The 113,273-nt window shown below is 44.8% G+C and overlaps 1 protein-coding gene across 2 annotated transcripts; it reads right to left on the bottom strand.

Annotated features, from left to right (window-relative positions):
- Positions 1 to 9,559: 9,559 nt before the first annotated feature.
- Positions 9,560 to 85,809, bottom strand: GNPNAT1 (glucosamine-phosphate N-acetyltransferase 1). 2 transcript variants are annotated; one of them, XM_030198573.1, is made up of 6 exons: positions 85,213 to 85,809; positions 58,184 to 58,372; positions 56,401 to 56,463; positions 32,490 to 32,617; positions 28,542 to 28,603; positions 9,560 to 11,756 (listed from the first exon to the last, which is right to left on the bottom strand). In XM_030198573.1, the coding sequence occupies exons 2-6, from the start codon at positions 58,332 to 58,334 to the stop codon at positions 11,609 to 11,611; spliced, it is 552 nt and encodes a 183-aa protein (XP_030054433.1). In that variant the 5' UTR covers positions 58,335 to 58,372; positions 85,213 to 85,809; the 3' UTR covers positions 9,560 to 11,608. The 2 variants fall into 2 exon arrangements, with proteins under 2 accessions (XP_030054433.1, XP_030054434.1); XM_030198574.1 differs by lacking the exon at positions 85,213 to 85,809 and adding an exon at positions 84,901 to 85,064.
- Positions 85,810 to 113,273: the final 27,464 nt, after the last annotated feature.

The following is a 113,273-nucleotide window of genomic DNA, read 5'->3' as shown; positions in this document are numbered from 1 at the left end:
AGAATAATGTCTCCTCTGAAGGTTGTTAATGAATTGAAGACACCAAGAGTGGTTCATTCCAAAGCTGGAGATTCACTAATGAAGACTGATGAGTGAGGTTTTTCTCATGGACCCCAGGAGGGTCTAACACCAGTTTTGGCATATGTACATAAAACAGTCTAATCAATAAATAGAAAATACAATTCATTTTTCTATCTTATCTGGTCATTGTAATTTTCTAATAGTGTTGGGCCCAGTCTCTGGTTTCTGCCTTTCTCTGTCTTCTCTTAACTCTTTTGCTAGGATCTTCTGGGCCATTTGGCATTTCTTCTTTGACCATGTCCATCACTCAGCTCCTGCGCCTATCTTCCTGCCATATTGAGCATTGCCCCTCTCTGTATCTTATTCTTGGCCTGTCCCTATCCCCCCCTCCCCATTTATAGCATTGCATCTCTGCCCCATCACCCCTCAGTTTCAGCTTCTCCCCTTATTCCTCCTTTTCTCTTATCCTCCCTCCCCTAGGACCAGCATCTCCCTTCCATCCATCCTCTGCTTTCTCTCTCTCCCTCTACCATCCAGGGTGTATCCTCTCTTCCTTCTTTAATCCATCCTCTGCCTTCCTTTCTCTTTCATCCTGTGTGCCCTCCTTCTCTCCCCCTTCTATCCAGCCACTGTCCCTCCCCCCCCCCAATCCAGCACCTGCCTCCTTTGTTTCTCCACTCCTGCCACTTCTCTAGATGAGCAGCAGCAGGAGCTACACTCACAGCAAGGCCAGACTCTCCCATTAGCACAGCTCTAGAATACACACATGCACTCCATTAGCACGGCTCTAGCATACACACGTGGTGAACTGTATTAGGAACTTGTTGACGGACAGATGCCAGAGGGTGGTGGTTAATGGCATTCACTCAGATGAGGGAAAGGTGAGTAGTGGAGTGCCTCAGGGATCAGTGCTGGGGCCGATTCTGTTCAATATGTTTGTGAGTGACATTGCCGAAGGGTTAGAAGGTAAAGTTTGCCTTTTTGCGGATGATACCAAGATTTGTAACAGAGTGGATACCCCAGAGGAAGTGTAAAACATGAGAAAGGATCTGCAGAAGCTAGAAGAATGGTCTAATGTTTGGCAATTAAAATTCAATGCAAAGTGATGCACTTAGGGAGTAGAAATCCATGGGAGACGTATGTGTTAGGCGGTGAGAGTCTGATATGTACAGACAGGGAGAGGGATCTTGGGGGTGATAGTATCTGAAGGCAACGAAACAGTGTGACAAGGCGGTAACTGTAGCCAGAAGGTTGCTAGGCTATATAGAGAGAGGTGTGACCAGCAGAAGAAAGGAGGTGTTGATGCCCATGTACAAGTCGTTGGTGAGGCCCCACCTGGAGTATTTAGTTCCGTTTTGGGGGCCGTATCTTGCTAAAGATGTAAAAAGAATTGAAGCGGTGCAAAGAAAAGCTACAAAAATGGTATGGGATTTGCATTACAAGAAGTATGAGGAGAGACTTGCTGACCTGAACATGTATACCCTGGAGGAAAGGAGAAACAGGGGTGATATGATACAGATGTTCAAATATTTGAAAGGTATTAATCTGCAAACGAACCTTTTCCAGAGATGGGAAGGCGGTAGAACTAGAGGACATGAAATGAGGTTGAAGGGCGGCAGACTCAAGAAAATGTCAGGAAGTATTTTTTCATGGAAAGATTGGTGGATACTTGGAATGCCCTCCCATGGGAGGTGGTGGAGATGAAAACAGTAATGGAATTAAAAAATAAGTGGGATAAACATAAAGGAATCCTGTTCAGAAGGAATGGGTCCTCAGAAGCTTAGCAGAGATTGTGTGGCAGCACCGGTGGTTGGGAGGTGGAGCTAGAGCTGGGCAGACTTCTACGGTCTGGGCCCTGAAAATGGCAGATACAAATCAAGGTCAGGTATACATATAAAGTAGCACATATGAGTTTATCTTGTTGGGCAGACTGGATGGACCGTACAGGTCTTTCTCTGCCGTCATCTACTATGTTAAACATGTTAATTTAGTTTCTCCACTTCATAGTAGTACAAGGAGTTTGTTGTGAATACTGGGTCTTCCCTTTAGAAAAGGACACAGGGATGGGGATGCATAGTAAATCCACAGTAACATTTTAACAGAATTACCACTGGGACAGGATAAAAGCTTGCAGGGATGGGGTCAAACTTTGTCCCCATGTCATTCTGTAGCTGAAATCCCCCAGTAACGGCACCTTCCCCTTCATTGCCAACTTTTGGATGTCTGTGACCAAATCTTTGTCCAACTTCTGTTTGTGTTGGAGGTCTGTAGACAACACTCATGTGGATGGATGTCTTTAATACAACAAAATCAAGCGGGAGTAGGTCACACTGGCACAAGAAACTGGCACACCACACTCACATTAACCATACAAAAAAGTGAGCAGACACTTTACTCCTCCTCAGACAACGCGCTAAAATTCCCTGTGTTAGAGAACTAGGAGTTAAGCCTTTGGGTCTTCTGTGCACATCTTTGCACACAGGTTTTAACAGCTTATGCCTTCATTAACATTGGACTTAAATCTACAGTGGACTAATGTCTACGCAATTCTTTGCGCAGTTTTCTTGTGTGCTAATCTCCTCTGCATAGAGCAGCCATATGCAGAAGTTGTGCTTAGAAACTGCACTAAGCCTCCCATGCTTCGTCAAACTGGCCTCTATCTACATCTTTCTGCTCACCAAACTTCCTGATTAGTATAGCCAGCTTCCCCTCACTAGGCTGACTCCCAGGTCTCCCTATTAGTATGAGCCCCTCGCATTGTTCCTCCCTTATCAGCTTAGTCAGGAAGCACCACAGGCTGGGAGCAGCTGCAGTAGAGCAGCCATATGCAGACGTTGTGCTTAGAAACTGCACTAAGCCTCCCATGCTTGGTCAGACTGGCCTTTATCTACATCTTTCTGCTCACCAAACTTCCTGTTTAGTATAGCCAGCTTCCCCTGAGGAGGCTGACTCCCAGGTCTCCCTATTAGTATGAGCCCCTCGCATTGTTCCTCCCTTATCAGCTTAGTCAGGAAGCACCACAGGCTGGGAGCAGCTGCAGTAGAGCAGCCATATGCAGACGTTGTGCTTAGAAACTGCACTAAGCCTCCCATGCTTGGTCAGACTGGCCTTTATCTACATCTTTCTGCTCACCAAACTTCCTGTTTAGTATAGCCAGCTTCCCCTGAGGAGGCTGACTCCCAGGTCTCCCTATTAGTATGAGCCCCTCGCATTGTTCCTTCCTTATCAGCTTAGTCAGGAAGCACCACAGGCTAGGAGCAGCTGCAGCAGCAGCACACATTTCTGGCAGCTTATACACCGCAGTGCCATGATGTCAGCACAGGGCTGAAATGGCACAAAGCTGGAGGGGAGAACAAAACACTGGCAAATGTTTTCACTACTGCTCCAAGGCCCAGCAGCTAAGAAACAATGCTCCTGCACATATGCGCGCACACACACGCCTACCTGTGCAACACTTCAAATAAAATGCAGCCTTTCTGACACCGTCTTATATTTTCAGAAAAACAGACCTTACTGAATTAAATGTCAATGTTTATATAACTTTATAACCATAAAACATTAAAGCTCAAGGAAATGCAAATTTTATATTTAAATTTATTACAATTTAGAATGCCTCAGTATCAATAAATTAGACAAGGAGCAGCAAATATCAAATATAGTACCATTCTGATCCTATCTTCTACCAGAACATATTATTCTTCCTGCTAAAAATTAGGAAACAAAAATATTCTAATGCCTTTTCAAGTTCTATTTGGATACATTGGTCACCAATACAAAATAGTGTACTGAATTTTTCATTACATCGCATTTAGGTACAGACCCTCTCTCACTTTTTGCTGTCTTTACTAATGAACACAAAAGGGTATGAGGTGATATATTGTTTATAAAACTGAGGGCTAAAGTGCTAAATTATGCATTTGTTGTTAGAACAGCAAGAAAAAAACCCAAAAGAAGTAACCCTTTATTACACAGACAACTAAAATTAGTCAAAATAATAGCAACAAAACACAGAACCCCTTTACTACTTTTTGCACTCTTGAGCATTGAACCAAGAACATAGGAAGCTGGATCTTATATTTATTACTGGCTATGAAGACAAGATATAAGACTTAAGCAAGGGGTAGAAAAGGGTTGGGAGACAAAGTATTATCAGAAACATTTTTCCCCTTCCATAGCAGTGACAAGGAGAGAGGTGATAAAATAAGGACAGAAAGGAAGAATGATTTAAGGTATATTTTCAAAGTACTTAGACTTACAAAGTTACACAGTAGCCTATAGACCTAAGTCTAAGTGCTTTGAAAATAAGCCCCATTATGTAACCCTACAGGTCACAGGGTAGCTGGGTTAGGATCAGCAGACTACAATAAGCCAGGTAAAAGTTTGGCAATCTGGTAGCTACCAAATATTTTCAATTCCTGGCCACAAACCTCTCTAATTTTGATAGTTTATTGCATAGCTTCATGATAATGTGCATGGAAAGAGGGTGCAGGGAAGAGGATCTGGTAGTGTATTGACTGGTAGAACAGGTATTTTCATTTACGCAGGATGTGAAAGAACCAAAGATGAAAGCAAAGAAAAAAACAAAAAAACAACCTATGTTTTGCTCGTTTTTGCCAACATCCACTATGCTACTGTATACAGCAGGAGTTCCTAAACCTGTCCTGGGGGAACCCTAGCCAGTCAAGTTTTCAGGATATCCACAATAAATATACATGAGATCGAGGTGCATTCCAAGGAGGTAGTATATGCAAATCAATCTCATAAATATTCACTGTGGATATCCTGAAAACCTGACTGGGGCTCCCCCAGGACAGGTTTGATAATCGCTGGTACACAGCCGTATTTGTCAACTGAAGACCTAACTAGCAGAAGCCTAAGAGACCTAAATTGCTCATTTCCAAATAAACACACCACAAATGCCCCCCCCCCCAACCAAAAAAAATAAAGCTCTCCATCCCCACTGCTACTACCAAAGCTATTAAAAAAAAATCATTCTCTTGTTCCATCTGACAAAATTGGTTCGCTGCTGGTTATAGAACACACAAATGGAGTAAGAGAAAGATCCAAGGGGAGTAGAGGGGCCCATGTGTGGTGAGAGAGAAGGAAAGTGGGTGGCCAACAAAAAAAGTAAATGGCAGCCCAAAGTACATGAAACAACCAAACATTTTTCATTTTTTCAGAAATGAAACAAAATAGGAAAGGTAGATTCAAAGGACTGCTCATCCCTATACTAGGTGGGTTAGACTAAACAGACTGAGAACTGGACAGAGCTACTTCAAAACCATACTTCAGACATGAATTCCTTGGAGCCTAAAAGAAAGCTGCAGTCTCCACAAACGCCACCTGACAGGACAGACGGAATCTGCACATTGCAGCTATACCACATGACAACACAAATTTGGACGCAGATATCAGAAGCCATATTAAAAAAAAAAATAGAGAATGACTATGGTTTAAGACCACTTCTATCAGGAATTATTTTTTCTGGTACCATCAGTACTCAATTACTTTACTTATAGCTAGTTTCTCTTAGTACCAGTAATACAATTTCCAGCTCCCACTGTCAGGGGCGGGGGGGGGGGGGGGGGGGGGGGGAGGAGGAGAAATTAGTCTTACCTAATTTTTTTTAGTCAGCGACAATGTGTCTGAACCAATGGGTATTATCCCTTCCTACCAGCAGGCAGAGGAAGAGAAAACTGAATTCTGCCAGTGACATCACCAGCATAAGCTTAGGTGCTCGTCGGATGCATTGTTGGAGAATGACAATATAGAAAAATAAAAATAAAGCTCCCTGTAACAATCTAGTATGCATTTGCCCAAGCAACAGAAGGTCCCTTTGTAATGCACCCGTGCCCAATCAACCACTGCAGCTACAATGATAAATCAAGAGATCAAGTGAGCAAAACACCACAGAGTGGCTATATCCTGGTATATCCCATGATATGGCATATACCAGGATATAGGTTTGGTGAGAGTCTGCTGGGGCAGAGGAACACAGAGATCGCACAAGGAAACAACAGCAAAAACAAAGAATTAGGAAATAGACTAGGCTAACCAGAAACAGAAACAAATGAGGAGACTTCAGTCGACTGTGGACAATTTATTGGTGAAGACTCGACACAGTACCATGTTTCAGCTGGTAGCCTGCGTCAGGAGTCTTTACATAAAACGCAACATCAAATGGTCAATGACCATAGATGTAAGAAAATGGAACAATGTGGTCTTTAGAAAGACCTTTAAGTAGAAAACGCATAGGTTCAAAATTGAACTGATGCAGCTTCAAAACTTCTGATGCAGGCTACCAGCTGAAACACGGTATGTGTCGAGTCTTCAACAATAAATTGTCCAGTCGACTGAAGTCTCCTCATTTGTCTCTGATTAGCCTGGTCTATTTCCCACTTCTTTGTTTTTTGCTGCTCAAATACCAGGATATAGCCATATCATGGGAACCCATAGGGCTGCCAATATACCGTATTTTTCGGACTATAAGACGCACTTTTTTCCCCCAAAATTTGGGAGGAAAATGGGGGGTGCGTCTTATAGTCCGAAGGTAGCGTTTTCGGACCTCCGTTCCAGTACTTACATGATTCCATGTGCCCTGGTGGTCTAGTGACGTCGGGGCAGGAAAGAGCCCCCTCTTTCCTGCCCATCGCGCTGCTCTCCGTGCTCCTCAATGCTTTCTGACGGTCTCGGCGAGATTCAAAATGGCCGCCGAGAATCTCGGCGGCCATTTTGAATATCGCCGAGACCATCAGAAAGCATTGAGAAGCACGGAGAGCAGCGCGATGGGCAGGAAAGAGGGGGCTCTTTCCTGCCCCGACGTCACTAGACCACCAGGGCACATGGAATCATGTAAGTACTGGAACGGAGGTCCGAAACCCGGACAAGACGCACCGGAGCAGAGCACCTAGGTTTTAGAGGAGGGAAAGAGGAAATTTTTTTTTTTCCTATTTCCCTCCTCTAAAACCTAGGTGCGTCTTATGGTCCGGTGCGTCTTATAGTCCGAAAAATACGGTAAAATGAATGAAAAGGAAGCACAGAGCACACCCAGAATGTCAGGCCATTATCTTCCAAAGGCAGGACTTCAGAAGAGTGTCGCTGACTAAACAAATGAAAATGATCAGGTAAGGCATAATTTCTCCTTTCTTAGCATCAGCTCCACTGTTATGAACCAATGGGATGTACCGAAGTAGATCTATTGGGTGGGGGAAGACATAGTCACCCCCCCCCCCCCCCAAATAATAGCTCTATCAAATTCTGAGTGGGCTCTGGCCAGCACATCCAATCTGTAGTGCTTAGCAAAGGATTGAAGCAACAACAAAGCCACCACCCTACAGATGTCCTCAGGGGGGATACCACCTGGGCATCCGGTTAGGAAGCAGCCTGTGCCCTAGTAGAGTGGACTTAGAGGCACTGGACGATTCTTGCTGATAAAAGCGGACAATAGCCACGTTAATCCACCTTGCAATGGAGGCCTTCTGAGGGCCATGGAAAGGTACAACGAGGTGGTCTGAGAGATGAAATTTGTCTCCTTGAGGTACCAGAGCAGCATTCACCAGACATTCAGCTTGTGAAGCCTCCAATCCTCCAGTGGGGAAAAACAAATCTCCTGATTCACATGGAACGGAAACATCACCTTCAGAAGAAATGAAGGTACTATGCGCAAGGACATGGAATCCTTTGAGAAGGAGAGCTAGGGATCCTGACACGACAGGGCCTGCAATTCTGAAACCCTCCTAGCAGAGGTTATGGCCACTAAAAATACCATCTTGAGGGTAAGATTCTTGATGGAAGCCAAGCACAGGGGCTCAAATGGAGTCTCAGACAGCGCCCGAAGGACCAGATTGAGGTCCCAAGAAGGAAAGGATGAGGTGGCGGGGGGGGGGGGGGGGGGGGGGGCACAAATGCACCACCCACTTCAGAAACTGAGCTACCTCTTTATGCAAAGCCAGAGAGATGCCCTTCATCTTCCCCCAAAAGCTGGACACTACAGCCACCTGGACCCTCAGGGAGCTCAAGGCCAGTCTGTTCTAGGCCCTACTAAAGAAAACCCAGAACATCAGGAACCTGAGCCCTCCAGGGACTGTTCCCCACACCAGGATGCAAACACATGCCAGATCCTGACATAAGCCAGGGATGTAGAGGATTTCCTGAAGCAAAGCAAGGTTGAAGTCACCACGGGGAAAAAAACAAGCTTCTTTAAGTGTTGCCTCTCAGTAGCCATACCATAAGCCAAAAGGTCGGCATTTTCCATCTCTACCGGCCCTTGGTGGAGCAGACCCCGACCTTTGGGCAACGGAAACAGGTCCTCTGCCAGCAGACACCTGAGATCCACACATGATCCCACCAGCAAAACAAGATGAGGATGACAAGCAATCCTGAGCAACAAGTGGACAATGAGAGGACATGGAAGGAAGACATAGGGAGGCTCCACTACCAGCTAAGGCTTTACCAGGGCATCTATACCCTGAGAGGCCTGGTCCTTCTGGTGATTGATAAAGCTTTCACATTAACTCTGGACGCCATGAAGATGAAATGAGGAGGCCCCCAGAAGTCCATAATGAGCTGGAAGGCCTAAAGCCCCATCTCCCATTCTCCCAGATCCAGGAGAGAACAGTTGAGAAAGTCTACCTACACATTGCCATTGCCCACAATATGGACTGCTGAGATAGCCTACAGATGTGTCTCAGCCAACTGCCAGATCCCTGCTTGAAGTATGCCACTGCCGTGGTGCTGTCTGACATCACTCTGACCACTATCCCTTCTAAGAGCAGCTGAAACTCCTGTAGAGGCAGGCAGACCACCTGGGTCTCCAGGCAGTTGAAGGACCAGGATGACTCCTGGCTTGACCAGGTGCCCTGTGCTACATGCCCAAGAAAGTGAGCTCACTGACAAGACTCACGTCCATGGTGACCAGCACTCACTGAGGAGGATCCAGAGGGAACCCTCTCAAAAGGTTCACCAGACTATCCCCCAGGCTAGACTGATCCTTGCTCTGGGCATGAGCAGAAGAGAATGAAGGAAGTCCAAAGAGGCTGGCACCCACCAGGACAACAGGGCCTGCTGTAGAGGGAGTATGAGAGCCCTCACTCATAGCACCACCTTAAGAGTTGCACCCATGTAGCCCAGTAGCTGCAAACAGTCCCAGACTGTGGGCTACGGAAGATCTCACAACCAGTGCGCCTCTGTGCCTGCACCTTCTCCACCTGTTCTCTGGAAGGAGGACCATCCCCTCGGCTTTTGTCAAAGCGGACTTCCAGGCACGCCAGAATCTAAGACAGAGTGAGGTAGCTTTTGGATCTAAGACCAAGACCAGCTCAGAGACTCCAAGAGAGATGATCTGCAGAGGGAGCCAGGGTGGCTAGGAATGAAAGTCCATCACATGACCAGAGATTTGGCCTCCAAGTCTGAGTGAATTGAGAGAGAATTCTAACCACCAATGTGCCTTGGCAGGTAATGAGAGAAATGTATCCATTTGAGCTGAAAGGGGGGGGGGGGGGGGGGGGGGGGTGGAAGGCACATGTAAAATGCTTGCTGAGAGAAAAGAGACTGAATGAGTCCACATTTACAAACTATAAAAATAATCCATTATTCCAGCTCAGCTGCTGGCTTTGAAGGCCACGCAGCATGTGCTGCCACATGGCAGACGCACACAGACCTGTCTGACTGCCCCGGCCTTCCTCAGCCCAGGGCTACAGCATCGCTGCTGTCCCCAGCTCTCCCTGGGTGTGCCTAGAGAGAAAGTACCATAGAATTAGCCCCTGACCAAAGGCATAAAGCTAGCCAGGCCAATTGAATATATATTTTGGAAAGCATCGGAGTTGAAGGGAGCCCAAGGGGTGGGGGAGACCAAAGCCTCATACAGTGGCACTAAGAAGTGCAACTGGGGGCTTCAGAGCCAAGCTTCAACGCTGTGCGGCCAAGGCCAGGAGCACCGTCAGCACAACCTACCACCTGCTGAAGGTACAGAAAAATACTAGATTGTTCCAGGGAGCACCTTAAGCTTAGGCTGGTGATGCCCTGGCAGAATTCGGTTTTCTCTACCTCCACCTGCTGGTAGGAAGGGTTAACACCCATTGGTTCAGAACAGTGGAGCTGACACTAAGAAAACTGCTGTTGAATAGCTTCTAGCAAAGCAGGTAGCAGTAAAGACCCCAGGCACAACAGAAATGTTAAGTATGGCAGGACCTACCGCTGGTTAATCAAAATGACTAAACTGATGTCTGCCTCCTCCCCTCTGTGAGAGATATGGACTAGTCATGAATCCTCCGATTCAGAACCTTGGAGAATTACTTAGCAAGAAATGTTTGTGTGTGTGAATAACACAGAGTAAACCATTACATTAATGCCAATCTGCACAAGGTTAAAAATGTTGACAGCTAGGCCTAAACTTGGTCTTTGCGACCATGCGACAGGTTTACAAAATAATGTTACAGCTCCAAGCGGATCTGAAAATTAAAAAGGCTACACTAACTAGCTCTACTATGTGTGGTGTTGTGAGGGTGGGATGTGAGGGGCAGGAGGAGTAGGGAGAGAATGTCAGAAGTAGCAGAGTCACAACATTATAATTTTGGATACTGTTCCTTTTCATAACTCCACCAATTGCTTTCATGTACTCAATGTTAGTATGAGGAAGCAATGCTAAACAGAGTAGGTACTTTTTCTGTTAACGAATGACATCATTCTCAAGATCCAAGGATCCAGAGCCTCACTACTTCAATTCTAGTTTTTACATTTCACATCAAACTAATCTGGCATAGCAGAGCAGCTAGTCCACTGCTTTCATATAACAGGCCTCCCCATGTGTTAATAGCAATAACAATCTCTTACAGATATTTCACAATAAACTTTCATATTCTGATAAATGTACTGTACCGATTCCCTTTGCAAAATGTTATATAATGCACTCCCCACCTGTATTAATCTAATTAGGAAGACATCACCACAGAGCCCAGGTAGGAACAAGCTACAGAATTTGATATTTGTTCAGTATGTTATGATGCAGTCAGTAACATGGAACCCTTTGCAGTGAACTGCACTTATAAACATTTGATTACGTGCATAGGAATGTTGCTCTGTTAAATGTGTCTCTCCATCTCCAACTGCTTTTTTGGACGAGTTATGTTGTCCACTGCAGAACAACTATGCAGAGAACAGCAGATTTTTCAAGGCAAAATAGGTCTTGCTCTCATGGGATGGGGTGGGGGAAGAGGAGGGCAGAAGCACTGCTCTGTTAACTGCCCTTTCATACCACCAAGAAATGAGGCAAAGTGTACAAAAATACAATGCAAGAGAAACTCCAAGATAAAAAATATATCTGGTTAAAAACCAAAAACCTCTCTCTATAATCTGATTAATTTAAGAATCAAATTTAAAGCCAATCTAGCTTTTTTCTCCTTCCCAAGTTCATGTCCTAAAGCTGTATTTAAAAGTTGCTTTTTATGAATTTAAAAAAAAATGTTTTTTTTGATCTGAAGTCTAGTGTTTACAGGTATATTAGGTTTGCAGCAAAAATTGAAGAAAGTTGCAAGAAGTTTGCAGTAAACATTCCTCCACCAATTGTCATGTAAAAGTGCTCTCCAAGTTTTCAATCGCAGAACCTCTTCTGCATGTAAGTTTCTTCTGAAGGCGAGTAACCAAACTTTTCATAGAAAGCCACGTTTTGGGGCTTGCATTCCAGTGTAATTTTATAGCAGTCCAATTTCTTACTGAGCAGTGTAAGAGCCGAAACTAATCTAGAAGAAATAAGAAAATAGTTAACACATCAGTGTGTTACCTAAGTATGTTTCATCATTGCTTAAATTCAAATATTCAGCTACAAATTAAAGGGCTCTTTACCGAGCGGCGGTAAGCCTAATGTGGGCTTACTGCTTGCTCTTTTGTGGCTGCCGGCAGTAGTCCTGCCCTGAGGGAAAAGAAAACCCCTGGAAATGGCTTGCATGGCGATAACTCGGTGGTAATCAGGCATCGCCGAACGCTGCCCGGTTACTGTGGGAGCCCTTATCACCACCTCAATTGGTGGTGGGTAAGGGCTCCCCATTGCATGGCCATGTGGTAAGAGTTCTCTTTCCACATGGCCACATGTGCCTGGGGTCTTTTTACCCGCCGTGGTAAAAAGGGCCCTGGTGTGCGTGAAAAAAGACTCTGCTGCCAGCATAGGGCCCTTTTTCCCGCAGCTTGGTAAAAGAGCTCCTTAGAGATGTGTTGACCATGGCTTTTAATAATTGCACTTTTACTTTACAATAGCTAAACATATATTAGGATGTTAGCTTTTATAGCTATGCACCATCTTGAAGCATTTAGACTGCAAATCAGTCTTTATCCCCTGAGAAGCCACTATAAGGTGGTGAAACTTGGATCCGAGTTGAAACAGTGCATGAGTTTACTGGAGTTTGTAGTCCTGCATCTATCATTATGGATCAGCCTTGTGAAAAATAAAGACATGATCGGTGTGGAGTTTGAAAATATGCAACAGCTATTCAACAGATAAGTCCTTTCATTTATGAACTGTTTACAAATTTTTGAGAAGTGGTTCAAATGAGTGATCAACAGTGTGAACTTTATGACAATAATATAATAATGCTGGGAAGGACTTATGATGTGCAATGATAGATGACAGCGACTGGCAGATATAATTTATTTTCACATATATATGTCACATATTGGTTCTGAGCATATCACATTCACATATTTTATTATTATTTTGGATAGGTTTATTTAGAGTTTATATTATCCTGATAGTTTTGTGCTTTTGTTTATCAATAGCATATGCCAAGTAGGCGGGCTCCATTTCCAGCCAGGCATTATGGCACCTGTCTTGTGTTACAGACTGCTGTTGCCACTTCAGGCATGCTCTTGCCACAAACGAGAGTCACGCTGTTGCTTGAAGGCCCAAAGAGGCCACTTCAAAGGCTTGTTTCAGTGAGCCTTCCAGCTTCCTATCCTGTAGGTCTTTTAGGGAAATGCCCCTTCCACTGGCAAGGTGTTCTTCTTAGTCACCGCAATAACAAGGGAGTCCACCCTGTGGGCTAAAACCCCGCATAAGTCATTACAATTCAGCACTAGCCTGCAATATGAACCTGACTTTTATAGACCTGACCATTTTCAGAGGCTTGGTACTGTGTGAAGGCCTCGAGGTGCATAAGGAGTCTTCCAGTCTGACAAAAGGCAAAACCAGTGCTTTTTTTTGTGCCGGTACGCAACGGTACGGCGTACCGGCACCTTTTTCTCCTCCTCCCCCTCCCATTACTTCCAGCGATTCTCCGCCTCTCTCCTGCCCTCCCATCGATGTGCAGCGATTTTTCTGTCCCTCACCTCTCTCATATCCAGCGATTCTTCGTCCCTCAGCGTCCTCCTTCACTGCCTGCCAGCCAGCGTCGGACTCAGAAGCGAACGGTGCAGGCAGCGATTGGCTGGCAGTGTCGTAGCTTCCCTCTGCAAGTCCCGCCTATGCGTAAACAGGAAGTTGTAGGCGGGACATGCAGAGGGAAGCTACGATGCTGCCAGCCAATCGCTGCCTGCACCGTTCGCTTCTGAGTCCGACGCTGGCTGGCAGGCAGTGAAGGAGGACGCTGAGGGATGAAGAATCGCTGGATATGGGAGAGGTGAGGGCAGGGGAGGGACGGAAAAATCGCTGCACGTCAATGGGATGGCAGGAAAGAGGCGGAGAATCGCTGGAAGTAATGGGAGGGGAGGGCAGGGGAGAGAGAATTGCTGGAAATCAATGGGATGGGAGGGAAGGGCAGGGGAGAGAGAATTGCTGGACATGGGAAGGGCAGGGGAGAGATAATTGCTGGACATGGGATGGGAGGGAAGGGCAGGGGAGAGAGAATTGCTGGACATGGGATGGGAGGGAAGGGCAGGGGAGAGAGAATTGCTGGACAAGGGATGGGAGGGAAGGGCAGAGGAGAGAGAATTGCTGGACATGGGAAGGGCAGGAGAGAGAGAATTGCTGGACATGGGAAGGGCAGGGGAGAGAGAATTGCTGGACATGGGATGGGAGGGAAGGGCAGGGGAGAGAGAATTGCTGGACATGGGATGGGAGGGAAGGGCAGGGGAGAGAGAATTGCTGGACATGGGATGGGAGGGAAGGGCAAGGGAGAGAGAATTGCTGGACATGGGATGGGAGGGAAGGGCAAGGGAGAGAGAATTGCTGGACATGGGAAGGGCAGGGGAGAGAGAATTGCTGGACATGGGATGGGCAGGGGAGAGAATTGCTGGACATGGGAAGGGCAGGGGAGAGAGAATTCCTGGACATGGGATGGGAGGGAAGGGCAAGAGAGAGAGAATTGCTGGACATGGGAGGGAAGGGCAAGAGAGAGAGAATTGCTGGACATGGGAGGGAAGGGCAAGAGAGAGAGAATTGCTGGACATGGGAGGGAAGGGCAGGGGAGAGAGAATTGCTGGACATGGGATGGGAGGGAAGGGCAAGGGAGAGAGAATTGCTGGACATAGGATGGGATGGGAGGGAAGGGCAAGGAAGAGAGAATTGCTGGACATGGGATGGGAGGGAAGGGCAGGGGAGAGAGAATTGCTGGACATGGGATGGGAGGGAAGGGCAGGGGAGAGAGAATTGCTGGACATTGATGGGAGGCCAGGGATGAGATAATTGCTGGACATGGAGGGGAGGGCAGGGAAGATAGAATTTCTGGACAGGGAGGGGAGGAGAGGGAAGAAAGAATTGCTGGACATGGATGAGAGGGGAGAGAGGAGAAATGCTAGAAATGGATGGAGAGGAGAGCAGGAGATAGAGGAGAATTGCTGGACATGGATGGATGGAGGAGTTGGCTAGGAGAGAGGAGAAATGCTGACTTGGATGGAGGAGAGGGGAGAGAGAATCATTGCTTTATATGGATACAGAGGAGGGAAGAGAGATGAGAAATGCTGGACATGGATGGAGGGAAAGAGAGAGAAGTGCTGGACATGAATGGAGGGGAGGAAAGAAAAAAGAAGATGCGCATGGATGGAGATGAGGGAAAGGGAAGAGAGGAGAAAAACTGCACATGGATGGAGAAAATAGGCAAAAGCTGGATCCATGTTATACCTCCTCGTCAATTCCATGGAGGAGGACCCAGCTTTTACTTATGGATGCAGGGCAACAAAAGAAGAAGAAAGGAGGAAAGTAAAGAAATAAATGGAAAGGAAGCCCTGGAAATGGAGTTAAGAGAACAGATAGAGAGCAGCAGAATCAGAGACTGGGACCAATATGGATAGAAAAACAAAGTCACCAGACAACAAAAGTAGAAAAAAATCATTTTATTTTCATTTTAGTATTTGGAATTTGTCTTATTTTGCACTGGGTATACTGGAGCTGTAACAGCTTACAGAAATTATTTATAATGAAAAAAAATCACATTATTTTTTCTCCTATACTAGTATAATATTTTCAATGATGTCTGTTTATATGCGCCATGGCTGGTATAAGGGGTGTGGCTAATGTGGGTGTGGCTATAATAGGGGCGGTGCCATGTGTGGTGACCCCGCCCACAATGAGTACCGGCACCTTTTTTTCTACAAAAAAAGCACTGGGCAAAACAAATGGACAATAACAACTTATTGTTGTTATATGGTTATCAGCATGGACGTCACTACTTGAACTCTAGGTTGTCAAGCTCCAAACCAACTGGCACTAAGAAAGGTATAAAGACCCCTTACTTGAAGATGTTAGGTTAGCTGGCACGCCATTATCTCCTCAACCTTAGTAACCGTCCTCATCTGGCTTCGAGCACTGCCACCCGATGAAGGCTCGTTAATCTGTGGCATCGCTGCCTGAGACTTCCCGGCTGGGGAATCCACCTGCTACCTGTACCCGAGTTCCTGTGTACCGGTGTTCCTGATCCTGGTCTACCATTATCGAGTGTCTGTGCTGTTTCCTGATCCAGTGTTTGTGAGTGATACCATCTGTCAGGTCTGAACTGTTACCTCCTTAGTGCCAAGAGTTTGTTAGGATATCCTAATTTGGGATTAGGCAAGTGTGCACTTTCTTAGCTAAACCTAGATCCTTTTGCCATCATTTTGGGTTAGCATGATTCACTGTCTCTAAGTACATCTATTATTTGCTGCCTATGTCACAATAAACAACTTATTTTTTTATAATAACATCCAAGTCTTGTGTCTTACTCTCAGTATAAAGCATAAGTTTGCATAATATTAGGACTATGGATTCAGATTGTATCTAGAGTGAGAGATTATTTTCTAAGGTTTAATTTTTCCAGAGTGATATAATCTTTCCTCTCACTCATTTACCAATTCCCTTTTAGGTTTGGTAGAAATGTGATTAGTCTCCACAACCATCTAAGAAGGAAACACTAAATAAATCATACAATATACTATATAAACTAAAAGACACTTTTATATTAGGCTAATATTCTTAATACTGTAGCAAGTTTTAAATTATTGAAAAACTCAAAAACACTAAGATGGAGTCAGTAGTCCACCAGTGAGAGGGGTGCTATCCAGTATTTTGCATTGAGTGCCACATGTATGATTATCTCCCAGTTGGTGAGATGTCATATGTGTGTGCCCGATGCAAAGAGCTCCTAGCTCTCAGAGAACGTGTCCGTTCTCTTGAGGCTAGAGTAGCAGACTTGGTGGAGCTGAGGGAGGAGAGAGGTACATAGAAGAGACCTACAGGGATGTTTGTAGAGAGGTCCCACCTCCAGTCTGGTAGCCCCTGTGCTACCTTGGAGGGAGGTCTCCTAGAAGGATAGCATCACCATGGTGAAGTAGGAAGTACACCTGTAGCCAGGACCTGCCCACCAGTGGATATACTATCCTCTCGCACCGAGGATATGTTTCCAAGTGCTGCCCGGGAGGGAAAGGTTAGGACAGCTGTTGTAGTTGGTGATTCGATCATTAGGCATATAGATAGCTGGGTGGCTGGTGGACGTGAGGATCGCCTGGTTACTTGCCTGCCTAATGCGAAGGTGTCGGACCTCACGCGTCACCTAGATAGGATTCTAGATAGTGCTGGGGAGGAGTCCGCTGTCTTGGTACATGTGGGTACCAATGACATAGGAAAATGTGGGAGAGAGGTTCTGAAAGCCAAATTTAGGCTCTTAGGTAGAAAACTGAAACCCAGAACCTCTAGGGTAGTATTTTCTGAAATGTTACCCATTCCATGTGCAGGGCCCAAGAGACAGGTAGAGCTCAGGAGTCTCAATGCATGGATGAGACGATGGTGCAGGGAGGAGGGTTTTAGATTTGTTAGGAACTTGGCAACATTCTGGGGAAGGGGGAGCCTATTCCAAAAGGATGGGCTCCACCTTAACCAGGGTGGGACCAGGCTGTTGGCATCGGCATTTAAAAAGGATAGAGCAGCTTTTAAACTAGAAACGGGGGGGGGGGGGGGGGGGGGGGGAGCCAACAGTCGCTCAAAAACGCATGGTTCGGGATAAGGTATCTATCAAACATATCACCAAAACAGGAAAGATAGGGTATCCTGATATCAGGTGTCCTTAAATAAAACTCAGACAAAAGATTGCAAATTAATACTGTCAAGTACTAAGCATCATGTAAATAGGAACAACAAACATACTTTGAAATGTCTATATGCGAATGCCAGGAGCCTAAGAAATAAGATGGGAGAGTTAGAATATATTGCACTAAATGAAAAATTAGATATAATAGGCATCTCTGAGACCTGGTGGAAGGAGGATAACCAGTGGGACACTGTCATACCGGGGTACAAATTATATCGTAGTGATGGATCGAATTGGTGGATGAACAGATGGATGCAGAAATGTTAAAGGAAATTAGGGACGCAAACAAACTGGGCAACATAATAATAATGGGTGATTTCAATTACCCCAATAGTGACTGGGTAAATGTAACATTGGGGCACGCTAGGGAGGTAAAATTCCTTCATGAAATCAAGGACAGTTTTATGGAGTAGCTGGTACAGGAGCCGATTAGAGAAGGAAAAATTCTAGACCTAGTCCTTACTGGAGCGCATGATCTGGTGCGGGAAGTAATGGTGCTGGGGCCTCTTGACAACAGTGATCATAATATGATCGGATTTGATATTAGCTTTGAAGTAAGTATACATAGGAAATCAAATATGTTAACATTTAATTTAAAAAAAAAGGAGACTATGATAAAATGAGAAGAACGGTGAAAAAAAAAAAAAAAAAAAAAAAACTTAGAGGAGCGGCTGCGAGGGTCAAAAAATTACATCAGGCGTGGATGCTGTTCAAAAACACCATCCTGGAAGCCCAGGCCAAATATATTCCACGTATTAAAAAAAGGAGGACAGAAGACCAAATGACAGCCGGCGTGGTTAAAAGTGAGGTGAAGGAAGCTATTAGAGCTAAAAGAAAATCCTTCAGAAAATGGAAGGAACTGACTGAAAATAATAAGAAAGAGCATAAGGAATGTCAAGTCAAATGCAAAGCGCTGATAAGTAAGGCTAAGAGGGACTTCGAAAAAAAGATGGACTAGGAGGCAAAAACACATAGTAAATTTTTTTTAGGTATATTAAAAGCAGGAAGCCGACAAAAGAATCGGTTGGACCGCTAGATGACCGAGGAGTAAAAGGGGCGATCAGGGAAGACAAAGCTGTAGCGGAGAGATTAAATGAATTCTTTGCTTCGGTCTTCACAGAGGAAGATTTGGGTGGGATACCGGTGTCAGAAATGGTATTCGAAGCTGACAAGTCGGAGAAACTTAATGAATTCTCTGTAAACCTGGAGGATGTAATGGGGCAGTCTACAAACTGAAGAGTAGCAAATCTCCTGGACTGGATGGTATTCATCCCAGAGTACTGATAGAACTGAAAAATGAGCTTGCGGAGCTATTGTTAGTAATATGTAATTTATCCTCAAAATAGAGCGTGGTACTGGAAGATTGGAGGGTGGCCAATGTAACGCTGATTTTTTAAAAAGGTTCCAGGGAGATCTGGGAAATTATAGACCAGTGAGTCTGATGTCGGTGCCGGGCAAAATGGTAGTGTTTATTAAGAACAAAATTACAGAGCATATTCAAAAGCATGGATTAATGAGACAAAGTCAACATGGATTTAGTGAAGGGAAATCTTGCCTCACCAATCTACTACATTTCTTTGAAGAGGTGAACAAACATGTGGATAAAGGTGAGCCAGTTGATACTGTGTATCTGGATTTTCAGAAGGCGTTTGACAAAGTACCTCATGAAAGACTCCAGAGGAAATTGGAGAGCCATGGGATAGGAGGTAGTGTTCTATTGTGGATTAAAAACTGGTTAAAAGATAGGAAACAGAGAGTAGGGTTAAATGGTCAGTATTCTCAATGGAGAAGGGTAGTTAGTGGGGTTCCCCAGGGCTCTGTGCTGGGGCCGCTGCTTTTTAACATATTTATAAATGATCTAGAGATGGGAGTAACTAGTGAGGTAATTAAATTTGCTGATGACACAAGGTTAGTCAAAGTCGTTAAATCACGGGAGGATTGTGAAAAATTACAAGAGGACCTTACGAGACTGGGAGACTGGGCATCTAAATGGCAGATATTTTTTAATGTGAGCAAGTGCAAAGTGATGCATGTGGGAAAGAGGAACCCGAATTATTGGTACGTCATGCAAGGTTCCAAGTTAGGAGTCACAAACCAAGAAAGGAATCTAGGTGTCGTCATTGATGATACGCTGAAACCTTCTGCTCAGTGTGCTGCTGCGGCTAAGAAAGCAAATAGAATGTTAGGTAATATTAGGAAAGGAATGGAAAACAAAAGTGAGGACGTTATAATGCCTTTTTATCGGTCTATGGTGCGACCGCACCTCGAATATTGTGTTCAATTCTGGTCGCCGCATCTCAAAAAAGATATAGCGGAACTAGAAAAGGTACAGAGAAGGTCGACAAAAATGATAAAGGGGATAGGACGTCTTCCCTATGAGGAAAGGCTAAAGCAGTTAGGGCTCTTCAGCTTGGAGAAAAGGTGGCTGAGGGGATATATGATAGAGGTCTATAAAATAATGAGTGGAGTTGAATGGGTAGATGTGAAGCATCTGTTTACGCTGTCCAAAAATACTAGGACTAGGGGGCATGTGATGAAGCTACAAAGTAGTAAATTTAAAACGAATTGGAGAAAAATTTTCTTCAATCAACTTGTAATTAAACTCTAGAATTCGTTGCCAGAAAATGTGGTAAAGGCGGTTAGCTTAGTGGAGTTTAAAAAAGGTTTGGACGGCTTCCTAAAGGAAAAAAGTCCATAGACCATTATTAAATGGACTTGGGGAAAATCCACTATTTCTGGGATGGGAAAATTAGGTTCTTACCTTGGTAATTTTCTTTCCTTTAGTCACAGCAGACGAATCCATTAAGAATGGGTTGTGTCCACCTACCAGCAGGGGGAGATAGAGAACACTGAAAACCATAGTGCTTCCTGGACAGCTAGCTCCATCTGCCTCTCAGTATTTGAAGCTTCCAAAACAGTGTTACACCGCAAAGTAGAATAACATGAAGTTTCCTCACAGCGAACGAAGACCCCAGAACAGGGGCAGTAACTCAAAGGAGGGACAAACTCAACCTCCTGTAGAAGAACAGAAATCCTAAAGACTGTTTTCCAACTTCTCCCAATGAGGGAACATGTCTGCAGGAAAAACTGAACACAAAATAGAGTCAATCAGGAAGGGATCATGGATTTATCTGCTGTGACTAAAGGAAAGAAAATTACCAAGGTAAGAACCTAATTTTCCCTTCCTTGTCATCAGCAGCAGATGAATCCATTACGAATGGGATGTATCAAAGCAATCCCTAGATAGGGCGGGAACAAGCCACACCACGCGCAAGCACTTTGTGCTCCAAAAAGCGCGTCCCTCCTGGCAGCCACATCCAGCCTGTAATGACGGGCAAAAGAGAGCTTAGAAGCCCAAGTAGCTGCACTACATATCTCTTGAAGAGAGAGTGCTCCCGTTTCAGCCCAAGAGGAGGAAATCGCTCTTGTGGAATGTGCCTTAAAGGCGTCAGGCGGAGGCCGGCCAGATAGCAGATATGCCGAAAAAATGGCTTCCTTAAGCCAATGGGCTATAGTGGCTTTAGACGCTGGAGACCCTCTGCGAGGACCTGAAAACAAGACAAAAAGGTGATCTGAGGTCCTGAAAACATTAGTCATACAGAGGTACTGCAACAGAGTCCTGCGCACATCCAAAAGGTGCAACTGCCCAAAGGACTCTGGAAACTCCTCCCTAGAAAAGGAGGGCAGATAAATAGGCTGGTTTAGGTGAAACGCTGAAACTACCTTAGGCAGGAAGGAAGGCACTGTACGTACCGTTACTCCGGACTCTGAGAATTGTAGAAATGGAGCTCTGACACCCGTCTCGCCGATATGATGGCCACAAAGAAGACTGCCTTTAAAGTCATATCCTTCTCCAAAGCCCACCGCAGCGGCTCGAAGGGCGAACCCTGCAGAGCCTTCAATACCAGCCCCAGGTTCCAAGTCGGACAAGGTGCCCGCACGGGAGGACGGAGCCGAAGCACCCCTCTAAGAAACTGTGCAATATCTGGATGCGCAGCTAAGGAGAGGCCAGCGACCTTCCCTCGAAAGCATGCCAATGCTGCCACTTGCACCCGCAGGGAATTATAGGCCAAGCCTTTTTGTATACCATCCTGCAAAAAGTCAATAATCGGCGAGACAGAAGCCCACATGGGTGTGATCGCCTTTGGAACACACGAAGCCTCAAACTGGCACCAAATCCGGGCATACACAACGGAAGTGGACCGCTTGCGGGCCTGCAAGAGAGTGGAGATGACCTTGTTAGAATAGCCCTTGTCTCTCAATTGTGCCCTCTCAATAGCCATGCCGTTAAGACCAAAGCGGCAGGGATCCTCCATGGTTACCGGGCCCTGCGTCAACAGGTTTGGTACCAGAGACAAAGGAAGAGGAGCCTCCACCAGCATCCGCCGGAGGTCCGCATACCAGGGCCGCCTGGGCCAATCCGGGGCAATGAGAATCACCACTCCCTGGTGCAGCCGAATTCGCAGGAGTACTCGCCCTATCAAGGGCCAAGGCGGGAACACATATAGGAGGCCCAGAGGCCAAGGTTGAGCCAAGGCATCCAACCCCGCGGAGCAAGGATCTCTCCGTCTGCTGTAAAAGCACAGGACTTTGGCATTTGTGCTTGACACCATCAGATCCGCTAAGGGTGTTCCCCATTTGGCACAGAGTTGAAGGAACACTTCGTCTGCCAACTCCCACTCCGCTGGTTCGATGTGGTGTTTGCTTAGATAAACGGCTTGAACGTTGCTCTGACCTGCAATATGAGCTGCTGACAGAAACTGTAGATGCAGCTCGGCCCAGTGGCAAATCTGAGCAGCCTGCGCGGCCAGTGCTCTGCACTGCATTCCGCCTTGACGATTTATGTAGGCCACTGCTGTCATATTGTCCGACAGGTCGATTGAAAGGCCAACAACGCCTGGAAAATTGCTTTTAACTCCAAGCGATTGATGGACCACTTCGATTCTTCGAGTGTCCACAGACCCTGGGCATGCCTCTCCTGGCAATGAGCTCCCCAGCCCTTCAGGCTGGCATCTGTTACCACCAAGCACCAGTCGCGGAGTGCTAACGGCATTCCTCGCCGCAGCTTGTTGTCTGAGAGCCACCACTCCATGCTGAGTTGGGCCGCAGGGAGCCAACTGAGTCTGCACTGATAATCCTGGGAAATGGGAGACCAGCCTTATAGCAGGGAACACTGCAGCGGTCTCATGTGCGCTCTCGCCCAAGGCACCACTTCTAGGGTGGCTGTCATCTACCCCAAGAGCTGGACAATGTCCCAAGCTCGCGGGCGAGGCATCCTCAGGAGCAGACGGACCTGGGTCTGAAGCTTGCACCTGCTTTGCTCGGGTAAAAACACCAACCCCGAGGCCGTGTCAAACTGAACCCCCAAATACTCTAGAGATTGAAAGGGGGTCAGGTGACTTTTGGGTATACTGACGACCCACTCCAGAGATTGCAGTACTGAGGCCACTCTGGCTTTTACATGATGACTCTCTTCTGCAGAGTCCGCTCTGATGAGCCAGTCGTCGAGGTACGGGTGAACCCGGATACCCTCTCGCCTGAGAAAGGCAGCTACTACCACCTTTACCTTGGAAAAGGTTCGGGGAGCTGTGACGAGGCCAAAAGGCAAGGCCCGAAACTGGAAATGTTTTCCTAACACCGCAAACCGGAGGAACCGTTGGTGCGGGGGCCATATAGGAATGTGCAAGTAAGCTTCTTTCAGGTCCAGAGATGTGAGGAACTCTCCTGGCTGAACCGCCGCAGTGACTCGCTGACTTTCTTTAAGTCGAGAATGGGCCGATAAGACCAGCCTTTTCACGGCACCACAAAATAAATGGAGTAATGACCACAGCTGTGTTCGGCGGGAGTCACAGGGATCACCGCTCCAAGGTGCAACAAGACTTGTAAGGTCTCCTCTACTGCCGCCCGTTTGACGGCAGTGCCGCATTGGGACTCCAAAAATACGTCTCTCTCCGGAGCATCTAATTCCAATCTGTAGCTGTCTCTGATCAGGTCCAAAACCCACTGATCTGAGGTAATCTTGACCCACTCCTCGAGAAAGAGGGAACGATGTCCTCCGACTGCAGGAATTGAGGAGTGGGCCGGCGCACCATCATTGAGAGGGTCGCCCATGAACTCCAGGCCTTGAACCGGCCGCTGCGGAGCGTTTGTCTGAGCGAAAGGAGTTCCTCTGCTGAAAACGGGCACGCGAAGTCTGGAAGAGGAGGGAACCGCCTGACCCTTGGAAGAAGGTAGCCCCTGGGGTTTAGCATCCCCCAGGCCCTTGACAATTTTCTCCAACTCCTCACCAAATAGGAGAAGGCCCTGGAAGGGCAACTTCACCAACCTTTGCTTAGAGGCCATGTCAGCCGCCCAATGCCGTAGCCATAGAAGGCGGTGAGCGGCCACCGCCACAGACATCTGTTTAGCCGAGGCACGGACCAGATCATAAAGAGCGTCAGCCAAAAAAGACAAGGCCGACTCCATATTACGGGAAATTGTTTAGTGCAGAAGGGGGGGGGGGGGGGGGGGTTAGGGAGGAGGGTTGGGCCCAGTATCTGGACAAGATTCCCCTGCAGCAGTTGGATGATGTTGAGAAAGCTAGAATTGGGGAGCCTATCAGATTGCAGGAGGTACAGGGTGTGATCAAGGGATTGCCGAATGGGAAGGCTCCAGATTTAGATGGATATACAGGGAAATTTTATAAATGTTATGTAGATGAAATTAGTGATTTATTAATGAGGGTGGGAAATGGAGTCTTAGTGGGGGGGGGGGGGGGAGGGTTTCCCAAATCTATGTCTGAGGCGGGGGTGGTGGTTATCCCTAAGCCAGGGAAAGACCCAGGGAAGTGCAGATCATATAGGCCAATTTCGTTATTGAATGTGGATGTGAAGATAGTGGCAAAGGTACTGGCTAATAGGCTGGCTAGAGTGTTGCCCAAGCTGGTGAATGCAGATCAGGCGGGTTTTATACCTGGGAGGCGGGTAGGGGATAATATTAGGCGCACTTTGAATTTGATGTGGGAAGCACAGAGGGGTGGTAGGGAGATGCTTTTGTTGGCCACTGATGCGGAAAAGGCTTTTAAATAGGGTTAGTTGGGGATTTTTGTGGGCAGTGTTGGAGCGGATGGGTTTGGGGGGAAATTTTTGTAAGTGGCTGACAGCCTTATATGAGAATCCAAGGGCTTGTCTTCGAATAAACGGGGGATATACGAAATTCATTTCTGTGGAGACAGGGACCAGACAGGGCTGCCCGCTTTCTCCTCTCCTGTTTGCAATGTATATGGAGCCCTTGGCAGAGGTTGTGCGCCAACATCCAGACTTGAGAGGAGTTAGGGTTGGGGGTAGGGAACATAGAATAGCATTATTTGCTGATGATGTGTTAATGTACGTGGTTGATCCAGAACAAACACTGCCCAAGATACTGGAGATTTTGGATGAGTTTGAGGATTGTGCAGGGTTTAAGGTAAATATGGATAAAAGTGAGATATTGGACGTATCGTTATCTCCAGGGGTGGCATCTAGGCTGGGTGGGAGATTTCCCTTTAAATGGGCTAAAGGCAAATTCCGTTATTTGGGGATTCAAATTCTGGGTGATCTTAATAGGGTGAGCAGTATCAATTATGGTAAGATAGCGGGTCAAATCAGATCAGAGTTGTCTAGTTGGAAAGGGTTATGGTTGTCTTGGTGGGGGCGTATGGCAGTGATCAAGATGAATATTTTGCCACGATTGCTTATTTTTGTTTCAGGCCTTGCCGGTGGAGCTTCCTCAAGGAATGGGAAACACCCTAGATTGGGAAGCAGGGTGCTGTGGGGGGCGCCTGAGCGGGGAGGAAGGGCGGTTCCTAACACTGAATGGTACTATCATGCAGCGCAGGTGCAGATGATTATGGATTGGGAGGGAGAGAATAAAAAACCTGGAAGTCAAATAGAAAGGTCTTACACCCCTGGTAGAGAACTTAACTCTTATTTGTGGACTACGGAGGGAGTGGGAAGGTTATTTGAAGGGTTGTGTAACCCATATGTGAAGCATTTGATAGGAGTGTGGAAGGAGGTTAAGAAGAGGTGGGGTCAGGAGGGAGAGGTTTCTACACTAGTGCCCCTGAGGTGGGAGCCGAAATTTGGGGCGGGCAGGGCTAACGCTAGTTTTGGACGCTGGGAGAGGAAGGGATTGATAAGTTTTCGTAATGTTTTGCAGGGGGGACAATTGTTGAGTTTTGAGACATTGTGTTCTATATACGATTTGACAGAAGGTGACAGGTTTGCTTATATCCAGGTTCAGCATTTTGTGGGGACTATGGGATGGAGGGGGACAAATCCTCAAGAGAGGGAATGTTTAGAAAATTTGTGGATAATTTTGAGACAGGTCCCTAGATCTATATCTGTTCTTTATAGATTCTTTCAGGGCAGTGGATCCAAGGCAGTTTGGTTTTCAAGGGGCATGGGAAGTGGACTTGGGATGTAAATTTACTGACCAGGAATGGGAAGTTATTTGTGGTGAAGTATATAAAGCATCAGTGTGTGTCCTGATACAAGGGAATGCTTATAAAGCTCTCACTAGATGGTATTATACGCCTGAAAGATTACATAAAATGTATCCAGATACATCAGATAGATGTTGGAGGTGTGGGGTACATAAGGGTTCCTTTCTTCACATTTGGTGGACATGCACTAGGGTGGTGGATTTTTGACACGGGGTGGTGAAAGGATTGGTTAAATTGACGAATATTTCATTGGTGTGTGGACCAAGGGAATGCCTTTTGGGTTTGAATAATGAGAGGGAATCCTGGGAAGTTAGTAAATGGCTTCGATGGGGTTTTGCGGCGGCCAAATGTCTTGGAAATCTCCAAATTCCCCTACGTTGGAGGAGTGGAAGGACAAATTGGGGCAATTAATGCATATGGAATATCTGACGGCGTATAGAAGGGTGGGATCTTTGAGATGCAGAGCGGGGTGGGCACGTTTAAGGGCAAGGATAAAGAAATTTTTTACCTCTGGGGGCTAGGGGAAACTGGAATGTTTGGTATTAGGTGATATGGATGTTAGCAATAATGTGGAGGGGTTGATGGGGGGAGCACAGGTTTTGGGTATTGGTCTTGTTATTAATATTGGGTTATATGGGCCTGTTATGGACTGTTGTAAGCGATGACTCCACTGAGGGCCACTGAGGACAATTTGTGTGCTAATGGACTAATTGTTATTTGGTCCACTATTTTATTATTTTCAATAAAAATTCAAAGTAGGGAGCATTGGAGTCACTAGAAGAATGGTGATAAAATCCAGTGTTTCTTAAATGGATAAGTCCTGCAATATTAACTGAGCCAGAATTGCTCTTATTCTTCAGTGTTTTCTGCAGTGGAGAGAGATTTGGTAGTGATTCCTGTATTTTAACATAGCTATGGACTATATCTGACTGGGAAGGAAGCAGGGCTGTGCTGTGCATGTAGTCAGGAAGGAACTGTAAATAGACAGGTTGTGAAATAGTGACAAGGGGGAATAAAAACTCTCTCCCCTGTTATGGACTGTTGTAAGCGATGACTCCGTTGAGGGCCGCTGAGGATAACCTGTGTGTTAATGGGCTAATTGTCAATTTGGTCCACTGTATTATTTTAAATAAACATTTAAAGTAAAAAAAAAAAAAAAAAAAAGAAGCTACACCTAGCCCCCGGTGGCTGACGCCGGCCTACCAACAGAGCTGCCCCAGCAGAAATCCTAACTGCTCGCCAAGATGACATGGCAGCCCACATCATCCGGCACAGTCCCACTACCGAGTAGGGATTGACAACGAGGCAGGCCCGAACCAGGTGCCCACATGACTACCAGGTATCATGCGCAAAATGAGCAGGCCAAAATCCTTGAGAATAGAAAGTGTGAAGTCCTAGAGTGCCCAGCACCAGCAGAGAGAAATGTATAATGGCTCCACAGAAAACAGAGGGAGACCTGACCGAACAAGAGGCATCCTAAGGAGTCTGCCACAAGAACTAAGGTGGCCGACAAAGGACAGCGCGTCAAAACGTCTCTGCGCAGGAAGCCAGCAACTGGCACTACCTGAATTGGTCCAGAAACTCTGTAGGAAGCAAGCACAAAGACTGTACTTACAGCAAGTAAGCTCTTCAGTGACTCAGGGCATCACTCTGTCTCTGTGCACTGGACAGTCTGTCCTTCAGCACAGTCCCCTACTCCACACAAAGCCACTGCAGCCGAAGTATGTTACTTCATTCTGTTTTGTTTTGTGTGTGAAGGGAGCAAAGGAAGTAGCAGGAGCTGGGGAGGGGGGGGGGGAGCACCACCAGGTGTACCCCTAGAATAGGCTGACATCTTGCATAGATGCCCTCAGGCTCAACTGAACTAGGAAATCCAGAACAGGAGCAAAACAGAAAATGAACCCAGGAGCTTGCGAGAGACCATCCATCTGCCTGCTGGAGATAGAGAATACTGGCTGGTCAAGAAGCACATCATCCTATGTGACAGAGCTCAGTTTAATGCTATCTCCACCTGCTGGTAGACAGTTACAACCCACAAGTCTCAATTCATTTGCTGTTGACAAGAAGGAAGCTACTAGCAGTAAATTTAAAGCGAACTACAGAAAGTATTTCTTCACTCAATGTGTAATTAAATGTTGGAATTCATTGCCAGAGAAGAATATGGTAAAAGCAATTAAATTAGCATGGTTTAAAAAAGGTTTGGATAATTTCCTAAAAGAAAAGTCCATAAGCCATTATTGAGATGGATTTGGGAAAATCAGTTTAAGTTTAAGGATAGGCAGTATAAAATCTCTTTTACTGTTTTGGGATCTTGCAAGGCACTTTTGAACTGGATTGCTCACTGTTGGATAAAGGATCGACCTTCAGTCTGTCCCAGTATGGCAACGCTTATGTTCTTATATCTAAGCTTTATTCATCAAGGATTTTCATATGGTATCCATTTGTTTATGGTCAGAACAACTGGAACAAAAATAAGACATTCTATCAAAGCAGGTAAACTCTGCCACTTGGTGAGAGAAAAATCAGCACAACTAAATCACAGAGCCTTCAAAACAGAATTTTACCAAAAAGATACTTACAGTTTTCCAAGTTGCTTTCCTCTACACTCATCACTAACCACCACCTCTTCTATTCTTCCTCTCTGTGGGAACATTATCAAGAGAAGTACTTAGTTTACGAGTAAATGGGAAATCTTCTGACCCTATTCCCATTCAACAAGGCTGCAGACAAAGTTGTTCTTATCTCTACTTCTATTTGTGCTCACCTTAGATCCACCCTTAGAGAAATTATATCCAACCCAAATATCAAGGGAGTGTGGATAGGTAAACAAGAATTTAAAATATCTGCGTTTGCAGAAGACCTCCTGGTCCATCTTACTCACCCCCGTAACTCCTTACCGGCATTATTAGAAAGCTTTGAGGAAATTTGGTGACTTCCCTGGTTTAAACTGAATATGAATAAATCTGTTGCACTACCCACTAATAAAAGTTTACGGTGCAATTGGGGTGGGGGGGTTTGCATTGAATGACAGGTAGTTTTAGAAATCTGGGGATTTAACTGCCATCTGATCCTAAACACTTATACTCCTATCATCACCCGCTTTCTTCAATCCACAAGACAGCAACTGGCCATTTGGTGTACACTGCCATTCTGAGTGGGAGAAATGGATTGTATCATAAGACACTTCTTCACCCCCTCCCCCCCACCAAGATGGCTATACATCTTAAAATATTTTCCTCTTTAGATATTATGTAAGGAATTACATACATTGGAACAGAGAAGTCGCCAAATTCTGCTATGGAGGTAGGAAGCCTAAGCTGAAGATAGAGAAACATTCCTGGAATGGGTATCAGGAGGGCTTGAGCCTTCCGAATATGAAATTATACAATTGGGCCCGTCATTTACAGCATGTTAAGAGATTGGATTTTGGATCTGGAGAATACACATTTAGAATGAGACTTTCTTGCTACCCCTAATTTTTTAACTATTACAGGCCCCCCTAGATTGCCTCCCATCCAACATTAAAGTCAGTGTCCTTTTGAGACCTCCGAGGGAGGCCTGGCATACACTAATGACCACATGGGGGATTAAACCTTTTTCTACCGACATTACCCATAGTAGGGAATTTGGATTTCTCCTCAGGCATCACGAGTGAGACCTTTAGGAGATGAGCTAGAAGGGGGATTAGACTAACACATGATCTGCGGGAGGATGGGATATTGGCACCCTCTGACATCTTAACACTACTATTACTACTAATTTCTACAGCGCTACTAGATGTACGCAGCGCTGGATACTTGAACATGAAGAGACAGTCCCTGCTCGACAGAGCTTACAATCTAATTAGGACAAACAGGACAAATAAGAGATAAGGGAATATTAAAGTGAGGATGATAAAATAAGGGTTCTGAACAATACAAAATTCTGACGTTCAGCAGACAGACATATATCTCATTATGTGCACATATTACAGAGACTGGCATGGAAGGTAGATTCCATGAATTTTTCAAAAGTGCCTCAAAGGATGTCTGTTTCTATGTCTTTCCCCCTAAACCCACCTCCCCTCTTCCCCCTTTCTCTATCTCTGTTAATGGTTCTCACATCCTCCCTGTCTCCTCGGCTCGTAAGCTTGGAGCCATCTTTGATTCCTCTCTCTCCTTCTCTGCCCATATTCAACAGATTGCCAAAACCTGTTGCTTCTTTATCTACAATATTAGCAAAATTCGCCCCTTCCTTTCTGAATACGCTGCCAGAACTCTTATCTACACCCTTGTCGCCTCTCACAATTTACTTCTCACTGGTCTTCCGCTCAGCCATCTCTCTCCTCTCCAATCTGTCCAAAATTCTGCAGCATGACTTGTTTTCCGCCAGAATCGTTATACCCACACTAGCCCGCTCCTCAAGTCACTTCACTGGCTCCCTGTCCGCTTCCGCATTCAGTTTAAACTTCTCGTACTGACCTTTAAATGCATCCACTCTGCAGCCCCCCATTACCTCTCCACTTTCATCTCTCCCTACATTCCTCCCCGTGAACTCCGCTCACTGGACAAATCTCTCGTCGTCGTCCTCCTTCTCCTCCACTGCTAACTCCAGGCTTCGCTCCTTTTCTCTCGCGGCACCTTATGCCTGGAATAGACTTTCTGGACCTATACATCTAGCTCCATCTCTACCTGTTTTCAAATCTATGCTGCAAACCCACCTTTTCACTGCTGCTTTTGGCTCCTAGCCACAATTGCCCTCCCCTTGTCCCTTCCTCCCTTCTCACCCATTACTTCCTTCACCTGTAACTGTCTTGTCTGTATTATTTAGATTGTAAGCTCTTTTGAGCAGGGTCTGTCTCTTTGCATCAGGTGTTCAGCGCTGCGTGCATCTGGTAGCCCTATACAAATGCTAATAATAATAATATTGCGTAAGGCGATATGCCAACTCTCCCCATCAAATCACATACTGACATCACACACAAGTGGAACGAAGAGTTGGGGCTTAAGCTAGAATCAGTAGATTAGTATGGCACTGTGAGCCATTTCCATGGTAGTATATAGTGCGGCTCTGCGGGAATGTCATTTTTGCCCACTTATAGAAAAAAAATAAAATAAAAAAAGTGATCCACCAATATATGTTCAAAAAAACAAAGATAGTACAAAAACAGATATCTATGCAAAAAAAAGGAAGCAAAAAGCCTCAAAGAGCTCCAGTTTATAGAGCTAATTTAGATCCTAAAAGGATCTCCTCTTCATCACTGGCTAGAAAAACCTTCCTTTCTATTTAAATATATTCAGTCCTCAAGACAATATCAAAAAAATATAGAAGTTGATAGTTTGTACAGAACTTCCATCAAACAGTCTTTCTTAATACTGTACTTCCATGATGGGACCTGCTGCAGAAAACTCGAGCTAACCTTTAGCAAAAGACCCCCTAAATTAGCTTTATAAACTGTTTCAGTTTGGAGCTCTTCAAGGCTTTTTTTCCTTCCTTTTTTTTTTGCATCGATATCTGTTTTTGTGCTGTCTCTGTTTTTTGAACATATATCGGTGGATCACTTTTTTATTTTTTTTTTCTACGAGAAGTTGTGTTTCCACACCCGTTTAATGTTATAGAGGATTTTTGCACACTTATCGGACTTGAAAAAAGGGTTGGACGGCTTCCTAGAGGAAAAAGCCATAGAATGTTATTGAATGGACGAGGGAATAATACAGTATTTCTAGGATGGGCGGGACAAATTGCTTGTTCTTTTGGCCGCTGTCAGTGACAGGGTGCTGGGCTCGATGGACCCTTGGTCTGTCCTAGCATGGCGATGCTTATGTACTTATCCTTATGTACTTATTACAGAATACTTTTCACAAGTGCAAGCATGTAATGCAGGATGTGTCTCTTCTTCGATTTGTTACAAATGTGGTGCAGTGGCAGGCACAATCTCCCATGCATTATGGTCCTGCCCTCACATTAAAAATTTTTGGAGATCTATTATGTGATATCTAAGCAGTGTCATAAAAAATCCTATTACGGCTACTCTTTTGGAGATAATATTTGGGAAGATTGATCGATGTGTGTCCCTGGGAAGGGAGGGCAATTACTAATACTTAAGGCCTAAGTAGTGGGGAAAAAATACACATTGCAACACTGGACACAACTCACCAACATAGAATAGCGAGGGGCTTTTCATAACAATGTTCTTTGAGGTTCAAGGTGCTAGCCTCACATTAAATGGGCAGAAAAATTCTTGATGATATGGGAGGGATATATACAAACTTTATCCCCTAGAATGTGTGGTACGGTATGCAAACCTGGGCTTTCTGTAGTTGTTATTTTAAGTGTCTGCTTATCCATCTTCAGGTGGGGGGGTGGGTTGGAAAGATAGTAAGACAAACTTAAAAACATGGTTTGTTGAATTATACAATGTATCTTGCTTGACATGCAATGTTTTGGCTTGCTGTGTGTGATAAAATCTTGTTCCAATAAGAGATTTAAACCTTAAAGCAGTACACTGACTGACTTCTTATGACTACAGATGATACTGCAAAAATTACCTTTGAACATGCATGGATAAATTTATGTTCTATAATGAGTGTTGCTGTGGCAACGATCCGTCCCAAATATGTATCTTCTACCACAGTAATATAGTAATCACCGGTTTTCTTCATATGGTCAAATTTTTCTGTGGAAAAATTAAGACAAATAAAATGAGGTAAGCATGTCCAAATGTAATAAGCCTCCTCATCCCTTAAACTCTTATTAACAATGATCAGAAAATGCATATACAACTGCAGTAAAGGGGAGAAGTCACCATAATTTTTAACATTTATCCCCCCCATCTAATATTCATAACCAGTTTCTAGAATGTAAGAGGTCTGTACTCTTATGGACCTCCTACCTATACTGCTAAATGTCCAACCCCTCCCCCCTTATACGTTCCTGACTTTCACAACAACCTAAGTTGGCTCAGACCATCTTCTGCACATTCAACAAGGGGAAAAGGCATGGAGTCTCTGGCTCAGGGCAGAGTGCTATTCACTGTAGGCCAGTCAGGCTCAAACATCCTGTTCATAATGGCAAGTCCCAGATAAGGGTGAAAAGCTATTGCTACTACTTTGGCAGCTCCATCCTAAAAAAAAATCGCCAGCCCTGCACTGGTAAGAGTTCCTTGTGTGCAACTTGGATCTAATTTGATAATGAGGGTCAGAGTGCTTTAAAAGAAGAATACAAGTAAAAACCTGGGGAGAAGAACTAAAGGGGGGAAACTAATCCAAGGAAAGGAGAAAAGAAGAGAGACTGGACTGGGAAAAGAGAGAGAATAAAGAAGGGAAAGTAAGGGAAAAGAAGATGAAGGTGAAATGAACTGAGGAATGAGAATAAGTAAGATGGAAAAAAACGCAGAGAGAGGGGAGCAGAAAAAGAAGCTGAAGAAAGAAGGGTGTTTTAATACAAAACAAGGGTACAAATACGCATGCAGAGTAAAAGCCAATGAGACCCAAGAGTTGTAAACTTCTCAGGCTGACTGATAATACCTTAAAAACAAATTAGGAAGAAAAAATAAATAAATTGAGATGGCCAGAGCCAGAAGAATGATGGGCTTTGTGGGAGGAGACATAAGCAGTTGAGGTGATAATGGCTTTGTAAAGGTAACTGGCAAGACTTTGCATCCCAATAAATAAAAATAAGACAAGTTACTAAATTTAGGAGTTCTTTATACATTCTCCTGAACTCTCCTGTTTGTAATGTATGTCTGGAGACTATTAAGGTCTTTGGAGTAGTAGCAGTATACATGCAGTAAATACCTCAAGTCCTTAACTTCTATCCATGTTGGTTTTAATTTAATGCATGTAATTTTCTGTTGTGTGCACAAGTTTTAAAAAGGGCATGGATGTTGTAACTGCGCACACACACAAGAGGAAATGTGAAAGGAGGGCAGCTACATCTTTAGTCTGATCAGGGCCCATGATTTGTTTGGCTCCCACCTGGATGAAGATGACAGATGGAGTGCTGGAGCAGAGCGGGATGGAAACTTCATGAGAAGAAAAAGAAGCAAGCTATATATGGGCAAGACGGAGGTGTTCACCTCAGAGCTGGCTCACTGGTGGTGCAAAGAAACCCCAGCAGTGCTGCTTCAGATGTCGCTCTTCTAGTCTAGGGATCTACTATGCAGCCTCCACTCACTGCAGGCAGCTTAGCCAAGCAGTCTGCAGCGCAGACACAAGAGGCAGTCCAGAGCCTCTCTCCCCCCTCGCATTCCTGCTCCCTACAGATTCCCTGCTGCAGAACTCTAGTACAGGAATTGGAACAGAAGCTCTGATCACCACAGGAGATGGAAGGAAGGGCAAGGAGTGTTGTGAAGAATGCCAGCAGGAGCCATGCATAGCCAACTCTACAGCCTAGACATAAGAACATAAGAGTAGCCATACTGGGTCAGACCAATGGTCCATCTAGCCCAGAATCCTGCTTTCCAAACAGTGGGCAAGCCAGGTCACAAATACCTGGCGGAAACCCAAATCGTGGCAACACTCCATGCTACAAATATTGCTTCCCATGTCTGTCTCAATAGCAGACTATGGACTTTTACTCCAAGAATCTGTCCAAACCTTTTTAAAATCCAGATACACTAACCACTGTTATCACATCCTCCAGCAAAGAGTTCCAGAGCTTAACTATTCGTTGACTGAAAAAATATTTCCTCCTATTTGTTTTAAAAGTATTTCCTTGTAACTTCCTCGAGTGTCCCCTAGTCTTTGTACTTTTGGAACAAATAAAAAAAAAAATCAATTTACGTCTACACCACTCAGTATTTTGTAGACCTCAATCATATCTCCCCTCATCTGTCTCTTTTCCAAGCTGAAAAGCCCTAACTTCTTTAGCCTTTCCTCATACGAGAGGAGTTCCATCCCCTTTATCATTTTGGTTGCTCTTTTTTGAATCTTTTCTAATTCCGCTATATCTTTTTTGAGATACAGCGACCAGAACTGAATGCAATACTCAAGGTACGGACGCACCATGGAGTGATACAAAGGCATTATAGTATTTTCAGTCTTATTCACCATCCCTTTCCTAATAATTCCTAGCATCATGTTTGCTTTTTTGGCAGCAGCACACTGAGCAGAAGATTGCAGCGTATTATCTACACCACCACCCAGCTCTTTTTCTTGAGCGCTGACCCCCAAGGTAGACCCTAGCATCAGGTAGCTAAGATTCGGATTATTCTTTCCAATGTGCACCACCTTGCATTTGTCCACATTAAATTCCATCTGCCATTTGGATGCCCAGTCTCCCAACTTTCTAAGGTCTTTCTGCAATATTTCACAGACTGCATATGTGACATCAGAAATAAGATCATGCTGGCAGCAACAGAATTACACAAAGATTTTAGATACCCACACACAGTGACAGGGACACCCCATACAAAATTAACAAATCAAACAGCAGCAAGCACAAAATAGGCAAATGCCTAGACATAACCACCAGTAACTCACCAACATACACTATACTACCACAACATGCACACACGTCCATTTTGTGGGGTACATTCTTCCAATCATGTTTTTACTTTCCCTAATGGTCATTGTACTGTGTTCGATAATAATGGCCTATAATATTTTTTCCATTGATTTGCACTTATTTTTAAATAGCAATGTTCTGTATAGTTGTGTAATGTTGCCACCTAGTGGTTATCTTGAAAACTTGCATGTTAAGTATCTTCCAAATCCTATATAATAATTCTCACCTCCAACATTCGAATGTGCCTGGGACCGTGCCTCCCTCGGAGGTGGTCTGCTAGGCAGGCACACACTGACATCAGTGACAGCTGATTCCAAGGCAAGGGGAGGAGTAGGGAAACACACGGAGCGTGTTTCCCTACTCCTCCCCCTGCCTTGGAATCAGCTGTCACCCCCACGTTATGGCCCCCTGGACACCCCTTCTGTGACCCTGTCGACCCCCCCTTCCCGCCAAAAACCGCCCCCCGCCGCCGTTGTCTACTACCTGTGCTGACAGGGGACCCAAACCCCCGACAGCCGAAGTCCTGTTCTGCCCTTCTTGGTTTCTCAATGATCTTCTCTTCAAGTTTCTGTGCGTGCGACAGAACGTCAGACGCACGCAAAGAAACTTGAAGAGAAGATCCGCGAACGGCAGAACAGGACTTCAGCTGTCGGGGGTTTGGGTCCCCCGTCAGCACAGGTAGTCGACAACGGCGGCGGGGGGGGGGGGGGGGGGCGGTTTTCGGCGGCAAGGGGGGTCCACGGGGCCATAACGCGGGGGCGAGAGGGTTGAAAACGGAGGGAGGGCAGACTGTGGAACACCGAGGGACGGTGGGGGATTGCCTGCCTAGTGCCCGTTTCATTGGTTACAGAAACAGGCCTTTTTCCTAGTCTTTTATAATCTTAGGTCAAGTTTAGGATAGGGATCAGTGCCTTCTATGAGTTCTCACTCCACTGTGTATCAGATACAGTACTGAATGGTCTATGTGCACATTACTGACCGCATGATGCACAAGAGAGGATCAGCAATTAAGTTTATTTGCATACAGTCTATTAAAATGTATTTTAATGAGGCTATTAGCTATCCTTCTGCAATACAAAGAAGTATATACAACATTTTAAGGAAAGCACAACATGAGAAATTTACTGCCAGGTCTGAAATGGCGTAGAAAGGGTAGTTGCTCTGGTAGTCTAGTGGTGGCTTGCCAACCCGATTCTCCCCTACCCCAACCTTAAAAAAAAAAAAAAAAATCCCTGACCCGTTTCTAACATTAAAAGCATCCCTGGTAGCAGGGTTGTGGAGTCAGAGTCAGTAAAAATGTACCGAGCCCAGCTTCAAAATAAAAACTTATGGCATAATATTATGGTAAAATTTATCATAAAGTAAAATTTATCATAAAAATTTATCTAAAGTACTGATAAAAATAAGTTATATTTACCAGTACTTTAGAACCAGAACATAGTAACATATAGTAACACAGTAGATGACGGCAGAAAAAGACCTGCATGGTCCATCCAGTCTGCCCAACAAGATAAATTCATATGTGTAAACCTTACCTTGATTTGTACCTGTCTTTTCAGGGCACAGACCGTATAAGTCTGCCCAGCAGGATTTCCCGCCTCCCAACCACCATCCCGCCTCCCATCTGCTTGCCCTTAGATTGGTAGCATGGAACGTTGCTACTATTTAGGTTTCTGCCAGGTACTTGAGAGCTGAATTTAGCCACTGTTGGAAGCAAGATACTGGGCTAGATGGACCATTGGTCTGAAGCATTATAACTATTCTTATGTTCTTAGGTTTTTTGGGGGGGATGAGGAAGAAACTAAAGTGGAATCCCTGATATCGGAGGTGCGATGAGATCTCTTTCACAGCATTTGTGTATAGAAGTAGACAGATTTCTTCCTCTAGAATGATGATATGGTACAATGGAGGCGATGGGTTTTGAACTGGACCACGGCGTGGAAGTCTGTTGATGAATTCAATCTGTAGCTTACTTATTTTCAAGCCTTCCAACAAACTTTTCTGTGCGTTATTCATCTCAGGTGAGTAAGCACGTGAGTGGTCTAGCAATTATTTTTCCTCTATTGATTCAGGTTAAGAAAGTACTCTCTCATGGTTTTACTATTTTCTGAACTTCTTTTATTAGAGGTATTAACTAAACCACATGTACATATTCTTTTATTTTATTGTTCTCCCTTTCTAAAGTCTGAAGGTTGGGATAGGGTCTATCAGTCAGTGGCGTAGCAAGGGCGGGGCGGTCCGCCCCGGGTGTCATCGGGTGAGGGGGTGCTCCGCTCCCGCTGCTCCGCCTTAAAAAAAATTTTTTTTCGAAGTGCCGGAGAGTGGCAGGCAGCGCGCCTCGCATCTGCCCTGCTAGTAAAGAAGATCTCGCTGACGTCGTCATCCTTCCCACACTGAGTCCCGCCCGCCCTTGCGGTAATAGGAAGTTGCCTCAGAGGGGGGCGGGACTCAATGTGGGAAGGGTGACAACGTCAGCGAGATCTTCTTTACTAGCAGGGCAGACGCGAGGCGCGCTGCCTGCCACTTTCCAGCGCTTCAAAAAAAATATTTTTTAAAGCAGGACAGGGTAGGAGAACGGATCTCAGGTCGGGTCGGTGGGGGGGGGGGGGGAATTCAGAGGGGAGAAGGGGATTGGGGAGGGGTGGGGGTGCATCAAGGAGGGGATTGGGGAGGGGTGGGGGACCTCAGAGGGGTGCTTAAAGGGGATTAGGGAGGGTGGGGGAGAGAGGAGTGCTCAGATGGGAGAAGGGGTCTGAAGCTGGAACTGGTGTCTGACAAGGGGACAGGAGGGAAAATGGGTCCATGCCTGGGGCAGGTGGGAGAATGGGTCTGAAAGGGGGGGATGCAAGGCATGTGGTGGATGAAGGGGACAGATCCTGGATGGAAGGGGGACACGTGAGGGAGGGCAGACCTTGGACGGATGGGAGAGGGAGGGCAGACGGATTGAAGGGGCAGAGAGAAAGGGCAGACGGTGGGTGGATGGAAGGGGCAGAGATAGAGGGCAGATGGTGCATGGAAGGAGCAGAAGTGGATGGAAGGGAGAGCGGGCAGACAGTGGATGGAAGGGGCAGAAGTGGATGGAAGGGAGAGCGGGCAGACAGTGGATGGAAGGGGCAGAAGTGGATGGAAGGGAGAGCGGGCAGACAGTGGATGGAAGGGGCAGAAGTGGATGGAAGGGAGAGCGGGCAGACAGTGGATGGAAGGGGCAGAAGTGGATGGAAGGGGCAGAGAGAGAGGGCAGACACTGGATGGCAGAGAGAGAGCGAACACAGATGCTGGATAGAAGGAAGACAGTGAAAAGATGAGGAAAGCATAAACCAGAGACAACGAACTGTAAATATATATTTTTATTTTTTTGCTTTAGGATAAAGTAGTATTGTAGCTGTGTTAATAAATGTTTATAATAGAACATGTAAATAAGGTAATCTTTTTATTGGACTAATTTTAATACATTTTACTTTCAGAGAACAAAACCCCCTTCCTCAGGTCAGGATAGGACACTAACAGTACTATACTGAATTGACCTGAGGAAGGAGGTTTTGGCCTCTGAAAGCTAAATGTATTAGTCCAATAAAATGATATTATTTATTTTATTTCTATTTGTTAATTTGTAAAGTGGTGATTGGTATTTGTTAGTTTTTTCAAATTTACATCTGCTGTCTTTATATTTTGCACAGTACTAGAGGACATTTTCTGTTTCTGTGGTGTTGCATTGTATGCAGAGTCTGGCATCGGGGGTTCAGTTTAATTTTTGTCTAAATAGAAAGTTTATGATTACTTATTCTATAGTGGATTAGGGTGTATCTATTTGTGAAAAAGACATGGCTTTCGGTTGGCATTGACTGTGCAGGATCGACGATCTGTACTAATCTGTCTGTTTTCGTTTTACAATAGGTGAATTAATGTTCTAGTGCTCACTGTAGTGTTTAAGATGCTTTCCTTTTCCTTGTGTGATTTGTAGAAATGACTGCTTATGGTATGGTAGAATTGCTCTATAGGTCCTGAGTGTTGTGTATTCTCGGTATGCCTAGTACTGGATTTCGGGGGGGGGGGGGGGGGTGTTAAAAAAATGACCGGCCCCGGGTGTCAACTACGCTAGCTACGCCACTGCTATCAGTCCCTAGCAGACACGTCAATAAAGTTTCCAAATCTTCTAATACTTGGACATTTTAACATCCATGTGGATTATCCATCTCATCCGTGGACTAGAAGCTTTATTTCTCCGATAGAGGACTTGGGTGTTAAACAGCATGTTGTCTCTACACACTCCGTTGGTCCCACACTTGATTTAGTTATGATGGATTCTAATTCTTCAATTCAAATTTCATCACTAAGAACTTTTCCTGTCTCTTGGTCTGACCACTTCTGTGTCTTGTTTCAAGTTTCTTTAAACTCCTCTTCTGCCATCTACCTCTTCTATGGGGTTTTGGTCAAGGTGTCTAAAGTCGTATTGACCCTCTTTCTCTTCCTTCACTTCAAGACTCCTTTCTGGAGGATTTCCTTTAAATTCAGATCAATGGGCAGGTCTCTACCTGAAACTCTTCGTTGAAAACAGTCTTTGATCAGGTAGCACCATTAACGTTTGTCCAGAAACGCAAGAAAAAAACCCATCAGCTATAGTTTCATCCTGACCTACATCTATGTACGTGCCAAGCTAGAAGGGCTGAACGTCTCTGGCCTAAATATAGGATCAGATAAATCTCTCAAGCTTTGACGAAAGCAATACTCTATTGCTCAAACCCGCTTAGCAACGAAGCTTCTTTTCTAGACAGATTCATGAAGCAGGAAACTCTACTAAATAGCTTGTCTGAATCTTCAATACACTTATCTCATCTCCATCTGATGACTTGTCAACCACTCATCTTACCTCTGAAGATTTAACATGACATTTTACTTCTAACATAAAGAAGCTTTGGGTACCATTTCTATCAACATCAAAGTCTGTTTCTTCCGCTGCTGCTCCTTCATGTGTCCTTCCTTCATCGGTATCTAAGATGTTGTCCCAACTTAATGTGACTTTGTTCCCTGGATCCATTTCTATCAGATTAGCTGAATGAAATCTTCCTCAAGACTTCCCCCATTCCTTCCTGCTTTGATATCTCATCGTTTGACCTCAGGGGTAGTTTCAACATCGCTTGAACATGCGCTTATTAAACCCACCTTGAAGAAATCTACTCTAGATTCACTACAACCTAATAATTACTGCCCTGTCTCTAATCTTCCTTTTCTAAGATACTTGGAACTGTAGCTTTTGATCAACTTCAATTTCACATTGAGTTATTAAATGCTCTACAGTGAGTCACTTTAATAAATTACTTGTAAAATGTACTTTGAACTGGATGTTGCGAGTCATTTGATTGATCTTGAGTGTTTGTGCTTTCCTATCTCTGTGATGGCGTTCCTTTTAGTTTTAGCTGTTTTTTAAACTATATTTTAATGTATTGTAAACTGTTTTGATGAGTTCAAGAGGTGGTATAGTAAACATAATAAATGATAAACAAACAATAAGTACCCAGCAACCCATTGTGATGGCTTGCCATTTCTGAACTAGTACTGAAGCCTTCCACCCAAAGGGAGGTAGTCAAAAAGCAGATAAAGGTTTGGCAGATAGGGAGAGCTTGCAGCTTAAGTTCTCTGGATGCACAGGAGGCAAGTCTTTCAATTGAAAGGAAGCTCTGGAATGAGGGTGGGGGGAGCATAGGATCAAGGTGAAAGAGGATTGACTCAGAAGTAACCTGAGGAAATATTTCTTCAAGGAAAGGGTGGTAAATTCATGTGGAAGTGGTGGAGATGAAAACATTATCTGAAATCACGAGAGTTTGGGACAAGTACATAGAATCTCTAATGGAGTGATAGGGAGAGTAAATGGCATGGATGGACAGACTGGCTAGGCTATATGGTCTTTATCTGCCTACATTTTTCTATGGTTCTAAGGAAATAACACAGTCGTTGGAGAACACCCCTACCACCCAAAAGAAAATAAACATCCCACTCAGAATACAAAACGAATCCCTCCCCAAGCATGAAAGAATCAAATTACTACTATTCCCTCCCCAATAAAAACTGCTCCAATTGAGACATAAAAGCCCAGGCAGCTATAACCCTCCTCCCCCCCCCCCAGCCTAAAAGTAAAAACACCACCTACAAATCAAGTTGAAGCCCATACTGCAAGGAAATGGAGGTCCTTTAAGCAAATTATTTATTTATTGCATTTGTACCCCACATTATCCCACCTTTTTGCAGGCTCAATGTGGCTTACAGGGTGTTAATTTGGTATGATCATTACATAGTATTAGATACAGTCGGTAATAAATTGGAAGTAAAAGAGGAATTAATTAGAAGGTAATGGGTAAGGTCGTGTCGAAGTGTTTTAGAGCGTTTGGGTGATGTACGGAGTAGTATGATTCATCAAGGATTGTTTTTGTAGGCTATGTTGAAGAGAAATGTCTTCAAAGATTTGTAGTTTGATTCATCAAGGATTCTTTTTGTAGGCTTTGTTGAAGAGAAATGTCTTCAAAGATTTGCGAAAGTTGGTTAGGTTGTCCGTGGTTTTCAGGGTCTTGGGTAGTGCGTTCCATTGCTGTGTGCTTTTGTACACAAAGGTAGTAGCATATGCCTGTTTGTATTTGGTTCCTTTACTGCTGGGGAAGTTCAAGTTGAGGAACTTACCACCCAGAAATGCCAGAAGATCAGCCCGTAAGTCTATTAGGTTCAGCATGTAGATTGGGGCCTCTGCGTGAATGATTTTGTATATGGTCGTGCAGATCTTGAACTCAATTCGTTCCTTGAGCGGGAGCCAGTGTAGTTTCTCTCTTAGGTGTTTTGCGCTTTCGTATTTGGGTTTTCCAAAAATGAGACGGGCTGCGGTGTTCTGGGCTGTTTGGAGCTTTTTAATGGTCTGTTCTTTACATCCTACATACAAAGCATTGCAATAGTCCAGGTGACTTATCACTAGTGATTGTACCAGGGTGCGGAAGACGTATCTAGGGAAAAAAGGTTTTATTCTTTTGAGTTTCCACATTGAGTAGAACATTTTTTTCGTTGTGTTCCTCACATGGGTATCGAGTGTGAGGTTTCGATCAATAGTGACTCCCAGAATTTTCAGATTTTCTGAGATGGGAAGTGTGCAGTAAGGTGTGGTTATGGTAGGATAGTTGCTTGTGTTGTATTGGGATGTGAGAACCAGACATTGAGTTTTTTCTGCGTTCAGTTTTAACTTGAATGAGTCCGCCCAAGAGTGCATGATGTGGAGGCTCTGATTGATCTCGTTGGTTATTTCGTTTAGGTTATTTTTGAACGGGGATTGTCACGTCGTCCGCATATATATAGGGGTTAAGGTTCTGATTTGCTAGTAATTTGGCCAGTGGTGTCATCATCAGGTTGAAAATAGTTGGCGAGAGGGGGGATCCCTGAGGAACTCCACACTCCGGTGTCCAGGGTGGTGATTTGTCATTGTTCGTTACTACTTGGTAGGACCTGGTGGTGAGGAAGCCTTTGATCCAGTTGAGAACTGGGCCTCCGATTCCAAAATATTCTAATAAGTGTAGTAATATTTCATGGTCTACCATGTCGAAAGCACTAGACATGTCGAATTGTAGTACGAGTATATTTTTGCCGGTTGCAATTGTTTTTTTGAATGAATTCATTGCAGACACAAGTACAGTTTCAGTGCTGTGGTTTGATCTGAATCCTGATTGAGACTCATGTAGAATTGAGTGTTTGGTTAGGTATTCCGTGAGTTGTTTCGTCACTATGACCTCCATCAGTTTTGTTATGAGCGGGATGGAGGCGACTGGTCGGTAGTTTGTTAGGTCCATCGTGCTTTTCTTGGCATCTTTTGGCAATGGTGTGAGAAGGATATTTCCTTTGTCCTTAGGGAAGAGACCATTTAGGAGTCTGTAATTCAGTTGGTTCGTGAGGTCTATTTTGAATTGTTTGGGGGCAGCTTTTAGTAAGCTAATCGGGCAGATGTCAAGTTTGCATTGAGATTTGGCGTATTTTCCAAGCCAGTGTGTGAGTTCATCCATTGTAATCAAGTCAAAGTTGGTCCATGATCTGTCCGCTGGATATTCCCCAGGTTTCGGGTCTAGGCATTCAAGGATGCTTGTATATTCAGTGGTAGTGATTGGAATCATGCGTCGGAGCTTTATGATTTTCTCTTTGAAATATTTTGCTAGGTTAGTAGCCGATGGGGTTTCTGTGCTATTTGAAGTGACCAGTGTGGTGTCTAGGAGATTGTTTACAAGTGAGAAGAGTTTGTGCGTGTCCTTGTAATTTGGTCCTATTATAGTTCTGTAGTGCATTCTTTTGGCTTGTCTGATTTTGTATTTGTATTTCCTTTGCGTCTGTTTCCATTCTTTGAGCGTGTATTCGTCTTGTTTTTTTCTCCAAGCTCTTTCTAGTCTTCTTACCTGTGTTTTTAGTTCTTTCAGCTCTTCGTTGAACCAAGGGATTGAACTTTTCCTATGTGAGGTCCTAGTTTGGAGTGGTGCTATTTTGTCTAGCACTGTTCTGCATCTTTTATCCCACTCCTGTAAAAATTGGGGTGCGTCTGTAGTTGTTGTCCATTCGTCGGTGTATATTTGTTGCCAGAATTTTAGCGGATCTATCTTGCCTCTTGTAGTGTATGTCCTTTTTTCTTGTTTTTGTTGTATTGCTTTTGTTTTCCAGAGGAGCGATGTGTTTGCCTTGTAGTGGTCTGACCATGGTATGGCTATCCATTTTGTGTCTTTTATTCTGATGTTCTCTTCTGGTGAAAATTTGTGGGTTATGATGTCTAATGTATGTCCTTTCTTGTGGGTGGGTTGCATATTAGGCCAGTGGATATCCCAAAGTTGAAGGAATTCCTTGCATTCGTGTACGTTGTTTGTGTTTATATTTTCCAGATGAAGGCTGATGTCTCTCACTATAAGAATATTTTGGTAAGACAAGCAGGTATTTGATATGAAGTCCATGAAGTGTGCCTGGGCATTTTGCCATTTGGCCGGAGGTCTATAAAATAGGATTATATTTAGTTGGTCGTGCAGGTTGGGGTGGTTGATCCTGACTGAGGCTATTTCGAGTTGGGGAAGGATTGATTCCGCTGTTGTTGTGACTGTGAATTGGGCTTTATAAATTATGGCTATTCCTCCACCTCTTTTTCCTTCTCTTGCCCAATGGATACATTTGTACCCTGGTGGGCAAAGCTCTAGGATTATTGGGTCTTTGGCGTTATGAGTCCAGGTTTCATTAATGAGAAGAAAGTCAAGGTCATCTGCTGTTATCCAGTCAGTTATCGTTGTGGTTTTTTCGATTACTGATCTAGCATTAGAGTAGCCCACGTTTACTAATTGGTATTGCTCCCTTGAGTTCAGGTTTGTATTTATTTTTATCAGTTGTCTGTGTTCTTGATATGTGGATGCGGTGCTTTCTCTTTTTATCATTCCTTGTTGGTGACTGTGGGTGTTAGGGTTGTAGTGGACTTTGTTGTTGTTTCTTGAGGGCATGATTAGTGTGTGTGCGGTGTGTGGTTTGTGCGGTGTGAGGTTATTATTAGGTGTGTCGTGGATTGTTTGTACTTGTATGAATATGATGAGGCAGCAGATAATTAAGGTTATTTTGCTGGGGTACATATCAGCAATGAAGACACTGCAGCGATTTCTAAAGTGACAGTGCCTAGGATATACAGTGTAATGTGTGCGGTGCGTCTATTGGGCCCTAAATTGTGACTACAACCCAGAACTCAAACTGCAGCAGCCTTTCAGTCTGAGATGTGGGTGTAAAGTATGTACAAATGATGGATTTCAAATCGACAGTGCCACTGCCCAGGTTCTGACTTGGAACATGTTTCACATAGTTTCATCAGGGGGGTTAGCTCCGTCAACCGCTATTCCTGTACATTCAAAGCAAACATGCAGCAAGCAAGCAGGAGGATTAGTAAAAATCCTGGCAGCAGACAAGCATAATAACAGAAAGTCCCAGCAGCAATCAAGCAGGCTAGCAAGCAAATTATGTGTAGATCTATTGCAGCTGTTCCCATCGGCAACAGACAACAGCAAAAGTCCCAGCTACAATCAAGCAGGTAAGCATGATTATGTGTGGCTCTATTGCAGCTGATCCCATCGGCCAACGAACACAGCAAAAGTCCCAGCTACAATCAGGTAGGCAAGCAGAATTATGTGTAGTTCTATTGCCGCTGATCCCATCAGCAACAGAAAACAGCCAAAGTCCTAGCAACAGTCAATTAAGCAAAGTTATATGCATGTGTTTAAAAGTCAATTAATACAGTTAAGTGAACATTTAAACATATAAGTGTAGCATATCATTTATAATGCAAGGCAGTTTAGAAGCATTTAGAAGTGGGCAGCTAAAAGCAAGCATTTAAAAGATCTAGGGATGCATGTAAGAATAGCAGGAATTGAGATAATTATGTTGATCAGATTCTTAAAAGTTTCTTACCACAATATTTCAGTAAACAAAGTAGCCATTCAACTAAAGCATCTATCCTTGCAATTTATCACAAGAATTCTTTGCTACTATGTTACAGTGTTACAATGTTACAGCCAGCAAAGAGTTAAATTGTACAGGCAGAAGGTCTAGGTTATACCATCAATCTATTTTGAGTAGGAGCTTCCTCCCAAAAGGGCTAAGTTCCCAATCATCGGGTTTTCTTATTCTTTCTTTATTTTTATTTTCTCTGCTCGCCGCGTGGCAGCACCGGTCGCGTGGCTGGCTCAGGCCATCTCACCGTGCTCTTGGAAGAAGCGTGCTCGCCATCCTCTTTACTACCAGGGACATTCCGCTGCTCCTGGTTCTCCGAATTCCAGCTTCTTCCTAGGTCCCCGCGCGCCTGGATGAAGTGGTCTCCGGCACTCCGGTGGCCGGCTCCGTTGGTCTCAGGTAGGCCCCCGCGCACCTGGATGAAGTGGTCTCCGGTGGCCGGTCCCATTGGTCTCAGGTAGGCCCCGAGGCCGACCCCGCAGGTTGGATCGCAGTGCTGGGCGGATGGAGCGGCCAGGGATGACCGCTCGAAGCCGCGCAATACGACCTCGGATCTCCCTTGCTATCTGCTGGAGTCAGCGTCACGGATCGTCTCTCAGCTTGGGGGAGTCCCAGTCCAACTCGTCCTGCAGATGGTCCGACAACCCTCAGGATTCTCCCGGAGGACTCGCTCTCGGGTCGCTCCCGTCGGGATGTGCACTGGAGTCTTCGGTATGGACTCGCCGAACTCGCCGCTTGCACAGTAAAACCCTAGATCACTTGGACTGAAGCCTCCTGATAATATAAAGCGCTCTTTTGACAAGCTTGCTGATAAATGCACTCTCCTATACAGCATACTGGGCAAACTGCACCACAATGTCCATAGGGTGGTTCAATGGGGGGGGGGGGGGGGGGGGGGGGGGGGGGGGGGGGGGGGGGGCTGACCCAGTACATGCTTGAGCTCAACTGGGGCTGCATCCCTGTCCCTGCCAAGAAATCAAGTGCAAAGCACAATGGCAGAACATCCTCCACTCCTCAGGAACTCCTTGGAATCTGGGATTTTTCCGTCACCCCTTACTCTCCAAATCATCACATTTAAGCAACATGTCTTCATATTGTGTACAGCGAGATCCTGTCTGAGTGCACAGTGTTTCTAGAGCCTCAGTATGCTTATCAGTGCTGGTCTCCAAGTCCAACTCTCTAAGGTTCCCATGTACAGTCTTAATTTTCTCCAAAAACTCTTCCTACGGGAGGAAGTGACGTCACCGCTGCTGATGGCAGCTTAGCTCGATAGCTCCCGATCCTCGAGGCCATAAAAAGCAATAAAAAGCAGCCATCGGGTGTTTTGAACGGCGAATAGCACGTTCCCACGGACTCTGACAACCATCCGAAATGAGCAAAGCACAGTCGTCGCGAATTAAAGAACCGGAGAAGCCTGCAGGCGGCGGTTCCAGTCGGGCCTCAAAGCGCCACGAGGTAATGGCGCCGGGCTCACCATCCGACTCAGATTCGGCGCTTTCGTTGGCAGAATCGCGCAAGCCACCGGCAAAAAAGGGAGTCTCAGCTGAACTTCGGCAGATTCTAACCGGCATTCAAGAAAACATTCAAAAATCAAAAGATGAAATACTGGAACGAATGGATGTTCTGAGCTCTGATTTAAAAGAACTGGGTGGCAGAGTGGAGGACGTGGAAGTGAGACTGGAAGAGCATGCGGAATCCCTGGTTTCACACGAGGCAAAATTACAAGAAATTGACCGTAAAACCCAGGAACTAACCTACAAAATTGACGATCTTGAAAACCGGGGCAGGAGAAATAATCTCCGCTTTCGTGGAGTCCCCGAGGGAGGAGATACGGAGGATGTTTCTCGAATTGTGCATACCTTATGTGCCTCATTGCTGGGTGACGAGGAGGCAGATGCAGCGCCCATTGAGTTGGACAGAGCGCATAGAGCCTTGGGCCCGCGACAAGATAATAAAGTGCGAGACATCATTGTTCGGTTCCATAAGTTTGAAGTTAAGGAGCAGATACTAAGTTGTGCTCGGAAAACACAGAATTTGGAATTTGGCGGAGCAAAGGTCTCTGTCTATCAAGATTTGTCCCAGTTCACTTTGCAACAGAGAAGGTTGTTGAAGCCTGCACTGGATGTCCTCATAAAGGAACGTATTGCCTATAGATGGGGCTTCCCCTTTTCGGTGATCTTTACAATCAAAGGGGCTAAGCATAGAGCCTGCTCACTGCCAGACGCCTGGGCGTCCCTGCATGCGGCGGGGCTGGTGAATTCAGGCACACCTCCGGGAGCGGTGGCACCCGCCACTAAAGCGAAATTGCAAAAGTGGCAACGGATTCCCGAACCCAATAAAAAGAGCAACTCGAAGCGGCGGGTTGCAGCAGAGGGAACCTGAACTTTGGTGAAGTAACTCATTTGGGGTCTGTAGTGCTTGACTTTGCAAATAAGAGGGTGAGACGGACAAGAGGTGAAATGGTGTGGTATAACTGACTGTTGATATTAAGCATAGAAGTTTTTCTTTCTCTCCTCTCTCTTTTGCTTCCAAATGTTCCGAGGAGGTCCTAACTTGGGATCCGAATGAACATCTGTTTAGCTGTTGGGGAGAACTTAAACTAGAGGGGATCTTAAGATGTGAAGGAGATTAATGTGATGTGGCGGGTGGGTAATGTGTAAAGTGGCATGAAGAAATGGGAAATAAATGGGGTTTGTATGAGAGCTGTTCAAATTGGAAATGTTTAAATGGGCATGGGGACCTGAGGGTAATTGGGAGGTGGCTGATGGGATGGGGGGGGGGAGGTGGGATGCCTGGCATGTTGTGGGTTATTTTCTCTTTTTTCCCATTTAGGGGACTTGTTTCCCTGACTGGTGTACGGATGTGGGGGGGGAGGGGGGGAGGTCCGGACTTGCATAAAGTGAGGAAGAACGTAGAAGCATTTAGTGGGCCATGTTGGAATGTCCGTCTGGTCTTAAATGTCAGTTATGAGTGCAGATATAAAGGTTTTATCATATAATGTAAAAGGTTTGAACATGCCCCAAAAACGGCAAAAACTATTTAAAGAGCTCCAGCATTTGAAGCCTCATATAGTACTGTTGCAGGAGACGCACCTCCGCCAGCGGGATGAGAGACTCCTATACCAGTCACAATACTCAAAGGTTTTTTTTGCCTCATCTGTGGATGGTTCTAGGAAAAGGGGTGTGGCGGTTTTGATTCACAAACAGGTACCTGCCCAAATAGTTAAAATTAAACGAGACCCTGGGGGGCGTTTTTTGTTTTTACACATAAACATAGATCAGGTGGACATAACTTTAGCTTCAATATACGCACCTAATGATCACCAAGGGGCATTTTACACAAAGGTGAAGAATCTCCTAGCTACATTCGCCCGGGGCTCTCTGATCCTGGGGGGTGACTTTAATGGGGTCATGGACCCGGTATTGGATCGGTCTGGAACTGCCCAGTCAGTGGGGAATAGGGACTCTTTGGCCTTGGGATCGCTGGCCCTTTCCTTGGGAACCCTGGATGTATGGAGGCTTAGTTATCCACATGTGAGGGACTACACTTACTTCTCTTCAGTACATACATCTTACTCCCGTATTGACTATATCTTCCTTGATGTAACGCTCTCAGAGCGGGGCCCGAGAGCAGGCATTGGGAATGTGACGATTTCTGATCATGCGCCTGTCTGGGTGACGTTACCTTCTATTAAGGTGGAGGTTAAAGATCAGAGATGGGCACTTAATGTTAATGTGTTGCAAGAGGGGGAGGTAGTGGAGGGCTATAGGAGGGTGTTGAAGGAATACTTGGAACTGAACAAAGACTCGGGACCCTCCCTTAGTATTGTGTGGGATACAATGAAGGCGGTGTCCAGGGGCTACTTTTTAAAGATAGCTAGCCAACGGGCAAGGATACGTAGGAAACAACTGGCACAATGTTTGGAAAAGATTCGGGCGCTAGAGGCGAGACATAAGGCAAGTGGGTCCCAGGCCACTCTGGAGGAATTGCGTAACCAGCGACTTCAGCTAGACTCTATTTACTCAGACCACTTATGCCAGCTTCAATCCAAAATGACGGCCCGGACGTACGAATTTACTAATAAAGCAGGCAGACTCTTGGCCATACGGTTACGCAAGCAAAGGGTGATACGGGCGGTCACACATATCCGGGGGAAGCGGGGGGATATTCTGAACACATCGGAGGCCGTAAGGCGGCGTTTCGCTGAATTTTACCAGGAGTTGTACGCCAGGGAGATTAACCCTTCTGCGGAATCCATCACAGAATATTTAGCTGAGAGTGACCTTGCATCTTTGACACCTCAACAGAGAGCAACTTTGGAGGAACCTGTTTCCTCGGCTGAAATTCAGCGAGCAATCCAGCATTTGCCATCCTGTAAATCCCCGGGGTTGGACGGCCTCCCGAACGAATTTTATAAGAAATTTGCCCCCGAATTAGCACCACTACTAGCCGAGTTGTTTAACCAAATTGGGAAGGGGGAGTCGCTTCCCTCCTCTATGCTGGAGGCATGGATAGCTGTGCTACCTAAGCCTAATAAAGACCATGTGGAATGTGGATCGTATCGCCCTATCTCGGTCTTGAATGCTGATGCCAAAATATTAGCTAAGGTCCTGGCTAATAGGTTGGGACCTCTACTCCCTGCAATAATACATCCTGATCAGGTGGGCTTTGTCTCACACCGAAAGGCAACAGACAATACGCGGAGAGTACTCGATATCATGTATTTAGCTAAAAAACTAGGTAGGCCTCTGTGTCTCCTGAGCCTGGACGCTGAAAAAGCCTTCGATAGGGTGCACTGGCCCTTCATGTATAAAGTGTTGGAGACATTTGGGATAGGGCCACAGTTTCGAGGGTGGATACAAGCGTTTTATAGCTCACCCAAAGCGTGTATTAGAGTGAATGGAGGTAACTCTGATATGTTTGCTCTACATAGGGGTACCAGGCAGGGGTGCCCTCTCTCTCCGCTACTGTTCGCTATGGTTATGGAACCGTTTGCATCAAGGGTCCGATCTAACCCAGGGTTCACTGGCATAACCATAGGGGGGAGAGAACATAAGTTGTCCTTATTCGCGGACGATGTGCTGCTGTTTGTCCCTAGACCACTAACTACCTTCCCTGAGCTCATGAGGGACATTGAAGAGTATTCTGTAGTTTCAGGGTTTAAAGTAAATATGTCAAAAACTGAAGCCTTAAATGTGACTCTCCCAGTAGGAATTGTGGATGAGGTCAAATCATTATATGCTTTTAGGTGGGCCCCTCAGAGTCTTCGTTACCTGGGAGTGAATATCACTGCTCAGCTTTCGGAACTCTTTACTGCAAACTATAAGGGTTTGTCCCGGGTACTTGCTGAGGATATGGAGAGCTGGGGAGATATTGGACTTTCCTGGTTTGGCCGTATAGCCGCCATTAAGATGAATATCCTGCCGCGCCTGCTGTACCTGTTCCAGGCCCTCCCAATAGAGATGCCCCGAAAATTTTTAGCTGCATTGCAAGACCGTATTGTGCGGTTCATTTGGGCGGGTAAACGCCCTAGGCTAGCAAGAGCTTTTCTGTATCAGGAGAAAAACAGGGGAGGACTTGGGGTCCCCAACTTGGCTCGGTACCATCGGGCAGTGCAGGCTCGTGCGGCAGTGGAATGGTATCAGGATTACTCAGACAGGCAGTGGGTGCATATAGAACAGTCTACAGTGGGAGCACGGCCCTTGAAAGCGCTTATGTGGATGCCGAGTACTCTTAGGTCTTTGGGGGAGGGTTTGTGTCCTTCTGTATATGTAACCTTTACCAACTGGGATAGTCTTTTTCCAAAGCGTCAATGTACACTGTCTCGCCTGTCCTCGATAGCACACAATCCTTTGTTTTACCCGGGAACTGAAGTAGGACCATTTACAAGGTGGTATGAGGGGGGTTTGCAGACATGGGGTCAATTATTTGAAGGGGAGTCCCTTATGCCATACCAGACGGCTCGTGAGCAATTCCCGGTAGTGGGGACTGATGAATATGCATATCTTCAATTGACACATTTCCTTAAGACTCGGGCAGTTCAGGAGGTGATACAGAGGGAACACTCAACTTTAGAAAAACTTTGTGAGGGACAGACCATGTCAGGTGGGTTGATATCCCGATTGCACCACATTCTTAATCAGTCTATACCTCGACATACCATGCATAGGAAGAGTTGGCAGAGAGAGCTGGGTATAGAAATAGAGGAGGAGGCATGGGAGAGAATGGAGCGGGCTGCGGCGGGGGTGTCGTCTCATGTACCTTTTAAAGAAAATGCTATCAAAGTACTGTTTCGTGGTATATGTCACCGGAGCGCCTCCAGCGCATTTACCCTGCCTTGTCGGGCTTGTGCTGGAGGGGCTGTGGTCTCAAGGGAACCATGGGTCATATCTGGTGGCATTGCAGGAAGATTAGAGCCTTTTGGAAAATGGTTCGAAGTAGACTGCAGATTTGGCTGGGTCGAACGATTCCCTGGCATCCAACCATTTTCCTTTTCTCGGCAAGAGTGGCGGGATTTTCTCCCACCCAACAGGCTCTTTTGCGCTATGCCACGTGTGCAGCTAGAATTGTAATAGCAGCCTCTTGGAAACTACCAGTGGTCCCACCGCTGGATAGATGGCTCCGAAAGATGGGGTATGTTTGCGAGATGGAGCGGCTCATGGCTGAAAGACGAAATCTAACGCCTAAGTGGCGCTCAACATGGGATACTTATCTCCGCCATACTCGCAAATGATGTAGGCGTGAGAATTAATGATGCAGGTCCGGATTGGGAGGGGGGGGGGATTGAGGGGGGTAGGGGTTTGGGTCTTGTTATCTTTTGACAAAAGTTTTATAAACCTTGAAGTTTTTATGGCCTCGCAGTTCAGGTCTCTTAGTTCTTTCAGTAGCCGGGATTGGGAATATGGATATAGCAATGAGTTGTTACCTGAACGATGTATTTTTCACTATGTTCTCTCTGATTTCTGTTCAGTTTTATGTACTAGGACCTAAGGCTTATCTTGTCATACTTTACTGGATTGCTATATTCTCTATCAATAAAGACTTCATACAAATAAAAAAAAATAAAAAAAAATAAAAAACTCTTCCTACGTGCATTTCAACTCTTGGTGCATTTCCATGAAATACTGCTTAAAACCTTGAGACATGCTGTGAGAGGAGGCAGCCTCCTGATGTTCAGTCGTTGACTGCAAAGACTCTGACTTAAGACAGAGAATCAGGGCCTGGTGATGTATGATGCAAGGAAGGCTTGGGTTCCGACTTATGGGGGAGCTTAACCATTCTCCTTAGTACCAGTTTTAGATTAGGAAGCCATAATATTGCCTTTCCAAAACTTCAGAAACACAGGTAAGGCTAATGCAAAGGCTGATGGAAAGGGATTAAGCAAGTTAAATTAGTGAAGAAGCAGGAGCTCAAGGATCAGGCTGCCATTCAGAGCCGTGACATCAGTTTCTTCCCTAACAGCAATTTTATGTTACAGTTCTTTTAGTACCCTGGGGTGTATACCATCCGGTCCAGGTGATTTATTGCTCTTTAACTTGTCTATTTGACTCAGTACATCTTCCAGGTTTATCAAGGTTTGTTTCAGTTCCTCCATATTGTCACCCTTGAAAGACACTTCTGGCACAGGAAGACATCCTCTTCAGTGAAGAGCAAAGCAAAGTCATCATTCAGTCTCTTCGCTATGGCCTTTACCTCTCTTAGTGCCTCTTTTACTCCTTGATGATATAACGGTTCCACTGGCTCCCTCACAGGCTTTCTGCTTTTTATATACCTGAAAAAGCAATTACTGTGTGTTTTTGCCTTGAAGCAAGTTTCTCTTCATATTCTCTTGTAGCCTCCTTTATCGATGCTTTGCATCTAACTTGTCATAGCATATACTGCTGTTTTCTTCATCTGGACCCTTTTTCCATTTTTTAAAAGATGTTCTTTTGGCTCCATTAGCCTCTTTCACTTCACCTTTTAACCATGCTGGCTGTCATTTGCTCTTTCCACCTTTATTAATACACTAGTAAAAAAAGCCCCGTTTCTGATGCAAATGAAACGGGGGCTAGCAAGGTTTTCTTCTGTGTGCGTGTCCCTTCCCCTGTGCTGTCTGTCCTCTCTGTCCCCTCCCCCCTCGGAGTCGAGTCCTTCAGTGTTAAGTTTCCTGCTGTACTGTGTTTATGTTACAGAGATAGTGAGGGCTTCTGCCCTCTCTCCCCTCCCCCCTCTGAATCCTTCACTGTTACAGAGAGAGCAATTTGATTTCGTGCTTTGCTGTGTTTTCCTTCACTGTTTGTGTTACAGAGAGAGCGAGGGCGGAGCAGACACTCATGGGGAAACCGGATATCTCTCCCCCTTCACACTTCCGGCTGGAGGCTTCATTTAGAACGTTGGTGGTGCCTTTTATATACAGAGATGGAATACATTTGGTCTGGGCTTCCAAGATGGTATTTTTAAACAATATTCATGCCTGATTTAAATTTCTAACCTTTGCAGCTGCTCCTTTTAGTTTTTTGTTTAGGTTTTTTTTTAGCGCTATGGTCACCAAGATCTTTTAGGTGGCATAGATCAGTGCTTCCCAAGTTGGTCCTAGAGTACCCCTTTGCCAGTCAGTTTTTCAGGATATCCACAATGAAAATGCATGAAATTGATTTGCATACACTGCCTCCATTATATGCAAATCTTTCATGCATTTTCACTGCAGATATCCTGAAAACGTGACTGGCAAGGGGTACTCCAGGACCAACTTGGGAAACACTGGCATAGATAAGCCCAAAAGAACCATGTGTTTATTTTTGCTTAATGGCTGCGTTCTGAAGGCCAGATGTGCTGAGGTGATGGCACATCTTCAGCGCTTTAGAGAGCCCCTTTGAAGTTGCCATAAACTTACCTATATGACTGCATAGAAGACACCTGCACTTTAGGCCAAGAAGCCTTAAGTGAGACTTGCATGTAGCTGGACTTTTAAACCCACTGCACATGGATATAGGGGCAAACGCCACAGAAAGTCTACTGGAGTGTGCAGTACCAGCTGATCTCTGCACAGATATTCTAGTTCTTTGTGAGCAAGCAGCAGCCTCTTTGCTACCTCGTACTAATGACTGTAGACTTGATTGAGGTGATATTTTAAGCTCATAGAGACAGCCTTCCACAATACTTGCACTCAGCCTGGCCATTGTCTGCAACCAGATAAGTAAAATATCTGGAATGGGTGTTGCAACATTCTAGTTTTCTACCATATTAAGGGCATAACCAGAATCCTGACCTGGTCTGCAGCATATTCCACAGTGAAAAGAAAAATAATTTTTGGTAATACAGGAAAGCAATTAAAAACAATATTGGAAGATTCATGAAGAGAGAAAAATTGTTTTTATGCCTATTTGGCAGAGTAGGAAAACAAAACAAAACAGAACTGAGGAGACAGTTGGGTAGGCCTTCTTACCCACAGTGCAGATCTTTATACATAGCTCTGAGCTTTGGGAAAGCTGTCTGGTCCAGGTACCATGTGATAACATTACCCACAGTGTATCTGATTATATCATGCTTGTGGACAGAAAATAGATTCATATTCTGAAAGTCTCTCCTTGATTTTTACAGTGATGAGTGTGGAACTGGAAAAGTTAACATTTTTGCCTGAAAAACATTTTTAGACATTGTCTTTACTGAGTTATTGACAAATTGCTAGTTTACCAAATTCCACTTTATATTGTGGAAAGAATGCCAGTATGTACAAATAGAACGCACTGTTTACTACAGACCTCTTTATCTTGACAAAGAAAGGCCTTTAGATAAGAGATTAAAGAAGGTCTGAAACTGACCAATATTTATGACATAGCTTCTTTTGGAAAAGTAAATCATACTGTGTTTAAAGAGAACAGGTTACAAATGTTAGACTATTATTAAGTGTAGTCGAGAAATACTATGTAATCGGCTTTTCCCATTATACTATGCCCTTATACTTTAGGCTTTTAGATTAAATACAGCATTGTAAAAAGACATTTTGCTGATGCTATAGTATTCTGTGTAGATCGATTGATTACCTCATATGTGGTTGAGTGTATAAATATGAACATTTGGATTGTCAAACTTCAGGGGGACTTGGAAGAACAGAGATTTCTTTCTCAGTCTTCCCTTCCTGTCAACAAGAATGCAACTCTAATAAAAGACCAGTTTTACTGATCTCCTGTGGTACAATTAATTTTATTTCTCAAAATTTACCTACTTTCCACAATGGCACAAAGCTTCTCTGGAAAGTCACTAAAGGAAAGAAGATTATTCCCAGCTTCCTTAGCTTTCCCCTATTCCAGCAATCTCACACTACAAATTAACACAAAGGTGACAAGACGGTAGTAATTCACTGTTCACATCTGTCAACAAATGAGCATAAATTTGTATAATCTTTAACCAAGAGCAGTATACAAACTGCTTATAAAATCAATTGCCTATGAATGCAAAAATCATACAAGAATATTAAAATCAAATTGTACTCACTGACAAATTGCTCAAGGGTAACATCTCCAACTTTCGTTAACTGACCGAGCACTTTGAAAAACCCTGTTTTATAAAAGTAAAACAAATATGAATTCTGTGCATCTGCTGTGCAGTGCTAGGAAAAATAGAAAATGACAGTAGATAGAGAGACCATATAGCCTATTGGATCTGCCCATCCATATCAACTAAGCAGCTCTTGTAAAATATAATGTGAACCAGTGAAACAGTAGAAAGTTCCTATGGTCAGTGAAGTGCAAGTATTAAGGCAAAAGAACTATGAGTCACAAACATATGAGAGCAATATGGTTGTCATGGAAATAGCCTTGAGCTATGTAGCCCTGGGCAGTGGAGTAGAGACGGAGGAGAAAGTCTGTGCAAGGTAGCAGAAAGAATGTAGCTGGCATTTGTAGATAAGAAATGTGAGAACAGGCTTCAAAGAAAAGGGTTGCTGACGTGCACACATTGGGTGCAGTATGAAAGTAAGTGTATATAAACAGAGCAACTTATATGTGAAACAAGCAAAGCAAAGCAGAGCACAGCAAAGCAAGCATATATCTCTGTATTACTGCTGAGCAAACATATATCTCTGTATTACTGCTAAATTTATATTTTGTGAGTATACTTTGCTTCCAGTGTGATGTTCTCATGCTGCCTCTGTCCAAGGGAGGACAGTTGAAAAAAATAAAAATTTTTTGATTATTCTTCTTTATAATAGGTGTCAGTTTCTTTGTTTACACACATATAAGGTGTAAATAAACACTCTACAACCCCTCCTCTCCCTCAGAGCTCCTCCGTGCCTATCACATACATTTTTGAATTCAGATATCGTACTCATCTCTACCACTTCCACTGTGAGGCTGTCCCATGCATCAACCATCCCTTCCATAAAGAAATACTTCCTTAGATTAATCCTGTTTCTACCTCTTTCACTCTCAACCCATGACACCTCAATTTCAGAGATGTTGCTACCCAAGAAAAGACGATCCAGTTAGTGACGGGCAGATGAGAAACAGAACATAATGGCAGAGGAGGACTACATGGCCCACTCTGCAATCCCACAAGCCTTAACTGATCTCTTGCTTGAGGCATCACTATCTGAAGTGCCTTTACTGTAAACCAAGATGTGCAGTGCCATGTTTGCAAGCAGACACTGAGATTTATTAAGAACACCCATTAAAAAATATTCACAGGAAGAACAGAATGGAGAACACTCTAACAATTAAGAACATAAGAGTAGCCATACTGGGTCAGACCAATGGTCCATCTAGCCCAGTATCCTGTTTTCCAAACAGTGGCCAAGCCAGGTCACAAGTACCTCGCAAAAACCCAAATCGTGGCAACACTCCATAGCATGCTGAGAACCAGGGAAACCAGTGTTCAAATTCTGATCCTCCTTGTGACCTAGGCACATCACTTCACTCTCCATTACCCAGATACAAACTAAGGGCCTCATTTCCTAACATGTGTTAATGCACTTGATGTGCTTAGTTAGTAAGCAAAACCCTTTAATCGTTTACATAGGTTAATAAACTGGGCTCTAAAATTGTAATTCCTCTGGAGACAGGGAAATATCTACTACTGTGCTTGATTTAACTCAACTTCAGTTACTAATGAAAAGATGTGAGCAAAATACAAATATATAATGCAATTTTATATATTATCTCCCATTTTCACAACACAGATACAAAGAAATGCCAAGAGATTTAAAAAGAAATGCTGTTTTCATGCAGGCTAAATGCTGTGCAAACTGTAAGCTACTGTGTGCAATAACCACAGAAAGTACCTTTACTCCAGTCAGCTGTGCATAGTGGCCTCATAATGAGGCCGTCTCCTGGATTCTTAGGACACACAGCCGGAGAAAACAGAGCAGCATTCTGGCTCCAGTCAAGCTCCTGCAGAAGTTGGGGGTCAAACAGTGGCACGTCATCAGGCATTATTGTCACAAGCAAAGTTTCAACCCCTTACAAAAGTCCTGAAAACAAAGTAAACAAACAAAAAAAACAATTTATTTCATTTCTATCCCAAATTATCCCAATAGATCAGGTTCAATGTGGCTAACAACTTATTGTAAACTAGTAAAAGAGGCCTGTTTCTGAGCAAATGAAACGGGCGCAAGCAAGGTTTTCGTCACCAACACCCCCCTCCCTGCCCAACCCCTTCGTTGTTCTGCCATTGCCCCGCCCTCAACGTCATGACGCGAGGGCGGGGCCCGGAGCGATTTCGCAACCCCCCGCCTCCCTCCCTGTGAACCCCTTCGTTGTTCTGCCATCAAGGTTTTCGTCGGCAACACCCCCCCCCGCCTGCCAACCCCTTCGTTGTTCTGGCATTGCTCCGCCCTCAACATCATGACGTTTGACGCAAGGGCGGGGTCCGGAGCAATTTCCCACCCCACCCCCCTGCCAACCCCTTCGCTGTTCTGCCATTGCTCCGCCCACGAGGGTGGGGCCCGGAGCGATTTTGGTGGCTTCACCACCACGAACCTTCGAACCTTTTTGAAGGAAGTCAGGGCTTGGCTTCACTGACGTCACTGTCTATAGAACGTTGAGGGTGAGTTTTATATATATATAGATAACAGTACAAGTGATGTGGGATAGTAAACATTAAGTAGTAATAAAGAAAATGCCAATTATTACAATATGTAATATGGAAAACGAATGCTAGACACAAAGAGGTAACAATTTATAGTTTATTGTATAACAACAATTAGAATGGAACTGATAAATTCGAATAATCCTACAGTTAGGGGGTTTAAATAAATTATAATCATCTGTGACACACTGCTTAAACAGAAAGGCTTTAAGGTATTTCCAGAATATCAAATAATTAGGTTCCCATCTGATGAATTTCAGGAGGGAATTCCACTATTTAGTACAGAGGTAAGCGAATCCAGACATACAGATTGGCTTGTAGATCACATTTTTGCAACTGGGATAGTGAAGGGTTAGATAATCTCTTGAACCAGGGAGTGTGTTTCGAATTGGGAGACCAATTAAAGGTTGCATATAATCAAGGGTTAAGCCATATAGAGTTTTGAAAACAAATGTACATAGTTTGAATGTTATTCTGGCTTTGAATAGGAGGACAGTGTAACTTTATAAGCAAAGGGGCTGCACTGTCAAATCTCATAGCCTTGTAGACTAATCTGGCTGCTTTATTTTGAGCTGTCTGCAATTTTTTCAAGGACGATTCGTTACAGCCAGCATAAATAGCATTGCAATAATCGAAGTGTGGCAATACTCATGTTTGTACTAAGGTTCTATCAAAAACCCAGATAAAAAAAAAAAAAAAAGGTAAACATCCTTAAATTTCAGTGAATTGATTTTCATCAACTCTCTAATTGGTAACACAGTGGGTCTCCAGAAGCCGGAAGCAAAATGGGTCCCAGTCAGGACCACACTTACTTTTTTATGCAAAAACCGCATGACTCAATACTGGGACAAGTACTCCTATTAAGATAAGTATTTTCCACTATTTTTTGCATTGTATTTTGCCAAATATTATGAAGACTGCTTTGATGAAATGATTCTTTAATTTTTGACACTTTACATAGCATGGAGGTTTTTTGAATGATCATTACGGTTGTTGCAAGGTTGTTGGTAGACATCTGTGATTAAGCGGGTCCATTGGGGGTTTTGCCACAGTTTTCCGAGGTCTTTTTCCTCCTTTAAACAAATAAGTAGTTGGTTAGAGAGTTGTTGAACATCAATTTACTGAAATTTTGAAGGTGCTTTATTAAGGTTCTAAACATATTAGGGAAGAGATGCACAATTATTTTTTAGTTTCCACATGGAACATTGGAAGGCTAAGTGTTTTGAAAATATGCCTCTATGTCATCTACATAAATAAAATTATTACAACCATGGGCATCCAGCATCTTTCCTAAGGGGGATATCATAATATTGAATAAGATGGGTGAAAGGAGGGATTCCTGTGGTACTCCACAGTCTGAAGCCCATTGTGGAGAGATGGAATTTAAGACATTTGACTTGATAAGATCTATATTTTTAAAATCCTCAGAAACAATTTAGGACAGACCCTAAGTTGTCCATCAGTGCAAGTAGCAAATTATGGTCTACCACACCGAATGCACTTGACATATCAAATTGCATAAGGATGATCTTCCTGCCTAGGCTAATTTCTTTCCTGAAGTTAGCAATTAATGTGGTTAGGACTGTTTCCGTGCTGAAACTGGATCATGAATGGTGAAGAAGGGAAAAGAAGGACAGATAATCCCATAAATTGGTGAGTGACTATGCCCTCAATCAAAGAGATAGCGGCCGCTGGACTGTAAATTGTTACATTTTTTATTTTTGCCAGGGGATTTTTAGGAATGGGGGTTAACATTAAGGACACTTTTTAAGTTGTTAAGCAATTTATAGGAGCTTGGTTACTAAGCTGCAGTAAAATACTGCATTTTACCACTGCTTAATTTACTGCAGGAATCACTATCCTGCAACTCATACAGTATAGATAAATTTGCTTTGCTGCAGCCAGAACATTGCATATTCCTGGCTGCGATAATACAGGTAAGAGGCCCCAACTTGTGACCAGTGTCTTATAGAGAATGAAGGTCATGTGATTCCAGTGCTCCCCCCCCCCCCCCCCCCCCCCCCCCACCAAAGACAACCCACTGTCTCTGGAACAGACCTTTCTCCTATGGACATCAAACAGGCACCTCTGACCCCTGATGCAGTCTTGTGATTACTACCACTAGGGTTCAGGCTGCCAAATAAGGACAGCAGGAGAGGTCTGGGGTGGGCAGGCACCAATTACTTCACCTCTGCCCCCTTTAGAATGGCCTCTGGGGAGCATCAGGCTGCATGTTAGCAGCCTGGTACTCCTGGGGAGGAAAAATAATGCAGCTTGTGAAGTTGAGCACAAGCAGCATTATACATTTTACATAATAATGAAGTGCTGTGCATGCATTTGTATCTCATTATTTAGCTTGTGTTGCAATAAAATAATGTACGATTCCTAAATTAGTGTTCAGAAAATTGGTCTTTAGAACATGCGAGGGATTAGCCCTTTGCAAGCCTACACTTCTCTGGAGCATAAAGAATGGCAAGTCAAATGCAATGCGCTGATAAGGAAGACAAAGAGAGAGACTTCAAAAAGAAGACTGCAACAGAGGCAAAAATACGTACTAAAAGCTTTTTTAGATATACTGAAGCAAGAAGCCAGTAAAAGAACCAGTTGGACTGTAAATGACCAAGGGGTAAAAGGGGCATTCAGGGAACACAAGGTCATAGCGGAAAGATTAAATGAATTCTTTGTTTCGGTTTTCACCGAGGAAGATGTGGGAGAGATACTAGTGCCAGAAATGGTATTCAATGCTGATGAGTCAGAGAAACTGATACAAATCTCTGTAAAACTTGAAGATGTAATGTGGCAATTTGACAAATTGAAGAGTAGCAAATCGCCTGAACCGGATGGTATACATCCCAGAGTACTGATATAACTAAAAAATGAACTTGTAGAGCTATTGTTAGTAATATTTATCTTTAAAATCAAGCACGGTACTGGAAGACTGGAGGGTGAGCAAACTAACACCAATTTTAATAAAGGGTTCCAGAAGTGATCCAGGAAATTACAGACCGGTCAGCCTGACGTCCGTGCCAGACAAAATGGTAGAGACCATTATAAAGAACAAAATTTCAGAGCATATACATAAGAATGGATTAATGAGACAAAGCCAACCAGATTTAGTGAAGGGAAATTTTGCCTCACCAATCTACTACATTTTTTTGAAGGTGTGCATAAACGTGGATAAGGGTAAGCCAGTCGATATTATGTATCTGGATTTTCAAAAGGCATTTGACAAAATACCTCAAGAAAGAATCCTGAGAAAATTAGAAGAAAAAAAGTCATTGGATAGGAGGTAATGTCCTATTGTGGATTAAAAACCTATTAAAAGATAGAAAACAGAGAATAGGGTTAAATGGTCAATATTCTCAATGGAGAAGAGTAGACAGTGGGGTTCCCCAGGGGACTGTGCTGGGACCGCTGCTTTTTAACATATTTATAAATGATCTAGACATGGGAATAACTAGTGAGGTAATTAAATTTGCCAATGACACAAAGTTGTTAAATTGCAAGAGGATTGTGAAAAATTGAAAGGAGGACCTTACAAGACTGTGCATCCAAATGGCAGATGATGTTTAATGTGAGCAACAGCAATGTGATGCATGTGGGAAAGAGGAAAAAGATCTAGGTGTCATCGTTGATACACTGAAACCCTCTGCTCAGTGTGCAGCAGCAGCTAAAGAAGCAAATAGAATGTTAGGAATTATTAGGAAAGGAATGGGAAACAAAAATCAGAATGTTATAATGCATTTGTATCACTCCATGGTGCAACTGCACCTTGAATACTGTGTGCAATTCTGGTCACTGCATCTCAAAAAAGATATAGCGAAATTAGAAAAGGTACAGAGAAGGGCGATAAAGGAGATGGGGTAACTTCCCTATGAGGAATGGCTAAAGCGGCTAGGGCTCTTCAGCTTGGAGAGGAGATGGCTGAAGGGAGGTAGACGTGAATCGCTTGTTTACTCTTTCCAAAAATATTAGAACTGGGGGGCACACAATAAAGTTACTAAATAGTAAATTTAAAACGAACCGGAGAAAATATTTCTTCCCTCAACGTGTAATTAAACTCTAGAATTCACTGCCAGAGAATGTGGTAAAAGAAGTCACCTAAGCAGGGTTTAAAAAAGGTTTGAATAGCTTCCTAAAAGAAAAGTCCATAAGCCATTATTAAGATGGACTTGGGAAAATCCACTGCTTATTTCTAGGATAAGCAGCATAAAATCTGTCTTACTATTCTGGGATCTTGCCAGGTACTTGAGACCTGGATTGGCTACTGTTGGAAAACAGGATACTGGGCTCGATGAAGCATCAGTCTGTCCCAGTATGGCAACACTTATGTTCTTATGCTGTTTAAAATGTGCAATTCAGGAATACTGATAAATTGTCAATCGCAATGTTTGTTTTTAAGCTCACTGTAACATATGGCATTAGTTTGTATATTTACTAAGTTAACATAAAAGTGTAGGGCCATTAATCAGGGAGGGAGGTCTGTTCTAGTGTGGTTGGTTGTGAGCGAGCGGGGGGGGGGCATGTTATGGGATCATTGGGACTGTTTATATATGGTATTGGCTACCTGATTGCCCGACTTATGTTTGTTTAAGGAAAATGTTTCAAGGCATTGGATGAGAGTAATACATTCTGAAGGGGGGGAGGGAATGTTAAAAGTTCTGATGATGAGATTATTGCTTTGCTTTGATCAGGTGCCTTTATTCTCAATTTTTTGTAAACTGAGTTTACCGGATGTTTGTTCTGTTGAATCATCAATAAAAAATCATTGAAATAAAATATGCAGTTCTGTAGGGTGCTCTCCATGTCAGTCAACTGTGTGGAAAAACAAACATTTACTGTACAACTGATGACCTCCTCTGTATCGGTTCTGTTTGCTCAATACAAGGTCTAAATTCCTGTTTTGTTTGTTTTGGTATTGGCACTGTATATTATGTTTGGTATATTACAGATATGAAAAAGGAAATTGCTTCCATCTGTAATATCCCTATCCAGACTTTTTTTTTTGTAAAGAAAACGTTAGTACCCATTTACTCATAAGAAGGGCACCATCAGCTTACTGTACATTGAGGCATATTTTCAAAGCACTTAGCCTTCCAAAGTTCCATAGAAACCTATGGAACTTTGGAAGGTAAGTGCTTTGAAAATATGTCTCATTATCTCCTTATACATGTCCGACATGAAATATACACCTTAAATCATCATCTGTGGAGGACTAATATAGCACCAAGATATGACTATACCTAGTGCACAGCTATTATGCACTATTTCAGTGCAGTACTGCATAGATGAAGCTAAAATTATATATCTAACAATGATCTGCTTTCAGCTTTCTCTCTTTTTTGTATTTTATCCGTTCAATTTCTCCCAACTTCAAGTCTCAGGTTTCTCTTTGCTGGTATCTGGCATTCCTTTCCTAATTATATAGTATTGTAAACTGTTTTATTATATTTGTTGTGAAAGGCAGTACATCAAGTCTGACAGTAAACAAAGATGGCTCCATCAAGAACAGAGCAATGATGGCAATGGTTTGACTACCACTCTCTCAAAGGAAATCTCCTATGGGCAAGTACAAAGGCAAGTCTTGATCTAACCCTTGGAGGCCCCTGCAGCTCCTGTGTTTGGCCCAATGGACTCTCTTTTGCATGAAGAACCACAGCAAGGATGCTCCAGAGTTTGTCCATTTTAAATACTGCATTTTGCAAATATTTTCAGAAAAGCCACTCCAGCAGTTTGTTACCGGTTGGTTTTCAGTTAAATTTGTACTTATTTATCACAGTCGTTCTATGGAGCTCTGTGCTAGAGGATGGCCAAAACCATTTTTGGTTGTTTTAGCCGAAACAAAACCTGCAACCAAATTTCGTCGCTTGGTTTCAGAGAAAACTGTGCTCCCAACTTCAAGTCTCAGGTTTCTCTTTGCTGGTATCTGGCATTCCTTTCCTAATTATATAGTATTGTAAACTGTTTTATTATATTTGTTGTGAAAGGCAGTACATCAAGTCTGACAGTAAACAAAGATGGCTCCATCAAGAACAGAGCAATGATGGCAATGGTTTGACTACCACTCTCTCAAAGGAAATCTCCTATGGGCAAGTACAAAGGCAAGTCTTGATCTAACCCTTGGAGGCCCCTGCAGCTCCTGTGTTTGGCCCAATGGACTCTCTTTTGCATGGAGAACCACAGCAAGGATGCTCCAGAGTTTGTCCATTTTAAATACTGCATTTTGCAAATATTTTCAGAAAAGCCACTCCAGCAGTTTGTTTCCGGTTGGTTTTCAGTTAAATTTGTACTTATTTATCACAGTCGTTCTATGGAGCTCTGTGCTAGAGGATGGCCAAAACCATTTTTGGTTGTTTTAGCCGAAACAAAACCTGCAACCAAATTTCGTCGCTTGGTGGCAAAACCCTTGTTGGCAAGCACAGTGGTCAGACGTCTTCTGTAGTTGATGATGAGGTTTGCACACATGTCAGGAGGAATTTTGGTCCACTCCTCTTTGCAGATCATCTCTAAATCATTAAGAGTTCTGGGCTGTCGCTTGGCAACTCGCAGCTTCAGCTCCCTCCATAAGTTTTCAATGGGATTAAGGTCTGGTGACTGGCTAGGCCACTCCATGACCCTAATGTGCTTCTTCCTGAGCCACTCCTTTGTTGCCTTGGCTGTATGTTTTGGGTCATTGTCGTGCTGGAAGACCCAGCCACGACCCATTTTTAAGGCCCTGGCGGAGGGAAGGAGGTTGTCACTCAGAATTGTACGGTACATGACCCCATCCATTCTCCCATTGATGCGGTGAAGTAGTCCTGTGCCCTTAGCAGAGAAACACCCCCAAAACATAACATTTCCACCTCCATGCTTGACAGTGGGGACGGTGTTCTTTGGGTCATAGGCAGCATTTCTCTTCCTCCAAACACGGCGAGTTGAGTTCATGCCAAAGAGCTCAATTTTTGTCTCATCTGACCACAGCACCTTCTCCCAATCACTCTCGGCATCATCCAGGTGTTCACTGGCAAACTTCAGACGGGCCGTCACATGTGCCTTCCGGAGCAGGGGGACCTTGCGGGCACTGCAGGATTGCAATCCGTTATGTCGTAATGTGTTACCAATGGTTTTCGTGGTGACAGTGGTCCCAGCTGCCTTGAGATCATTGACAAGTTCCCCCTTGTAGTTGTAGGCTGATTTCTAACCTTCCTCATGATCAAGGATACCCCACGAGGTGAGATTTTGCGTGGAGCCCCAGATCTTTGTCGATTGACAGTCATTTTGTACTTCTTCCATTTTCTTACTATGGCACCAACAGTTGTCTCCTTCTCGCCCAGCGTCTTACTGATGGTTTTGTAGCCCATTCCAGCCTTGTGCAGGTGTATGATCTTGTCCCTGACATCCTTAGACAGCTCCTTGCTCTTGGCCATTTTGTAGAGGTTAGAGTCTGACTGATTCACTGAGTCTGTGGACAGGTGTCTTTCATACAGGTGACCATTGCCGACAGCTGTCTGTCATGCAGGTAACGAGTTGATTTGGAGCATCTACCTGGTCTGTAGGGGCCAGATCTCTTACTGGTTGGTGGGGGATCAAATACTTATTTCCCTCTGCAGAATGCAAATAAATTCATATACTTTCCACAATGTGATTTTCCGGATTTAATTTGTGATGTGCTATCTCTCACTGTTACCAATAACCTACCCTTCAATTATGGGCTGCTCATGTCTTTGTCAGTGGGCAAACTTACAAAATCAGCAAGGGATCAAATACTTATTTCCACCATTGTATGTTATAAGCTCAATGCCCATTATTCGTATTCAATATTCATATTTGGCCAAACAGCAAAATATGCTATTTGGAACTTCTCTACATTTAAACCACCTATTAGTACCTGTGAAGAGAGAAGAACTTTTAGCCATCAAGTTCTCAAGTGCAAAGGGGACACTGGGCAAGTCCGATCAGTGCTATAACAACTACAGAACCTTCAAAAGGGGAGGGGTCCAGACTGGACTGAGGGGCTAACACATTGCAAGCCCAAACCAGCAGCCTCCTCGATTAAGGATTATTACGCAGTTTGCCCTACAAAGCTTTTAAGAGCTGGGGAGCAGGTGGGAGAAAGGCTCTCTCCTCGCCCTTTAGTGGCGACAGACCCGATGACACCTTCTAAGTCTCAGAAAATATTTGGGATTAAAGTCTCAAAGAGATCCAGGTAGCAAAATCCAAAATAGCGGACTTAGTAATGGCATGGCTGGAAGGCTTCGCTTAACACAAGACTATCTCTACTTCAGGAGGCAGATGAAAGCTTGTCTTTTCACCCAGACCTTTAATATAAGAAGTAACTTGGGGTCATGTGATGGTATCTTCCTGAACAGATGCGTCGCATCAGCTCTCCTCTCTAACCCCTCTAAAAACTCCCTTTTCTTTATCCTCTGCACAATGTTTTCCAAATAGCGATTCTGCCTTTCTAATCATCCGGGAAGCTGCTGTTCAAGTATAGGGTCTCTGTAAAGGCTGTTTACTGGTATGCTGTTGAAAACATCGCAGGTGCAGAAAGAACATGGTAAGGCTCCAGATACCAAAATGGCATCCGCCAGCTCCCGTGGTTGAACTTCGCGCCAGGTGCCCTGCACTCCCACCAGCTGCTGTGGAGGACTTGCAGCCCATCTGCTTATCCTCACAGCCTTCTCTGTGGTGACTCCCAGGTCCACCTGATCCTCCCAGGGCCTTTGCTCCAGGTGCTGCACGCATTTTCCCTATACACTTTGTATTTTCTCCCAGTTACTTCTTATGGCTCCAGTACACTTACCCTCTCCAAATGCTTCCCCTGTGGGTCAGCCCTAAGGAGGAAAAACTCTATAGATCTATTATCACTACTTTTATTTGGCATGCTAAGCAACCCCGCATTAGGTTTACTAAATTTACATTAGATAAGCATATGGGTGGGGTTTGACTTCCGGATCTTTGGTTATACAATGTGGCTACTTTACTGCGCTGGCTATATGAACTCCACACCACTTGTTCCTTTCCACTGGTTACATGAACTCCATACTACCTGTGTTCCTATTTTGCACCGGTGGGCTTGTGGCTTAATTGGTGCGCTCCCTACACAGTTTTTACAGTCCTGTCCTGCAAGGATAAGAAACACCTGGGTGCAACTGTTAACATGTTTTTCTGTGCCTGGTCTAGGTCTGTTTTATTAATGAATAAGCCACAAAAAAAGTGTACTAAATGACCAGATGACCACTGGAGGGAATCAGGAATGACCTCCCCTTACTCCTCCAGTCGTCTCTAACCCCCTCCCCCACCCCCAAAATGTGATTAAAAACATTATGCACCAGCCTCAAATGTTTATTTATTTACAGCCTCAAATGTTTATTTATTTACTTATTACAATAGGTTGGATGGGTGAGCTACTACTGAAAAAAGGGTGTGAGCAAAATCCAAATAACTAAATGTTATACTCAGGTCCATTACAACAGCATGCAGGTCCCTGGAGTAGTCTAGTGGTGGGTGCGGTGCACTGTAGACAGGTGGACCCAGGCTCATACCTCCCCACTACCTGTTACACTTGTGGTAGAAACTGTGAGCCCTCCAAAACTCATCAGAAACCCACTGTAGGTGCCCTATTCACCCATAATGGCTACTGTAGTGGTGTACAGTTGGTGTAGTGGGTTTTGGGTGGATCAGAAAACAAGATAAGGGAGCAACGGTGAGATGTGTACCTGGGAGTATTTATCTGAAGTCCACTGCAGTCCCCCCTAGGGTGCCTCATTGCTCTCCTGAGATGTCTAGGGGACCAGTCTACTAAGAATGCTACCTCCTCCTACATCCCACTGGTTTGATTTTGTACGTTTTTCACTTTGACTTTTTTTTTTCTTCCAAAAATGGACCAAAAAGAAATGCACAGAGCAAATAGCCATTTTGGGGGGGGGGGGAAAAAAAAAAAAGAGAAAAGAAAAACGTTTTTCTGTTTTGAAAATAGCAGCAAAACGTCTGAAGTTAGATTTGGACGTCATATCAAAAATGCCCCTCAGGACACATTCCTCAAAGCGGTCCAGCAACTGAAAATGCTGAAACTGTTACAGCAAAATGCATGGTCTGACAAACTAGATAGAGAAATTGGGTCCTACCTTATACATTTCTTTCCATTAGTCTTTCCCACTAAAGAGTGACTCGGGAACAAAGATTAATCTCATTCTCTCACGACAAAAAAAAAAAAAGTCTTTTTCCCGCCCGCACCCCATCCCCACAGTCTTAATTTTCTTCCCCGCATCTCCTTGCTCAAAGCTGAAAGACAATTTTATGCAATTTTATGGGTCTAACAGGCATTGTAAATAAACAACTTAGGCCTATAGTTTAAAAGACAAATAATAATTAATACTGAAAGTGAAACAATATTTAATACCGATAATGAAACACTAGTAATAATAAAATTCATTTTTCAATCCATGAACAGTAAATAACCACTGTTTCTGTGTTTAACTGAGTCCATTGATCCTGAATTGTATGACCAGCTAATGAGAACACACATTCAGATGTTTGTGGCTGGAACGGCCAAGATAATTTTGGCAGCAGATAAAAGCTTTCTCCAGACATCAGATGCCAAAAGCTTAACAAGTCATCTGAATAATCTGTGGAAGCCAGATATAAATCCAACTCATCAGATTCAGGCTCCACAGAAGTAACAGAGAAGTCAAGAAAATTATCAGCATTTAGCTTTGGTTTTTTGGAAGGAGGTGGAGTTTGACTTCATAAACAGTTGAGGAGGTGCCCATCAAATCAGTCTCAGGACGAACAGTAATGCCCAAGACCATCTTATGGATGCCCTCAATGGCAACCTGTCATTTCTCAGATTCCGAGGTTAGTATTACGCTTTAGGCACAGATCCATAAAGGCAGCTGTATAGTGAAGTTCATGCAAAGGGAAATGGCTGTCGAGAAAATGCCGCCGTTTTAGTTTAAGATCCTGAATTGGTTCAACTTCTTTACCAAGGACTGAAAGACTTTTTACCAGATTCACATGAACAGTGACTACTAGATGCAGCACTGGTGCAGTGCCCAAATTGGCTGAAATATCTGTATATTAAATATTGATTTGCATGTCAGCCAATCAATTGAAGATATCTAAAATTGTTTCTCTATTACTTCACAAAATTCATTACAGTATGCTCCTCCTGAAAGTCGCCTGCGTCCGGCCTTGCTCCGTTACTCACACTGAGACACATGCAGCCCCATCCCGGCCTCTGCCTCCTGCCATTGGTCATACAGTGCCATGCCCGATTAGCTGTCTGCTTCTTACACCTATGACAGCAGAATGATTTGTGGAAACGCTAACTGAAGGGCATCTTCCCTTCCCTCTTTGGCCACTGTGACACATCTACATGCTTTCCCATTGGTCTGCAAGCAAATGTTGTAGCCCAGAATGAAGAGAGGCCAAAAGCCAAAGTGACCCCAGCTGTAAATGCTGGTCTGGTTTGCCCCCATTACTGCAGAATTACTGCTATGACACTCCCCGTTTCCCCAGCAAAACCGCATAACCCTTTATTTTTTTGTATCACCGCAATAGCCATTACCATGTCACTCTCTACTTCCCACTATTCCAGAAGCTATGGGATAGATATGTCTCAGCTCAGTTTTCTCTCGTGGCATCCAGTCCAGCTCCTCAGTATTTATATAAGCAAGCAGTAAGGAGAAACTCAGAATAAACACAACAAATTTAAACAACTCGCTAACATAACATTAACCAGATAAGCAAACATGTCTGGACCTCTCTCATCTTTGAACAACTTGTAGAGAACAACAGATATGCAGGAAGTACTATGCAATGTGACATTCGCTTTTTGACCCATTACTTCGCACTGATTAAACCGTGGACGGGCCTCTAGGACAGTGGGAAGGACTAACAAAGAAAACGATCAGGAAAGACCTAATTTCTCCTTCAAATACGCAGCTTTCCATTATTGCAGAACCTGTGGGATGTTTAAGAGCAATCCCTAGAGTTGGTGGGATCCTGTCGTCGTCGCCACCACCCTTAGGACCAAAGCACCCAAACCGGCTTCCAGGCGCGCCACATCCACCTTGCAGTGCTTGCAAAGGTATGCAGCGTTGAAGACATCGCCGCCTTAGTCTCCACCCAGGATGCTGCTGTACACTTCGTAGAAGGAGCCCACTACTCCACAAACAAATAAGCTGATGTGAGAGTGTCCTTCAGCCATCTAGCATCTGTGGGCTAGGAAGCCATGAGGCTAAACCTCTGTTTACCAAAAAGCACAAACAATCCGTCTGATCTGCAAAACTCATTTGTGATTTCCAGTTATCTAATGAGAGCTCTATGCTTCAAGGGAGAATACCAAGTCTCTTCGTCCTCTCTGTGAAAGGACAAAAGCTCCACAGATTGGTTGAGATGAAATGCCAATACCACTTCTGGAAGAAAGGAAGGAAGAAACCGTGCACAGGGAAACCCCTGCCTTCATAAAGCAAAGAAGGGATCCCAGACAAGAGAGAGTCTGAAGATCCAAAACTCTGTGTGTCAATAGAACAGCCACCAAGAACACCATCAAGAATGCTGTCTTTAGAGTAAAATCTTTCAAGGAGGACTTCTGGAGTGGCTTAAAAGGAGACTTCTGAAGAGCCTGAAGGACTAGATTAAGGACTGGACATGGCGTATAAAAGGGACGCTGCAAACGGCCTGGTCCCCACAAGAATCCAATGATATCTGGGTGAGCTGCAAGAGATGTCTTCTGTAGTCAGCCCCTGAAACAGGCCAAAGCTGCAATCTGAACTTTTAGAGACCCAACACCAATTCTTTCTGAAGACCTGCCTGGAGAAACTGGATATGCGCAATCTAAGCACAACTCTCTCTCTCCTCAGAACACCAGACCTCAAACATCTTCCACACCCTCACATACACCATAGATAAAGTGTGTTTCCAAGCCTGAAACAAGGTGGCAATGACCAAATTAGAATAATCTTTTCGTCTCAATTGAGTCCTTTCAAAAGCCAAGCCGTAAGACCAAAGGGAAACGGATCCTCCATGAGCACCGGACCTTGCTTCTGTAGGCCGTGTACCTGCGGAAGACGGAAAGGACCTCCACCCAGTAGTTGAATCAAGTCGGCGTACCATGGCCTCTGTGACCAATCCAGAGCTACAAGAATTATTTCACCCCGGTACAATGTGGCCTTTTTCAAAAGACGACCTACCATGGGTCAAGGAGGGAAGACATGCAGTAGATGCATCTCCAGCCAGGGATGCAATAGGGCTATCGATCCCCAACAAGCCTGGTTCTGACAGCGGAAGAAATGGGCACTTTGGCATTCCTTTTTCATCAAGTCCAGTATCAGCTGGAAACCCTGGCTGGATAGTTCCATTCTCCCAGGTCCAAGGAGTGCCTGCTAAGGAAGTCCACCAGTTCCCCCAGTTCTTTCACCAAGTTACTGCGATCTCCAAATAGCCACGAAAGGGCTATTTAACGAGACGTGACTGACGCTGCATCCTCTGCCCGATGCCACAATCAGAGTTGCTGACGTGCTGTGACAACCAAAGACATACTGCAGGCTGTAACCCCTAATATGTCATAAATAGAATCTGCCAAGTAGGCCAACCCCGCTTCCAGCTAGGCATTATGGTGTCTGTCTTGTGTTACCAACTGCTGATGCCACTTCAGGCATGCTCTTGCCACAAACAAGCTGCATACTGTTGCTTGAAGGCCCAAGGAAGCCACCTCAAAGGCTTGTTTCAGCAAGCCTTCTAGCTTCCTATCCTGTAGGTCTTTTAGGGCAATATCCTCTTCCACCAGCAAGGTAGTGGTCTCAGTCACCACCGTAACTAAAAAGCCCACCCCGAGAAGCTGCAATTTACCTTTCTCCTTCGGAACTAATGGGTAGAGGCGAGCCATGGCTCTTCCCACTCTCAGCCCTACGTCTAACAAGACCCATTCTGCTGTCAAGCCCCCTCATGATCGATGAAAATGGAACTCCTGAAGATGAAACAGAAGGCTCTTCAATGGAAAGCAATACCAATGCCTCAGAAATAAGATTACAGAGCTCCTCTTTATGAAAGAACTTAAATACTTTCAGTTCATCTCCCATCTCTAACAGCTCCTTCAACAAGGACTCCTCTGAAGAGACCAAGGTCACATCAGATAAGGAAGAAGAAGCAAAGAGACTCATCTGCCCACTCCTTGGGTCTAAATGAGATCTCTTTGGAGCTGGAGGATCAGCAGGGTGAGAAACAAACACCCTGCAGCAACTCTCATTGTCCCTGCTTCAGTCAATAGGCCTTGTGTAAGAGCACTATATATAATTCCATAGAAACAAAGATCCCAATGCAGCTGAATGCTCTGTCAGGCTCTGAGGCTGTAAAACAGCAGCTGTGCTCCGTGCCTGATCAGTCAGAGGGTGCTCCTCACTGCCAGTCGGCCCTTACAAAATGCAGCCCGTTCCCATGCTCTCCTGCATCAAACTGGCACTGGCCCTGCTGGAGAACTTGAAGACCTCGGCATATTTGGATGCTAAACCAAACCCAAAGACATGCTGCCACTGACCATTTCCTCTGCATCGCATGCCAGTGGGTCCTACAGCACGAACACCACTTAAGTACCTCCACAGGAGCTGCCATTCACACCGAGTGTCACCAGAGAAGCACAATGTTTTCCAAGTCAGTATCCCTCCCCTGCACAAAGCAGGACTTGCAGCTCTCCAAGCAGTTCTGAGTCAAACTGTAGTCGGACTTACCACCATCAGCTGCTCCCCCCAAACTCGCAGTCTTCACAAATCTTACCAGAGATGAGAAAGGCTCAGGACTGATACTCTGACCCACGCTTTACATAAGTACATAATTATTGCCATACTGGGAAAGACCAAAGGTCCATCAAGCCCAGCATATTGTTTCCAAAAGTGGCCAATCCAGGTCACAAACACCTGGCAAGATCCCAAAAAAGAACAAAACATTTTATACTGCTTATCCCAGAAATAATGGATTGTCCCCAAGTCCATTTAATAATGGTCTATGGACTTTTCCTTTAGGAAGCCGTCCAAATCTTTTTTAAACTCCGCTAAGCTAACCACATTCTCTGGCAACAAATTCCAGAGTTTAATTACACATTGAGTGAAGAAACATTTTCTCTGTCATATCTCCCTTCAGCCGCCTTTTCTCCAAGCTGAAGAGCCCTAGCCGTTTTAGCCTTTCCACATAGGGAAGTCGTCCCATCCCCTTTATCATTTTCGCCGCCCTTCTCTGCACCTTTTCTAATTCCACTATATCTTTTTTGAGATGCAGCGACCAGAACAGAACACAATATTCGAGCTGCGATTGCACCATGGACCGATACAAAGGCATTATAACGTTCTCACTTTTGTTTTCCATTCCTTTCCTAATAATACCTAACATTCTATTTGCTTTCTTAGCTGCAGCAGTACACTGAGCACAAGTTTTCAACATATCATCAACGACGACACCTAGATCCCTTTCTTGGTCTTTGACTCCTAACATGGAACCTTGCATGACGTAGCTATAATTCAGGTTCCTCTTTCCCACATGCATCACTTTGCACTTGTTCACATTAAACGTCATCTGCCATTTAAATGCCCACAGGCTTATTTTCGAAAAAGGACGCCCATCTTCCCACACAAATCGGTATAATCGAAAGCCGATTTCGGGCGTCCCCAACTGCTTTCCGTCGCAGGGCTGACCAAAGTTCCTGGGGGCTTGTCGGAGGTGTAGTGAAGGCGGGACTTGGGCGTGCCTAACATTTGGACAACTTTACCTGGTCCTGTTTTTCTTACGACCAAGGCACAAAAAGGTGCCCGAACTGACCAGATGACCACCGAAGAGAATCGGGGATGACCTCCCCTTATTCCCCCAGTGATCACTAACCCCATCCCACCCTCAAAAAATATTTTGTGCCAGCCTCAAATGTCATACTCAGGTCCATCACAACAGTATGCAGGTCCCTGGTGGGTAGTTTTAGTGGGTGCAGTGCACTTCAGGCAGGCAGACTCCGGCCCACCCACCCCACCCCCCCACCTGTTACGTTTGTGGTGGTAAATATGAGCCCTCCAAAACCCACCAGAAACCCACTGTACCCCCATGCAGGTGCCCCCCTTCACCCGTAAGGGCTATGGTAGTGTACAGTTGGGGGTAGTGGGTTTTGGGGGGCTCAGCACACAAGGTAAGGAGGGAGCTATGTACCTGGGAGCTTTTTATGAAGTCCACAGCAGTGCCCCCTAGGGTGCCCTGTTGGTGTCCTGGCACGTCAGGGGGACCAGTGCACTATGCATGCTGGCTCCTCCCACGACCAAAGGGCTTGCATTTGGTCGTTTATGAGATAGGCATCCTTAGTTTCCATTATCACCGAAAATCAGAAACAACCAAGTCTAAGGACAACCTAAATTTCAAGATTTGGCCGTCCCCGACCATATTATAGAAACGAAAGATGGGCGTCCATCTTGTTTCGATAATACTGGTTTCCCCGCCCCTTCACTGGGACGTTTTGTGAGGACGTCCTCAGCAAAACTTGGGCGTCCCCTTTGATTATGCCCCCCCCCCCCCAAGTCTCGTAAGGTCCTCTTTTAATTTTTCACAATCCTCCTAATATTTAACGACTTTGAATAACTTTGTGTCAGCAGCAAATTTAATTACCTCACTAGTTACTCCCATCTCTAGGTCATTTATAAATATGTTTAAAGCAGCGGTCCCTGCACAGACCTTCCTTTTTCCTTCTCCTCTCTTTAAGGTTGTTGTGTTGGAAAAGGAGAACTCCACAGACAATAAAGGAGAGGTGAAGGGAGGGAAGAAATAAATTTGCAGGTTCCACAGACAGGGTTCTGAAGATCTGATTCTGCAGACTCAAGCCACCTGCAAAGCTCAGCTGGGGACCACATGACCAACTGGACCAGAAGCAAATCACTCCAAACCAGAGGCTGAAAAGCGTGTCCATCCTCCTGCTGCAGCTGGAAAATATGGAGGAGCTGGACTGCCAAGACAGAGATGTCTCAGCTCAGTTTTCACTTCTCTATCTCCACACAACTATCCCACAGGTTCTGGAAGAGTTGGGAGCTACATCACGGAAATGTTTAATAAGGTTCCAGAGCACAACCTTCTGCCTGCCACTTTTTACAAGGCACAAGTTGTAGTCCTAAACAAATCAGTGAAAATAGACACAGCCTGTGCTAGTTATAGACTATTGCTCTATTAAATACTGATATGAAAATTGTTATTAAGGCTGGAAATATTTTGCCACGGCCAATACACTAGGATCAAACTGGTTTTGTGAACGGATGGCTTTTGAGAGATGGAAATATTTTGCCACGGCCAATACACTAGGATCAAACTGGTTTTGTGAACGGATGGCTTTTGAGAGATAATGTGCGGTGGGCAGTAGGGCTCCTCAAGCATATAAGGCAACGTGCACTGTAGTAGGCGCCAAAAAAAGCCATTGATAAGGGTGGAGTGAGTTTTTTATTTTCTGTATTGGAGAAGGTAGACTTGGGTGGGAATTTTGGTGCCTGGGTAAATTCATTATACTCCTCAATAGCAAGATTGTGATCAATGGAGTCCTATGAGGCTTTCCCTCCACAGAGGAGATTCAGCCAAGGCTGCCCAATGTCACCATTCCTTTTTGCACTAGCCACTGAACCTCTAGCCTGCTGGATTTGCAAACAAGTATGTCTAGCCTATAATGGTTGGGGGGGGGGGGAGGAACATTATTATAATCAGATGGCATTACTTTTTGTTCGAAGTCCCAAAGACACTCTACCTCATCTAATGGAAGAAATTGACACAATTTGAAAAGTTCTCAGGGAATAAAATGAGCAAAGATAAAACTGAAGCTATTCTGTGTAATCTGAGTGACCAGGGTATGCCCTCTGACTTCCCTTTTAAAGCCACTTCTAACGGGTTTCGATATTTGGGAGTACGACTCTCAGAATCCAGCTGGTTTATTTCAACAGAATCATATCCCTCTTGTTGCCGCAATTAGAAAGCAGCTGGATGGATGGTGTCACCTGATGCCGACAGGGCAGGGAAGAGTTACAGTAGTGAAGATGATGATCCAACCCAAACTTTTATTTCTATTTGCTCAATTACCTGCTAGAATACCCCAAAGTTATCTTAGGGCCTGGGACAAATTGCTGCAGTCCTTTTAATGGCAGGGTAAGAGATCAAAGGTTTTCCTACAGCGCCTCAAGGGCCCCTATAACAAAGGCGCATTTGTATTTTTATCGCATGCTAAAAAAACGCTAGCATACCTTTGTAAAAGACCCCTCAAGTTAGCTCCTGAACAAGGTGGTGTAGGGTTTTCAAATCTGTATCATTACAAGGCTGCAGTTCTTAAAGCTCTAAAAGGCCATAGTGAGTATGACGTCGGTGCCGGGGAAAATGGTAGAGGCTATTATTAAAAACAAAATTACAGAGTACATCCGAGGACAAGAATTACTGAGACCAAGTCAGCACGGCTTTTGTGTGGGGAAATCTTCCCTGACCAATTTACGTCAATTCTTTGAAGGAGTAAACAAACATGTGGACAAAGGGGAACCGGTTGATATTGTGTATCTGGATTTTCAAAAGGCGTTTGACAAGGTACCTCATGAAAGGCTACAGAGGAAATTGGAGGGTCATGGGATAGGAGGAAATGTCCTATTGTGGATTAAAAACTGGTTGAAGGATAGGAAACAGAGAGTGGGGTTAAAGGGGCAGTATTCACAATGGAGAAGCGTAGTTAGTGGGGTTCCTCAGGGGGTCTGTGCCAGGACCGCTGCTTTTTAATATATTTATAAATGATTTGGAGATAGGAGTAACTAGCGAGGTAATTAAATTTGCTGATGACACAAAGTTATTCAAAGTTGTTAAATCGCAACAGGATTGTGAAAAATTACAAGAGGACCTTACGAGACTGGGAGACTGGGCGGCTAAATGGCAGATGACGTTTAATGTGAGCAAGTGCAAGGTGATGCATGTGGGAAAAAAGAACCTGAATTATAGATACGTCATGCAAGGTTCCACATTAGGAGTTACGGACCAAGAAAGGGATCTGGGTGTCGTCGTCGATAATACACTGAAACCTTCTGCTCAGTGTGCTGCTGCGGCTAGGAAAGCGAATAGAATGTTGGGTATTATTAGGAAAGGTATGGAAAACAGGTGTGAGGATGTTATAATGCCGTTGTATCGCTCCATGGTGCGACCGCACCTTGAGTATTGTGTTCAATTCTGGTCGCCGCATCTCAAGAAAGATATAGTAGAATTGGAAAAGGTGCAGTGAAGGGCGACTAAAATGATAGCGGGGATGGGACGACTTCCCTATGAAGAAAGATTAAGGAGGTTAGGGCTATTCAGCTTGGAGAAGAGACGGCTGAGGGGAGACATGATAGAGGTATATAAAATAATGAGTGGAGTGGAACAGGTGGATGTGAAGCGTCTGTTCACACTTTCCAAAAATACTAGGACTAGGGGGCATGCGATGAAACTACAGTGTAGTAAATTTAAAACAAATCGGAGAAAATGTTTCTTCACCCAACGTATAATTAAACTCTGGAATTCGTTGCCGGAGAAAGTGGTGAAGGCGGTTAGCTTAGCAGAGTTTAAAAAGGGGTTGGACGGTTTCCTAAAGGACAAGTCCATAAACTGCTACTAAATGGACTTGGGAAAAATCCACAATTCCGGGAATAACATGTATAGAATGTTTGTACGTTGGGAAGCTTGCCAGGTGCCCTTGGCCTGGATTGGCCGCTGTCGTGGACAGGATGCTGGGCTTGATGGACCCTTGGTCTTTTTCCAGTATGGCATTACTTATGTACTTAAGTTACAGAAACACTGGGTGCACCTTGAGCAATCACTTATTGCTCCCTACTCAATTTTCTATTGTACCAAACTGAAATACAGAGGTTAATGCTAAAAAAGGGGAAGTTGTAAGACTTTCTTGGACTCAATGTAAAATCTGGGAAACTACTAAATCGGCTCAGGGCACCAGCGTGGTTAAAAGGTGAAGTAAAAGAGGCTAGTACAACCAAAAGATTGTCCTTCAAAGAACGGAAAAAACATCCAAATTAAGAAAATAAGAAGCAACATAAGCACTGGCAAGTCAGATGCAAAGCATCAATAAAGAAGGCTAAAAGAGAATATGAAGAGAAACTTGCTGTAGAGGACAGAACTCACAGTAACAACTTTTTTAGGTACATCAGAAGCAGAAAGCCTGCGAGGGAATCCGTGGGACCGTTATATCACGAAGGAACAAAAGCAGCGCTCGGGGAAACTGAATGAATTCTTTGCTTCTGTCTTTACAGAAGAAGATGTAAGGGATCTGCCTTTACCGGAAATGATTTTCAAGGGTGATGATGCGGAGGAACTGAAAGAAATCTTGGTGAACCTAGAAGATGTACTGTGCCAAATTGACAAATAAAGAGTAGTAAATCACCTAGACCGGATGGCATACATCCAAGGGTACTCAAAGAACTCAAGCATGAAATTGCTGACCTGCTGTTAGTAATATGTAACCTGTTGTTAAAATCGTCCGTAGTACCTGAAGATTGAAGGGTGGCCAATGTGATGCTGATTTTTTAAAAGGGTTCTAGGAGTGATCCGGGAAATTAGACTGGTAAGCCTGATGTCGGTGCAGGGCAAAACAGTGGAAACTACTATAAAGAACAAAATTACAGGACACGTAGACAACATGGTTTAATGGGGCAGAGACAGAATGGGTTCAGCCAAGGGAAGTCTTGCATCATCAATTTGCTCCATTTCTTTGAAAGCATGAATAAACATGCGGATGAAGGTGAGTCTGTTGATGTAGTGTATCTAGATTTTCAGAAAGCTTTTGATAAAATTCCTCATGAAAGACTCCTGAGAAAATTAAAGGGTCATAGGATAGGGGGCAAGGTTCTGGTGTGGATTGGTCATTGGACAGAAAACGTCATTTCTCTCAATGGAGGTGGAGGATGAACAGTGGAGTGCCACAGGGATCTGTATTGGGACAGATGCTATTTAACATATTTATAAATGATATGTAAATTGGAACGAGTGAGGTGATTAAATTTGCAGAGGATACAAAACTATTCAAGGTTGTTAAAACACGTGCGGACTCTGAAATATTGCAGGAAGACCTTAGGAAATTGAAAGATTGGGCATCCAAATAGCAGATGAAATTTAATATGGACAAATGCAAGGTGGTGCACATTGGAAAGAATAATCTGAATCATAGTTACCTGATGCTAGGGTCCACTTTTTTTTTTTTTTTGGGGGGGGGGGGGGGGGGGGGGTCAGTACTCAAAAAAGAGATCTGGGTGTCGTTGTAGATAATACGATGAAATCTTCTGCTCAGTGTGTGGCGGCGGCGGCAGCAGCCAAAAAAGCTAACAAGGTGCTAGGAATTATTAGGAAACGGATGGTGAATAATACCAAAAATACTATGCCTTTGCATCACTACATGGTGTGACCGCACCTTGAGTATTGCGTTCAGTTCTGGTCACTGTATCTCAAAAAAAGATATAGCAGAATTAGAAAAGGTTCAAAGAAGAGCAACCAAAATGATAAAGCAGGTGGAACTCCTGTCATATGAGGAAAGGCTAAAGAGGATAGGGCTCTTTAGCTTGGAAAAGAGACGGATGAGGGGTGACTGAGATCTACAAAATCCTGAGTGGTGTAGAATGAGTAGAAGTAGATCAATTTTTTTACTCGTTCCAAAAGTACACAGACTAGTGGACACTTGAGGAAGTTAAATGGAAATACTAAAAACAAAAAAACAGAATCAGAGGAAATATTTTATCCACTCAACACATAGTTAAGCTCTGGAATTCTTTGCCGGAGGATGTGGTAACAGCTGTTACAGTATCTGGGTTTAAAAAAGGTTTGGACAAATTCCTGGGGGAAAAGTCCATAGTCTGCTATTGAGACAGACGTGGCGAAGCAACTGCTTGCCCTGGGATTGGTAGCAAGGAAAGTTGCTGCTAATTGGGTTTCTGCCAGGTACTTGTGACCTGGCTTGGCCACTGTTTGGAAAACAGGATACTGGGCTAGATGGATCATTGGTCTGACCCAGTATGGCTACTCTTATGTTCTCCCAGCAAGTAAACTGAGAGATCATGTCCCATTCTCCACGAGTCCATTGCTGGAGAACCTAGAAAACTTGACTATGGGAAAGTGTGTGGACCTGATATTGTCTTATCAGATGTTTCAATACATCATGGTCACTAAAATTCCCTTTTACCAATACTGTCAAATGCAGGACTCCCTGATGCAGAGCCAGCTTAACCATTGGACCAGATGAGGTTCTGGACTAGTGCACCAGCGATTAAGGGCACCAAAATGCCCAGCTTCTGACCTCACCTGGTCTACAGTACAGACACAGTAATGATTACTGTGATAAATTACCACAGTAATGGGGATTTAAAAAGAAATTATGCTGTACTGCTGCAGTAATGGTATGATGTTATGCAGTAGTGCCCAATATGGCTGCTTCTTCAAAATGACGAGGCCGCCCCTTGAAGACTCGGCAGCCATTCTGAAGAAGCGGCGGTATGCGATAACAGATGTGGCATGTTTTCCTGGGGTAGAAATGTTAACCTGTACTGGGATGAGCTCTGACCTGCAGCATTTTTCCTGGAGATGGTTAAAGAGTCACTCATTGTCTTATCTTCCCATCACACATGAACATCATTTGCTGGGGTCAAATTGTTCCAGTTCTGCCTTTTCATTACCACTTGTTACACAATAATGGGGCTATATATTAGAGGCAGAGTCTCTCTCTGAACACCACAGCCTCCAGAATTGCTGTGTTCTCTGGTTCTGCACATCCGTCTTCCTCTCTCTCCACTTTTGTGTGTGTATATCTTTGTCTTCCTATCACTAAAAAAAAATCAAAACGAAGATACAAATGGTGAGTAGATTTGTTTGGGCTTTGCAGGATACTCTATTACCTGCAATCTATCAGGAATCCAAAGAAAATCTTGAAGCACATTTGTTTATAAAGATAAAAGAAGACCAAGACGTATTATCTCTTATTTTTTGAAAATACCATTGGTTAACGATAAAATGCAATGTTAAAGTCTTTTGTTTGATTTTTAAATCAATATTTGGTTTAAATTCTGAAGGATTAAGTGGGCTGCTGGTTTTTCCATTTGTAGAAAGAAACTTAGGCTTCTTGAGAACTATAAAGTTGGGTTTTCCTCATTAAAAGAGCATTTATTTTAAATCTGTTCTCAAAGCCTTTTTTTCCTTTTGCTGGGGCTAGAATATAGAACAGATTACCTTTGGAATTAAGGCTTGCACTTTTCTGCCGTCATCTACTATGTTACTATGTTAATAAACTTACATATTTGAATAATAATTTTGTTTTAAGTTAAAGTTTGTTTAGATTTTATAACTGTAGTTAATGTACTCTTGTTAGATTGTTATTCTCTCCTGATTTTTGGAGTTTCCTTTTATTAATTGTAAGCCCCTTTGAATCCTTTGGAATAATGGCAGTATAGAAAACTCAGATAGTGTAGTATTTGATAGAGTGACAAAAAGAGAAAGATGTTTGGGAGATAAAATTGGATAGAAAAGAACAAGATTGTACTAGAAGCATAGAGGAATAGAAAACCAGATCATAGAGAAATATTGCATATAGGGACACAGAGAGATGCTAGAGAGAGAGAGAAATAGATGGGAGGGATAGAAAGAGGTAATAGATGGCTAGAAAGATTATATGTAGAGAAATGTATATTTAGAAGGCTAGAAGGGGGATAATGAAGGGGAGAGGAATGATACAAATATAGAGACTGACAGAGAATTTATATGATACAGACAGATACTGTAGTGTGACACCAGAAAGGTTTTAATTTCAGAAAGCAGAAAGGGAAAAAATCACATGAACCCACTGAAAATATAAATAAAATTGATAAAAGAATAACAGCAGAACTGCATATAGGTGAAACTTTTCCGACTATTACAAATTTTTAGAGAAGCAAAGCTTTTGGGACAACTAATGGCCTTGTTCTAGGCAATATTGTAGTCGCAAAAGATTTTATCTTTTATGGATCAGTTTTTATACTGAAGATCTTGGGACAAAGTCTGTGGGTACTTTTAGCCTAAGTATTTGCCTTCCTTATCCTAAACACATTCCTAGGAAATCCTCCTTTAAATGGTGATTTGTTACTTTTGTAGAGCCAGAACCTGATAAGTTGGAGTTGTATTTACCTAAGTTGTTTATTTATAATGCCTGTTAGGCCCATTGCATAAAACCTTCCTTTCAGCTTTGAGCAGGGAGAGGCGGGGTATAAAATTAAGATTGTGGGGATGGTGAGGGGATTGTGATGGAGTTACGAAGTCTGCTTGACTGCAGGGATGGGGTGGGGAAAGAATTTTGGGGAGAGGGAAAGGAAATGAATGTTTGTCCTCATGTCACTCTCTGGTCTACAGGTTAAACCTTTTTTTCACTCTCCTAGGTCCAGTCTAGTCTCTCCCTTTCTATTTTCCCTCTTCCTGTGAGGCTAGTGCTGCTCCCTCTCCTGTGGTCCTGTAAAGTTTGTCAGTCACCAGTTACAGCAGCGTGACAAGTTGCCTTCGGCCAGCCCGTATCTTCCCTCTACCACGCCCTGCCTCCTCTGATGCAATTTCCTATGGGAAGGACGCAGCAAAGCGAAGACCCAGGAACTAGACTAAGGCAGCCTATCATGCTGCTGCCGACCAACAAACTTTACAGTACCATGAGGGGGTGAGAAAACAGTGCTGGACCAGTGGGGATGGGTATAGAGGAGGGGAAAAAACAACAGTGGACCGGGGAGGGGGGGGGGTTAGGGTGTCAAGCCCATGGTGAGGAGAGGAGGTCAGAGGGGTACTTGAAGCAATGCAATAGTGGGGGTGGAGGCACTGCCAAAGGAAGTTGGCTCAGGGTGCCACTATCCCTTGAACCACTCTGTCCCAACACACCCTGATGCCAAAATGAATTTGCATAGAAAGTCTACAGATCTCAAACGAAAAAAAAAACTTTTTAAAACTCCAATGGACAAAACCATATTGACTAGACTATTAGTCATCACTGCACACTGAGCAGAGGATTTCAACGTATCATCAATGATGACACTTGGATCCTTTTCCTGGTTTCACTTACCCCAAGATTGACTGGATAAATGTCAAATCGGGCAACTTTAGGAGGTAAAGTTCCTAGATAAAATAAATGACAAATTCATGAAACAGCTGGTTTTAGGAACCAAGATGAGGGGGCACAATTTTAAGTCAAGTTTGCAGGCCTTGGTGTGAGAGATCATGGCGCTGGTCCAGATGACACTAACCTATCTATATGTTCCATCTTTGCTTATACCCTTCATTATCAATTAAAATGTTCTATTACATATTGTGTTGACATTGTAAGTAGTATACTATGCCATACTTTGTATTGTTATTTGAATATTTTTGAAGCTGTAATTGCCTACTGCTCACGTTTGATTTATTCATACTGTACATGGCCTTGAGTGAATTCCTTCAAAAAAGGCGGTAAATCCTAATTAAAAAAATAAACTATATGTATGTTCATCCAGGATATTACACTTTATTATAACACTGCTGGTTATGTATTCTTGCTACTGATACTTTAGAATGGTCAATATAAATTAAAAAAAAAAAAAAGGACTGGTCATTTCAACTCATGCTTAGCTTTGATCCTGCTCAAATATTCTCCAGCACAACTAGGAAACTGCCAGAAACGTTTAATCAGGATACAGTACTGTCGGATATACGAGACCAACCTTTAGTGACAGTCCAAAGATCAGATAACTTGATGGCACTGAATACGAACGGATGGCCAAAATATATGAACCTGAACTGAGAAAGTTAATTACCATCACCTCTGAACTCAATCTAAAGCCCACACTAGACCAAGGTAGGGCAGTTGTGCTGCCCAGTTCCAAAGTATGTAACCTTAAAAGTCTGTTTCATGTTATTCCTAAGAGCGCGGCTGTGACATCTTACCCGAGTATCAATGAGTGCAAGTTGCGGAGAGAGCTCAATCCCTTTGGGGTCTCTAATTTTCATTCTCTCTCTCTCTCCCGACTCCCGCGTGGCCGTGGCACGGTGGAAGGGGAACTCGCAAAGCATTAAACCCGGTCCAGGAGCCAGGCCGAGTCGCCGATCAGTAAAAAGGGGCAGGAGGACTCAGACTACCAGTCAGGAGCGCGCGCGCCGTGGACCTTCCTTACCCCCCCCCCCCCCCCCCCCCCCCCCGGAGCCCTCTGCTACACAGACTCCCGGGAGCGCTGCCCGAGTACGGACCCACACACTTACCCTTTCGGGAGCGCAGGACGGTGAAAAACGACTTCGCACAGAGCAGCCACACTCACCGGCCAACACAGTAATGACGTGGCCCCCTGAGGCGCCACGAGGAAAAAAAAAGGCGCAGCCGCGGCCAGTCCCAGCTGAAGAATCCGGCACGCCTACGGGCCTCTGACGCTACAGACCTGCCAAGCGCTAGCCCCGCCCTTCCCAAGAGTTTCCTATCACCATGGCAACCCCTACGAGGTCTGGGGAGCACCGTGACCCAGGAGGTTTAATGTAAATATATCTCGAACTTGGAAGCACCATTGCCAGTTTTAAATTGGGCCACTTTTAAAGATGACTCCAGGAATGCTTTTTACGGTTGTGGGTTACTGTGTTAACTGCTCTGAAGTGTGTGTAGCAGTCACTGGAGTTTAGAATTCCAAGCCGGCTCAGTCTGGTGGTGTTCCGGGCTCCGACCGCCTCTCTGTGTATTCATAGCCTCATTCAGATGCTCCAATAGCCTCGCTCAGTGCATTCGCAGCTTCTCTTGTGTCTCACTCTCAGTGGTGTCACGCCTCATTCTGGAGTCTGGACTGGTGTTGCGCCACGCGCACAGTGTCAACGCGGAGTTTGGAGGCTATGGAAGAAGATATGAAGATTAAGGAGGTTGGATAAAACAGGAGACGAAGTGACATCAAAAAGTTGAAACCCATTAGGTACGTCTCTGTTTCCTCTCCCCCCCCCCCCCCCATCGAAGCCGTCATCGCCATACACTCAAAACAAAGCATGCAATCAAATCTATGAGTTGCTGTATGCACCCATATTGTCGTTCTTTATTGTTGTTGGTAGCATTTAATCTCACTTATATTTTCAAACATGCCAGTTTGTTCAGCATACCTTCATGCAGAAGTCCAGAATCACTCTAAATGTACCAACATTGTCCAGTTCAACCAAGTTTATACAAAAGTAATTATGTTAAGTGGAAAATAAATCTGTTAGGTCAGGCTGCCTGCTATCTGAATATTCCATCATTCTTTTATTATAGCTACTATGTCTTACATATTATGGGCATTTGCTTTAAACTTTGATTGTTTTAATTTGTTTATCCAGACCTTACATGCAGATGGTTGGCTTTTTAAACCCAAAGGTGAATCAATAGGACAGTTTTAGTCAACTCAGTCATACAAAAGGAAGGAATGCTCAAAAACAAACACAGGAGAAAAGGAGGAGGGAGGGGATATGCAAGAAAAATATTATTTTGACTTTTAAAATCACTTGCTCATGAAACATGTTCAAAACAGAATAATCCATTTGTGTATCTAAAAGGTAAACTTCTACAAAATAGTTCCATTGTGTCCCACAGATCAATCCAGAGACTTGTGGGTTATGTCCCTCAACCAGCAGATGGAGACAGAGAGAACTACTACTACTACTACTACTACTACTACTATTTATCATTTCTATAGCGCTACAAAGCGTACGCAGCGCTGCACAAACATAGAAGAAAGACAGTCCCTGCTCAAAGAGCTTACAATCTAAGAGACAAAAAATAAAGTAATCAAATCAATTAATGTGTACAGGAAGGAGGAGAGGAGGGTAGGTGGAGGCGAGTGGTTATGAGTCAAAAGCAATGTTAAAGAGGTGGGCTTTCAGTCTAGATTTAAAGGTGGCCAAGGATGGGGCAAGACGTAGGGGCTCAGGAAGTTTATTCCAGGCGTAGGGTGTAGCGAGACAGAAGGCGCGAAGTCTGGAGTTGGCAGTAGTGGAGAAGGGAACAGATAAGAAGGATTTATCCATGGAGCGGAGTGCACGGGAAGGGGTGTAGGGAAGGACGAGTGTGGAGATATATACTGTGGAGCAGCAGAGTGAGTACATTTATAGGTTAGTAGAAGAAGTTTGAACAGGATGAGAAAACAGATAGGGAGCCAGTGAAGCGACTTGAGGAGAGGGGTAGTATGAGTAAAGCGACCCTGGCGGAAGACAAGACGGGCAGCAGAGTTTTGAACCGATTGGAGAGGGGAGAGGTGACTAAGTGGGAGGCCAGCAAGAAGCAGATTGCAGTAGTCTAAACGAGAGGTGACAAGGGTGTGGATGAGGGTTTTGGTAGAGCGCTCGGAAAGAAAGGGGCGGATTTTACGGATGTTGTAAAGAAAGAAACGACAGGTCTTGGCGATCTGCTGGATATGAGCAGAGAAGGAGAGAGAAGAGTCAAAGATGACCCCAAGGTTTCGAGCTGAGGAGACAGGGAGAATGAGAGAGCCATCAACAGAAATAGAAAATGGGGGGAGTGGGGAGGTGGGTTTGGGGGAAAAAATGAGAAGCTCGGTTTTGGTCATGTTTAATTTCAGGTGGCGTTGAGACATCCAGACAGCAATGTCAGACAAGCACGCTGAAACTTTGGTTTGGATGCAAGGTGAGATATCAGGGGTAGAAAGGTAGATTTGGGAGTCATCAGCATAGAGATGGTAGGAAAAGCCATGGGATGAGATTAATGAACCAAGGGAAGAAGTGTAGATAGAAAAGAGGAGGGGACCAAGAACAGAACCCTGAGGTACGCCGACAGCCAGAGGGATAGAAGTAGAAGAGGATCCACCAGAGTGAACACTGAAGGTGCGGAGGGAGAGGTAGGAAAGGACAGAGCCCTGGAATCCAAGTGAGGACAGGGTATCGAGGAGTATGCTGTGATCAACAGTGTCAAAAGCAGCGGAAAGATCAAGAAGAATGAGGATGGAATAGAGACCTCTGGATTTAGCCAGTAATAGGTCATTGGAGACTTTAGTAAGCACAGTTTCGGTTGAGTGGAGAGGGCGAAAACCAGATTGTAGTGGGTCAAGAATAGCATGTGAGGAGAGAAAATCAAGGCAGCGGTGGTGAACAGCACACTCAAGTAATTTGGAGAGAAAAGGGAGGAGGGAGATGGGTCGGTAATTAGAGGGGTAATTAGGGTCGAGTGAAGGCTTCTTAAGGAGAGGTGTGACCACAGCATGTTTAAAGGCAGTAGGGACAGTTGCAGTGGTAAGTGAGAGGTTGAGAATGTGACAGATAAAAGGAATAAGAGCAGGTGAGATGGCATTAAGAAGGTGGGTGGGAATGGGATCAGAGGAACAGGTGGTACATTTTGAGGAGGAAAGGAGAAGTGTAGTTTCCTCTATAGTAACTTCAGGAAAGGAGGAAAAGGAATGAGGGGAAGGAGAGAGAGGGGAACGGACTAGTGGAGGGAGAGGTGGCGAGGTAGAGAATTCAAGGTTTATCTTTTGAACCTTGTCGTGAAAGAATTCAGCAAAGGTCTGAGGAGATAATGAAGGGGGAGTTGGGGGGAGGGGACACCTTGAGGAGAGAGTTCAATGTGGTGAAGAGAACTCGAGGGTTAGAGCCAAGGTTTGTTATATGTGGTCATGTGCAGCCATCCAAACCTCAGTATTCTCCCTATCTAGCAGGTGGAGGGTCATACCAGTGCAGCTCTGTAGTGATCTGGCTCCTTTCCCGTTCCCTCACATACTGTTGAGCCTGTAATGGGGTCGAGGAGCTGATGTCCAGCTTTGGATATACCTAGTGGTGCCAGGTCCCTTCCCGCCTCCCCTACCAGCCTCCCAAATTTCCTTCTGGGTCTAGGGTCTGGCTCTGTTCCTCTCCTGCCTCTTCAATTTAATTTCAATATATTCTATCACCTTTATAACACCAGGCTCCCCAAGGCATATTACAACAGTTAAGATGAACCCATCAGGAAACAGGATATCCTCACTGAAATCTGACCATCTGTATTGTAAGCAGTGTAGAAAATTGAGCACAATATATAAAGTTTATAAGTGCTGTTTCTACCAGCTATAATATTTTTTAAAGCTGTTTTAGTGATATTCAATTTTTGTTTCATGATATTTATATCTACGTATGGGACGCTTTCGAGCCGGCGCCGTTGGAAGAGGAGGGAGGCTACCTCCCTCCTCCACCAAAGGTAGGGAGGGTGGGGAAGAGCCGCTAAGACCACCAGGGGGGGTGGTTGGGGATTGACTCGCAGCCCACTGGGCCACCAGCGCTCCATTCATGTGAGGGGATGCTAGAGGGGATTAGGGGGGCTGGAGACCCACCAGATCTCTAGCCCCCTTGCACCTGTGTTTGGGGGACTGGGGGGTTTGACTCATGGCCCACTGGGCCACCAGGGCTTTATTTAAGGGGATGCTAGGGAGGGTAGGGGGGGTAAGGGGGGCTGGAGACCCACCGGATCTCTAGCCCCCCATGTCGCTTGGGATGGGGGTACTTGGGGTGTGGTGGTCCCAAGAACCTCCGGCCCCAGTGTTTGACAGGTCTGGGCTTTAGACAGCCTAGACCCATCAAACAAGTTCGGGAGGATTGTGCCCAAGCGCATGCTCAGGCACAATCCTCCCGCACTTTTACCCTATGATCAGAGAGATTAGCGTGCTTAAATTTGCATGCTATTATCTCTGATCATAGGGGCGGTAAAGCCTCGCGCTGTTCCAGTGCTATTTTTAGAGTGCTGTTTGGAACAGCGCAGGGCTTTCGATCATCTGCCCATTAGTGCTATATATTCTAATTCTCCCATCTTATTTTTTAAGCTTCTAGCATTTGTATACAGGCACTTCAAATTCTGTTTTTTCTTTTAAACTACAAGCTGATTAGAAGTTGAAGGGGATAATGTGCATCCTTTATCCTGCTCTCTTATTAAGCATACCTGGCTTTCTTTCAGCATTGTTGAAACCTCTCTACTGGGATCCCCTAAATGTCCTGTTTCAATAGTATCCTTCAAGGATATTCCATACCGAACCATGTGCTCCTGGGCAACTGTCAGCTCCCCCCACCCCCAACAATTCAGGACTGGAACAGGATCTCTGCACAGACCCTACATGATAGCAGAATACTGCTCCCTGTCACACATACAAAACACAGACAGACTCTTAACAAATAAGAAACAAGGGACCACAGATCAATAATAAAGATATGAAGGCAAAATATGAACTGGAAACTTTGAGGTCAGACTCTGCACACATCAGTAACAGAGAAAGAGAAACTTAAATGCAAAATATCAGAGATGCACATTTCCAAAAACTAACATATTCAAATTAAGAAATGGAGAATAAAATACTTTTTTCTACCTTTGTTGTCTAAGCATTTTATTTTTCCTTTGCTTTGGTCTCAGTATTTCTTTTCTGCTTTTCTCTTTTTTTTTCCTATCTTTGTAGGACCTCCTGACCATTTGACATTTCCTGTCTATCTATCCATGTCCACCATCCATCTTTTCTCCGAGTCCCTATCCATCCTGTCCACATCTCCCATCTGTGTCTCTGCCCCTATCTCTTTCTCCATGTTCAGCATCTGCTCTGTGTCCCTAAACTCCCCTATATTCAGCATTTCCCCTCTATATTCCTATCTTAATCTATCCTGCATTTCCCCTCTGTGTCCTTCATCCTCCCCATGTGATCATCATTGTCCCTGTGTCCCTGTCCCTCACCTCCATGATCAGCATTGCCCCTATCCCCTCCCCCAAAGATCAGCATTGCCCCATATCCCTATCCCCCTTCTCCATGATCAGCACTACCAATCCCCCATGCTCAGCATTGCCCCATGTCCTGCATTGCCCCTCTGTCCGTATTCCCTCACCTCTGTGCCCAGTATTGTCCCTGTGATCCTATCCACCCCATGCTCAACATTGCCCGTGTCCCTATCCTGTCCCCTGTGTGCCCAACATTGTCTCTGTGTGTCCTTAGCCCCTCTCTGTCCAGTATTTCCCCTTTGTGTTCCTGTTCCTATGCCTGAATTCCCACCACCTCTTCATGGTTCAGTGTCTCTTCCTCTTCTCCTCACTCACTCACTCCCATGAGCTGGTCAACATCTATTACTCCCCTCCAGCACTTTTCTCTCTGTCCAGCCGTCTGCACTTGTGGCTGGGGAGGCTTAGCCTCCCCCAGCCTCTTATACCAGGCACCTATCAGCAGCACACACCTGAAGTCTCTATTATTTTCTGAAGTTTCCTTTATTGAATAAAACAGATAATTTACTCACAGTCAGATGTTCAGAAGTGTGGCCCGTAATTCTGAGAGCTGTATCAGTGGTTGGAGGTAGAAATCTGAAGAGAGGCAGCTTTATTGCAGAGGTGAGAAATAATTGAACAGATAGAAGTATCTCAGAGCTGGGTGACTGGAGAGTGCAATATCTCATTAATAAGATATATTCAAGGTAAAAAACCAAGTTCGTTCCAGGGAGTTTTAGCAGGACAAGTGCTTGTCTGAAGCAAGATGGAGAATGCCTCATGGCGAGGGGGAGGCTAAGAAGGGCTCACACAGGCCCAGGGAGGAGGGGGTAAAAGGACCAATAGGGACAGAGCCTGCCATCGGGTAGCAAGGGGTGGTCCTACAGGACAGCCCTCGATTGGAGGCAAAGGTCATACCTGGCTGACCTCTCAGGACAGAGATAGTAAGAATGACCAGGAAATGATAGCAGGTAGACAAAGGAGCCAAGCTTGGCTGAGAAAAAGGGAAATGGGACTTGATATACCACCTTTCTGAGGTTTTTGCAACTACATTCAAAGCGGTTTACATTTATTCTGGTACTTATTTTGTACCAGGGGCAATGGAGGGTTAAGTGACTTGCCCAGAGTCACAAGGAGCTGCAGTGGGAATTGAACTCAGTTCCCCAGGATCAAAGTCCACTGCACTAACCACTAGAGAGGAAGTCTAGGCAGCAGCACAACCAATAGTACAGTTCTTATACAGATAGGTAAGTGTGGCTGCATCGCCTGTGAACTACATTACGCACAATGCATTGCTCACATATCTTTACAGTGGGAACTGCAGCAGTGAAAGTCCTTAGAAATGAGAATAACAGTAAAAGCATTAAACACATTTTAGGATCACATTATAAACTAGTGCGAGGCTGTCAGAGGACAAAACAACCTCCAAATACCATAACTTGGGTACAATCTCATGGGTGGCATGATGTGGTATTTCAGATAAAGGTTTTCATAAGTACAAGTTGGGCCCAATTTTTATGGCCAAGCCCCACCTCTGGGATAGAAAAAATGATGGCTCAATATAAAATAGCCAAATGAGTTGGATATATAGTGTTGATGTGAACATTGGATATTAAAGAGATAGAGAAGATAGGGAACGGAATTAGAATAATTAGTAATAGCATTAAAAACATGAGACATTAGTAGATGATATCACTTTATTGCACAATTATTTAACTCATGATCAACAACTTAAACATCAGCATGCTAAATTCCAAAGAGGGGGACGGGCAGGGAGGGAGGGAAGGGGGGGGGGGGATGTGTAAAATGATGTTATACTTGGTTGACAGAGATGTATATGTACTAAGATATGCTGTAAAGTATAATGGCATTGCAAATATTCTAATAAAAATGTTGAAACATAAAATAGCCAAATGGAATATGGGATGGTTAATCACCCTATCAAGAAACAAAGGGTATTGAATTATTTTCAAGAGGCACACAAAGATATAGCGCTATTGCAAGAAATGAAATTATCACCTAAAGAATGCGAGAAGTTACTAAATCAGTGGGGAAAATGTTTTTACTTCTCAGATGGGCGCTAAACGCTGGGGGCATATTGATCAGTAGGTGAGTCGCTTTTGTGGTGTAGAAATCAGGTAGAGATACAGAAAGTCAAGTTCTCTGGATAAAAGGAGCATATCGATGCCATGGCAATATATATCATAAATATATATGCCCCAGTGGGACCCATGGGTGCCTTTTTTGAAGAGGCAATTTAAGACTCTTATGCTAGTGGGATAGGAGGTATTGGTTGTGGGAGGTGATATGAACTGTGGTTTAGGCCCCTCAGACTGGGATAAGGGCAGATCTAGAGGGCAGGAAGAGGAGGCGATAGTCTTCAGCTTCTGTTAGACAAATGGAGACTGACAGATTTGGAGGACACACAACCCAGGGTGTAAAGACAGGGTATGATACATACCTGTAGCAGTTGTTCTCCGAGGACAGCAGGCTGATTGTTCTCACGACTGGGTGACGTCCGCGGCAGCCCCCACCAACCGGAAATAAGCTTCGCGGGACGGTCGACACGCAGGGCACGCCCACCGCGCATGCGCGGCCGTCTTCCCGCCCGTGCGCGACCGCTCCCGCCAGTTGAATGACTAGCAAAAAATATGAAATACACAACTCCAAAGGGGAGGAGGGAGGGAAGGTGAGAACAATCAGCCTGCTGTCCTCGGAGAACAACTGCTACAGGTATGTATCATACCCTTTCTCCGAGGACAAGCAGGCTGCTTGTTCTCACGACTGGGGTATCCCTAGCTCTCAGGCTCACTCAAAACAAGAACCCAGGTCAATTGAACCTCGCAACGGCGAGGAAACAACAGAAATTGACCTACGAAGAACAACTAACTGAGAGTGCAGCCTGACCAGAATAAATTCGGGTCCTGGAGGGTGGAGTTGGATTTACACCCCAAACAGATTCTGCAGCACCGACTGCCCGAACCGACTGTCGCGTCGGGTATCCTGCTGGAGGCAGTAATGTGATGTGAATGTGTGGACAGATGACCACGTCGCAGCCTTGCAAATCTCTTCAATAGTGGCTGACTTCAAGTGGGCCACTGACGCTGCCATGGCTCTAACACTATGAGCCGTGACATGACCCTCAAGAGTCAGCCCAGCCTGGGCGTAAGTGAAGGAAATGCAATCTGCTAGCCAATTGGAGATGGTGCGTTTCCCGACAGCGACCCCTAGCCTGTTAGGGTCGAAAGAAACAAACAATTGGGCGGACTGTCTGTGGGGCTGTGTCCGCTCCAAGTAGAAGGCCAATGCTCTCTTGCAGTCCAATGTGTGCAACTGACGTTCAGCAGGGCGGGTATGCGGCCTGGGGAAGAATGTTGGCAAGACAATTGACTGGTTAAGATGGAACTCCGACACCACCTTCGGCAGGAACTTTGGGTGGGTGCGGAGCACTACTCTGTTGTGATGAAATTTGGTATATGGAGCATGAGCTACTAGGGCTTGGAGCTCACTGACCCTACGAGCTGAAGTAACTGCCACCAAGAAAATGACCTTCCAGGTCAAGTACTTCAGATGGCAGGTATGCAGCGGCTCAAAAGGAGGTTTCATCAGCTGGGTGAGGACGACGTTGAGATCCCATGACACAACAGGAGGCTTGATAGGGGGCTTTGACAAAAGCAAGCCTCTCATGAATCGAACGACTAAAGGCTCTCCAGAGATGGCTTTTCCTTCCACACGATAATGGTAAGCACTAATCGCACTAAGGTGATTCCTTACTGAGTTGGTCTTGAGGCCAGACTCTGATAAGTGCAGAAGGTATTCAAGCAGGTTCTGTGCAGGGCAAGAACGAGGTTCTAGGGCCATGCTCTCACACCACACGACAAACCTCCTCCACTTGAAAAAGTAACTCTTTTTAGTGGAATCCTTCCTAGAGGCAAGCAAGACCCGGGAGACACCCTCAGACAGACCCAACGCAGTGAAGTCTACGCCCTCAACATCCAGGCCGTGAGAGCCAGAGACTGGAGGTTGGGATGCAGCAACGCTCCGTCGTTCTGCGAAATGAGAGTCGGAAAACACTCCAATCTCCACGGTTCTTCGGAGGACAACTCCAGAAGAAGAGGGAACCAGATCTGACGGGGCCAAAAGGGCGCGATCAGAATCATGGTGCCGCGGTCTTGCTTGAGCTTCAGTAAGGTCTTCCCCACCAAAGGTATGGGAGGATAAGCATACAGGAGGCCGGTCCCCCAATGGAGGAGAAAGGCATCCGACGCTAGCCTGCCGTGTGCCTGAAGTCTGGAACAGAACAGAGGCAGCTTGTGGTTGGTCTGAGAGGCGAAAAGGTCCACCGAGGGGGTGCCCCACGCTCGGAAGATCTTGCGTACCACTCTGGCATGGAGCGACCACTCGTGCGGTTGCATGACTCTGCTCAGTCTGTCGGCCAGACTGTTGTTTACGCCTGCCAGGTACGTGGCTTGGAGGAGCATGCCGAACCGACACGCCCAACGCCACATCCCGACGGCCTCCTGGCACAGGGGGCGAGATCCGGTGCCCCCCTGCTTGTTGACGTAATACATTGCAACCTGATTGTCTGTCCGAATTTGGATAATTTGACAGGACAGCCGATCTCTGAAAGCCTTCAGTGCGTTCCAGATCGCTCGGAGCTCCAGGAGGTTGATCTGCAGATCCTTTTCCTGGAGGGACCACAGACCCTGAGTGTGGAGCCCATCGACATGGGCTCCCCACCCCAGGCGAGATGCATCCGTCGTCAGCACTTTCGTGGGCTGCGGAATTTGGAATGGACGTCCCAGGGTCAAATTGGTCCGGATGGTCCACCAGAGCAGTGAAGTGCGGCAACTGGTGGAGAGGCGGATGACATCTTCTAGATTCCCGGTGGCTTGAAACCACTGGGAAGCTAGGGTCCATTGAGCAGATCTCATGTGAAGACGAGCCATGGGAGTCACATGAACTGTGGAGGCCATATGACCCAGAAGTCTCAACATCTGCCGAGCTGTGATCTGCTGAGACGCTCTGGTCTGCGAAGCCAGGGCCAAGAGATTGGTAGCCCTCGCTTCGGGAAGGTAGGCCTGAGCCGTCTGGGTATTCAGCAGCGCTCCTATGAATTCCAGAGACTGAGTAGGCTGGAGATGGGACTTTGGGTAATTGATCACAAACCCCAGCAGCTCCAGAAGTTGAATAGTGCACTGCATGGACCGGAGGGCTCCTGCCTCCGAGGTGCTCTTGACCAGCCAATCGTCGAGATATGGGAACACGTGCACTCCCAGCTTGCGTAGATACGCCGCCACCACCACGAGGCACTTTGTAAACACTCGTGGGGCAGAGGCGAGCCCAAAGGGCAGCACACAATACTGAAAGTGCCGTGCGCCCAGGCGGAATCTGAGATACTGTCTGTGAGCTGGCAGTATCGGGATGTGAGTGTATGCGTCCTTTAAATCCAGGGAACATAGCCAATCGTTTTTCTGAATCATTGGCAGAAGGGTGCCCAAGGAAAGCATCCTGAACTTTTCTTTGACCAGGAATTTGTTCAGGCCTCTCAGGTCTAGGATGGGACGCATCCCCCCTGTTTTCTTTTCCACAAGGAAGTACCTGGAATAGAATCCCTGCCCTTCCTGCCCGGGTGGTACGGGCTCGACCGCATTGGCGCTGAGAAGGGCGGAGAGTTCCTCTGCAAGTACCTGCTTGTGAAGGGAGCTGAAAGACTGAGCTCCCGAAGGACAATTTGGAGGCAGGGAGGCCAAATTCAGGGCGTATCCGCACCGCACTATTTGGAGAACCCACTGGTCGGAGGTTATGAGAGGCCACCTTTGGTGAAAAAATTTTAACCTCCCTCCGACCGGCAGATCGTCCGGTACGGACACTTGTAGGGCGGCTATGTTCCCGTGGATCCAGTCAAAAGCCCGTCCCCGGCTTTTGCTGTGGAGGCGCAGGGGGCTGCTTAGGCGCACGCTGTTGACGAGAACGAGCGCGCTGGGGCTGTCCCTGTGCCTGGCGAGGCCTTCGGGCCGGCTGGTTGTACCTACGCTTTGCAAAAGAATAGGGTGCAGCCTGCCGTGCCCGGGAAAAACGCCCACCCGTGGGGGCGGGTGCTGAAGGCGCCCGGTGGGAGAGCTTGTCGAGAGCGGTTTCCCGCTGATGCAGTTGGTCCACCATCTGCTCGACCTTCTCACCGAAAATGTTATCCCCCCGGCAAGGGACGTCAGCCAGTCTCTGCTGGGTGCGGTTGTCCAGGTCAGAGGCACGCAGCCATGAGAGCCTGCGCATCACTATACCTTGGGCCGCAGCACGAGATGCCACGTCACAGGTGTCAAAAATCCCCCTGGACAGGAACTTTCTGCACGCCTTCAGCTGCCTGACCACCTCCTGATAAGGCCTGGACTGCTCCGGCGGGAGCTTATCGACCAGGTCCGCCAGCTGTTGCACATTGGTCCGCATGTGGATGCTCATATAGAGCAGGTAAGATTGGATGCGGGTCACGAGCATGGAGGATTGGTAGGCCTTCCTCCCAAATGAGTCCAGAGTGCGAGACTCCCGCCCCGGGGGCGCCGAGGCGGTATCCCTCGAACTCCGTGCCCTCTTGAGAGCAGAATCCACGACCGCTGAGTCATGGGGCAACTGGGGCCGCATGAGCTCTGGGTCAGAGTGGATCCTGTACTGGGACTCTGCTTTCTTGGGAATGGTGGGATTAGTTAGTGGTCGCACCCAGTTCCGGAGCAGCGTCTCCTTCAGGACATTGTGCAGCGGTACCGTGGAGGACTCTCTAGGTGGTGATGGATAGTCGAGGACCTCGAGCATCTCGGCCCTCGGCTCTTCCACAGAGACCACGGGAAAGGGAATGCTTATAGACATATCCCGCACAAAGGAGGCAAAGGAGAGACTCTCAGGAGGTGAGAGCTTCCTCTCCGGTGACGGCGTGGGGTCCGAGGGAAGGCCCGTAGACTCCTCTGAGGAGAAATATCTCGGGTCCTCCTCTTCCCCCCACGAGTCCTCATCCTCGGTATCGGACATTAGCTCATGTAGCTGCGTCCGGTACCGGGCCCGGCTCGACGTCGAGGCACCGAGGTCTCGGTGTCGTCGAGCGGTGGACTCCCGCGCCGGCGGGGACGGAGCTCCCTCCATCGACGTCGACGGGGACTCCACCTGCGTGGCTGTCGAGACCGGCACCGCAAGCGGCGGCGGTGTCGACTGCCCCGGCGCCGGGCTAGAGCTCGCCGGCGCCACAGTCATCGGCGCCGAGGGCGCAAGCACCCCCGGCGCCGGCACAGCCTGGCGCATCAGCCCTTCCAGGATCCCCGGAAGGATGGCTCTGAGGCACTCGTCCAGGCCCGCTGCCGGGAAAGGCGGTGGGGCCGGTAAGGGTGTCGGTGCCGGAAGCTGCTGGGGGCCAGGAGACGGCACCGAGGTGCCGGAACCCCGACGCGTCGGTACCTCCACCACCGACGGAGATCTCTCCTCTCTGCGATGACGCTTCGGCGTCGACTCCTCTTCAGGGTGCACCGAGGGCTCCCGGTGACGGCGCTTCTTGTCTTTTTTCCGGTGCACGTCACCGGTGCCGGAGGGCATGGAGGAGGAGGAGGTCGATCCCCCTCGGTCTCGGGGTACCGGGTCCGACAGGGTTCGGTCCCGTGGCTCACGAGTTGAGGGAGTGACCGGGGCCGACTGCCCACGCGGTCTCTCTACCCCACTCTCGCCGGCGGACCGGCGGGCCGACGGGACCTGTTCTCCTGGGGTCGCTGCCATCGGTGCCGATGTCTCGGGCATCGATACCGGTACCGAAGAACCGGTCTTCGATACCGATGCCGTCGAGGTCGACGTCGAGGGGCCGGCGCAAGTTCCAAAAAGACGGTCCCGCAGAACTTGCCTCGCAACCTGAGTCCGTTTCCGGAGACCGAGACACAAAACGCACGACTTGAGAAAGAAGAAGAAGAAGAGGCCGAACAGGCCAAAAGCGACGATCCGCGTAAACGCGGTCGAAAAAATCCGGCGGCTGAAACGAGAGAGAGGGGAAAACACAACTCTCTCAGTCGCGGAAAAAAAGTAACTGGCGGGAGCGGTCGCGCACGGGCGGGAAGACGGCCGCGCATGCGCGGTGGGCGTGCCCTGCGTGTCGACCGTCCCGCGAAGCTTATTTCCGGTTGGTGGGGGCTGCCGCGGACGTCACCCAGTCGTGAGAACAAGCAGCCTGCTTGTCCTCGGAGAATTCACTTTACGCTTGGGACACCATCAATCCTACTTGAGTGGAGGAGAAGCCTAGTGGTTAGCGCAGCAGACTGTGATCCTGGGAAACTGGGTTCAATTCCCACTGCAGCTTCTTGTGACTCTGGGCAACTCACTTAATCCTCCATTGCCCAGGTACAAATACATATCTGTACATACTATGTAAACTGCTTTGAATGTAGTTGCAAAAACCACAGAAAGGCGGTATATCAAGTCCCATTTCCTTTTCCCCTGATTGGATTATCTGTAAGGTTATGCCTAACAACTGGATAGATGGGACTATAAGACAATACATTCTATTCATGTCTCAGATCATGCTATGGTCTCTGAGATTCTGTCCATTGCCAGCCCGATACAAATCCTGGAGGGCAAATTTCTCTCACAAAGAGAGAAGATGTACAAATATGGTTGCAGAAGGAATGAGAGGAGTTATCTGAAAAATAATACAGGGGAAAATCCTTTACACGTTATTAGGATGGAGAGAAGGCATACCTTAGGGAGTTATTGATACATAAAGGGGCAAGAGAGAAAATGACCAGGCAAGAACAAAAGGCTATACAGCGGTAGTGCCAATTTGGCGCACGCCACACGTGCACTAGCCTTACCGCTGCTTAGTAAAAGGGCCCCTCAATGAATAGTTAAGCTCTGGCTCTCATTGCTGTAGGATGTGCTAACAGCAGCTAGCATATCTGGGATTTAAAAGATTTGGACAAGTTCCTGGAGGAAGAGTCCATAATCCGCTATTAACATAGACATGGGGAGAGCTACTTCTTAGTCCTGGGATTGGTAACATCGAATCTGGCTACTCTGGGTTTCTGCCAGGTATTTGTGACCTGGGATTGACCACTGCTGGAAGCAGGATTCTGTGCTAGGTGGACCATTGTTCTGACCCAGTATGGCTGTTCTTAATATTTAAAACATGTTGCCTTGAGGGAGAGCAGATTAGGGGCCTGAAGGTTAATAAAAGGAGGGGGGAGGGTATAAGGCTGAAGATTCACCTAAGGTATCCAATACTCTTGCAGCAGTATTGGATACCCTAGATGCAAGTCATAGCGGGGATTCTGCTGCAGAAGAGCTGTGTAGATGTAGGGTTTTGTCGCTTTCTTAATATTTGTTTGGGTTAGGCACTATCTAAATTAGAAAACTCCATGAGAAATTTTCTTTGTAGCTATTTTTTCCACTGTCCTTATCTGTATGGTCTGCAGTGCTGGTGGCAGACTACTACAGTACAGGCATATTTTCAAAGCACTTAGCCTTCCAAAGTTCCATAGAAACCTATGGAACTTTGGAAGGCTAAGTGCTTTGAAAATATGAAAGTCACCCAAAGTATCCACTTTGCTGAGCGAGCCAGGGAACTTAGAGACCTCATAAACCATAGGACTTAACATTTGAAAAGGTTTGGAGGTGCTAAACTGTATAGAAATACCCCCCTAAAGCACTACTGCACCCAAAGAGCTGACACCTGGTTCAACCTCAAACCTAGAAGCCTACAGCTGAGAGATGGATTAAAATAAAACCTCTTAGCTACTGTGACTAGAGAGGGTCTCCAGACCACAGTGCAGCGATTCCCAACCATTTTTTTTTTTAATCGGGACATACCCACAACGCTGTACTAATCATTTTCCTAAAAGAAAAAAAAAAACCTTCCAGGTTGTTTGCCTTACTAATCGTAGTTTGTTTAGTCATGTGGCTTCAGAACATAAATAAAAGTTGAGGCTGGCCTATTTTAAAACTCTTGATACAAACAAACAAAAAGGAAATGCAAAAATATCAGAAATGCATTTTTTTCCAAAACTGACTGGGAAAGAGACTTTCCACTGCAGCCACCAAACCTCTTATCAGTGTTGAGTTGTTTATAACACCTGTTCTCTCCTCCATAAAGGGGCTTATTTCCAACCAAGGTCTGCAACTACTTTGTCTCACAGAAACCTGGCTCAGACTGGGCCAAGCTACACCCCTACTTGAAACATCCTCTCCCGCCTTTAATTTCTCTTTCTATAGTCAACCTTCCAAGCACTAGGAGGGAAGTGGGGGGGAGGAGCAGCTCATTTCTATACTCCAGCTCCTTTCATGCCTCCCCCTCTCTTGCCCCCTTCTACTGTTCTGATGCCTGGGTTCTTCACTTTACTTCCAGTGCCTCCAATTTACTGCCCTGATTTGCCACCCTCCCTTCTTCTGCTCCTATTGATGAACTTTCTACATTTCTTTGCAGATTTTTGTCCTTGACTCTGAACTCCTGATTGACAGTAAACTCTCATGTGATAGTCCTGTAAGAATAGCTTACTGAAAGACAGATCACTGATCTGATGCAACCTTTTTTGGTGTGGTGTGGTTTGAAAGTTCATGGCCTTGCAGCAGATTATACATTACTTAAAAAAAGACTGCAAACAGATGACTGAGGGCTGTGTATGCAGTTGTATCAATAGATTACTTTCTAAACTTGGTACATCTAAAGAATAATCATCATTATAATAAGTTATGATTTTTTTTAATGTCAAGACTGTTGACTTGGGTTATGTTTTGGTGTAAGTTGTGCTAGAAAAATTTCACCAGCTGGCAACTGTACTCCGAGTCCTACACAACCCTGCTAAGGAGGGTCCAGAAGCACAAGTGTGGCCTTGCAGGCTGATAAGGAATCCCTCACATGCTGTGACTTGAGTTCTCCCTGCTCATTGTACCTAAGTACATAAGTAATGCCACACTGGGAAAAGACCAAGGGTCCATCAAGCCCAGCATCCTATCCACGACAGCGGCCAATCCAGGCCAAGGGCACCTGGCAAGCTTCCCAAATGTACAAACATTCTATACATGTTATTCCTGGAATTGTGGATTTTTCCCAAGTCCATTTAGTAGTGGTTTATGGACTTGTCCTTTAGGAAACCGTCTAACCCCTTTTTAAACTCTGCCAAGCTAACCGCCTTCACCACGTTCTCCGGCAACGAATTCCAGAGTTTAATTGCGCGTTGGGTGAAGAAACATTTTCTCCGATTTGTTTTAAATTTACTACACTGTAGTTTCATCGCATGCCCCCTAGTCCTAGTATTTTTGGAAAGTGTGAACAGACGCTTCACATCCACCTGTTCCACTCCACTCATTATTTTATATACCTCTATCATGTCTCCCCTCAGCCGTCTCTTCTCCAAGCTGAAAAGCCCTAGCTTCCTTAGTCTTTCTTCATAGGGAAGTCGTCCCATCCCCGCTATCATTTTTTTTTTTTTTTTTTTGCATGTGAAGACATCTTTATTATCTGAATGTTGCAAAAGACATAACTAATTAATATGGGTATTTTCATTCTACTTAAACAATAAATCAAAACAAAGTACAAGGAGAATATTATTTCAAATAATTGGCATACAGAATCATCCAAACAAGGAGCTTAAAACTATAACCCAGTTCAGACCAGATAGCAACTCTCAACTTCCCCATCCCAAACTAATGTATCAAGGCAGCCCAAGTCTTTCACTACCAGCTGTAAAGAATTCATAAGTTACATGTATAAAGACATTTTATAATCCATAACAGTCAGGAATGCTTTTAGGGCTTGACAAAATAAACCATATGAGGATGGTTTCCCGAGCTCTAAATTTAGCATATTCTATCATTTGGGTCCAATCCCTATTAGGGACCTTTTTCTAAAATCCAGAAAATGAGATTGATTAATTTTGGGCAACACCATCCTAAACTGACCTTCTGAACATAAGTTCTATTCTGGGACAAACCATAGAACCCAAGATTGCATATAATCTGAAGTTGTTCCATATATAATTTTATGTTTTAACTGTTTTATTGATGTCACAGTTTACAACATGCTTAGACAATAAACATAAACTTAATATTGATCTCTGTCTTCTTTAACAGACCTTTGACTAAAGTGTCATCAAATTTTTCTGTGAATTTTTTCTCCCTCTCCCCACCCCCCCATCCCCTTGCTTATGGTTCAACAATGTGTGTTATTTTTTAACAAGTCTACATATTAACAAGCATTTACATTCTCAGTTATATACAATGCAGTTCCACATCATTTGCTCTCATTCCAATATATTCTGTTCAAATCACCTAAATTAATGCTATTCCCCTTTCTTGTTGATCTCCTTATGTCCAATCTTTGATCTTTATTCCCCCCCCTTTCCCTTAATCACCCCTTCCTCTTCCTCCTCCCCCCTCCCTTCAGCCCTCCCAGCAACTCTTATATGCCAAAACCCGTATCTGTCATCTTATAGTATTGCCTATAAGGAGTTAACAATAAGACTACGTCCTTTCTGTGTCATCTTATCTAAGTAACATCCCCATATTTTTAAGAATCGGGTTTTCCTTTTACAATGTCCTTTGGCTTCTTTGGCCTCCCAAACCAGCAATTGATGCACTTTGTTGCGCCAATGCCAAAAGGTCGGCGGGTTGGCTACAGTCCAATGTTGCATGATACATTTTCTTGCTACTAGATATAGTTTTCGGCACAACAGTGTTTTGTCAGCATTTAATCTCCTTTGTGTTTCATTCATATCTAATACCAGTTGTAATGGATTCATGTCTCTTCTACTACTCACCACCCCTGAAAGATAAGTAGTTATTTGCCTCCAATAGCGTTGTATTGGCACACAGTCCCACAATGCATGGTATAATGTATTCTCAAAATTATTACATTTCAAACACATAGCTGTTTCAATTCCCCCCGATTTAAACAGTTGCACTTGGGTAAAGTATGCTCTGTGTAATACTCTGTACGCACACTCTCTATAATCAGCTCCTCCTATTATATATGGGATATTTTTAAGCTGTGTTGTCATATCCCATGTGTCCAATGCCCTTCCCACATCCTTTTCCCATTTCTGCCGGATCTGCGTCAAATCTTTCCCCGGGGCAAGACTCCACAGCTTTTGATGTATTTGTGATATGGAGGGGGCATGTTCAGTGATCTCATCAAAGAAAATCTTAATTTGATTTCCTAATTTTTTATTCAATAATTCTTTGTTTAGTGATTGTATATAGTGCTTCAGTTGGCAATGTGCATACCTATCTCCCCAGCTTTGTTCGTTCTGTCCTATCAACTGTGTCAGCGGTTTGATGCCGCCCATTGCATCTAAAACATCTGCTAGCTCAGTTACCCCCAATTGTTCCCATCTGTCAAAAGTTTTGTTTTCCATCCCTGGTATAAAGGCTGGGTTCCCTTTAATATTGATAAGTTCAGTGATTTTTGAGTCCCCTCCCAGCAATGTCCCTATAAACCTCCATGCTTCTCTTATTGGTTTAAGTAGTACATTATTTCTATGTTTTTGTGGTATTTCTGCATTCCTCAAGTGTAGTAGTGTAATAACGCGATATGGACTAAAGAGCTCTTCTTCTATCTCAAGGGGTGTATGTTCTTGAGTTTGGCAAATCCTATCCCTCACATGTCGTAAAAGGCAGGCCATATTATAAAATTTAATGTTGGGAATTCCCAGTCCTCCCTGTTTCCAACCTCCCAACATATATTGTTGCTGCATCTTAGCTCGTTTCTTGTCCCAACAAAACCTAAACATTAACCGATATAGTTGTTTTATATCTTTCTTTAGTAATGCTATAGGCAAAATCTGTAGTGCATAAAGCCACCTTGGTAGTATGACCATTTTTATAAGGCTGATCCTCCCCGACAGGGATAGCGTCAAGGTGCCCCAGTAGTTTAGTTGTTGAGAGGTCTGTTCTAATAATTTTGCTACATTTAATTGATATGTCTCTCTCGGTCTAATTGGTAGCAATATACCCAAGTACGTAAAGGAATTATGTGTTTGTTTCAAAGGGAATCCATCTAGCCATAAGCTTTGGATACTCACATTGATCGCCAGGGCCTCCGATTTGTCCATGTTCAGTCTGAAGCCTGAATAATCTCCATATTCGCGGAAGATCTCTAAAAGATCTTCAAGTGTCTTCTTTGGTTTTGTTATTATCATTAACAGATCATCTGCAAATGCAGCTAGCTTGAAATCCTGTTTCTTAAATTGTACCCCAGATATCGCTTTACAATCATATATATCCCTTATAAGCGGGTCCAATTGGAGCGCAAAAAGAAGGGGCGACATAGGACACCCCTGTCTTGTTCCTCTACCAATCTGTATTTCTCCTGATACATTGCCATTTATCAGTATTTGCGCTCTCGGTAAGTTATACAATGCTCTAAGCGCTTGCACAAAATTGCCATTGAATCCATATTTTCCTAGCACCGAGTATAGAAAGGGCCACTCCACTCTATCGAATGCTTTTTCTGCGTCAAAGCTTATCATTAAAGCTTGTTCTTTGGAGTGCCCCAATCTTTCCAAGGCCGCCATAATGTTCCTTATATTTTTCGTAGTTGATCTGCCTTGTACAAATCCTACTTGCGCTGGATGTATAAGCTCAGGTAATACTCTGCCTAATCTATTTGCTAGTATTTTGGCAAATAGTTTTGCTTCCTGATTGAGTAGAGAGATAGGTCTGTAAGATGTGACTAGTTTTTCGTCTCTTTTAGGCTTAGGAAATACTACTATTCGGGCCAGGTTTAAATGCTCAGGCATCTTACCCTTATCCATCCATTCATTAAATACCTTAGCTAGGGTAGGAATCACCGAGTCCCCCATCAGCTTATAAAATTCCGCTTTATAGCCATCTGGGCCTGGGGCTTTGTCTGTCTTGCTCTGAGTTATGGCCCAGGTTACCTCCTCATCACTAATCTTAGCATTCAAATGATTTTGGTCACTGCTTTGTAACCTCGGAAGGCATAGGCCCTCTAAATAAAGTTCACCTGGTAGTCCCTCCTGATCCGTAGCCTTATAAAGCTGTTGATAATATGTTTGGAAAGCTTGCCTGATCTCATGATTAGTGTGTATAAGTGTCCCCTCTGTAGTTTTTATAGCTGTTATATTTCTGGATGCACTCTTAGGTGCTATGAGGCGAGCTAGGTATTTGCCCCCTTTATTTCCATGTCTATATAGTTGGAACCTATAATAGGCCTGGGATTTTATTTCTCTCTCATGTAGCAGAGAATTCAGAGCTGTCTGCAGGGTCACTATCTCCTGTCTAGTCTTGTTACAGGGGTTCGTGCCGTATTGTCTATTCAAATAACGTAGTTGTTTTTCTAGCTTCTCAATTTCTCTATCTCTTGCTTTTTTATATTGCGTTACATAACTTATAATTTCACCTCTCAATACGGCCTTTGCTGCTTCCCAAAAGTTGGTCACTTCTTTTACCGAGCCTTCATTAAAATGTTTATATTCGGCCCATTTTACAAGTAAGTATTCTTTAAATTTTTCTTCCCTTATCAAGTATGACGGAAACGTCCAGCTGTGCATTCTCTCTTCTTCCCCTCTTCCCCTCCATGTCATTCCTATCACCGAGTGATCTGATATTACACATGGGTCTATATAGGCCGCCGTAATATCTGTTAATAAGTTACGGGATATCAGTAGATAGTCTATTCTTGAAGATGTACCGTGTGCTCTGGATTGATGTGTGTATTCCTTGTCAAATGGGTGCAGTGTCCGCCAGACGTCAATTAAATCAAGCGCTGTACAAAGATCTGGAATTCCTCTAGTATCCACATTTCTCATTTTAGTTGGGGGGTGTGATCTATCCAGGATTGGGTCCCAGGTCATATTAAAGTCGCCTCCCAATATTGTGGGTAGCGAGTCCAGCTGTGTGATCTGTTTAAGTACCCTCTTGTAAAATTTTTGATCTAGTATATTAGGAGCATAAATGCTTCCCAGAAGCGTGTTCTTTCCATTTATCGTAACTATGCCCAAGACATATCTACCCTCTAAGTCTGTAATTATCCTGTGCACTTTAGTTGCTATCCCCTTTCGGATGAGTATTGCCACCCCTCCTTTTTTTCCTACAGCCGCCGATGCCACACAATCAGCTACCCACCATTTAGCTAGTTTGTCATGTTCTGTTTTGGACAGATGTGTTTCTTGGAGCATAACAATATCAGCCCCTATTCGCTTTAAGTGTCTCAGTATTTTTGATCTTTTGATTGGGGAGTGTATACCCCCTACGTTCCATGATACTACTTTAATCTGTTACCTTTTGTAGCCAGTGTACTGTCTGCTGATTATATTTTATTTCTAGGAATCGCCGGCCCAGCCTCCAGCCACCCCTTTTAGTATGCAGTTTCCTTTCTATTAGTTGTATTTGGATTTTGGCTTTCCAATGAGTTACTTTTGTCCCCCCCTCCCCCCCCTCTTCTCCGAGTTTGTCTCTAGCTGTTTGTGTTTTGTGCGTTGTCTTCCCCTTCCTTAGCTTCTCCCCTCCCTTTGACCTCCCTCCCTCTTCCCTTCCCTGTTCCCCTTTGGAATTTCCAGCCCCTATTGGACTTATCACGTGTTAACCCCCTCCCTCTAGACCCCCGTATTGCATTTTCCCTTTCCCTGATATTTCAATCTTCCATACTATCTGTTAAACCCTATTATCAGAGTCTCTGTTACAACATCTTAAATTTTTAACATATTTCTAACTCTCACAACTTTCAGCATCATTTGCCATCCTTAGTATACTTCGCCAAGGTTACAACGCCCCAGCCAGCTTTGTCAACTCTAGGCATGTGCGTTTTGTCCTTTTGACAGTACCTTATCTAATCAACATAAGATTATTTTAACTCTTAATTTTCCTATTATCTTGTCATTAAATTCTTCTAACATACATAACTTTAGCTTATTAGATATTTTACTCTGAACCTGGTTGTTATAGACTGCTGCATGTTCACAGGCCTTAAAGTTTCATGTGCTGGTGTTAGGGCAATTCTCTTTTGTTTGTCGTCTCTTCATTTTCTTTCGCTTCCCTTCATTAGTATCAAGCCGTCTTTTATCAAACCATTTTCAATATATGGCGTCCCTTCTGTCAATTCTGATATCTCAATGAAGTGATTTCAGGATTTCGCGGGTGTTGGGACTAATATTACCCTGCAATCCATTCTGCCATAGTTTGCCATCTTCTGGTTCTCATCATTCAAAAATTTCCGGTTTCTCAGTATAATCCTTGATTCTCTTGCGGCATTGTAATCCAATTATGTTTATGCTTAGTTTCATATCCATGTCGTCATACTAGCTGTGTCCTTGGTATTCAAGCGTCAAGTTCTTATGCCAATTTTAATTATTTCTTCCATATCAGTCATTCATCTCTAGTTGTTATAATGCTTGCAACATATTCTTGAGCCTCTAATAGCGTGTTGCACATGCGTGTATTAGATTGATAAAAAATCTTTAATTTGGCTGGGTACAGTAAAGCGAATTTGATTTTGTGCTGTACTAATTGGGAGCAAATTGGCGAGAAACTCTTTCTTTGGGCGGCCACCGCCGTGGAATAATCTTGGAAACATAGAATTTTATACGTGTTATAATTCAAGCTGGCTCGGCTCCCGCTCGCATTTTCTGCATTATTATAGTTTTATGATGAAAGTTTAATATTCTGCAAATAACCACTCTTGGTCTGTTGCTATTCTGTCTCACCGGGCCTACTCGATGGGCTCGTTCAATGATCAGTGGGCCCATTTCTTCAGGCAGACGGAGCTCTTTTGCTAACCACGTTTCCAAAAAACCGCGTAGTTCCTTGTCTCCCAGCTCCTCCGGTAAGCCTACAAAGCGGAGATTATTTCTTCGCGATCGATTTTCAAGATCCTCAATTTTTTCCGCCTGAGTTTCAACCATTTTCAGCAGTTTGGTATTTTGGTGTTCCACCGCAGTAACTTGGTCTTCAAGAGCCCCCGTGCGTTGTTGAAAACTAGCCACTTCCTGGCTTAGTTGAGTCATGTGCGTTTGGAGACCCTCCAATTTAGTTTCCAATCCCTGTAATTTCTTATCTAAGACGATTTCCAGTGCTGTAGTAACTTCTCCTACAATCTCGGCTGTCCATGCGGAGCTAACTGTTACGCTCGATGGACTTGCCGGGGCCGCCATCTTGTCTTCTCCGAGCTTGCTCTTTTCCCTATCTCGTCGAATCGATTTAGCCGCCATCGCCGCTTTTGTTCTCCCGCTAGAATGATTATAGCGTTACGGAGGTATCCTGATTCTTTCTGAGACGTATTGGTATTAGTTTACAGGGTTCCCGACCGGGGTTATCCAGAGGGAGCACGGAGCTGATCTTTTAGTGACCGCTCGCGTGCATGGCGTCACGTGATCCCCGCTATCATTTTAGTCGCCCTTCGCTGCACCTTTTCCAGTTCCACTATATCTTTCTTGAGATGCGGCGACCAGAACTGAACACAATACTCAAGGTGCGGTCGCACCATGGAGCGATACAACAGCATTATAACATCCTCACACCTGTTTTCCATACCTTTCCTAATAATACCCAACATTCTATTCGCTTTCCGAGCTGCAGCAGCACACTGAGCAGAAGGTTTCAGTGTATTATCGATGACGACACCCAGATCCCTTTCTTAGTCCGTAAATCCTAACGTGGAACCTTGCATGACATAGCTATAATTCGGGAGCGCTGCCACCACATTCGCTGAAATGCTGTGAGGTTTGAGAAGAGGAAAAGGCTGCATTATTAGAGACAAATCCCCTTTAGAACCCCTCTCCCCCAGCAGAGGAAAGCTTTGGGTCGGTCATTTTTGTACAGTACTATAAAAAAATATCATCCTAGCCCAGTGGTTCCCAAACTGGCACCCCTAGGCTACACATTTCCTCTCCCCCGCCAGTACTGAGTCCTACCCTTTGCTGGCGGGGATGCCCAAGCCCTGCCAGCTGAAGAGGCCCATTGCCCGAGGCCCGAGCTCCAGAGCAAATCGGTGGCATGCTTCAGCCACTGAGGCTGGTATTCCCACACATGCCCTGCTTCTCTTCCCCCTTTCCATCCAGCGTCTGCCCTCCTTCACTCCCCCCCCCCCTTTCCATCCAGTCTGCCCGCCTTCATTCTCCGCTTACTATCCAGCGTCTGCCCTCCATCCAGCTTCTGCCCATCGTCTCGCCCCTTCCACCCAGCTTCTGTCCTCTTTCTCTCCTCTCTTCAATCCACTGTAATCCCTGTTCCTCCTTCCATCCAGCATCTGCTACCTCTACCCCCCCCCCCCCCCCCCCCCCACACACACACACTCCTGTCACTTTCTGTAGACCAGCTGCAGCAGCAAAGCAAGCTACAGCCACCAGGAAGCAGGGCTCTTCATTCACATGGCTGTTGGTGGTGTCCCGGAACAGGAAGTGACATCCAAGGGGCAGGATCATCAGCTGCACATATGGAGAGTCTGGCCCCATGGTGGCTACAGCTTGTTTTGCCACTGCTGCTGCTCATCTAGAAAAGCAGCAGCAGTGGCTTGTGTGGCGGCAGGAGGGTGGTGAGGAAAAATATACCGCGGCACCCTTGTGAGCTTGCTGCGGCGCATAATTTGGGAACCACTGCCCTAGCTTTTTCTCATGTTTAGGATAATGCAATAAATTACACCAAGCTTAGGGCAAGGATTTAGCATACTATCAACCTTAAAACAGAAGTACATTTCTCTTGGGGTAATGTTTCTCAATGGGTTAATATTGCACATAGGTTGTCAGGAACAAACCTCACCCCATGCCAGTGTTGTGTTAGATCAAAACTTGCATTGTTCCAAATAGAGCCTCCTGAAGTTCATCAGGTGTGTCGGTCATAGAGATGGAAGAAAAATGAGGACAGTAGACCACCAGTATGCGGAATAAATTTTATTGTGAAATGGTAACCCGATGCAGCCCCATTTCAACAGTTACCTGTATCAGGAGTGCAATTTTATGGGTAAATGTACAAACAAAGTAGATCAATAAATAGAAGAAAAGTTTTAAGTAGATTGGGGGGAGGGGTTTGAGAGAGAGGGAAAGATGCCGAATTGCAGGCAAGGAGGGGAGTGGAGGGAGCGTTGCTAGATCACACTGAGGGTGGGGGGTAGGAGACAGGGGAGATAGTGGTGAAGCTAGATCTGTCATTTTGTGTAGGCTCAGAGTTAAGATGGGTGGGCATTCCAAACCCTCCCACCCTTTGGCCTGTATTTCTCTCTTTCCCTCTCCTCTATTCTCAACCCCCTCTACCTAGCTGCATCCTTTCAGAGAGGAAACAGGAACTTACGTCCATGAGGATAGGTTGCATCAGAGGGATGCCTGCAGGGCTAGCGCAGGCAGTGGATATGCATCACTGCTGCTGCTGGCAAAGGCTCTGAGGTAGAGTGGGTTGGGGAAGAAAAGGGGAGCATGGTGGCTGCTTCTGAATTGTTTTGTGGCCTCACTGCCACTGGCCACCAGAGTGAGTTATGTGTAGACATGGGCGGGCACAGACCAAGTCACTGTAGGGGGAAAATCTTGAGGGGGAGGGGGAGGGGGAGGGGGAGACACTGCTTAGTTGCCTGAATAGTTAGTCCACCCCTGGGTGGAGGAGAGCAGCAGTAGTAGCAGGTAGAAGCGGCTAAGAAAGCCAGGGGGGCAATGACTCACACCCATGGCGCTGCTTCAGAAATGCAGATGGAGCAGCCTCGGCGCTAAGCTCCACCCTCGACGCAGCACTGCTATTGGAGCCGTAAGAGAAGGGTTCCCCACCCAGCACTTTTGCACTGAGGAATCTACTGGGGCAGAATATTGGCACCTGATGGGAAGATATGTGCTGGTGAAGAGTGAGAGCTGCTGGAGTTGGCAAAAAAAAAAAAAAAAAGACCCTAACATTTAAGTGCTAAAGGAGCAGGAAGCTCCAATTTTAAAGCAGACCTGTCTCATCTGCTTGGGTAAAGAAGAGGAAGAATGATGGTGCTTTCTGAAGAAGCTTGGTCTGAGAATGGTCAGTTGAGTTTTTGGACTTTTCTGGTGACTGTTAAAAGAAGGAGGAGTGGCCTAGTGGTTAGGGTGGTGGACTTTGGTCCTGGGGAACTGAGTTCGATTCCCTGCACAGGCAGCTCCTTGTGACTCTGGGCAAGTCACTTAACCCTTCATTGCCCCATGTAAGCCGCATTGAGCCTGCCATAAGTGGGATAACGCAGGGTACAAATGTAACAAAAAAAACAAACAAACAAAAATTTTTTTATTAACAATACTCACGAATCTCAAGAGATCAAACAGGCTTAGACACAAACAGATTTATTTATCTTGCAAGAGAGACAAAAATCCAACATCAGTCCGGAGGTTGTTTGACTCAAATCTCTCTCCCCCCCCCCCCCCCCCCCCCTCTGCTCTTATAAACCTTTCTCCTAAAATGCCTACGTGCAGTTCCACAGTGCCTGTGTGTCTCATCACAAATACATTTTAACATGTTACAGTTCTAGACCATTAGTAAGGTATCCGGCCAAAAGCATATCTAAGAACATTCAGTTCTACTTACAAGGTCAGAGCTCAACTGTACCTCTTTTTGGAATCTACATTTACTTAGAAATTGTAAGAATGATTAACCCGATATTAGCAAAACATTTTCTCTACAGTGACCTCGCTCTCTTTTAAGATATTCCTTCAGTTTAAGCTCCCTTCTTTTCATGGCCTATGCAGACATTCAGACATCTTTGGAACAGTCTATTAACTTTATGGGACTCCCAAATGCCCCATAAGACAGTGTTTGTGGCTGTCTGTTACTGACATCATTCTGTTATAATTTGAGCCACATTTAAAACCAGTTTTTACTTCTTTTGGTATACTGACACAAGTCACAAATTCAGATGCAATTAGTTTCAAGGCTATTTTTAAATTGAAACAAATTCTGAGGCATAGAATGACAGAAGCTATGGCATAACCAGCTGCATCTCCTGTGCAGCTTCAGATAGCTATTTCTGACCCAACTCCATCCAAATGATGCCACCCATTAGTGTGCCTGTAGCGACCCTCACTGTCTGCACCGAAGATTCCCTACATGGAGTCAAAACTTTGATTGATAATGACAATGTGATCAAATCAGATTAATTTTCATTACTGAAATGGAGTGGATCATGGGTCTTAGTAACTCCTGTAGCTTTATGATCACTGTAGCGACTTAAAATAAGCAAAGTCCCCCAAATGCATTTGCTCATATAAAGGAATTACATTCTATAAATGCTTTAGTTTTGCAAATAAAGAAATGGCGAACGCAGTGGAGTGTTATGCAAACCAAAACTCGAGGGAGGAGGGGGCTTAGTACAGTGATGGCCTTAGTGATAGTATTTTCATTAACATAATGACAGTTTATATTGAATTTTGGAAGCACCAAAGCTGGCTCATAGATGAGGTACTGGCTTAAGGCTCCAAAATCTCGGTCCGGCATATTTCTCTCTCTCTCTGTTCCCTCCATAACTCTGCGTACAGTCTGGTATCCTCCCTCTCAACCCCTCCCCCCCCCCCAAAAAAAAAACCCTTCAGACTCCTAGAGGATGCCAGCAGCAATTATTTATGTTTTCTTTTTAATTTTATTAATTTCCAACAGAAAACAAAAACAGTTAGCAATTCATATAGCCTACCTATGATCAGCCGGG

This window comes from Microcaecilia unicolor, chromosome 3, assembly GCF_901765095.1.
Source record: "Microcaecilia unicolor chromosome 3, aMicUni1.1, whole genome shotgun sequence".
In the NCBI taxonomy this organism is placed as follows: Eukaryota; Metazoa; Chordata; class Amphibia; order Gymnophiona; family Siphonopidae; genus Microcaecilia; species Microcaecilia unicolor.
The sequence above is the reverse complement of the archived record's forward strand: the minus strand, read 5'-3'. Positions and strand labels throughout refer to the sequence as shown.

What these genes read in the sequence shown, in the direction of transcription:
- GNPNAT1 (XM_030198573.1), bottom strand. Translation starts at nt 58,334, where the DNA reads ATGCCTGATGACGTGCCACTGTTTGACCCCCAACTTCTGCAGGAGCTT. An exon ending in TACCCTTGAGCAATTTGTCA is followed by an intron (nt 32,618 to 56,400) that starts GTGAGTACAATT and finishes ATTTTTCCACAG; the next exon opens with AAAAATTTGACCATATGAAG. An exon ending in GGAAAGCAACTTGGAAAACT is followed by an intron (nt 11,757 to 28,541) that starts GTAAGTATCTTT and finishes TATTTCTTCTAG; the next exon opens with ATTAGTTTCGGCTCTTACAC.